General features: G+C 39.4%; 1 protein-coding gene across 6 annotated transcripts; it reads left to right on the plus strand.

Moving 5' to 3' along the window:
• The first annotated feature begins 26918 nt into the window (after nucleotides 1-26918).
• Nucleotides 26919-113483, plus strand: nfasca (neurofascin homolog (chicken) a). Of its 6 annotated transcripts, XM_084726291.1 has the most exons (31): nucleotides 26919-27087; nucleotides 34929-34946; nucleotides 37188-37293; nucleotides 44911-45107; nucleotides 45703-45825; nucleotides 48952-49122; nucleotides 49475-49522; nucleotides 55456-55567; nucleotides 56119-56303; nucleotides 56386-56517; nucleotides 57027-57170; nucleotides 58468-58579; nucleotides 58737-58903; nucleotides 61027-61174; nucleotides 62538-62662; nucleotides 64943-64987; nucleotides 66413-66514; nucleotides 68168-68365; nucleotides 68694-68764; nucleotides 70117-70339; nucleotides 71575-71690; nucleotides 71839-72049; nucleotides 73946-74068; nucleotides 74180-74353; nucleotides 77268-77294; nucleotides 82014-82271; nucleotides 83815-83937; nucleotides 89516-89665; nucleotides 92500-92628; nucleotides 96506-96575; nucleotides 111775-113483. In XM_084726291.1, the coding sequence occupies exons 1-31, from the start codon at nucleotides 26994-26996 to the stop codon at nucleotides 112001-112003; spliced, it is 4131 nt and encodes a 1376-aa protein (XP_084582417.1). In that variant the 5' UTR covers nucleotides 26919-26993; the 3' UTR covers nucleotides 112004-113483. The 6 variants fall into 6 exon arrangements, with proteins under 6 accessions (XP_084582417.1, XP_084582408.1, XP_084582380.1 ...); XM_084726282.1 differs by lacking the exon at nucleotides 49475-49522; XM_084726254.1 differs by lacking the exons at nucleotides 49475-49522; nucleotides 77268-77294; nucleotides 82014-82271; nucleotides 83815-83937; nucleotides 89516-89665.
• Nucleotides 113484-144179: the final 30696 nt, after the last annotated feature.

The raw sequence follows: 144179 nt of genomic DNA on the forward strand, positions 1-144179 counted from the left end.
GGCAGTAGCGTTTTATTGATAAGGATTTTGTTTCAAGTCAGGCAATGAAACATGACCGTGAGGTATTATTGCTGGGTGCGTCTCCTGTAGTTCCAGAGTCAGGTCGAGGACACACACAGGAGACAATTCAGCTGGTGGCCAGACTTTGAAATGATGCCTTCTGGATTGTATAGACAATAAGCCTGTTTTTGCTCTGCTTTTGTTGCATTAAAACACACACATACACACTCTGATAATACACAGTGATTGCACTTTTGCTCTATCCCTTTCAGGCCTATACAGTGTGTTCTTCCTCTCTCTTCCCTACATACACACACACACACACTTTTCTGATACAAAGCTTTGATAATGGCAAACACACCTCTAGCCTCACACTCCCACTGGGGTTGGTCTCCCCATTCACCTCCTCCTCCTCATCTTCATCCCTTCTTACCCCCCCCCCCCCTCCCCAATTCCATATCTCCCCTCCTCCTTCTGCCCCCTACCTCCATCCTTCCTTCCCCTTGTGGGGGCTGTTGCTAAGGAGCCCTGGTGACCAGGGAGTTTTCTCATTGGATGAGGAGGAACAGAGGAAGTTGAGAGAGGAGGAGGGATGGAGGAAAGGAGGAGTTGGAAGGGTGGGATGGGGGGGGTTGCTGGAGGGGCCAATGGATGGAGGAGGAGCACAGAGTGAGATCCAGATGTGCTAATGAGGTGGCGTGGTGAACCGACATCGCCTCAGCGGGTGATGGAGGCAAGGAGGAAAAGATAGGGTGGATAGATTGATGGATGGATGGATGGAAAAAGTGAGCAGAGATAAGAGCAGAGGAGAGGAGTGAGGGGAAGAGGGGAAGGAGTGATAGAAATGATGCTATACAGAGAACGGTGTGATGAAACGAGTTAAAAAGAGAGAGTGAAGGATGAGCAAGTTTTGCATTGGATGGAGACAAACAACAGTCAAATATGATGAGATCATGTCGGCAAAGAGAACAAAAGATTGACAGAGATGAGATAAAGGAGAGGAGAAGGAGGATAAAGGCAGAAAGAGGGAGTGGTAATTTAAAACAAGACGGGGAGTGTGGGTAGCGGGGGGGAGAAGAGAGAGATTGAGAGAAGGAGAGAAGGCCAGACTGTACCCTTTCATTTATTTTGGCTGGCACAAAGGAACATTACCTCTGCAGACAAACACACACACACATTCGTGTATTACTATACATGTGAGGGACTACCACTGACGGCTCCCTTCCTAACCTTAAACTAAGACTAATTCTGACCTTGGACCAAATCTTAATCAGAAAAGAACCATACAGCTGTTTCTGTGTGTTTATTGCCATTTCCATTTCACATGGCATAGCAGCCCATTCTCACTCCCAGCGCGTCTTATATGAAAGCTTGGGCACTTCCCCTTGTGCTTGAAACTATGACGATGTAGGTACCTCCTTTTGGTAACGTTTTAGATGTGTGAAGTCAGGAGGTGTCATATAAAGAGCGAGAAAATAGGCATCTAGTGGGAGTTGGGATGGTTGGATGAGTCAAACTAACAAAGACTTTCACTCTGAAGACAAATGTCAAAATAAAAGTCAACGCTGACTTCTTTTATGTTACATAAGTAATGTCTAAAATACGTACATTACATACATTATGTTACATTGCGTTCCGTCTTGTGTATTCCATCTCATTGCATTACGTCTTGTTGTGTTCAACTCGTGTCACGTCACGTCACGTCACGTCACGTCACGTCACGTCACGTCACGTCACGTCACGTCACGTCACGTCACGTCACGTCATTGCTAATGTGACCATGGAGCCCTGCATGTGTAAAACTGATGCTACAGGTGTACCCACAATGTTACAGTTGAAGTGTCGGTCCACTGATGTAGCTGCTGTATTTGATGAGTTGGTAGTGAGAACTTGTTGGTCACAGACACTGTAACATTTTTACTTTTTACATACCTACAACAGCACCCGAGCCTCAGATGGTAAAGGTCCTCTACCTTTTCAGACAGCAGTTTGTTTCCAGACTTTCAAGATGGCAGTTTTGGTTTAAAGTAGTGCTTAGACAGTTAGTTGATTAATCAATTAGTAACCTGAGAGAAGATGTGTCAGTTCAGATAATCAGTTTAATCATTTCAATAATTTGTCAAGCAAAAGCACCAATCATTTTCTGTTTCCCACTTCTCTAAGGTATGAATTTGCTGGTCTGTTTAAGCTTGCAGTCTTAAAGGTTCCTGTAAGATAATCAGTTTTATTAATGATCATTAGGGTCATCATTCATGACCCTGCAACAAAAACAACGAAAGGATAAATTTGTGCCAGTCTTGGCCTCTGTCAGCCAAGTATTAGAAATATTTTGTCCATGTGAAGGAAGTACCTACAATATTCAGCGAGGGAGAAAGTAAAGTTGGGGAGTTCCAGGATGTGGACAGATGTTGTGTGCATTTGACCTTAATGCCAAAGACAGGAGTAGGTTAGTGATGTTGGCTTTATTTTCTTGTTTTTGGAGTCCCCATACAGTTTGAAGTTGTAAACTGGCACAAAACGCAGGACCATATTAAGATGTGTCTGAATCTGTTGATTATTTTCTTGATTAATCTATTAGTTGTTTGGTCTATAAAATAGTGAAAAAAGTCAATCAGTGTTTCCCAAAGTCCAAGACGATGCCCTCAAATGTCTTGTTTTGATCACAACCAAAAGATCTTCAGTTTACTGTCACAGAGAAGTAAAGAAACTAGAAAATCTTCATGTTTAAGAAGCTGGATTCTGAGAACTTTGACTTTTTTCTCCTAAAAAAATTCCTCAAACCGGTTAACCAATTATCAAAATAGTTGTTGATTAATTTAATTATTGGTTAATCAATTAATCATTGTAGTTCTAGTCTGCAGAAATGTAGAAATATTTGAACCCTTGGCTCCTGTGTGCTAAGACATGATGTCATTCATGGTGACAATTTATTTATGCTGACCGGCTCGATTTAGCACAGACCAGTCTGGACTCACCATGATCCTAAAAATCATTTGTCAGCCTGTATCAGTGTCATAATCAGATTTAATACATGCAGTGGTTTTGTTGGACAAAATTTCATCCTTTGTGTCTTTGTAAAGACGTTCACTCCTTATCATGCACACACACACACACACACACACACACACACACACACACACACACACTCAGACGCACAGGTAGGCAGGCTGCAGTGAGGATTCAGCCTTAATAAGCCATTTCCAGTGGAGCAGAGCTGCAGCAGTCCTGTCATAAGCCTCTGGCTGAGCCCTCAGAGCCGACCTAACATTTATTTAACCTCCAGCTGGCTGCAGCCCTCTCATCTGCTACACTGCATGCTCTCTGAGTCACTGCTAGTGCTGCTGTCTGATGGGCTGGTGAAGTGGATTCAAAGCTAAATTCTTTATACTACAAAGAGCATTATTTCATATTGAAAATAATATGCTAATGGTCACATAAAAACAACAGAAATGTGACTTTGACTACAACATCTGAGGACCAGATGGTTAAATCATGCATAAATAAGGTTGCAGTGGTAAGCTTAACATTGTTCTATCGATCTTCAATTTTGGGAAGCCTTTTATTGTGCTGGATGTTCTCCAGCACTATATAAAGGACTTTTTAAAATGTATTTGGGAGGCTGCCAGCTCCCAGTGTGTGGGTGTGGTTTTTGACTGTGAACAGTGTGCCTGGAGGGATCACTAAATGGCCTCTTTGTATGTCATGAATACATGATGTCGTGACAAAGGTGAGAGGGGACGTCTTTAGTGTGATTTGAATGTCAGCAGGAGGTCTTCAATATTTCAGTGGAAGTATGAAGGAGGAGGGTTCTTTGTTTACTCATGGAGAAATACAGTAATCAAGAAAACTACCTGGAAGCCTCGCTGCAAACATGTCCTGGTGATTTTTGTTTTTTTTTATTGCTTTTCTGCTGCTAATAAACCGGATGTTTGACAGGAATATAAATTACTGTTAAATAGTGTTATTTCTATAACAAAAAATGTTCTATCAAAAAGCTCTCTAGTCATATTAGGAGTCCTCAGGCATAAAATCATAGGAAATTTTAGTCTATTTCATAAATAAATAAATGTGTATATTGTTTCACCTCTCATCAGTGAAACAATATACAGATTATTAATGCTTTATAAAAGGTGTAGTGCAGATATAAATCATAAACTTGCATTGTATTTATTTAGGGACCCAAATAAAATCTCCTGTGACCCACCTGTGGGTCCCAGCCCAGTCTTTGGGAATGACTGCTCCAGGTCATAGGGCGGTGTGTGTGTGTGTGTGGGGGGGGGGGGAGGAGGGTTACTGTTTAGTATGTTTTCAGGGAGCATTTTTGTAATTTATTTTGAAAAATATAAACATTAAACAATGACCATTGGCCATAATTTTTACTGTAAGGCACATAAATACTGTTGAAACATGTTACCTGTTTGAGTTGCTTCCAAAAGACAAACCCAGCACTGAACAACTTGACACTAATCTAAGAGGACATACATATCACGAGAACATCCTCCTGCCCTGGTCTCTCATTTGTATTTCAGATTAATTCAGAATGAAGCAACACTACATGAGCTTGACCAAGCTGATTGGCATCCTTCAGCTTATAGACAACAACTGGTGCACTGCCAAAAGTTTACAGGTAGAACTCAGACTCTAGATTTCTATCCTCCCCTGCGAGTAGAAGACATACATATATTATATTGAAAGTCATTGTTTTGGTCACAAAACAAAGGAAGTTGCATACTGAACATCCTCAAGCAGTTTGATAAGAACACTTCACACCTGGTGCCTATGCTTTTGTCTGATGATGGAGAAACCACAAGGTACAACACATTTGGTATAATTTCAGTTCCTTTTCAGTTAACTGCACATTAAGACAGGGTAGATAAACTGGCTTATTGAGAAATGTGTTGTGGTCTTCTTTCACATTTTTTCCCTCTACTCCTACTCCTTATTCTGTCTGACTCTGGTATTCATAAAAAATCACAAACCCAAATCCAATCACTTTTACATTTTATTAGCAACCCCTTCAAAGTACCATAAATGCACTTTATGTTATTTTAATGGCTAATTCAGTGGTGTTCAACTGGTGTATTAAATGATATCAGCAGTCAGCACTACATCTCTGTGTTTCCTGTTTCATCTCTCTAACACCACATCTTCTCTGTCTCTCTGTTGTTCTATCCTCCTCTCGTCTGCTGATCTCTTGCTGTCGACATCTTTAACCTCTTTCCCTCCTGTCTCTCCTCCCCCAGCCTCCCTCTCTGTCTGCCTGCCTCCATCCATCCTGTCTTTGTGGATGTGATGTGTTGAAACTGACAGGGGGTAACAAACTGATTGGGGTCCCCCCCGCCTCGCTTCTCGTTCAGACAGTACGAGCTGACTTTGGTTCACAGTTCTGGAAGAGCTGCAGAGGATTTGGATGACTTGGCATGGTCTGCTCTGCTTGTTTTTGTCTTGTGTGAGCTGGTTTTGTGTGTAGGCCTGTATACTCCTAAACATATAGTTCTACTGTGGATATGGTCACTAAAAACTGGCATATGATATGATGGATATTTATCATTCCAGTGATTATAGTGTTCAAACAGTCTTTTAATGCCTCACACCACTGTGTTGTGGTTTGTAATGTGTAATTATAAGATGTAGGAGACAAACAAATAATGTTCATGGTGGCCCTGTTCCATTTTGTTTGAGTCCCTGAAAGGAAACGCCTACATGGATGATGCTGTGATTAAAGTTAGTAATTACGAGGTGAAAATGTCTGCTGTGAGATAAGTGTTTCAGTTACAACAAGTCCCTCCTGATTGATTGTAAGCACACATGCTGGGTAAAGTAAACCTGTGTCCTGTTCAAACAAGCCACGAGAGGAGGCAAAATGTGCAGCTGTGTCAGGTACAATATTAGCTCTTCTCCACATGAGGAGCTTAATGGAACATAACGTGTAACCATTTTCACGGGTTCTGCCTCCATTTCCACTGTTCTCTGCCCAGTTTCCTGGAAATGAATTTAGGGGAACTGCTCAGGATTTTGACATCCTGGGTCCCGAGAGGATTTAGGTGTAACACAAGCAGTTTAGTTAAGTTAAAGAAAGATGTCTTTTTTTGTTGTTTTGTTTTAATGAATACAGTGTGAGGGTGTAGACATAACTGTATTTATTCTCTGCAAGGAGATACTGTATTGTAAGATCACATATATTGACAGAAACATTTAAAATATATGTTGTCTGTGGACATTTTATTGTTATGTTAAGTATCAACCTTTTTATGACTTTCCAGGTATATAACATTTATAAAATATGTTAATGCAAAGACATCCCACACAGTATTATGTTTCCTCTGTTAAGGTCATTTCTTTGAGACAGAGTTATCTTTTTACTATAACATAAAGTGGAAACACAAAGAATATCGTTGTAGCAAAGCCACTCAATCATCCTTAAAGTGCAGGTTAAGAGAAACTTGTTTGCTGGAAAGAAACTAAAGGTCTAGGTGGTCTAGTTAAGTTGCTGGATGAGAGCTTAGATTTCTACTGTCCATATCTCTTATGTCCATAAATGGTCTGTACTGAGCATGGACAGTATTTTTTTGACAGTATGTATGCAAATGATGTCCCCAGACCCTGCATAGTTTCAATATTGTTATTCAAGCGTGTTGCATGGTGAGGTGACTAAACAATTAAACATCACTGTACTCGCCAGTCGGCACCACAGATACTAGTTGGTTGAACTAATTATTTATATTTTATTCATGGACGATGCCAGTTAACTGTTGCCTCTGAGATGTTAGCTAGTTGCCACTAGCAGGGGGGCTGCAACCCTGACACACAGCATTTCCCTGCACTAATGCCTGGATTGCCCGGATGTTGTGGTAATCAGCAAAGTGGGACAGATGACATCCGGTGAAACCAGCATGGTTTTTAATGTAGAAAATAAAAATAAGGTTAAATATAGGCTGTGTCAGAATAAACATGAATGTAAGCACTCAACCAGAGCAATGCCTAACACATTCAGCACAGGCATGTGGATGTTAACCTGCAAGGACAGCAGGCTGCTGCTGCTAGCACTGCTAATGTTAGCCACACTGTGTGTCAGCTATGTCATGATCTCATGATATGGTTAAACTCTACGATGCTACGATCCTGTTCAGTCTGAAAAGATTTAGTGAGTAGTTATGTTTTTTAGGGTGATGAACAATGTTTATAGTGAATGGCACAAAGTGTCACACATTTCAGTGGCATTTTAGAATATGATTTGATTATTGATAACATTATTAACATCTTCAGATTATTCTTAATACACAGTATATTTTCTGACAATTTTTAAAAGTATTTGTTAATGCATTGTGCTCAATGTTAGTCTAGTCCACTAATCTACATTAAAGTTTCTGTTTAATCTACAGACAACTTAGTTGTCAGGAACATCCCTGTGTAGACGTGGTGCTACAGCAGATGCAGTAGTAACATCGTTTTGTCACATTACATAGTGCTTTTTCACTTTTTCTACCCCAACAGAAATATGATTCTGTGGAGAAAACTGAATATATGTAATCTTTTTTTAATGTAATCATCATTTTTTTTGTCATATTTTGATTAAAAGCACAAAATCTTCAAGCTTCGGTCCACATGTTTCTGCCTTGCATGGACAGGTCAGTCAAACCATGCTGATGATGAGTCTTTTGGGTATTCACATTGCTGCAGGTGGCAATCATCATTTATTAAGAAGCCTCATAAAAGAGATTGTATGGACACAGGAAGTGCTTCAGCTCACATCACACTGGGAATTCTGGGATTGACTTATCTGGGATCGAGCCGCAGGGTACCTCCCCTCAGGGCTGGAAAAACATACATACATACACACACACACACACACACACACACACACACACACACACACACACACACACACGTAAGCATACATATGAACAGACAGACACACACGTTTGACCAGTCAATCAACTTTGCATCATAACCTTTCTTCTCTTTACAGCCTCCCCTCTCTGCTTCTTTTCATCTCAGCCCTCTTGCTTGACCCTCTGGGACCTCTTTCTCATTCTGTATCACCTCTCTTTCTTTCTGTCCATCCCTGTCTTCCCCTCCTGCTCTCTTCTTTTCTGTCTTTCTATAAAATAAAACCAGTGAACCTGCTCGTCTTCGCACTGCATCCCCACTTTGTCTTCTCTCCTCTCCCACTCTTTCCATTCGCTTTCTTTCTTTCCCTTTCGATTAAAACTAGGTCATTCTGCAACATCGAGCTACAGCTCCTGCCAAGCATGACATCCACATATACACACGTTATCGCCTGGCAACCACGCGTTCACCCGCACCCCCTCCATCCTCCATCCTAGTTTCCTCCATCTTACCTTCCCTGGAGGAGGTGCTCAGTGCAGAGGGCTGGGTTTGCAATCTGACACTGCTTTGTTTTCTTCCTGCTCTGCTTCCATGGAGGGGCTCAGGGTTAATTGAGCAGAGCTTTGTGAGGAAAGGAGGGTTAATTTCACACATACATACATCATGTCTATAGATGTTCAGTTGAAGGGTTCAGTAATAGTCTACAACACTGCATCTAATCATTCTAAAGGAAACTAAACCATTTCTCACAGAGGTGAGATGTAGCAATTAAGGTTTGTTTAATGTAACTCAATGGCTATTTTGATGTTTTGTACCAAATTACAACACTGTTATCATGATCTTGGCAATAAATTCCAAAAAGTAAAGAATTTTTTGTAGCATATTAGGGAGTGTTAAGGCCAGGCATAAGAAAAAAACACAGGAGGAGGATTTATGAATTTTATGAAGGAAGTCAAAATGTTGAGAAAAAATTGTAAATAAATTTGAAATGTTGAGAATAAAATTTGAATGTTGAGAATGAAGTCAGTATGTTGAGAATTAAGTTGAAATTTCGACAATGAAGCTGAAATTTAGAGAAAAAAAGTCGAAATGTTGAGAGTAAAGTCAGAATGTCAGGATGAAGTTGAAATGTTGGGACCAAAGCTGAAATGTCAAAATGTCAAGAATGAAGCTGAAATGCCAAGAAAAAAAGTCAAAATGTTGAGAACAAAGTTGAAATGTCAAGAATGACATTGAAAATTATAGACATAAAACTGAAATGTTGACAGTATTTGTTGATTGTTGACATATTAAGGAAAAAGTCAAAATATTGAGAATAAAGTTGAAATGTTGAGAATTAAGTCAAAATGATAAGAATAAAGTTGAGCTTTTGAGAATGAAATCAAAATGTTGCAAATCAAGTTGAAATACCATTTTGAGAATTAATTTCAAATGGTATTTTAACATTTTTCTCCGTTACTCTTCTGTGTCAACAGCAGCATTCAGGCTACATAATAAAGTTCATCTTAGACCTTGAAAACAAACAAAGAAGCAGAAAATTCTTAACCCAAGGTCCAGGTAGAGGCTGTTTCCTGGGCTTTCAATTGCATTTCAAGGTCTTCCTTAATGGATGGAGTTGAAATGATGAGATGCAGTTGAGAGCTCCAGAAAAAGTGATATACTTATAGGACTGTAAAAACCTTACAGGAATTTTCTCAGTGATACTACTATAAAACTATTAATGCTTGTGTTTGTATTTGTTAAATCCAAATATTCTTGTATTTTATTTATATTCCTATAAAACCACATGAATGCTTGTTGGACAGTGAACAGCATCATTTTAATGCGAGTCCATGTTTGCTTACTGTGTGTTCTCTGGATTTGATTTGCCCTCATTAACACAGAACTGTTCAGCTGCCAACTCTCATATCTCAGATTTCAGAGGCCCTCACCAGCACATAAATGCATCACAAGTCAGGGTTCACACTTTTAACTACATCAGTACACAAGGATAATGTTGTCACAGATGTTATCACTGTATATTTCCATGATGGAGTGATGAGTTAGTCTGCACAGTTGATTCTCATAAATCAAATGAAAGGCTAAAGACTGTGTGAGAATCTGGATGAACAATTACTGCTATGACTATTATGTCATTACCCGCAAACACGAAGCCAACACCTTCAACACATTTCCCAATTATCCCATCGGCTCCTGAGAGCGGTTGTCATAGCAACCTCTTTTAAGATCATCTATACCAAGGAAATGATGTCATTGTCATAGACATTTCCCCCCCACAACCTCTTAAACATGTGACCCGTGACCTTCTTCTGTGTGTATGAGCCATTTATTACCATGACCTCTCAGTGTGTGTGTGTGTGTGTGTGTGTGTGTGTGTGTGTGTGTGTGTGTGGCACAGTAATGGACTGGGTTCAAAGGCCATAGCTGGCGGGTGAAAAGGAGGCTGCTGGTTGGGAGGTAATATGCATGTATGGATGTGAACATAACACACACACACACATGCACACACAAACACACGAACACACACCTCCGGGACAGTCATTAGCGAATTGGTGAGTAGTAGACCTGTTATAGATCAACAGGGAATAGCAGGTGATAGACTGGACATCAAAGTGCCCACATTGACAAACACTCTCTCTCTCTCTCTCTCTCTCTCTCACACACACACACACACACACACACACACACACACACACACACACACACACTCCTTATTGCCCCATGAGGCATTTGAAAGCAGGTCAGAGAGCTACACTGGGGTGTGTTTGATGGAAAGCATCAACAACATCAGTCGTTTCTTTATTCACTTCACACATTCTGTGTGGAAACACACCCTGTTTACTGATGGATGTTTTATTTAGACAGAGCTGCTACTCCGACTTCTTCTGCTCTTTAATTCTGAAGAAAGACTCCAACAATTGGGACATATTATTTGTTACACACATACGTAGGCAGAGCTGTGGGCAAGACAGCAAAATGTCAATTGTCCCCTGACACATGCTTTGACAAGTTCCCAGAGAAGCATAGTGTTAACTATGCAGAAAATGCCTGGAAATAAGAGATGAAGTAAAACAATAAAAATACTGTAAAGCTAAAAATATAGACAGTCATGGTTTCATAACAAAGCTCATGAGAATGCTATCATTTTCATCATCAATATTTTACTTGCCTATATACAGTAGTATTGGAGTAAGACAATCTGTACTTCTGCAGGATAATTTGACAGACATCCCATCTGTTGAGATCCGAAGATAAATTGCACAAATATAATGTATTATATTCATAAAGCCATCGCAAGGGAGGGTGTGGATGACTAGGGAAAAAATAGAGTGAAACAAAGGTAAACGAATATGATTTATGTAGGGAAATAAACAAGAGCTTGCTAAATGCTATCATGCTGACTGTTAAAATTCACCTTGAATCCCTTTTTATCAGTTGCATTCTGTTAATATTTTTTAATGTGTTATTTTATTCTGAAGGGTGGTGTACCAGAAAAAGTTTGGGAACCACTGGTCTAGGCTATTTCTCGCCTCAAATATTTTCAGAAACATATTTTGGTGTACTGTTTAGCTGTAATATGAGAACGACTGTGACCAGGGATCTTACACTTTATGCACCACTTGGAAATAGACCAAGCATTGTTATGTGGCATGTTTTGTTGCTGTGATTGGTTGCTGGTTGATCCAGCTGTGTCCAGAGGCATTTTGGTCTACACATGTCGATAATGCCTCTTGGAAATCCTTAATGAACTGAGAGGTTCCAGGCTAATTCACATTTGTGAACCGGCAATACCAGGCCATTCAGGCGTTGGTCCCTGAGGACGAGGCTACAAACCAGCCCTGTGGAAATATCAAGCTAAAGATGACCTCTACAGACCCGCTGGCTTCTGGTCTCTGATGGTCTTTCGAGCTGCTGGTGTCCTGCTGATAAGGCTGATTGGAGTGGTCACTAGAAATAGTTGGTCATCCAGCAAAAAGCCTCAAAACACATCACAGATAACATAATAGGCTGACCATGTGACCATCATCAACTGTGTTAGTTAGTATAAAATAGTACAAAATGGAAATACTCAACTAAAACCCAAGCAGAAGTAGGTAAAATAGGATCCAGATTCAGTACTGAGGTACTGTACTTACTTTACACTCCTGCTATCAGCATTTATTTAATGTGAGAAGTAATTTGGTGATCTCATTAGCGACCCTAGCATGTCTGAAAACCTGAAGAGGTTTCAAAATTCAGGAGAAACTTAAAGTTTGTGTGAAGGAAAAAGAGTTTTTCTTCTAAACACATTATATATGTTTGGAAATAGTTGCTCAACACTTGTGAAAAGACTGAGAACTATATAGTACTGAATTAAGGAGTTAGACCAGTAAACTGTTGTGCATGTTTTTTTTGGCAGACCTGAAATATGGCTCGGTGACAACAGAGCTATGGTCAGTTATACAAGCCCCACGAACCAACACATAAACAACACCAATGGTCAGCTACAAACGTACCTTCAGCAGTTCTCTCAGTCCACATCAGCGCAGCAGTTCACTTCAGCTCACTTCAGTTCCAACAAGCCGACACAGAAGGAAAAAAAACACCATCCTGCCACCATCCTCTGTCTCTGGTGGCTCAAACATGTCTGGACATGTCCAATAAATCTGCTGGACAGAGCGTCCACGTTTCAGCTTGTTTTCAGGTTGTAGTGATGTTTGACACTGAGACAGCAGGATGGACTGGATTTTTTTTTATTTTGAGACCTAATTTTAATAGTTAATAACATGTTTCTGTGATGTGATAAACTCAGAACACACATTTATTGTTGCTTTACATGGCCTTTAATAAACACTGAACAGACTCATTCACACACACAAACAAACAGTGGTTTTAGGACATTACACATTAAGGTAAGGCATACAGTAAATGGAGGATGTGGTTTTAACCCTAACCACTGCTGAACAAATTTTTCAGATATTTGTCATTGTTTCATACGTTGCTGCTGCGGCGTTCGGGTCAGTTTTGGCTCAAAGTGAACGCTGTTGGGGTGAAGTCAGGTTCAGGCGTGCTGCTGCTAAAAAAGACAGCGAGGAGAGTCTCTGCTATGTACGTCAGTAGTATTACACAGCACTGCAGCTTTATTCACATACAGTCTCCTCAAGTAGGCCATACTACTGCTGTGCCCTTTGGCAATGCACTTAACCCAGTTAAACATTTCTCCCCCAGATGTTCAATATGTGCCATACTGTGTTCAGAGGGCGTCTGCTGCTTAAACACATACTGGATGAACCCTTTAGTCATCAGATCCAGTTAAAGATGATGTAACAGCTTATTCTGTAGATAGTGATATATTTAAAGTTTAATCACTCTAATGATACATTTTAGAACACAGCTGAGTATGAATGCATTTACATTCATACAGTATAAAGAATTTAATCTCAGAATGAAGTAGTCTGAACAAAAGAAACTCTCACTCTGAATTATTGATGTGATGTCTGTGCAGCCACTAAAGCAACTTTTCTCTGATTTTCAACCACATCAGAGCAGTGGCATGTTAGTAAAGTTTTCATGAAGTTACTGAGAGACACTTAAAGTAGCCCCCAGCTGATACACGCACAGAACATTAAGGTTTTTTTTATGTTCAGTAAGATCTTATCAGAGTCAGCGTGTACTCGTGTTAGCCAGAGAAAATATGGCGACTGAGGAATGTAACCAAATGAGCTCAGCAGCCTGCGTGAGACCAGCTGAGGAGACTGTTGGAGCTTATGCCCCACCGAGAAGAAGAAACATACCCAAACACCAGGCTACAAAATAGTGTTTGTTAGGCAAGTTTCAAAAGTGTGTTTATAACATGAATGTCATTTTTACATCCAGTGAATGTGCAGTGTTAGGCAGTGATGTTGATGTTTTCACTGTAGTGAGTCTCTGGGACCCACAGGTGGTCATTTGAGTGAATTCCAGAAAACTGAGAACCACATCGCCTTTCTTTGACAAAGGAAAAATGTGTTAGAAAACAAAATTATAATGAAATAGTGGTTCTGCAGAGATGCCCTGACCTAAAAATGTGAAAGAAACGAAAGAAAGCATGTTTGTTTGGTACAGACCCCAACAAACATCACATCATTATCACTTTAATAGTTTCCTTTTTTAGTAAAAGAAAAAATGATCAGGGCTGCACGGTGGTGCAGTGGTCAGCACTGCTGCCTCACAGCAAGAAGGTCCCGAGTTTGATCCCCCAGCTCCCCGGCAGGCATGTTCTCCCTGTATCTGCGTGGGTTCTCTCCAGGTTCTCCAGCTTCCTCCCACAGTCCAAAGACATGCATGTTAGGTTAATTGGTGACTCTAAATTGCCCGTAGGTGTGAATGTGAGTGTGAGTGGTTGTCTGTCTATGTGTCAGCCCTGTGATGAACTGGCGACTTGTCCAGGGTGAACCCCGCCTCTCGCCCAATGTCAGCTGAGATAGACTCCAGCAGCCCGTGACCTTTACGGAATAAGCGGTTACAGAAAATGTATGAATGAATGAAAAAATGATCATGTAGAAATGATCATACGCACTCATCAGTGCAATTAAAATGTCAGTCAAAATAATCACAGTATGACTTTTATTTTACCATATCATGCAGCCCTAGTCCCTAATAAAATGTGTTTTTTTTGATAAATTGTGGTCTTAAACTTTTGATGCATCTGAAAATGCAATAAACTCTCAAATCTGAAAACTTTATTTATAAAATAATGTTATAGCATCTTGACATGCAGAATATAGCATCGGCCAGAGTTCATCATTCTTTACATCTCTTTTTGTTTACTCACAAACTACTTTAATCTGCTCACCTCAATGTTTTCTCCAGTCTCTGTAGGATGTGTACTTGTCTGTAAGATATCAACCGTTCAGAAAAACGTGTTAGTCACAGTGTCATGGAGAAATACTACACTACCCACAATCCTGAAGTTTAACTGCGAGGTCTGTGATTAGCAGAGCTCAATTACCATCAAATGAGAATAGCTGGTCCACCTTAAGTGAGCCTGAGCCAAAGTTGTGGCTAACTTTGTGGGTAATTGCTTTACTTGAATCAGCAGGTGGCAAGCAAAACATGGAGCTTGACTTGTGTTTTGAGAAAGTGTAGCATTTATTCACCGACTTGCCTAAACTGCACACGCTGCACTGCTTCGTTCATAGCTATTTGTGTTACGTCATACTCACCGCGACCCTCCGTGCACTCTCTCACACTCTCACAACCACACACTTGCAAATGTTACGCACCACACCTTTGCACCTACGAGCTGTTTCTTAGAGAGGTTGACTGAGGGTATAGCATGTTTTAGTTTAAAAAACATCTTAAAATACATTTTTTAAAAAGCCCTGATGCTCATTCCTGGTGGGCTGTAAGCTTTGCAATACTTTTGCAAAAACCTGATTCTGCCAGAAAGTCTTTTTAACACAAAGTTAATGTTGTGAAATGGTCACAGTTTGGTAGATATTTAGTTTTTGAACAAATCCTTTATAACAAGCCCAGAATAAATGCTGTGTGTGCTCGAAATGGTCTTATGTGACTCATTTTGTTGCAGCTGAGTGTGTGTGTGGGTAAAGGGAGAGTTATTGTGTAGTTTGCACAGTAACGAGTGGTTTTATTGTATTGACTGAAACATTTTTGTCGCTGTGGCAGAAATTGTATTGGAGATACAGCGAGTGTTTTGTATTTCCATAGAGGCTTTTCCACAGACCTGCAGGCAGACTGCATGTTAGTGTGTGTTTCTGTGTGTGTGTGTGTGTGTGTGCGCAGCAGCAGCAACACAGACAAGAAGGACAAAAAGAATGAGGGAAAGAGCATCCTGTGATCCTAAGGGCAGCGGCTGGCGTACAGACGAGCTCTTTGAAAGCACAAACACACAGTTGAAGACACAACGCTGCTGCAGACAGTCCTGAGGCGTGTGTGTGTGTGTGTGTGCTGCTGTCTGCTCTACTGTATCTTCCGCTTCTTCCTGCGCTCAGACTAACAAAGACTAATGAGCAGTCAGCACATCTGACTGCAGTCTTCTCTTCAGACTCATTTTAATGCAAAGTGTCTCTTCACACAACAAACTGTAGACATATTCAGACGACTTGATTCCACAACTGTTGAAGTTTGTGAAGCTTTCTTTTTAACCCGATTCACCAACTGTATTGTGATCACTTGTTTGCTCAACAGGATTCAAGAGGTTAATATGTTTATTTGTTCTCTTTGTGTCTCATCAGGTCTGCTAAACGGTCACGACAGAGTAGGTGGACAGACAGAAGAGAAGTGTCCACATCAGTGAACGTAAGTCAGTGTTGGTGTTAAATCAGAGCTGTATGGTAGACATGAGTATTTATTGAATACAACGTTTCGGTCCAAACGACCTTCATCAGGTATACTGGCAGCATACAAACATTTCTACATGCATTTCAAGACAGCGAATGCCTCCATTTACAAAAAACATCCAATCAGAGGACTGCTGAGATTGGTCAACACCTGAAACAAATTCAGGTGTCATCAGTGCAGCATTAGGGCCGGAAACTCATCAAATCTCAATAAACTCATCAAATCTCAATAAACTCATCAAATCTCAATAAACTCATCAAATCTCAGTAAACATTTTTTCTTTAGTAACACCCCACACATGAAAAATATCTACATATATATGCCCGCAGTATACCTGATGAAGGTCGTTTGGACCGAAACGTCGGATATTCAATAAATCACTAGAAAGCGAGACAGTGTGCGGGAGTCTGCTATCTTTTTTCAAATTGAATTTTTCCTCCGACGCACCTGTCAGACATTTCAGGTGTGCAGAGACCTTCTCAACATTGTTTAGACATGAGTATTTACAAGAACAGGGGGTGCAAACTACTACTAGTATACTGTATTACTGTACTGTATTAGTAATGTAGTAGTCCACCAGCCTTCAAGCACACAGATGAGGCAAAAGAAACTCATTTCATGACGTGTAAAAGTTGATTCATATCATCAGAGGCCCCATGATACAATATGATTACGATATGTATGTAGCAATGAGCTGAATATTGCAACAAAATAAATTGCAATATACATTGTGAATTATAACATTTTATCTATTAGGATAAAGTTTTCAGTCTGGTCATGTCACTTCAATCATTTTTATTGCAGCAAAATGGCATTGTCAAGCAGACAGATTGACCAACATTGTCATAAAAACATACCAACCCTGCTGACCGTTCCAGAAAATAAAAACTTTCCCCCACACCTAGAAACAGCAACAGAAACAGTAGCCCAATCAGAATGTGCATTCTGAAGTATCAGACTGGAAAATGTTGATGGAAACAAAAATTTGCAAAACTGTTTTTAAGCTCACTTGAGGTGTTTTTTTTCCTTTTTCTAAAAGAAGTTAATGCTCTTAATAACTTGATATATGTTCAGAAATTCACTATTCAGCTGTTCCCAGCCTGACAGTTTTGTCTTTGCTCTCAAGGCCTGAAAAGTTGAGCCCATCGAGGCCCGATGCCAGCAAAATTCTGTCCAAACCCAACCCAAATATCCTCATTAGCATATTTCAGCCCGAACTCGATTACAGCCTGACATTTTTCTTACAAGCTTCACTCTGTGCACCAAACAGCAGGAGTTTTCAGTTACAGGGACAATAGATGCGGGGAATTGGAATTGGCAATGACTAAACTGAGGAGAAAAATAAAAATAAATAAATAAATATAGTACAGCCTGAACCTGACATGAGCCCGTGAAATATATAAGAATTGAGGCCTGACCCTACCTGAACCTTCGAACACAGATCTCCAGCTCTAATCCATGATAATTTCACATAGATCTTTAATTATGTCATCTTGTTGTGCCCTCTTCCTCTGCAGTGGTATAGTAGTTTTTTGACTGGCGCCACCTACTGCTTATCTCAATGAAACAACTCTTAATAAACACACAGCGGTAGTGAATGGAAACAAGCATCAGTTTTCTTTATAAATGAATACAGTTTGAAAGCTTATATATAAATTGATCTTCATCAGTGTAGGCAGACTAATTATATTGCTAAATAATTGGAGTCATAACTTTAAACAAAAGTCTCTTAGATGATGTGACATTAAATCTTTTATATTCAATATTAACTCATATGAACAGATGTAGGTGTCAGTCTTGTATCACAGAACAATGACAAAATAATGTGCTGTCAATCTCCAGCATACTACTTAGATGAGAGACAGGATCAATTCATTGGAATAGATTCTAAATTTTGATTGGTGGAAACAGGTCAGGTGGAAAAGCACCCAGTCAATACTGTTTGTTCTCCTCCTTAGCTGTGACTTATCAGGAAAGAATCTGTGAATATTATGAATGTGAATAAGAATTTGTGAATATTAAATTTAAAATGTATGTCACTTCATGTTGTGAAGTGTCTGCCTGATTTTCTTAGTGAAGAGAAGTTTTCTGTTATTTTTCTGTAACTGTGCAACATGCTGCTTTGATTGATCACTCTACTGTGTGGGTGTCTGATCATCACAGATTTGTCTTTTCCCAGCACAAGTGTAGCTGATGAGCTAGTCAGCAGGCTCACACATCAAGCTTTCCTCTCTGTTTTTATTTCATAAACGTGCGTCCATGTTTCTAGTGTAAGTGGCTGTGATTTCCTGCAGTTGTCAGTGATTTACTGTGACTGCCGGCTTGCTTGTACCTGCAGTATTTATTTATGTGTGTGAGCAGTCCTCCCAGTAGCCATGTGAGCAGAGTACTGTGTTGCTGAGGGTAATTGTGTGTGATGGGTGGAGGGCTATTTTTGGGGTGTTTGTAGAATAGATTTGGCGATGCTGCGTTGGGGGTATGTATGGAGGTCAGAGCAATGGTTGAAGGGGCAGGAAACGTGTCAATGCCTCGGGCTTAGCTACTGTCTCAGAGAGATTAAAAAAAAAAAAAAGATTTGTCAGGAGAAATGTACAGGGTTTGTGTTCAGACCAAGCTTTTTTAACAAGAGGGGAAACATTTGATTCTTTACAGACTATGTTTGGCTTCTGGAAATATATATATATTTTCAAGTAACAGTTGTAAAAAAAAAAAAAAACGATAAGAGGGATTAAGTGTAGAAAAATTCAGCCTTACTTCTGCCAACTTTTCATCATGCTAACTTACAGTAGCATCAATCTGTATGACCTACATTCACTGCATATAATATATGCAGTAAGTTTATAATTTATAAGACATGTAATACAATAAATGTAAGGCATATTAAAGGGACAGTTCACCCCAAAAGTACACATTTTTCCTCTGGCCTGTAGTGCTGTTTATCCATTTAGATAGTTTTGGTGTGAGTTGTGTGAGTGGAGATATCAGCTATAGAGATGTCTGCCTTCTCTCCAATATACTGAGACTAAATGTCACTCGGCCTGTGGTGGTCAGAGCACCAAAAAAATACGTTGAAAAATCCAGAACCAGTGTCCTTTTCCAAAAATCATGAGCCTGTTACTCCAGATAATCCACAGACCTCGTTGTGAGCAATTTCATGTAGGAAAGAAAGTAGTTCTGGTAGATTCTACTGCAGAAGTAGTATTTTTAATCACCTTTTTGAAACCTGTGTAGTATCCTGAAGACAGTATTGTGTTTTCAGTGGTGCAGGTGGAGAAATTCATTTGCTCTTTCATATCTGGCTGTAATTCACAGGGTCAGTAACCCAGATGAATTTTGGAGATACTGACATGTAAACAACAGAATGAATTACACACAGAATATTCAATTCAAGCAGACAGCAACTTTCATGTCTGGCTATAGTCTACATGGCAATTCAAAAATTGAGGAAAAAAAGATACAAATTCGTTTGTGGATTGTTGTTGTGATGAAATAGATCAGATTGTCCTGCTTTGTTTGCAGGCATGGGCTTTAAAATTCATATGTACTCTAAACACATCATTAGACACAAAATCATTAATTGGGATGCAAGTGTGAAATGAGGGATTTCTAGGACATGTTTATGCACACACACTCCAAATCTACATGAAAAACAGTGTCATTTCACCTCCTGAGCCTTGAACTCACTGTGTTTGTCCCAGAAGAGCACCATTAACACTCAGCATCATCTAAAATGACTCTAATGGAATCTCCCAGTGCTGGGAACAATGGAGTAGTAGCGGTTGGTACAAAGACTGTGTGAGTGTTTGTGTGCACCGGGCTGGGGATGGGCATAACTGAATATGAATGCTCTCTCTCTGCATGGACAAAGAAGAAGCATAACAAAGAACTCAAGTCTAATTGCAGACAGTTAAAGGGACGGTTCTTCCCAAAATCAAAAATACATATTTATCCTTCTAGATAGTTTTGGTGTGAGTTGCACATGTTTTTGAGATAAAAATTCAGAAAAATTCAAAACCAGTGTCTCTTTCCAAAAATCATTACCTGGTTACACAAGATTATCCACACACCCCATTGTGAGCAGTTTCATGTAATTTTTCTAGTAGAAAAGAAAGTAGTTGCAGTAGATTCTAAGTAATTCTGGTGAGGATTGGGTCATGTCTGCCCAACTGGTAAGTGACAATATGTATAGTGAAACATAGCGATGGACAGTCATATTGTTGGTATTGTTTTTATATATTTTCTTTTATGTTTTTATATGCATTTATGTTGGGTGTTGATTACAAATTGGGTAGTAATTTATGCTGTTTTACCATTAATAAATCAGGAACAAGGTATAATAAACCTTAACAATAGGACTGAACAATTTCAAAAAATATTTCTAATTGAGATTATTTTGACTGATATTGCAAATACAATATGATTTGTGATATTAGAGGTAATGGTAATTTTTACATCATTATTCTTATTTTGATTGAAAAACATTAAAAATGACTATAATGTGATTTTTTGCAGTAATCTGAACCAAATGACCATATTTTTCTAAGTCTGTACAATCTGATGTGTAGGACAGGACATCTCTGCCTCACATCATTCATTACTTCAAAAGTTTTTTGACTCACATTTTGCCTTTGGCAAATATTGCATGTTGTGATTTTGATAAAATTTTGATGAAGTGTGCAGCATTAGTTCATTAGGCAGGTAAGACAGACAGTAGTCCTTACATTAAACGTCTCACAACAAGGGGCATGATTTTTGGAAAGAGACACTGGTTTTGAATTTTTCAAATGTATTTTCCTGGTGCTCTGAATGCCATTTAGTCCCATTATATTGGAGATAAGGCAGACATCTCTACAGCTGATATTTCCAAGACTCTGCAAGTCTAGATGGATAAACAGCACTACGGACCCGGGCGAAAATGTGTGTTTTTCATTTTGGGGTTATCAGTCCCTTTAAATGAAAAGATGAAAATCATACTCAAAAATATGATAATAACAGACCCATATGTACAACTGTACACATTTTCAGAATGTAGTATAGTGTCTGAAATTTGTGATCTACTAAAAGAGCTACCTCAAACAGCAGATCCATTTTTGTCCAAATCTAACTGTAAAGCCAGCAGTTACAAATGGTTAATCCCCTGCAAGTCTCTGAACCTAGAAAAAATAATCCCAAAATGAGCCCAAATGAAAACCTTCAACAGCTGATTAGGTCTTGTGTTCGCAGCTGTAATAATCAAACCTCAATCATGTAAATCATGCTCGCCTTCACAGTTCACTCAACAGAGAGGAAATTTCTACAGTAGCTCTTGCATTTTAAGTGGCCTCTCTTAAGAAATATAAAACCTGTGAGGGCTGTGATAAGGAGAAGAGTCTGCAGATTAATTGATTCAGTCTACATTTGGCCTGACAAGACTGGGAAATGTAATTTAGTCCAATAGATTCTACTGTACCAACTATACCAGTTATGATAAAAAATATGTGCAGTCTTCAGTGTGTATTAATGACAGAGGGCTTTTATCTTAAATAAAGGAAGAAGTCGTATAATATTCAAAGAACAGTTTTCTGAACAGTCTCATTTATGCTAATTCCCTGCAGTTTCTAGAAGTAGGTTATTTCCACTCTGAGCACGCTTCTGGCAACACTCATGGAAGGTCACTAAGCAGTGATACACAACACATACTGTATACACCGAATGCAAATGAACATGTTAATTTTAGAAATCGCCTGCAACAGGCCAGTCTGTCTCTGTTAGAGCCTCTGGGACGAGAGGCAGGACAAGGGAGAGGACAGCCTAAATTTCAGCCTTTTGTCTGATGATGCACCCAGTAGTGTTAAGGTTAGGAGAAGTACTCGATGTGTGATGATGATGTGTGCCTGAGGTGGTGGACCTGAGGCCAGACCAAGGTAACTCTGACCTGGTTGTATTTTGGTCACCTTGTGTGTGTGTGTGTGTGTGTGTGTGTGTGTGTGTGTGTGTGTGTGTGTGTGTGTGGTCCTGCATGTGTAAACCAAGCTATGTTAGCTAGGTCAGCTACGAATGTGAAAGAGCTTACAGTCGAGTACACGCTGTCAGAGTGGCCGGCCGAGCCACACCTGCCAGCACGGTGCAGGATTTGTGCGTGAATGTTTGTGTCCCCCAGACTGCCCTGTAAAAACCATTAACCTACACACTGACCCTTTGTGTCTCTGAGCCACTGCCAGAACCAGGGCCGCACCAGTTCACTGTGACTGACACCGTGCTGCTGCCCTGTGACTGGGTCCCTGAAACAATGTCACCTCATGCCACCCTACTATGGTGTATGGCTCTTAGCCTGAGGAAAGTGTAGACAACCTTGTGTCTCCTCCAGTGCGCTTTAAATTGTCAGCCTCTTTCACAGAGGTCTGACGCCTGGGCTAGAGCTGCAACGATTGATTGATTATTAAATTAACTGCCAGCTGTTTTGATAATGGATAAATTGGTTTAAAATAGGCATTGAGCACAATAAATGGTCATTTTATCGTGTGTAGTTTGTCATAGAAGAAGATTGTAGGATGCCTGTCAGCCTGTAACAACAGTTGGCCCCTTGGTTTTCTCAGCTTGCTGTGTAGCAGTTATTCACACCACTATATGAGTTAATGTGTGTAGTATGTGACGTTCACTGACCCTTTTTCTTGCCTTCATGTGCACTCAGCCTCAGTGTATCACTGTGTGCTATCATTTATAATGCACTGCAGTGTGTAGAGAGGGTTCCACACGTGGAGAGGAACACTGACCTATTTCAGTGCTTTCACTCTTTCTTCTCTGTCAGTGTCTCTCTCTCTCTGTCTTTCCTCTTTATCTCTATCTCTCTCTCTGTGACTTTTCTGCTGGGAATAAATCTGCAATTCAAAGCAGACTTCTGTCTTAAGGCTCATATTGGACTGTGTGGCATGCTCTTTTCCTAATCCCTTCCCTCTACTCCTCTCCCTCATGTGTGTGTGTGTGTGTGTGTGTGTGTGTGTGTGTGTGTGTGTGTGCGCTGGAAAGTGCTGTAGTAATTAACAGAGACGGGGTGATACTGGTCAGGTTTAACAACATCTGGGCTGCACAGATATGTGTGCTTACATGTATGTGTGTGCACGTTTGTCTAGTAGAATGAGGGTGTGTCGGGGTGTGTCTTCATCCGTGTGTGACCATGTGTACAGTACATGGTCCCTGTGCATCTGCATCCTTGCATGGTGTGTGTGTGATTGGCACCTCATGCCAGCCTATGTGGGGTATTAGCTCCCCAGGGGCAGATTAGCTCTTTAGTTGAATAGTGTTGAATTGACATACCACCAGATGGTTTATGCATAATATGTGTGTGTGTGTGTGTGTGTGTGTGGGTGTGGTAGGTGTTTGTTGGTAGGTTTTGGGTGAAATCTGAGTACTGCCCTCAGGCCAAAAAGCTGTTGTGTCCCCTCTGTTGTGAAATCAGGCTGTTACAACGCTGCTCGCAGTTTTAAGAGATAAAGACTCATACTAAATTCTTGTTGTTTTTTCTCTATTTGGATTATTTTTTTAAAGGGATGCACTATATTGTTGGCACATCATTGGTATTAGCTGATAAAGGATTTAAGGTTAAATATCATATCAGTCTGAAATGAACATTTCTGACAATATGACAGGTTCCATGTATGAAATATGATTCATTGTATAATAAAAAAAAAATGCCAGTCACCGTGTTTCAACTCTTGTGGCTACATTGCTTTTTTTTGTTTGTTTTTTTATTTTTATTTTAACAAATGGTCAAATGAACACTGTAGCTGTCATTTTTCTTTTTCAAACTGGTAAACAGAAAAGCGACCACAATCAGCTTGTTCCATTATCAGACTGGTACAATTAAAATTTAAAAAGTGAGTCAAGAACCAGAAACAGAGCCGACTGGCTTTCACAGTAAAAGTTGTACGTTTTGAAGTGTGTTCACTGCAGTGGCCAATTTAAGAAGAGCTAAACATAATTCATAACATACAGTCACATCTCTGCCACTTTACCACAACTGAATGTGAATAAAAACCAGTGGGACAAGCTGATTGTTGTCACTGTTCAGTTTACTGGTTCAAGAAAGAAAAAGGACAGACACTGTGTTCATTTGTATTTGCTAAGATAAAAACACACACACACACACACACACACACACAAAGAAGTATTGCAGTCTCTTTTCTGTTTACTGGTTTAAGAAAGGATGTATCATCTGCAGTTAAATGATTCTTCATACACAGATGATGACAGTCTGGTAAAGTGATTCTTTAATTATATGGACATGATGCAAGTGTTTGCAGTGTGAATGTGTTTTTTAAGTGTCTGACATGGACAGCACAGTCAGAGTAGAATAATATGTTTCCACTACAGGACTTGATGCAGTTAGGTGATATATTGGTGTCAGTATTGGCGATCGGCCAAAATGAGTTGGAAAATATCAACGCATTGAATATCTGCAAAATCCAATATCATGCATCCCTAAGATTTGAGTAAAACAGATTGTATGATCATAAGGGAGCAACATTGTAAAAATGATCCTGATGGGGATTCACAGTGCTCACATGCTTCATGCTGATCATTGTACAGTAGGATGATGGTAAATATGAATATTTCTTGTTTCTTTTTCTCTCTTTTTTGTTACTATATTTAACATTTTAAGTAGGGATGGGAATTACCAATGCCATTATTGATTCTGCTTATCAGTCAGATTCTGAAGCTATTTTCTTATTGATTCCTGATCAATTCTAGTGGAGTTGCCGTGAGATTTAGACATCATTTAAATGGATGAAATGAGAGAATATTTGTACAGTATTCATTTTCTTTTAGGTTTTTTTTTTTTAGATCTGAATTTCTGAATTTCTTTTGTTGTATTCATACAGTTGATTCAGTGAGCGTTGACTGTACACATCGAGTCCCAGACCTCCTCAGTCCTTTGTGTCATTATGTCACATTTTCCACCCTCAGGTTGTCATATTTTCCTGGAAGTCTGAAATGGCAACCTTATGGCAAACAGCCACCCCCACACCCCCACCTGATTATTTTTTAATTTATCCTGTTGTCATAGCTTTGAGCTCTGGTGTGATGTGAAGCAGAGTGAAGGATTGATCCTTGTGGGGGATGGCAGCATGGGGGACAGGGATTAACAGTGGGCAGGTGGTCCTGGTATGGTTGCCAGTACACAGACCTGGCTGTCATGTGGAGGTGGTGGGGAGCAAATTAGAAATCTCTGGCTTGTGGGCTGACGGCTGAATAATGTGGCAGGAAGAAGAGTGTAGACCACTGACTTTAGAGAAATATGGATGTGTTGTCCATGTTGTCACTGGCCCATAAGGTCCTGCACAGTGAATCAGCACTGAGTATCCTGCTTTTTCACTGGTATTATAACTTAATACTTCCAGAAATATTCAATCAAAGATCAGTTGAAGTTGAAATAAGTTGAAATATTCACTTTACTTGACATGAACGCTACAGCTGCAGTGTCCCCCTTGAAATTTCTGTTCAAGGCTAGAATAACACTTCAGTGATTGCATGTTGGAAGAGGTTCCCCCTGTTTAATGTTGTATAAACTCTTTCAAATGCTACCAAAGCATTTCTAACTAAAATACAGTTATTAAATGCAGTAAAATATCTGATTGATCTCCTTACAGCAGGTTAAATTATTTAATAAGTAATTTAATTTGAAAATAAAGAATTAAAAACAAAGATGAATTATAGGTCTGTTTTTTCATTTTATCTGATAATAACAGTATCATTAATGGTAGTTTATTAGCTGGCCCTTAGCCTCCTGTCATTTTGCAGAAGTGGCCCCTGAGCAAAACAAGTTGAGTTTCCTTGCTACATCTACAGTGGACAACATAACCAGAGAAGCAGGTGATCATAATAGACTACAAATGAAAACATGCAAGCTCAAGTTACGTCATTAACTTCACCAGAGATTGGGATGGAGATAAAAGGCTGATGGATTGGGCGGAAACGAAGAGAGGCATGTCTCCAAAGAAGCACCAGGACACAGCGGGTTCCCTGGCTGCTCAAACATAAATCTCCAAAGGCTCTCTTTATTTCTGGATGTAGCAGTTAAGCCCTCCACAGGCCAGCATAACTGCTGAAACCACAGGGTTCACCTCTCCTGTGTTTCACAGTGACATAAAACTGCCTAGTTCAGCTCCACTGTAGTGATTTTAAAATCAATAGCCAGACCTTCCTCAGCACACCAGATCTGAAAACAGTGAACATATAGTGTAGTCTGTTTGACGGCTCTGGCTTTCTTTCTCCTCTGTCCTGTCCATCTCTTCCAGCCTCTCATCCACTTTCAGCCCACCCAGTAAATCAAAATTCACAACACTGACTGACATTTTTAAACTATTTAAGTGATCAAATAAAATTTCCAAGCACTATAAAATCTTTAAACACCATTTTGTATCGTCAAATTAAGAAATTATGAAAATATAGATTGTAGCAAAGACATATGATGATCATCATTCTCCATCATCACAACGTTCTACATTTTGCTGCCTTGCAGCAGCTTGTGATGGAGTCTGATGCCACTTGAAGAATCTGAGCCACAGAGCTTCTCCTTGGCTTTGTTTCTAGGCTGCTCTCTCTGGGGAGCCACACAGGGACTCAGCTGTGAATGTAGGCCAGAGTCGACACACACTCTCGTGCCAGAATGTACATACACAGCCGCACGCTCATCCACCTACAGTTTATACTGTAGATATACTGTACTTTATGGTCTGCTACGCTGTCCTCATGCTAACCATCTGTCTGCTCTGTACACACAGGTCCTCGGCGCGGAGGTCAGGAGAACCGTCTAGCTAATCAGGAGAGGCAAGGGGTGAGGCCGGCCAATCGGAGGGGGAGAGATGTTGGGGCAGGGCGGGCATGCGGCCCTGGCTCTCGTGTCATTACTGCTGCTACTGTGGCGTGAAGCAGCAGCCATCGAAGTCCCACAAGATCGTAAGTCACTGAACAATAATCAGATCTACTTAACACAATCTGTTAGTACAAACTATGATACAAATGACACACTAACAACTTCTCTTAGTTTGGTTAGAGGGAAGTTGGCTAAGTCAGATGGCTCAGATTGGTTTGTTACTGGGATTGCTCAGTGCTGCGGTCCCTTTGACTCGTTATAATATATATTTCATATTGTGCCAAATTCTGCTGAATATTTTAGCTCAAATTTTTACAAACCTTTTATAAACTGTGCACTGTAGAGTTGCAATCGATTAAATATAATTACAAAATGGTAAAGATTTTGCATGTTTTTTTGCCATCAATCAAAGCTTTATTTCTGCAGCAAAAACTGGATATTCTCTGACAGCTCAGTGGTTCCCCAAATTTTTTCTGGCACGCCCCACTTTAGAGGCCAAAAAAAGTTTGGGCACCTCCACTCAGTGATTATTATCAATCATTTACAATAATTTGAGAAGCAACTGACAAAAAAGGATTCAAAAGTTTAATTTTAATAAAACAAAGATGAGCTTGATAGCATCAGCAAACACTTGTTTGTTCATTTCTCTTTATTTCTCCCCTGTGCTCCCCCTGCAGTGGCTCTGCACCCCCCAGGGGGACACATCCCCCACTTTGGGAACCACTGATATAGCCTATGAAATATATAAAAACATTGAGGCCGACATATTAGAAATATATAATTGAATATTAGTTAACATGTGGACAAATTTCATGTGACTGATCAAATTCTCGACCATTCATCTATTAATCATTATCATCCCTGGTATACTGCTGACACAGAAGTAGGAAGTTGTGCTAGTTTGCCCTGTCAAATTAAAAATTGTTGCTTCTAGCCTTTTAATAAAGGACAAGTGCTTTTTTTGTTGGCATTGTGAGCTCACAGTGAAGATACAGACAGGAAACATTGTTCAGAGAAAGTTGCACGACATATAAAACAGGTCCCCAACTGTACCATGGTAATATTCAAACATTAAAGATGCTTTAAGCCTTTATAATGTAAGTTTAAATCCAGCATCATTTCAAAATCAATCAGAGAGTCAGTGGAGCTCTAGCAGATACTGCAGGAAACCCAAACCCAAACCCAAACCCAACACCAAACTGATCCCAATTTGTAACATATCCTTAAGACAGGAAGACACTGTAGCCCAGTTTTAGCTGTGAATTGGTCGCCCCTGAACAGTCAGTGGTCTGTCAGAAACTTTGGTCATCTGTTTGTAGTCAGCTGTCATTTCACGCTCTGATTTTCCACATGGCTGCTGTCAACAGATCTGTTATCAACTGTCGTGAGTGAATGAGCAGAAAAGTATTTTACATGTGGCTAAAACTGTAGGCCTAACAGAGACTGCTGTGATATAAAACTGAACTTCACTGCAGGACAGACACCATATTGTCTGCATCCTTCAGACATCTGCAGCTCCAGACAGTATTTTTCTTTTCATTCATATGAGAATTGCACAAAGCTTTTCTCTCTTTTGTTGAAGACACAGTCGCCTTGTTTTAAGAAACTTTATTGGGACTGTCAGCGGTTCCATGTTCACATTTAGCATGAGCTCCACATCAGGGTCACTCAGTTCATCTGTACAATGTGTTGCAGATTTTGGTTGTTCATAAAGGCCAACTAAAATATGTAGTGCAAGACAACACAAAGTACATGATCAATAAAAAGGTGTAATGCCTGCCCAACTTTAACAACATTAACAAGAACAGAGGTGCACTATAATATTCTGGAAACTCACTTTCTTCTTTTTAGTCTGAAGCATCTAAATTAACAACACTTTTCTGTTGGTGTGTTTAATCTTTAAAGATCTGAAAACGTTACTTTTATGACAGAAAACCTGCATTACAACTGAGGGTGTGGTGCTTCAAAAACATGACCCATACTAGGGACTAAAAGTTAACATATCTGGATCCCTGCTGTATTGCATTTCATTCATTCTTTTTTCATGCAGCTTTTACAGGGACAGAACAAAAATACATATTTTCCCCTGGCCTCTATAGCTGTTTATCCATTTATTTATTTTTTGTGTGAGTTGCAGAGTTTTGGAGATATCAGTTCTAGAGATGTCTGCCTTCTCTCTAATATAATGGGATTAAATGACACTTGGTTTGAGGTACTCAAAGCACCAAAATATAGTTCTATTAAATTCTACTGCAGAAAGAAAGTAGTTCCTACATGAAACTGTTCACAACAAAATCTGTGGATTATCTTGAGTAACCAGGTCATTATTTCTGGAAAAAGACACTGATGTTTTTTGGCATTTTAAGCACCATAAACCAGTGCCATCTACTCCCATTATATTGGAGAGAAGCAGACATCTCTACGGTCGCTATCTCTAAAACTCTGCAACTCACATCAAAACAGTATAGATGGATAAATGGATAAATAGTACTACAGACCAGAGGAAAAATATATATTTTTGATTTGGGGGTGAACTGTCCCTTACATGGGCCCAATCAAAATGAAACTATGGGTATTATCTTAATAAAGCTTCATTCAAAGAGTAAACATCCTCTCACTTTAAAGTATATCCATTTCAGATTTCTTAAAAAGTGTTTTATTTAGTTAAAAAAAAGAATGAATTTTACTGCCATTTCAGCAGTGAAATTAATACACAGGTTTCAAAGCATTTTACCATCCTGTTTTTAAAATATGAATCCAAAACCATAAGTGTGTTTCTGGAGGTGTAGCAGGGATCGCATTAACATTTGATTATCATGAGAATAGACTGCTTCATATCCCTGGATAATAATGTGTCACTATGGGTGGCTCCCTCCCTGCAAATTCAAAGGTGAGAGGTCTTTATTGATTCCAGCATGCACACATTAATATATTACAGAGATATACTCCCAACACACACACACACACACACACACAGTGACACACATTCTCATACCTGTCCATTATGACGAGTATCACAGTGTGACTGGATTCTGCTGTTAAATGGATTCCTGGGGGAATAAGGAACAAAAGCACAGAGGAGGAGAAAGAGAAAGGAGAAAGTCGCGCCTTTTCTTTCTTTTTTCTTACCCTCACTACACACACACACACACACACACACACACACACACACACACACACACACACACACACACACACACACACTCCTTTTTCACAGCTAAGATGAATGTTTCACAATTATACAATGAAAAATGGTTTGATACTGACAGAGCCCCAAGGACACCTGGCTTATATGTTCCATACACAACTGCACACTCACACGCACACACTCACACACACGCAGCAGTCAGCTGTCAGCTGCTCTGTCTACAATGTCTCTGCCCCCCTATGGCGCCGTCTCTCTCTCTGTTTTTTTTTATAAGCCTGACCTTTCAACTCTGGACTTACGATGCTCTATTGATCTGATACACACACACATGCACACACACACACACACACACACACACACACACACACACACACACACACACACACACACACACACACACACACACAGCCTGCCTAACAGAAACCATTTGGGTAACACTCTTATAACCCACTGACCTCATTTTAATGTATTTAGCACACTGTGATAAAGTGACAGGCAGGATTTTATGTATTTCTGATAAAAATATAATCAGTTGGTCACAGTTAGATTAAACTCATGGTTCAGTATGATACACAGTATAATGTCCATGTTTGCTGTATGATTTGTGATATTTTGGGATGCAGTGATACCAAATCTTGAAGTATGATAATACTATGGTAAAAAGTCCATGATACAATATTTATTGCAATATTCAAAAAAACAAGAAAAATGACAACTTGAAAAAATGTTCTTTATTAAATAATAAATCTGATATGAACAATAACTTTACAAAACACAAAGAGAAACCATTTATATAGTTAGCATGATAGTAACCCACATGGACCAGTCAGATCACACTACAAGCTGACATCATTGACAGAAAAATCTAGAAACTATCAGGACCCATCAGATCATACTACATGATTATATCATTAAGTTATGGTTTATTGATTTTTCTCTGAATGATGTCAGCTTGAAGTGAGACCTCATTATTACTCTTACTACTCTGTTCTGTTTCAATGGTCTCTCCTTGTGTTTTGTAAAATTAACCTGCTGAAGGTCATTGCACTGAAACATTTTTAATAGTCTTAAATTTGTAAGTGCAGAAGACAGTGTGCAGGACTCTTTTTGCTTTTTATTGTTGACTCTTCTCCTCTGCACCTGTCCTACTTACATGCACAACTTACTATAAATAAAAAAAAGAATTAAATAAATGTGGACAACCATGACCAAAGCATGGGCAAAGAATTGACTTGAATTGTCTTTGGCGATGAATGCTTGAATTATGTATATACATAACACACTCATCCACACACACAAACAGTTCTGCAAAACAAAAACAATGCATCAGTCAGTAGCAGTCCTTTTATAAAATAAAATGTAAAAAAAATAAATAAATAGAGTAACTGACCATGTCACATACCATATCACAGTAGATACTGTTATTTTATCGCAGTATTGGAATATTTAATATATTGTTGCATCTCTAGTGCCAATAAATTACATGTAAGGGAGCCACAGAGTGCAGACCTCCTTTCATGTTTTCCTTTGTTATGAGGCATTACATGTATATCAAAAAAGCCAGCATTGTCCTTTTTGTTACTGATCAGTTGTAGTTGATAATGATTCATTTTTCAGTTTTGAATCCCAAACTGATGCAGTAAGACATGGAAACCCCCTGGTTGTCAGAGCTAACTGATGGTTTAATTCAGCAGACAGGATGAGAAGCCCCATCCCCCTCCTCTACTCATGTCTCCTTATCTGCTTCACAGCAAACTGCACTCTTGACCTTTATTGATGAGAGCTTTCCTCAAATCTCTACAGGACACACACACACGTTCACACACTCACACACGCTCTATCTCTGCATAATGATATCTAAAGGACATAAGATGAAAAAGGTTTCATTTCAGTCAGCAGATCTGTGGGGTCGTAGCTGACAAAACACTGTCATCATTATGAACTGGATCAAATATATAACACACACAGGCCAAACACACATAATGGTGCAGAGCAGCATGTATATATGTGCACACCTTCTATCAAGGCTCATCTGTAACTGTCAGACAAACACAAGGTCAAGCTCCTGATACATGGTCTCTTCGACATTGTGTGTGCATGTGTGTGTTCCTGTGTGTCAGTGGGGTGATGGACTTAAATCACAAACATTTTGGCAAGTCCATGTATACTGCTAACTATATACATTTAAAGGTATTTAGTACATGTATAGGACAGCATTTGGAATGTAGGACAAGAATTAATGAGAAATGCCCTCTGCTTTATGAAGAGTTATTTGCTTTTTGTGAATGAAACACAGCACCAACAGAAGTAGAGGATCAATCACGCTGTGCTTTGCTTTGGTCAAATGTTCCTTTAAAATCTCATTAACTTGTGCTCCAGTTAAATACTTTCTTTTTCATGTAGCATTACATTTATAGTCAGTTACCTACAAATTAAGAGCTGTGTCACTTCATTTTCAGACCCTTGTGTTCGTAAAAGGCTGTTGTTGTCATCCAGCACCAACACTTCATTCCAGATCGCAATTTAAAACAATACAAGCCAGTGTGATCACACCCAGTCTGACATTACAAAATGACTGGATTAATATGAGACAGATTTATACTGAACACACATCCTTAACACAGCCTCATCAACGAGACAATAAGTCAATTGCCAGTGATTCCCCAAATGATGTATATGACCATCAGAGAGCACCGGCGACAGGCAGCACCGGACCTTCAGTACATTACATAAAGTCATGTGATGTAAGGCATCAAAACGACTTGGTTTTGTTTAGGAAAAGATGATGGATTGGGTTAAGATAAGGATGTGACATAACGTTACTTTTGGATTCACACGATCGATCAACACAAACCCCAACGCAAGTCCTGTGTTTTGTGTGAACCATCCAGAAAGAGATCAGAATCATTATCACTTTATTTGCCAAAAAATGTAGAAAGTACACAGGAATTTGACTTGGTGATGCAGCACAGTGGGACAAGAAAGATGAAAAAGTTAAATCCAAGAAGTATAATAGTAAGAATAAGAAAACTATACAAATTGAAAATAAAAGGTACAAATAAGATACGAATAGTAAAATATGAGTCCATCCACCAAACCTTCTATATATTTTCCTGGTCTTTATTCTGCTCCCCCCTACTTACTGTGACCAGTAGAGCAGAGCAGTAAATATTTTCATCTCAAAATGAATGTAAACAAGGTTTGTAATAGTTAACTGCAGCACTTTTCTGGTGAAGACAGGCTTTTTAACTTTCCTTTGGGGTTGTAGAAAGAAAGATTATTTGACTTGAAATGAAATCCAGGTGAATCTGAAAAGTGATTTGAAATGCTCAGTACACCGGAGTAAACTGCTTCCTCACTAGCTGCAGACAAAAATCCATCCAGAGGAAGATCAAGTCATCAACACTAAATCTTTAGTCTTGCATCTTTTTTGTGCTGCCCTCAAGGTACACCTCCCTGGTTTTATCATGTGCACAATAGTGGCTGCAATGTCTGTCACAACTATTAAAAACATTAGTTGGAAGGAAAAAAAAGCATCTGAAGTTTTTTGTGCTCCTATCTGTTTTTAATCTGTTATCACAATTGAAATCCACAGTATGTTGCTGTGTTACAGTCTTTGGTATGCTCTCTAAAGCATTACTTGTGTGTTGTCTTTCTCCTCCTTACTGCTTATCCTGTGCCGATACGGGAACTCCTTACAGGTGAGTCTCTGTTTCACTCTATAGATCACAGTTCACTCTCACACTTTTAATATGACTAATTCAGATATTGTATCACATAAATTCTGTACGGTGTAACTGTAAGCTGTATCAGTGGCTCTAAACTGGTTCACTCTCTGGGCTGAAATTGTTCCTTAGACTTCAGGTGACACTCAGTGTACTGTAGACCAGCTTAGTAGGGCTGCCCACGATTTTCCAAGTCGATTAGTAGTTATTAGTTAATTATTAGTTAACTACTGTTATTAGTTAGCCACCTGTCAAATGCTAATGCAGTTAACAACAATGTTAAATGCAAGTCTCATTGTTCAAAACACTGGAATAAATAACATTAAACTTATATGTAATATCTAGATATCTAAAATCTGCTGTCATTAAGGGGCGTGCACATACAGGGGATTGGTGATCTGTATCTCTGTATCTGGGATGGTCAGTTTGTCTGAGTTTCCTGTTTGATGACCTGTGAGCTCCATCCTCAGGGGGCCAGTCACTGAGGTTAGACTTGAGCAGCTCTCTGGCCAAGTCAAGACACAGTCGAGTGTGTCTCTCAGCTAGAGTACACAATCCAAGCACACAGAGAGGCTCTGAGTACCTCCGGCCAAGTATGATTTTACAAGCCCTTTTCTGCATGTTTCCAGCCTTTTAGCCTGGTCCAGATAGGGACAGTGTACTCCAGCGCTGGATGCAGGAAAGAAACATTTAGAGGAAACATTTCAAGAGCAGTTACAACTAATTCAGGCTTGTTCAGACTAAAAACTAGCTGTGGCTGTCTAGGAAGACAGAAATGGTACACCAAAATAAAAGCACAGCTCTGAAAATGCACTACATTTCAGAATAACTGTTTTTTTTTTCACAACACTGAACCACCTGCTCACAACCCACTCAAACTGTACCTGACCAGTTTGGAACCACTGAGCTTTTACATAACATAACATGATGAATATAAAGTTGTAACATAGTGCTATAGATATTGATTTGTCTCTAATATGATTAACAATCACCCCACAATTTGTCCATCCTCTTGTTCTTGTCTTTCTTTGGCTTTACCTTGGACAAACAGCAAAGATCCTGCAAGACCGTAAGTGTTTCTTTTTAACATCATGTCACTGCTAATGTTTCTGTCCCACATGCTCATGTGATAGCTTATAGCTTATAGCTTGTAATGCTGCAGTAGCATTTGCTAATTTGGCAGGTGAAAACACTGAAATTACAGACTGAACAGCTGGTATTTACATGTTGTCTCTCCTTTTGCTCCATCCAAGTAAAACACACTCACACAACAGATTTAGGAAACGTTCTTTAGATGACCAGATGACGCTGTGGGACACACATTTGATTAAAGGAACATACTGTACACTGACCATCGTTTTTTTTGAAACATGCACATTTGTTCATGAATGACAGTGTGTATTCCAATAGAAACAGTAATTCACATGCATGTGAAATACAGTTATATGTCAACACTATAACACTACAGCATTATACAGTGTATTTCATTCAAACTCAAAGGTAGTTAAAGTGACATTTCACCCAAAACTCAAACCTGCATATTTTTCTTCTTACCTGTAGTGTTGTTCACCCATCCAGATAGTTTTGGTGTGAGTTGCAGAGTTCTGGAGATATCAGCTGTAGAGATGTCTGCCTTCTCTCTAATATAATGGAACCAAATGGATCCTGGCTTGTGAAGCTCAAAGCACCAAAAAAAACCCACAAACATTTGCTGCAGAGGGAAGCGTGCAAAGGTGCTATACAAACAAATTTCTGACAAGAGGCTTGTGCTCGTGACAGTGTGGGGTGTCAAAAGCACATTAATGTCATTCTGCTTGTCTGAGCTATAACATTAGCACCACTGAGCTAGCTAACGCTGTGATAGAGTTTGTGGGTGTGGTTTGGTACGCAGAAAGCAGTCCCTATATGAAACTGCTCACTACAAGTGTGTGGATTATCTTAAGTAACTGGGTCTGGATTACTGGAAAGAGACACTGCTGTTGAGTTTTCGCTTTGAGCACCACAAGTTATTTATTTCTATTATATTGGAGAGTAGACAGACATCTCTACAGCCAACAGGACGGGGTATTGTTTAAAACATTACGATACCAGTACCAATACCAGTACCCTTGAAGTGATACTGATACAAATAGGGTACTTCACTCGATACTCAAACATTTTGGTGGCATCTGCCAACTCCGTGATATACATTAAATTTCACTTCACCACCACAGACTGTATGTAGCTGCAGTAGTAGGCCAGTCACACATTGCATTAAACTGAATCCTTGCTGTAATGGGCTGCAAACAAACCCAATAGTAATTTTTGTAGATCTGGGCACAAAAAGAATGGAATTCAGGTGTCACTGGACTGGAGAGGTTTCGATACCCTGAAGTTACTGAGTATCAATACCCAGCCCTAATGGCCAGTATCTCCAAAACTCAAAAAACTATCTTTAGATGGATAAATAGCACTACAGGTCAGAGTATTATATAAAATATGTGTTTTGATTGTGGGGTGAACTGTCCCTTTAAAGAATATGAGTCTTGGAGGACATGGTATAAGCTGATATGTTGAGGAGTAATTTCCATACTAATTATATCCCTCATAGCCTGGCTTTTATCACAACCAAGCATACTATAAAAATACTCTTATGGTTGCCATGGCAACATGAAGGATGCGTATAATACGCTCCTTTTTCGGTTGTGGATGAGATTAACTGGAGTGGCTTCAGTTACAGAGGGACTGTTCTCTCGTGTCTGTCCTCTCAGTCAGACATGAATTCAGTCTCACAGTCCAGCTTTCTCTTAGAGCAGCGAGCTGCTCCTTTAATCTAGCAGCCGGCTGGCCCTCTGAAGCGCTTGTTATCTCGTGTTATGTGTACAGTGTGTGTGCGTGTGTACTTGTGTACAGTGTTAGATTCAAAGCCCTGCAGGGCTCAGTGAGCTAGAAATGCAAAGGGCAGAGACATGTTGGCTGCGTGGTGCGTCTGTGCTGCTGAGGGGTTCAGCTGAAGTGAGCCATTAAATATGTATAGTAGAGTGAACACAGCTGGGAGGTGGGAACTCTGATCTATTGATTTCTTTTATGAGAATGTAAAGCAGCTGTAGACTGATCAGGCTGATAATGACCTGATGGTAAAAAGGACGAATCAATGGAAACGCTTTAAAGTTGAAGCAGTATTTAACTTTCCTTCTGTGTATCTTCAGTCTGATATATCTTCTGCCTCTGTCTGAGCTCCATTGTTGTCCGAAACTATTAAAATCTTAATTATCTGCACATAACCTTATGCCTGTAACCTTCTCTTTGTCTCCTCCTCCTCCTCCCACAGTGAAGCAGCCCCCCACTATAGTCAGACAGTCAGTGAAGGACTACATTGTCGACCCCAGAGATAATATCATCATCGAGTGTGAGGCCAAGGGCAACCCAGTGCCAGTGTAAGCAGGACACACACCCACACACACTGCACTCACACAACACTCATTTGTCCTCTTCTCCTTACTTTCAGTTCTAAGCAATAGATCAAAATGTTTAAGGAGACTATTAAGTCTGAATTCTAGTCATTTAGAACTCATTGTTGTATCAAGTTTTTCTTCCCCATTTTTAATTTTTTATTTGCAATAATCATTTTTTCTACCAAGGCTGCAAAATCTATTCTAATCTAATTTGTTTTTTCTTCGACGTGTTCTGTTTTTGTAATATTTCACTGTGCATCCGTCTCCCTTTACCAATACAAGCCTGCTCATATACTCACAGTTAGCTAAACATTGGACTTAACAGTAAAAACCTACAATTAGTGAACAGTTAACATAATTTAACAATAGTAAAGAGGAGACTTTGGTTCTTACATTCATATTTATTGAACATCATTGACATTGTGCAGGTACAACCAAAGTTGTGTCATCCTCAAATTATGCTTGTATTCATACATATTTATGTATTTAAGATTTACACATATTTACAAGAAATTAATAGACAGGAATGAAAGATCTCAGAGACAGAAGTTGCAGGAAGTACAAAAATAAGCAATAGAGAATAAAGATTCACTAATCAAAAATGTAATAAGAGAACATAGCAATTAAAGTCACAGTACAAAAAAAAAAAATCCTCTATTTACAATTTAATTTTCAGATTTTCAGTGTGTTTGTCATCTGATTAGACAAACAAGAAATCATGGATTACAGGTTTGTTAATTTACTATATAATCATAAGCTAGTGCATTCTGAAGCACTGCAAGACAATACTGTCCTGTAGCGGTCGGCAGCGTCTTTACAGTTATCTAAAACTAAACTAGCTAAATGAAATAAAAATAAAAACTAGACAGTGGAAAAAAAACAAACTGTTCTGTACTTACAAAACTAACAAAAATAAACTAAAAATATACAGAAAATGTCTTCAGTTATAGGCACTTTTTTTTTATTCATGATAATAATTTTGCTTTCTTCCAGGGCTGTAAAATCCTTTCATTTCATATTTAACATGGAGGGTTTTTTCCCTGTTGAGTGTTTAAGTGGCTCCAGTCCAGTACAATGGAGGTGAATGCAATTTAATTTGTGGTACTCACAAAAATTAAAACTAATATTTGATGAAGGAGGAGATTAAAAGCACTTCAACCCACTCACAAAGCCCTGCACGCCTGTCCAGTGCTCTGAAGGGCTGCTTAATCTTGTAACAGAAGAGGCTTGTAGTACAAAGTGTACTGGAGCACACAGATGGAAGACATTAAACTTTATTCAATCATTGAATAAAGTTGCCTTCAGTCCATGTACTGCAGTATACTTTGGACCAGTTTCCCAAGCCTTTACTGTTATAATCTGATATTTCAAAAATTCAACAGGGGCATCTCTGTGCCAAAACCATTTCCACATAAATCTGGATAGTATACAGACCTCAGTGTGGACAGGGTTCATCAGAACCGCTTTATAAAAAAGAACATTCTGACAAAAACTGTTGAAAGTTTGTCTGCTCTGTGGATTATTCAGAGTAAACAAGGCCTGAGTAAGGCCTGAATAATGGGCCTGATGCAAGAAACATTCGTACTTCTTGTATTTTGAATTTTCTTTCAGACATGAACACAATTTATGAGGTCCAGACCTGTGGTAGAGTCATGTGCAGTCTGTCTGCTGGTATCCAAACCAAAGTTTTTCACTAATGACTGTATGTTTCATTAGTTTGAAGACATTCTGAGTTTGAAAAATACATGACACTTAAAAATTATGTCATCATTATTCTGTGTGACTACATTTCAAATTATGATAGAACTGTAAATTTACACACAAAGCCTCTCATCATTAATTTAATGATCAGTTTTTACCTGCTGTCAGGTGTTTTGATCGTATATGTTCACATGCAGGTTTATGAAGTCTCTGTCCAGGTGAACATCGTCACCTCTGTCCTCTGTCTCTGTGATGAAAACTTCCTCTTGACCCCCTCCTCCTGCTGCAGTCATAGATCGCCCTGCTGTGGCGAGTTGTATTTTTTCTTTGAAGCCATTTCCATATCGAGACATTTCTTCTTTATTTCAGTGACAGTATGAGCCTCAGGTAACAAGACATTAACAGCACTCAGTCTTCCTGTTTCTTTGCTTCAGCAGGTCTTTTAATTCTACTGCTGATGCTTTAAAAACGACAGATTTTCCTTCATGGATCTCTGGAAGCAGAGCTCCGAACTCTTTAAGTTCTTCTTTTTATTGTTTGACACTTCCTGATAGATGGGCAGGAAGCACAGCCATATATGGTATAATTGGGGCACTAGCTATGCTAATTTATGAGGCTCATGCACATACACTCAGATACACACAGGTGGATTATTTACACAGTTATATGAAATTATGAGGCCCAGTGTGTTTAGTTTTAAGTTTGTCTTCAGTCACGAGACACAGCTTCGAGCAAGTAATGGAAAAGCAAATCCCTGCCATGCTGGGCTGACGTGTTGAATCAAACCGAGTCAAGCCAAGCCAGGACATGTGGATGGAAAAGGGGTAATAGTGAAAAGAGCCTGACCCAGGCTGGCTTTGCTCCTCATTATAGGTCAACTGTCCTCTGTGGGTAAAATTGTGGTGACACACCTTTAATGAAATAAAATTGAATGGTTCAAGTAGAATAGCGTGCCATGTAATAAGAACGTTTGAAAGGTTTCTCAGGTAACTCAGAAAACAGGCTGGAACACTCTGAGTCAGATTGATATGTCAACCTGACAGACTGACGGGCTGTAGACCGAGTGCACCAATCAGACGCAGCTGGAGAGTAATCAGGAAAATACAGCACAGCTGAGGACAGAACAGTCCAGGACAGATCCATGTGATGCTGATCAGAGGGGCACTCATGACACATTTTTCCACCCTCCTCTTCTTCTCCTTCCCACTGTCTATCATTCACTCAGGCTCATTGTCTTTGTCCTTCTGTTTTCTCTGTTTTCTCTTCTCTGTCTGTGTTTTGTCACCCTGCTCTGTCTGTCTTTGGTGTGTCCTTGCCCTCTTGTCTCTCTCTCCATCCATCCACCACTGTCTCTCTCTGTGGCAGTGAGACTTATGAGCAGTGACAGTGCCGTCCAGATGTGCTCTCCTGCCACTCTCCCCCCCTCTGTCTCGCTGTCTGTCCCTCACACGCACATTTTCACTGTACCACCGTTTGTTTTTCAGTGACCCTCTTTCCCTTCAGTTGAAGGGTGTTTCACCCTAAGGCTCCTGTCCTGCCCTCTAACAGCCCCATAAACTCAGCGTGACACCTGTCTGCCTGCTCTTTACTGCCTCAACCTGACAACCGCTCTGCTGTGCTTTTTGCTGCCCCCTCTTTCTCTCTGTTACCCCCCACATCGTCCTCTCATTACCTCCATCACTCTGTGTGATGTCAGCTCCAGCTGCTGTGAACCCAATCAACTCCCCCTGTCTTCACAGCATTTCTTTGAACTCTATTTGTGCTTGTTTTCTGGAAAACGATGTGCCTAGAAACCTGTACATCCTGTGCTTTGTTTTGGACTAATCAGCGATGTAGGCAATAGTAAACAAGTCACAGTTACTGCTGTAAACCAGCACAATAAAGCTGGAGTTTAGGATGTCCAAATGATTCTACATTTAACTGCTTTTGTACAGCTTTTGCAAAGAAATATGTCCACAAGAGATTCTGTAAATGTTAAAATCTAGTTATCTGACTGCAGTTGAAAGCCAGTCATCTTTTTTTTTTTTTTTTTTTTTTTTTGTTACTGCATTTCCACTTGGCATCTATGTGATCTATAGCTGAATATCCTCTCAGGGTTTGAAGAACAGATCAAATTCTGATAATAAAGTGTCACCTCTGGTCTATGGTGCTTCCATTTTACAGCTACTTTGTTTCCAGTGATTGTCTAAAGGAAAAATTCTTTATGACCCGTGTGAGTCACATAAAGATGCTTATAGTTTTAAGCACTGGCCTCACAGCCCTTAACTTCGGTGGTCAAAGTACATTTTTGGTGCCCCAAATGTAGACGTGTAGAAAACAATGCAACTTAACACAGCCTTAACACTGTGACATTGTGTTGTCCACTTTTCACATAAATTGTGATGTTTCTGATTAAAAACTCGACTAGCTGAGGAAACTACAGGCACACACTGCAGTACATTACATCCTTACATGTGTCATATTCTCACCACTTTAACTCTTGCTACCATACACTGCTAGAAAGTCATAGCCATTTCATTTTTTCATAGTCCTCTATTTGTGTTTGTGGTCCTTCTGTAAGGACTGTGTTAACAGTTTGACTCAGCTTAGTAAACCCAGACTTCAGTAGCCCCAGTATATTGGCCAGTGATGAGTACTGTTTACTGTTTTCATAGAATCTTAAAGTTAAACGCACCAAGGAATTGGAATGTTTGTGGAACTGTAACATTATGTTGTCAAAGGAATGGGAATAACATCTGGAATATTTGGTGCCCAGAGAGTAGCTTTTTGGTTAATGTTGAATGCTGCTCTGTGTGGTCACTACACCAAAATCATCCTCACAGTTTCATTCCTGGAAGACACCAAAACTGAGTGAGCTGAGCTGAGTGAACTGTGCTGTTATCAGCTGCTCTGACAAGAAACCTATGGGGAAAAAAGTAAAAAACAAAACAACAACAAAAGACCACTGAAGAACTTTATTGTCATTGTGTAGTTGTTATCCTCACCAATGGTGCTTGTGTTCACACATTATTTCAAGGAATAAATATGTAGAAACGAAAGATCTTAATGATTAAAGTCGCAAAACGTACAAAAATAAGCACTAGAGAATAAAGATACACTAATCAATAATGTAATAAAAGAACATAACAATTTAAGTGACCCTACAAAAATAAGCAAATTAAAGTGTGAAGGTACAAAAATAAGCAATCTAACGAGCAAAAAATACAAAGAAAAGAATTCCAATTTACAGTTTAATTTTCAGATTTAGATAAGAGTGAAAAACATTTTAGCTAACTGAAATAAAAATAAAAACCAGACTTTAGAAAAAAAAAAACCAAACTGTTCTGTACTTACAAAACCAACTAATGTAACATAAAAATATGCAGGAAATGTCTTTAGTTTTATGCTTTGTCAAATTTGACACAACCAGCATGAGGAGGTACTAGTGCAGATAATTATCAAGACTGGGATGTCTACATGTTGTGTTTGTCTTGTCCTGATCTTCTTAAATCTTGCCCCTGACAAATACCCCCATATTATCATAAAAAATACTGAGAACTAATAAAAACAAAAGTAAAATAAAAGTGAAGGAAGTAAATCCGCTCTGGAAACTAAGTGAAAAAATACGAGAAAGTAAAAATGAAAAACTAATGAAAATACAACTAAAAAATGAAACTATAATGCTGTTTGGGGGGGCTCAGATACACACACATGCGTACACACACACACACACACACACACACACACACACACACACACACACACACACACACACACACACACACACTGGGTTTCCAGTGGTTACATCACTGGGGGTATGACCAGCTCAGGACAGTGGTACATTGTTTGTTTGGAGACAGATTGGCTTTACGTAAGACGCACAGCCACACACACACACACACACTCATGCACACGCTCACCCAGATTCTTGTGTACACACACACACTTACACAACCTGACAATAAGGCACTCACAGCCACTCTCCCATGCACACATACTGGCTCTCCCCTTCCCAGGACAGGCATTGTGCTCCAATAATGCACTCAGTTGACTATTCATGCTCATGAAACATTCAGCGAAAGGGATCGTTCACTTATTCACTCGCAATCAGTCTCTCACTACGCAACACACGCCACAACACACACACACACACACACGTAGCTGTGGGCTCCACAGCTTCAATAGTGAGCTCATTGTTCAGGCCCTGCGCTGCGCTGCACCTCAAACAGGCCCAACTCAACCTAAAAATGACAGGAAGTGTCTTTTTAAATCCCCGCTCATCACTAAAAATAGAGGCGGGTTATGTAAGCATATTCTGTGTTCCTCACTAATCAGGGAGCCCTTTGGAAACGCCACATGGAGCAGGATTAAGCTACAGCACTGTTACATGCACATGGAGAGCATGTGCTGGGCTGGATTTTTGTGCTGCTGTCATGTGTCACTGGAGTAATGCAAGATGGCAACCACACGACAAGCTAAAGACTTTCACATTTTCCGCATGTTGAAACAATTAAAGAGTGCATGTTAACATGGTGATGGTCCGGTAGGCAAAAGCTCGTGCCAAGATAACTTTCACCAGACGTCCCCCTGCATTGTCTCCTCTTAAACAGGAGGGGTGGGACCTCATTTCTAAAATGGACTTACAATCAATTTTGATCCTATGTATAAGTAGATATTTATAAAACCTTACTTTGATGTGGAATGATCTCCAAGTAAAGTCTAGACTTGACTTAAGTGATTTTGCTGCTGGTTATGTCGGGGTACTGCAGTTTAGGAAGAAATGCGCCCAAGCCTGTGCTGACGTCTGCATCAACTTTATGAACCATGTGACTGGAGGTCAATCAATTAAAGGTGTGACAAATTGATAGTGACACACTCCCAAGCTTTGTGTTCGGTTTTGTTTGTCACCCCACTATTTTGTCTGCTATTTTGTCACTGTTTCACCCGGTTTTGTTGCCTTTACTATAATCACACGCTATAAAGAGCGAGAAAGTCCACACAGGGAAGAAGCCTGGGTGAATGGGTGGGTCAAACACAGGACTTTTCATACAGGAGACCAAGCCTTGGTTCCTGTGTCTTTTTTAACATGGGAGTTGACAAAATGTATTTTTTTTTCATTTCGTTGAAGTGAGTTAAACCATAATTCTTATTTAGCTTTGCTACAGAGTTGATGTTATATTTGAGACACATCTGATGGCAATATTATTTAAGGAATTTGTTGAAAACTAGAAAGTTTACCAGTGTTTGAGTAGTATCCCTGCCTTTTTTAAACCAGGAAATGAGACAGGGGTCCTTCGGGTATAGCTAACCCTTTTTATGCCTGATTAAATCATGTTTTTGTAAAAAATCTGACAGGATAATGGGAATCTGTGACACAACTTTAAAGGGCCAACATTTTCATGAAAAAACAAAGATGATTATAAAAGCACATTTTTATACCTATGTACCTACCTATACCTACCTTGTCTGGAACAGTGTTTTCTGACACACATCTCATAAATTACATATATTTCATGTCAATAAATCTTTAAAGAATACATTTTCCCCCCAGAATTGGAGAGTTGAGAGTGTTGGTTATTTCTAACTTTTTAAGTTTTTTTTTCTTTTTCTTTGGCAGGACATGATTTGTCCCAGTTCTCAAGACAGGGTGATTTATTATTGCTAACTTGACCACAGAATGAGAACAACAAGGAATAAAACATTAGTTTGGAAGTCCTGCTGAGTGTCACAGAAAAAATGGACAATTCATGTCTATGTGTGTGAATCTAATAGATAAAATGACTTTTTCATGAACTGCTGTGAGACTGTGATACAAAATGAGCCTCACATGAGAAGGACAGCAGGAGAATGAACATAAATTCCAGGGATCATCAACAGTATTATAATGCTAACTCTTGGACTGGTTGTCTCCTGGCTCAGGTTCTCATGGCGAAGGAACGGGAAGTTTTTCAACATCGGGAAGGATCCCAGGGTGACGATGCGAAAACGCTCGGGAACTCTGGAGATTGGCTTCCGTAGCGGAGGACGACCGGAGGACTACGAAGGAGAATACCAGTGTTTCGCCACCAATGAATTTGGAGTGGCTCTGTCCAACAAAATCCTACTGCGGGTCTCTAGTAAGAACACACAAGAACAAAGACATTATAAAACAATATTTGGACATAATGCACACACTGAAACATCATCATAGGCTACAAAGACATTTGTTTCATAGCATTATTTTATATTAGAAAAGATGAACAGAAATTTAAGCATAATTTCTTTACTTCTTTTTGCAGTGTGACTGTGCTTGCTTTATGTAGTGCTATTTATATATCTAGACTTTTTTGGTGTGAGTTGCAGAGTTTAGGAGACATCAGTCCCATTATATTGGAGAGAAGACAGGCTGATATGTCCAAAATTCTGGAAGTTATACCGCACCTATCTAGATTAATAAGATGCACTACAGGCCACGGTGAAAATACGTATAAAAATCAAAATCAAAGAAATTTGGGGGTGAATTGTCCCTTTAAAATATGTAGCCCACTATTGCAACAACCAGAATTGTCCCACATTTTGTCACATGTTGGTGATATAATCAATCATCTGTAATAATACATTTATTTCAACCTCATCTGACTGAAACTCCTGCCATCATTTTTCTCATCTCTATCTCTCTCCTCCTCGTCCCCCATCACTGTCTCCGTCCCCGTCCCCATCCCCGTCCTCCAGAGGCTCCTCTGTGGCCTAAAGAGGTGCTGGAACCAGTGGAGGTGACTGAAGGCTCCCCGCTGGTTCTACAGTGCAACCCCCCACCAGGCCTGCCTCCTCCGTTCACCTTCTGGATGAACAGCGGTGAGCTCCAATTATTACACACAAATAATCACACAAGTGCACCAAGTGTATTTCTCTTTCTCTATAAGTCACTAAAAGTGACACAGTCCCTCATTATCTGGTGCAGTTTTATCATCTTCAGGTGGACTGAGACATGTGAGCAATGTTTTTATGTCTGAGACAGCTGTATGTTTACTGGCTTTACACCAAATGGTGGAAAGGTGAATTATGAGCCTCTTGGCATTCCATATTTCTCTAATACAACTTTATTGCCTGTTGACTGAGCACATAATTATCATGAAAACTAACTGCATCATTCTTGGTGATGATGTTTACTATTCTCTTGTTTGTTTAGAGTTGATTAGATGAATTAAACCCTTTATAACCCTTTTGCATCACTTCCCCAGTCATATTAGTCACCAATATAATATAATATAATATAATATAATATAATATAATATAATATAATATAATATAATATAATATAATACATGACAAAAACAACATTTCCATAAAAAATAAATATATGTATGATGTTTATATGATGATATCATGTTTACTTATGTAGGCTTGAACCAAACAATTTCAACCAATAATATCATGGCATCCACCCATCAGTTTTCAGCTTCAACACACAGATATTAGCTGAGATATCTCAATATTTAGTCCCTAGTGTGGATACATTGCCACAAAAAAAAGCTGAATACTGCCACACTGCCCATAATACATCTTATATTTTTGTTAGAACATGTCTGTCTGGTGAACCTACACTCTCTTTCAAACTCTTTGGACCCAGTTTGAAATTTGTATTACAACTGCGTAAAATCCCAAAATAAAAGTTAAATATGAAGTAGTAAAATAAATAACACAACTAGTGTTGGGAAAACTACTTTAAAACAGTAGATTACCAAATTATTAGCTATTTCACAATGAAAAACTACACTACACCAAACGACTGCAAATTGAAGTTAAACTAGTAACTATACCACAGCATGCAAAATATAAATAGTATTATTACACACTTGAAAATTATTAAATAAAACATGTAGCTTAAAGAAAGAAACAAAAATCAAAAGTGCAAAAAGTAGCCAGTCAGTTATGACCTTTTAGCAGCACACAGCTAAGATTCATCAATTGGCTAGCTAACAACTTCTGATTATGACACGCCCACTTTTCAACGTTCAGATGCCGTTTCATGTGAATTTTAACACAACCACCTCAAGTCAAGTAAATCAACGTCCCCTTATCAAAACAATCCAGCTGCTGAGAGGTGCAATTTATCTGTTTTTACTCCTTTTACATTGTGATAAGCTAGAGGTGTTTCAGGTCGTCTAGAGACAGGTTTTTTGCCCCTCTTCTCAGAGCAGCTTGTGTCCTCTTTGTGTTTATGACCTCTAAGCATAATGTTCTAATGGAGTCTTTTGTCCCTCTTGCTCCTGTCCCTCTCAGTTTCTCTGTCTCAGCAGCTTTCAGGAGACTTTTCAGTCTCAAAACGTTCCTTTTGCTCCCCTCTCACCTTTACAATCTGTTGTTAGGTTACAGTACTGTGTGTGTGTGTGTGTGTGTGTGTGTGTGTGTGTGTGTGTGTGTGTGTAGAACTCATGTCCAGATATTTTACAGCCATATGACACTGTAGAATCACCTTAGTGAAACCACCATGACACTAAGCTGGGTGCCTCTTAGTCTCATTATATTGGAGAGAAGGCAGACATCTCTGATCTAATCTCTCCAACTCACACCAAAACTATCTAGTATTTTGATTTTGGAGTGAATTGTTCCTTTAAAACAAGTAATTTATGTGAAGACTGTGTATTAAAGAGTACCTAATACCTGAAAATGGCCTGTTTGAGAAAAACATTTTAACTAGTTCCACTTCAACAAAGATGTCCTTCCCAGTTAAAAACATAGATGGTGCAGTTCTATGTCCTTTGACCTTCTGTGAACTCAGTGAGGCGCCTGTATGACACACACACTAACATATACACCAAGATCAGCCACAGTAAATCATGTCAACATGCCATGTAGCCCAGACGCTGAAACACGCCAAAGCGTGATGAGCACCGCTGGCTGCTGATTGGTCCTGGGGCACTGTCTTGTCGACCATACGGCTCACGTCAGTTGGTGCAGTTAGAGTGTGGATGATGGTCTGTCTGGACGTCTCTTTGGGTTTGCTGTAAGTTAATGCTCGCCTGCAGCGACTGTAGGATGACACATCAGCCAGTTCACCAGAGCTAACTTAAACAGACGTCCAACTGTATGTGAAAATATACATGAAACATTCTACAAACTAGAGGCTGGCCCTTATGATATCTTTGTTTCTGCATTAAATATGATACTTTTAGCCTTTGATACAGATACACAATAGCATTTTTTTTACAGGCATTTAACTAAAATCAAGTTACAATATCACTGCAGAGAGTGTGTATGGTTTGAATCATAAATGTATCAGATGAGATATCCCGACTTTTAATCCCTATTTGAGATAAATCTGCAAAAAAGCTGGATTCCCATTATGCAACTAATATTTTTTTTACATACTGCCTGTCTGATAAACATACACCTCTTTGCAACTCCATGTACCCAGTTTAAAAATTAGTATTACAACTTGCTTGAATTGAGCTTGAATTCCTAAAATAAATGTTAAATATAAGGTAGTAAAATAAATATCCAATGTTGGGGAGACTAGCACTTTAAACATGCCATCAAAATGCTGTCCGAGACCGACCCAAACCCGACCCTCATTAGCATAGCCTGATGCTACAATTCCCATAATACAATAGTTTATTTATTTATTTATTTTTTTGGGTTAGACCCTGCCCGTCTGGTAAACATGCACCTCTTTCAGACTCCATATATCTGTCCTCCATGTCTTTGACTCAGTTCCAGTGAGCTAACATGCATAACAGCAGCACCATGACTGTGTTTGAACTGCATGGAACTGAACCTTAAGTCTTATCATTGATAACAGCTGTGTTCATGATACTATTTCATGTGAAAATTGGCTGCTATGAAAAAGGTCTGTTGTTATTGGTAACATGCAGCTACCAGCCTGAAGTTTCTATTAGCTACAGTACAAATGTGTCAAATGTACAAATGTGTCTTTTCTTTTTTCCCCACTCTCCTCTGTCCTCCTCCTGTGTCCTCCAGCTATGATCCCGATCCAACAGGACGCCAGAGTGTCCATGGGTCTGAATGGAGACCTGTACTTCTCCAATGTTTTGGCCAAAGATGCTCACACTGACTACAGCTGCAATGCTCGCTTCCTCTTCACACACACCATCCAGCAGAAGAACCCCTTCACACTCAAAGTCAAGACTAGTGAGTAAACAACACACACTTACTAGTCGTTTCTTCAACAGGAGTCACTGTGGTCCCAATGTGTCCACTCTGAGCTCCTGTCTGCTCTGCATGTTCTGATCATACACCAATCCTGTCCAGATGGAATATGACATATCTCCATCTAGAGGTGATGTCATGACATGACATCAAATCAAAATGCATCAAGTCATGTTTTATGACGTCTCAGGTTGTTGCAGAATAAAGAAGATGATCTTAAAATAATGTGAAATCTTTTCTTTCAGCTTTGCAACTGTGTGTCATCAGGTTCACTGAGTGTGTTTGTGTGTGTAGACTGATGAGCTGCTGTGTGTGTGTGCCTGTGTTTTTTCAGATGAGCTGTATAATGAAACATCTTACAATGCCTCTGATCCCTACGGTGGTGAGTCACTTCCTGTCAGGACAGCTCTACTTCCTGTCCTGCAGTAACATGGCGAGCACACTAACCTGCTAGCTTGGTGACATTCAAGTCGTCCACTGACCTCAGACTGACCTCATGCACAAATGTAATCTGCTAACTGCTCTCTGCAGGTGTACAACTCACTGTGGGGGGAAAAGTTAGTTTGGGTTGTGTTTCTTTGAAAGCATCACTGATTTTTTAAAACTTTTTCAGTCCTTTGTCAGATCTGATAAAGATCATGTCATCTAGATAAGACAAGATACTGCACATGAGAATTTTTTGGAAAGCTTGACTACCTATATTCTTAGATATGGGGTTCTTTTTATTACGATAACTTATGCTTGTACATGTCCAATCTCCTCTAGTGACCCAGTAATCGTTCCACCTCCACCGTCATGAAGGATCTTCCAATTCTTTAAATGCAGCTCAGGGAGATGAGGAGCAAGAAGAGGAGGCTTCTGTCAGAGCTTAGCATGATAAAACACCTTGTGCATAAGTTTGTTGAACACTTTGTCCACGGGTCCATGATTAGACAGTTTGTACTGTTATAATGTGTCAAACTAAACAAGATGATGGACCCAAAAGTGCAGACGGGAAAGAGCTGCAGTTAAAAGAAATGTAATAACAAAAGAATGTTCAACAAACTTGCTCACAAGTCCAAATTTGAAACAGAAATCTGAAATACAGGCGATGGAGCAAAAGGGCAACAACAAGCTGACACAGAACCAGAGACACGAGGGCTAAAAAAGGACAAGGAACTAATCAGGCACAGGCAAAACAAATTTTAAAAGGGGCGGGAAGAGAACAAAGACAGGAAGTAAAGACAAGACACATGGGACCCTCAGATTATGTACCTGGGACTGATACCAGGCAATACAATTCTAAAGAAGCATATCTATCTCAACAAAACCTTGATACTCGTGTGTAAAAAGACCCTCACAAGGAGCTGGTCCAAATGTGACCCTCTGTCTTCCGATCAGTGGCTGGACATTGTCGAAGAAATATACTTCACGGAAAGACTGACTTACTGTTTCAGGACTAAAGCAGGCACCCATGAAAAACACTGAGCTAAATGGATCGCATACAAGATCAAAGATGGGTCATGTTCTGAGATGCTATAGAAATGGATAACACTGATAAGAACTTGAATCAGGTCTGAAAAGTTTGCCCTGAAAAGGCCAAGTCCGACAAAATTCTGTCTGAACCCAACCTGAACCCATCCATCATTAGCATTTCAGCCTGAACCTGATTACAGACCAACATTTTTTTAACAAGCTTTATTAACAAGCTTCCTTCTGTGTACCAAACAGTAAGAGTTGGCAGAGACAGGGACGATACATGGGGGGAGTTTTAATTGGCAGCGACAAAACTGGTGAGAAAAATTTAAAAGATAAATATTACTGCTACTACTGATAATAATAATAATAGTAATAATAATAATACTACAGCCAAAACCTGATGTAAACCCATGAAATCTATGAGAAATATAGCCTAAATCGACCCAAATCATCTAGTCCCTTCTGGTCCCGTCTGGTCCCGTCTGGTCCCGTCTGGTCCCCCCTCTAAGACTGCTAAGATTGTGAAGTGAGAGTAGTGTCCCTGCCTTTATTTATGTTTTGTTGTGTATTCTGTTCAGAAAAAAAAAAACCCTGAAAAATTAACAAATAAAAAGTAAAAAAAAAAACAAAGACAAGACGAGGACTACAAAATAAAAAAAAGAAACTAACAAAACAAATCATGGCACATGACAACTCTCCGCTGAAACTAATATAACTGAGTGTACACATCTGTATCTACATCAGTGTTGTGGCATTCAGCTATCCATTAAATATAGAATCAAATCAAATGACATCCAATCCAATATAATAGAGGAGAATGACAGACTGGACCAGATGTGACGTCCAATAAAAGACAAATCTCTCTGACCCTGATATACACTCACACTGTAGCAATAATTATTCACCTCATTTAGTCCATAATCTGTTTATTCCACCTTTCAATCAGAGTTACATGATCAAACGTAATGAATAAACATCCAGTAATTAACACAGAAATTACCCCTAATTCTAGTATATTGCACAAAAAGAATTAAATCTGTATACACCTCTTGAATGAGCCCATAGCTGGAGGGAACAGATCAGGCAAAGTGGCAGCATATGTGCCATTTTCAGGGAAGACGGCGAAGCCCAGGGGTAGTTGGGTAATGTCCCTGAGGGAGAAGATGCTCCTTGTGACAGACCAGACTGGCGGCTGTGAGGCCCAGTGGGACTGAAGACAGTGCAGAGGCTCCAGCACGGAGGAGGATTAGGTCACATGATGAATATTCAGTGTGGATTCATGCTGCTGTCATTAATAGTCATATATGTATGGAAATAAGGTTAGCTGTCTCCTACTTCTGCTCTGAAACACACTTCAGTGTGGGAGTGATGGGGGCGTCGAAATGCTCACACGCCACCACTCAAACACACACGCTAGCTACTTTATCACTAATCTCCTCTGAACGCACTGAGAAGCAAAAACAAGTCTTTTTTTGTGGGTGGGAGGGGTCTTACAGCTGCAGTGCATCCTGGGAACCCCTGCCTCATCCGAAGGGTCTTCGCCCTGTTTCCAGGGTGCTTACTGCATCACCATGGCTCCCACTATAGCGATTTTGTACACAAACACTGTGGACTTTATTACCATTAACCTGCAGTGCTGTCTTTTTCTGTATATTTCCTCCTCTTGTTGTTCTTCTTCTCCTCCCAGTGTCACTAACAATAACAGATCCTTCTCACCCACTCCTGTCTGCTTCACGCCCACTGGAGAAGATAACCGCTAACAGATGCTTTAATCCCATACAGATCTGCATCACAAAGGAGGCTAATGCTAATTTAATCCCACACACTTCTTCACAGGCTGCAGCTCTCTGCTGACTGGATTCAATGTGCACTGTGTTAACAGCATTTGTTCTGGGATTGGATCAAACTGGAAATGTGCCGTCTGGAAGTCTAAGTAATGGTCAAAGAGTCAGTCATTTACAAAGCACCATTTTTTGAATTGGTTAAGTCAGTGGTGTACTTGAACAATTATCAGTCAGTTATCATTAAAGACTGGATGTAGCACAAAGTCTTCAACCTACATTCCTCACAAATGTCTTTAAATTAAAGCATAACTCAAGTCTGAGACTCTCTGAAGACATTTTAAGTGTACTTGTTCTCAGCTTTAACAGTTCAAATGTTGGTTTTCAAGCGAGATGGTTAATGGGAGTTGTAGCTTTAAGTTGAAGCACCTAAATCAGTTTATTTGAAACACTGAGAGTGTCTGTTAAAGTGCAAATGAAGTTTTTGTTTCAAGTTTAAGCATTGTAGGCAACTGAATTGTTAGTTTGTATGTTAACACTGAAAATAGAACTAACAGGTGAAGAGTGAGTGCTGAAACTAGGACGAGTAAGAGATGAAAGTAGCAGAAATGTCAGTTGTGTTTAAGTCATGAAGACAGTTAAAATTACAGTTGATGAGTAAAAACTGAAAGTAGTTGAATTGTTATTTAGATTAGATTAAAGCAGTTAAAAAACCTGACTAGTAGTAAATGTCTTTAAAAAAGTTTCTCTTTATGGCAAACCCAAATGCAGAGTATCATAAACATAAACAAAAATCAGATAACATGACAACACATAACAGAATATTTGCACTAATTAAAAATACTCAAATTACTGTAATAAAGTAGTTTTTTTTTTTTTTTGGGGGGGGTACTTTTTTTATGAGTAGATTTTCAAGTCTGTACTTTTACTTGTACTTAAGTATGCATTATACTATGTAATCTACTTAGTTACTTTTAATTATTGTTATTGAGTTATTGTGCACTGAGTAAAATTTGAATTAAACTTCCAATAAAAACCAGGACATGTGGATAACACGCCCCCAAAACGCTGCAGCGGGCAAAGGTTTGGAATAGGGATGCTAACGATTATTAATTAATTAATTAATTAATTAATTGCCATGAGGAATTTGACCACTTAAAAGTGTATTAATTGATATTTAAACAATAGTCTTAAAATTGCACCTCATTTGTTGAATAAGGAAACTTAAAAATTAACACTCTCAGTAGTTTTGGATAAGAATACTTTGTACTTTTACTTAAGTAGTTTTCTATCATCATTACTTTTACTTGTAAGTGACTAATATTTAAGTAATGTGAGTTATGTTTAAGTACATGTACTTGAGGACAGATATTCAGTTTTCCTCCCACCACTGAGTATTTGACAGTCTTAGTTTTGTGGTTTAGTGAGTAAGAGGAGGTGTTTGTCTCTTTACTGTACACAGATGAGAGCGGGTGACTTCATGCTCAGCTGCACGTCTGATTAACATGCCACATACGTTTGAGTGTTGAAGAATACAAACAAAGACGGCACTCGGCAGTTTGCTCACATCCCACACTGTTCAGCTGACCTGCCTGACTGATTCATTTACACTTTCCATTGTTGTCCACTCTTAGAAGGAAAGGTGCTAAATAGAACCATAAAAGGTTCTTCAACTTGTCCCCATAAGAGAAACATTTTTGGTTCTTAAAAGAACCAAGAAAGAACCCTCTCTGGAGCTTCTATCCAGAAATGTCGCGCCTTCTGAGGGGGCTAACAAGAACACACCCAGAGGGTTCTATTGAGAACCTTTTAATATTCCAAGGGTTTATTTAGAACACGCTTAGGAGGTTCTACTGGGATTTTTTTGTATTCCAAGGGTTTTGTCTAGAACCCACCTAGGGAGTTCTACTGAGAACCCTTTTATATTCCAGTGGCTGTATCTAGGACACCCTCATGGGGTTCTACCGGGAACTTTTTTTTATATTCCAGGGGTTTTATCTAAAACACACTCAGGGATTCTCCAGTGAACCTTTTTATATTCCAAAGGTTTTCTCTAAGACACACCCAGGGGCTTCTACCAAGAACCTTTTTTATATTCTTGGGGGTTTAATCTAGAACACACCCATTTGGTTCTACTGGGAACCTTTGTATATTCCAAGGGTTTTATATAGAACACACTTTCAGTGGGTTCTACAGATAACCTTACCTAGAGCCCACCCAGGGAGAACCGTTTCATACTATGTGACAAAGAACTCTTAACAAAAGAGTTCCTCAAGGATTACAACAATCCTTGATTGACTTCCTCTTCGAAAAAGGGTTCTTTAGATGACCATGGAACACTTAACCCTTAATGGAACCCTGTAATCCTACAAAAAGCCCTTGACAAACCCTCAAAAATGGTTTTGGGTAGAACTTCAGCCCTTCAGGAAATCCCCCTTATTTCTAAGAGTGTATGCGAGCACCTGCATGTGGATTGTAAAAGGCCTTGGAACCCAAAAGCCACCTCCAAAGGTTTTGCTCTAAAGCCTTTAGTTCTGGCAGACCAGCCAGTTAGAATGCTGCTGAGGCTGTTAGCTGTAGCCAAGCCCTACAGGAAGCTTTAACATGGGGCTGAAGACTGATGCCATGAACTCCATGACCTTAAAAATACTTGAGTTTGATATTTAACTAATCTCATTACAGCAGAAACACTGGCCAGGATTTATCAGCTGCTCGATTCAAGCTTTAATTCCATCTTTGGTCCGTTGGCAAACATAAAGTAAGAGCAGGGACCTTGTTGTTGTTTCTGCATCTCTTAATGTCTTCCTGTGAGAGAAGCCAGAGGGTGTTAAACCCGTTTACAGGCTGGTTGGCCCCACAACAGACCGCTGAGCGAGCCAAAGCCTGGCGGAGGTGGAACACAGCCACATGGAAATGATCAGACTTATAGTGTTAGATTTTCCAACAGGACGTGTAGCTCCTTGTAGGAAGCGAGTCATGATACAAAGATAAAATGTAGTGCTCCTGGATTAGATTCTGAATGTGTATGTGTGTTTGTGTGTGCACGTATTAACCCCTCCTTGTTCCCTGTCCGCAGGCCGTAAAGTAGCAGAGTCCTTCCCGACCTTCCTTTCACCTACAGGGACCGAGAGCTCCAAAATGGTGCTACGAGACGAGCAACTGCTGCTGGAGTGTATTGCTGCTGGCCTGTGCGTACACACACACACACACACACACACACACACACACACACACACACACACACACACACACACATACACGCAAAGTGGTGGAAGAGGACTAAGATCTTTTATTCAAGTAAAAGCAGCAATACAACGGTGTAGAAAAACTTCCTGCATCCAGGATGGCTGTGTACGTCCTCGGAAAGTAACACTACACATATGCAAACTCACTCTCTGTGTAGTTAAACAGCGAGTGAAAAGTGACCTGCACTCGACTAAAAGTACAAAAGTATTAGCACTAAAAGTCAAACTACTCACTCTGCAAAATGAACATTTTCAGAATAATGTATGTTGCATTATTGGATTATAATCCATGATTTGATAGATTAATGCATTAATGTATAACTCAGTGCTGGAGTTAGTAAAGATGGGGCTAATTTTAATTGCTTTATATGCTGCTCTGTAGCGTAAAGGGACAGTTCACCCCCATGAACTTGAAGCTGCAGTTTTTCTGAGTCTGTCATTTACACCAAACCCCTGATCTCTTATTTCTCTCCCCTCTCTGTCCTCGTCTACAGCCCCACACCCACCATCAAGTGGTTCAAGAAGGGTGGGGACCTGCCGGCACGGAAGGTGAAGTTTGAAAACCACAACAAGACCCTGAGGATTATCAGTGTGTCAGAGGAGGATGCTGGGGGATACGTCTGCATGGCCAACAACCGCCTGGGCAGCATACGCCACACCATCTTTGTTGAGGTCAAAGGTGAGGAGCTCACAGTGTGTTTCTATAAACAAATGTTAGTGTGTGAGTCCATCCTGCTAACTGACTCCCTGTTGTCCCACAGCGGCTCCTTATTGGCTGGACAAACCTACAAACCTGGTTCTGGCCCCTGATGAGAACGGGCGTCTGGTGTGTCGAGCCAACGGCAACCCGAAACCGAACATCCAGTGGCTGATCAACGGACAGCCTGTAGACAGTATGTAGAGAGAATATTTTCAAACCTTTCTTCTTTTGTCTTGCTTTCTTTCTGTCATTCTTTCTTCCTTCCTATTCCACTTTACTGAGGATTTTTTTTGCTGATTTCATCACCAAACTCTTGTAACTGCACATACCAACAGGACAAAAATTTAGATTATTATGCACTGACCATCTCTCTTTCTGTGTGACTTGTGATACAGTGTAGTATTTGAAGGGATCTCTACAAAACGTTTGATGGGAGTGCAAATTGTTCTTGAAATTATTTAAATTCTTTTCCATTAAATAATTAACCTTTTTCAGTCAGTCTTCTAAACCCACTGTCCCGTGAGGAGCGGCAGAAATTCTATGTTGTCTACCACCAGCATAGCCCTTGAAATTGACTGTATTTAGGGCCTTAACTATTAATGTACCAGCTGAGACTTACCAAATCAAAAGCTCCAATACTGAAAAATTAATCACAGTCTTTCTAAATATTACTTTTGTCCTTGTGTCTCCCCTTGACCCCAGGCTCTCCTCCCAACCTGAGCAGACAGGTGCTGGGTGACACCATCATGTTTCGCTCAGTGCAGATGGGAAGCAGCGCTGTCTACCAGTGCAACGCCTCCAACCAGCACGGCTACCTGCTGGCCAACGCCTTCGTCAGCGTCCTCGGTGAGACACAGGAGGGGCTGGGAGCATTCTGCCTCTTTCTGTGTGCCTTAGTTCACTTTTAACCTGTTTGTGTAACTCTAAGATCTCTGTTAAAGAATAATGTGAGGGATGTGTTACATGAACGCCCACTGTGTGTTTTAGGTAAAGTACATCTACAAGCAGCATCATCATTGTGACCTCTGAGGTTTTTCCACAAATGATTATCATCAGATAAAGCTGACACTGCTTGCTTTACCTCTCAAGAATCTATTCTCTGGACACTTTATATGTTTTATATGATCAGCTTATGATTGCGCAGTGTGTAATACTTGTACTTACAAATGACCTTTCATCCGTATATACAATTTGTGAACTTACTGTGTACTGTGTACTGTGTGTAATTTTAAACTGAAAAACTTTTAAACAACTTTTAAACTGTAAACTAGCAGTGGATCCCAGACTTTTTCTGGTATGCCTCCTTTCGGAAGCCGACAAAAGTTCAAGCCCCTCCCGTCCCCAAAATTTTTGACCAGTCATTCACAATACTTAGGGATGGAACTGATTTAAAAAAGGGAAAGAATTCAAATGTTGAAACAGCAAAGTCATGTCACATTGATATTTTTTTGATTCACAGCAGACAATTTGATGTGTCGCAGTCAGAAAAGCACTGGTGTAAATAAAATATGGCTGCACTTAAAGATTATTTTCATTGTTGATTAATGTGTCAATTATTATCCCAATTAATCCGTTTATCGTCCCATCTATAAAATTGTGAAAAATGCTCATCGCCATTTCCCAGAGCCCAAAGTGACATCTTCAAATGGCTTCTTTTGTTTAACCAGCAGTCAAAAAATCCAAAGACTCTTCATTTACTGTCATAAAAGACAAAGAAAAGCAGCAAATCCTTACATTTAAGAAGCTGGAACCAGTGAATGTTTGACATTTTTGCTTGAAAAATGACTAAAGGTCAGTTGAATCAATGAAATGACTAATAGAAGAAGCAAGCAAGAATAGCAAGAATAACATTTTTAAACTGAATAATGGCCATTGAGTTGCTTTGGTGTCAGGTTCCTGGTGTTGTTTCTGCCATTACCATTACCATTACACCTTATTGTAATTAATAACACCTGGGTTTTTATTACCATCACAATTCAGGCCATTCAGGTTTTTTGAACAAACTGCAAGCAGCCCACTGTTTGGTAACACTGTTAACACCTTTAAATTTCACGTCACTTTACAGTCAAATCCTCTGTGACACGCAGAGTATTTGTAAGTGATGAAGTGGTAGAGGTGTGATCTGATCTTTGTCTCTTTGCAGACATGCCTCCAAGGATGCTGGGTCCCAGAAACCAGTTGATTAAAGTAATCGAGGGCAACCGCACCTTCCTGGACTGTCCCTTCTTTGGTTCCCCTCTGCCCGAGATCCGCTGGTGAGCTTCTTGTGTCTTTTTGTTTGCTTCATCCTCTGAAAACTCTCATCCATGTGTGCTTGAGGAACACATGGACTTTATGAACCTACAGTGTACTTTAGTGTTGGATTCACCAGTTCATGTGTTGAGTTTTTCAGCCTTGTCTGTGTGTGTGCAGGTTTAAGAACGGACAGGGCAGTGGGCTGGATGGCGGTCAGTACCGCGTTTACATCAATGGGACCCTGGAGATCAAACGGGCCCGAGTAGAGGACGAGGGCACCTACACCTGTGTGGCCAACAGCATCCTGGGAGCAGCAGACAACCAGGTCCGCCTGGAGGTCAAAGGTCAGACATTACATCACTGCACTCAGAGCCACATGACTCAGCATCCTGTTGTGACTCAGCATCTCAATTCACAATGAACCTGAAAATTAAAGCAGCCATTTTACATCAACATGTGAGATAGTAACACTTTACAATAATTAACATTAGCTAATGCTTAATGAGCACTGACTAATGTTAATTAAGAGTTAACTAATATACTTGGTACTTTAATAACAGTGTTCATGTCAACTATGTAACTAATTCATACATTATTTAATGCTTAATAAACATTAACTCACAGTTAATTAAGAGTTAACTAATGTGAGTTGATTTACTAATGGTGCTCATGTTAACTATGGTATTAATTCAGACATTATTTATAGTTTATAAAGATGCCATTAATATTAGTTAATACTGAAAAAAGTATTAACTAACAGTTAATTAATGCTATAATAAGCATTATTTAACTGTTAACAAATTATCTTAACATTTATTAAAGGATTGCAAGCTAGCTAGTAGGGCACTGACTAATATTAGTATATGGTTGATAAAAATGAATTTCATAGCGAAGACTCATGATATATATGTTAACTAACATTTTTTAGTTAGTGCCCTACTAGCTAGCTTGTAAACCTTTAATAAATGTTAAGAGACCTTTGTTAACAGTTAGATAATGCTTATTATAATAGCATCTTTATAAAGTATTAACTGATGTATGAATTAATGCCATACTTAACATAAACACCATTAGTAAATGTTTCTGGACACAGTAGTTAACTATTAATTAACTGTGAGTAAGTGCCTATTAGGCATTAACTAATGTGAATTACTGGACCCTTATTGTAAATTGTTAACCCTGAGATGTTGATATGACATCATTCTGTAACCATGTGACATCATGATTTAGCTCCAACAGGATTTTTGACTTCTTACATGGATCCACACTGCATGTCAGAATAATGTGTGAAAGATGAAATGATTTCCTTTTCTTGTGCCAAACAGCCTTCACTGCTGGATCATATTGGATTATATGCTGGACTATGTGCCTTTAATTCACTGCCTCATCTTCTGTTTACTAAGAGTTACATTTGTATTCAGACTGCAGGGACTGAGGAAATATCCATCCTGCACTTAATCAGCTGAAAAATAATGTAAAACAGGTGAACTAATCTGCCAAGGTGGTGAGATAACTTTTAATTTTTTCTCTTAATTTTTTAATTCAAACCATTTTGGAAGCTTACAGTGATAGTGACATTTTTTTTAAGCATGGTTGTGTGAGGTACTTCTCCACAGTCAGTGTGTTACCTGCAGTAGATGGAGGTTGACAGACCCCTAGTTTGGAGAAGCAGCAGGAGCACTGGTGTAGGAAGCTGATCAAAGTACTGTTGTGGACAGGGTCAGCAACAAGACATATTTTAGACAGAAAAAAAATCAGTATCAGTTTAAGTGTGCCTCGATTTGTTAGTTTGTTTGTGGTGTTTGGTGAATCTGAACCAACCTTTTAAACCATCAAAGTCACACAATAACACAAACAGATTAACAGATAGAGGCAGCAGTAGACCAGCAACTCCCATGTTCTGTGAGGTAAAATTACTGGTTTTGCCAGTGGAGTCTGGCTGCTTTGGAGAAAGTGATATTTAGCTTATATAACGGCAGTTTCCCATCAAAAAAAGCTATCTGACAGCAAGTTAAAGCTGTGAAAATATCCTTAATATACCATAGGCTTTAACTGATTATGAGTCTGTGTTTTACTTCTGACCCTGTTCTCAGCAGTACATTGCTTAGCTTTCCAAACTGGGGGCATGTTGACCACCACCTGCTGTAAATGACTGTGGATAAGAACTTCATACGACCACACTTCAAATAATCCAGACTACCTCTTTAAGTCATCTCAGCTTTGGGGCAGTTTTTGTTCACTTGTTTAAACTGAAGAAAACAGATTTTGGAACTGTGGTGGTAAATGTGATAAGAGATTTAAGTGGCCTTACAGTCATGTTAAAGTGAATTGGTGTGAGTGTTTTACATCCAGCTCTCCAGTGTCAGCCAACAGAAACTGTTTCACCTTTCATCGATTCTCCTGGATGCATCTGAATGTAGTATGTGCATGTGTGTGTGTGTTCCTCTTCAACCTTGCTCCGACTCAGATCGGACTCGTATAGTTCAAGTCCCGCAGCACCAGTCAGTCATCAGGGGCTCCACGGCTCGCTTTGACTGCAAGGTGAATTCTGATCCCACCCTGCCCATCACTGTGGTCTGGACTAAGGACGACAAGCCTCTCCACCTGGGATGGAGGTAACAGCACCTGTCTGTCAAAGCATCAAAACCATGTCACAGTTTTCCAAAGAAATACCTAACCAACTATGAATTTGACTCTCTTTTATTCTCTTTCATTTTCTTATTAAACCCTCTAGACCTCAGAGCACCTGTTCCATATTTCACTATAGCACCAATTTAAATAGCACCCATTTTAAAATCATCCCCAGTCTATTAAGATATGGGGAAAAGTCCTGAGGTTTGTGTTGTAGATATATTAGGTTGTCATCAATAACCAGTACCAGATACATTCATCATAAGCGATTAGCAATTTTTATAAACAGCAGAGCCTCAGCTCTCACTGCCAGAGACACACGCTGTTGTCTGGAGGAAAGCAACGCAGAGTCAGCAGGGACAAATGACTGGGTTGTGACTTTTTCGCATATAAATTCAGTGATTTTGCCGATATAAGTTGCCAAAAAACAAAAATGACAAACATGAGCTTTTTGCTTTTTGTGTGTCTTATTTGTTCAGAGTGGGCCTAATAATGTGTGGTACTGATTTGGAGTCACTGGGTCACAAGCTATCTTATTATTTTCTGTTTTCTGTATTGATGTAAAATAAATGAATTTAGCAATAAAGATAAGTGTGCTACATGAGGCCAATTTAGTATCATTTTTTCATAATAACTTTCACTAATGTGGGAAAGTCAGCACAAAGGTATTGGCCTAAAAAAATAAAAGCCTTTGCATTTTTGTTGCAATTTTCAACAACTGTGGCAGCCAATAAAGCACCAGTCTACTGTTTGCAACTGCTAAGCTAACAACAAGCCTTACCCAGTCTGTTGTAGGCCACATTTTGACTTTTGTGGCTCAAAAACTGACATCCATAGAAAAGTTTATTTCATCTTAAGCCAGATCTGAAGATCAATTCCATATCTGATGTTATGATCCATTAAAGTTCAGCAGCATATAAGATGAATAAATACTTGTATTTGTTGGCTTTGTTAGCTTCACCGTACCTTACTGGCTGCTACTGTATGTGTCTGTGCAGTCACCATATTGGAGAGGACAAGATCTGCTAGTAAACAAAAACAAAGTGTATTGACAGACTTGGGCTTTTTTCAATTATGAATGAATTAATGAAAATAAAAGTAAAAAAATAAATAAAAATAAATATAGTAAGAAATACTTTAATATTGTAATTCTTGCATCATGTTACTGACGACATTCTGTAACAGGTAATACACAGTAACTGAATCAGAATACATTTTAACATGGTAGAGAGTAACCCTCCCTACCATGTTGATTTTAGAGTTGAATGAACAACTCTAAAATAGTCAAAAGCAGCCTGAAGTATTGATGTATAACAACCAGGTCCTCTCTCTCTGATTGTCTCCCAGGCTGAGGAAGGACGAGGAGTCGCTGACAATCCCCAACGTGAATGAAGGCGACGAGGGAACGTACACCTGCACCGCTAAATCTGAGATAGACCAGGACTCAGTCTCAGCCCGCCTCACTGTGTTAGGTACACTCACATACAGAACAGTGTGGGAACAAGGATTACTCCCCACCATGCAGTAGCACCTTATGTATTTTTGCATGGACACATTTTCCTATAAAGACAGTTTGAACTTCAGCTGGCTGCAGTGAAGCAAAGCTTATCGTATTCCACTGCTTCCCCTATATGACAGCCGCTGCTGCATGTCTTTTTTAACGACATTATAGGGGACAGGAGTTTTAACTCTTTTTAACAATATTATTTTGCACTACAGACACTTCATGTCCAAGTCACACTACTCACATACTTGTGAGTAGGCTAAAGCATATAAATGAGAAACAGTGATCAGCAGGTAGAGGTCAACAATGAAGCAAGAAATGCTGATCACAGATTCAGGATTGTCATTTTCTGAGGGGAAACCAGCTCTGCAACTTCACATGAGGAGTGCGCAGTAACTCATTTGATTTGATTTGACACACAAGGAAACACATACCTGTGAAATAAACAACAATCGGAAGATCCAGGTATTCCACATGCATCATTTGTTTTCTTCTTCCTGGAGGCAGCCATACTGTGCACCAGCATGGTGACACTCAACAGCTGTCAATCAGAGACAACACACAGATTTCCTCATATTAGAGATATTAGCATTTGATATCATTTGGACAGGATCCCCTTAAAACATGTCATAAAGTAAGTTATATTAAAGTAGATTAACACAGTTTGATAAAACAACACTGTGGAGATGGAAGTTAATAACTTAAGTTGAGTTAATGTATTATATTTAATAAAAAGTAAACTAAACAGACATTTCCCCTGATCATTTCTATGCACAAATCTAGACCTACAGTATGACCCTTTTTGAGTGCTCAAAAAATCAAAAAAATTCCCACATGCACACTTTCGACACATGCTTCACCTTCACTGCTATAACTCCATCCCACGGGAAACACTGTGCTATGCCAGCACTTCCAAATTACATTTTCCTTTTTGACACACACACACACACACACACACACACACACACACACACACACACACACACACACACACACACACACACACACACACACACACACACACACACCTTAATGCTTTTATTTTTATTGTTGGTACTTTCTATTTTCTCCTTTCGGTCATCTTTAGAATTTGACTGTAAATGTCTGCAGTTTTCTGTACTATTTTTCAGCTCTATGCCTTCCAGTGGAAATCATGCATGTTTTATCGTTGCTGCAGTTTTACTAAAATACTGACCTAGCTTAGCTTTAGCTCTACTTATTCCCACTGGTTCAACAGTGTGCATGCAGTGTATGGAGATACTGTAGTGCTGTGTAGAAGGTGCTGTACTGTAGACTCAGTTTGAGCTTCCTGTGTGAGCATCGCTTTGACATTGAGACTTTTGCATTAATGACAGTGAGTCACAGGAATAAGCTACTGTTCTTTGTTAAGAATATAAAATGTGGCCATCATTTAAAGGGAGAGTTCACCCCAAAAATCAAGAATATAAATTTTCCTCTGGCCTGTAGTGCTTTTTATCCATCTGTACTGTTTTGGTGTGAGTTGCAGAGTTTTGTGTAGATATCAGCTGCAAAGATGTCTGTCTTCTCTCCAATACAATATGACTACATGTCACTAGTCCAGTGGTGCTCAAAGTGCAAGTGCAAGTTTCACACAGGAACTACTTTCTTTCTGCAGTAGAAATGGAACTACTTTAGAATCTACCATACCTTCTTGCTTTCTAATAGAAAGAAAGAAGTTCCCAAGTGCACAGAGGAGCGCAGAATTTTTTACAGGATCTGGTTCATGCAAACAGTTTATTTTTGGTGAAAATTTTAAACAAAACATATAGAATAAAGTGATTTTAATTGTGTATTATTATTTTATGCTTAGATTGGGTTCTTTCACCTGATGGAATTTTTATTGCATATGATTCATTCAAGGGCTGTCGGAAATTTGAAAATCCAGCACTAATTTTTATTTTTACAGTTTGTGGTTAAGACAAATTTGGCAATTAAAAAAACAAACAAACAAAAAAACAAACTTAACACTTGCCAGTGTGTTGTGTGGTTCATTCATCTTCTTATATATCATCATCTTATATATAATTGTCTGTGCAAAAGTCTCAAATGTAACATGATGATTACACGATTGTCTCAAACTGTAGTTAGTGAAGCTGACTTACATTAATACAATGTGTACTAAATGACACGTTAACCATTGTGCTCCCTTGCTGTTGATTGGCTGGTAGACTAACCTGCAAACTCTAACCTTTATACCCACTTCCTGGTCCCTGACCCCGCCCCACAGAGGAAGCCTCCCTCAACCCCTCAGTCTCTAGTGCCTTGCCTCCAGGTAACACACGGCTCGGGTGGAAATCTGTCTGTAATCTTTCTGTTTCTTTTCTTTCCTGATGATTTTGTCTTCTTATTGTTTGAGTTTTTTGTTCTCTGCTTTGTGTTCTCTCTTATTCTCTCCTATAATATTTACATTAAGACATTGCTTTGGATATTGTTTTATTATGTACCAAAGATTTTTTTTTCTTCATGTGTGATTTTAATACAGAATGGATTTTTATATGCATGTACCAAAATCCATCCTGTCAGGTCCTTTAATCTCATATTAAGTCTGAAGATGCTGATAGTTAATTGTTCATAATGTTCAGTTTGGTACAAAAATCACATTCTCACCAGTCTGTGTGCTGATGTTAGTAGTAGACTTGTTGTTTTCTCATTTCTCCTCTTCTTTGATATATTTGCAATTTCCAAGTGAAATTTGATTTTGAAACTCAACTGTGTTTCATGTCGATGGAGGACTAAAACTGCCAATATCATTCAATAAAAAAATAAATAAATATATAAAAGAATCAATAATTAAATTTTTATGTCACTAAATTTAATATGTCATTAAATTTAAATATACCAGTGGGTGGAAAGTTTACCAGGACACACTTAGAAAGACAGCCCCCTCATTTACATAATGAAACAGAAATGTGAAGAGAAAATGAAACAGAAATAAATACAAAAATAAATACATAATTTAAATGGAAAATTAAATGTGAAAGTGTATAAATAGGAAAATTAATTACAGCAAAACAGACTTATTAGTCTGACAGTATTGGCATATCACAGCTATATCAGTCTCTATCAGTATTGATGTATATATTGTTTGATATGTGTTGATCAATGATCTGAATTTTTAAAAATCATTAATATTAGAATTGGCCCCAAGTTTCAGTATCGGTCAAGCTCTAGAATTATAATATGATTATAATTAATAAAATGGTAAATAAATGCAGAAGTTTTAAGTATTTTATAAATTCATTAATGCCTACATTTAATTGTAATATTTTGGGTGCATCTAATGGTAAATTCATTTATGTATTGATTCATGCATGTTATTGTTATTGGTTTTGTTTATTGAACAAGAACCATGCATAAAACCATTAATCTCAAATGAGAAAAGATAGTGTATGTCAATTTTTTCTATCCATAAATTTATGAAGTTACACATGTATTTATTTATTTTTAATTTTGGCAGTTTCAGTCATCTGTACAAACATGATCAGTGAAGTGGGAGGAGATTTGGATGTGCTATTCAGTGTAAGATCAATATCTAGTGCATCTGAACATAAGATTTAAGGACTGATGATGAGAATAAATGGCAGTGTACAGTATTAAGTGACATGTTTTGCAGCATGCCTGTTATTGTATGTGTCTGCGTGTAGAGTACAGTCTGTGTTTTCCATGTCTGATGAGAATATTTCCTGTTTCTCTGCAGACCGTCCAGACCCTCCCATGGATCTGGACCTGTCCGACCCAGCCGCTCGAAGCGTTCGCCTCACCTGGATCCCCGGCAACGACCACAGGAGCCCAGTCACAGGTCAGTATACACACACTCCTCATTTACCTGTATTCTTTCGCCTGCTCTAGACTTCTCGGTAGGATTAAATTGCCCTTTATTGTTGCATTTGTCAAAAACGTGTCTTGTGTTACAGGCAGATATATTTGTGTGGGACAGGTTCAGCTTTCACTGGTCTCCTAACACAGCAGTAAGTGCATCCTGTAGGGAGATCGTGTGAGTAAAGGAGAGCTGGAGAGGTGAAGTGGTGGAGTTTGTTTCAGGTCACCAGGCTCAGGAAAGTAATGATGAGGCAGGGATGCTGAAATAGAAATACTCATCTCTTCAGTGAGGCCACAGTTATAATCCATCAGAGGAAAATGATTTGGGGCCTGTTACTCATGAAATGATAATTATAATCTGTATTTAGAGGAAGGTTTGTAAAATTAATGCGTTAGGGTCATTAAACAGAGTAAAGAGGAGACGAGGGGAGGAAATGACATTAGACCTGAATACATGAAGCCACACAGAACACACAATTTCAGAGACAGAGTGCAAATTTCAGTTTTCAGTTGGATGCTAGAGCAAGACGTATATTAAAATGATTGCAATGTACAAAATATTACTTCAAACTTGTTGCTACACGCTTGCACTCACATTAAAGGAGAATGGCCACAAAACAGAATACACAAAGGGGTATTTGACTTGGTCTCTAGGGCAGGAGTGTTAGACTCAAATTCATCTGGAGCCACTTGATGGTTGCACTCAAAGTGCTGGTTGTAAATGTAAGACCATATAAATGTATTTACTTGTTATCATATTACATTACTGGTTTCAATTATAAATTAATAATTAATAACTAGCTCTGAAAGCAGAAGCCTAGGATAAATAATGGCAAGCAGACATTCAAAAATACAGCTATTATTATTTTACTGAGATAAGATAAACTTTTTTACATTCACATGTTACAGCGGCTCAAAATATACAGGTAGAAAATGGAGTGACTGACAATAGAATTCTATATAAGATAAAATAGAAAAAAAATAAATCATTCAAAAATATAAAGTACTAAATGTGACAAAACTGTACACTCCAGACTATATAGAGTACACCTTATACTGATATATGGAAATGTTTAGATATACTGTATGGACAAATAAATGGATAACTATAAGATAATTGTCTACAAGTTGTAGTAAGCACATGGTGTGTAGCATTGTAATTAAAAAACACAATGTAAACACAATGTTGCCTTGTAAGCTAGATGCTTTCAGTGTGCACATAATAAGAACAGGATGCATTCTGGGACACCATACTTCTGTAATGCAGCATTGAATTGTATTACAGAAATTCTGTTCTGTGCCAGCTCTCTCGGGCCTCATAAAATGAGGTGCTTGCCTGGATTCAGCCTGCAGGGTTTGAGTCTGACACGTGTGATCTATGGTGTCAACCCACAGCATTAACTTGTAAGAATACAATGTCAAAATCACCTGTTCTCCTTGTGGGATATGCAGAGGAGGAATGAAGTGGGAGTTTGTCCATAAAGAAATTTCAAATTCACCTGACATCAGTGGATCCTGGTACGTTGGCTCACCATCCTTGGATTGGACTGTTGAAACATACAGACAGACTGACACTCAAAAATCTACATCCACCTTCCTTATCTTTTCTCAAGCCGGCTGTGTGTCTCTGCAGACTTCCTGGTCCAGTTCGAGGAGGACCGCTGGGAGCCGGGCAGGTGGCAGAACCTGTCCACTTACAGCGGGGACCTCAACTCAGTCATCCTGCAGCTCGCCCCCTTCGTCAACTACCAGTTCAGAGTCATCGCCATCAACACAGTGGGCCAGAGCGAGCCCAGCCGGCCCTCGCCACGATACAAGACGAGCGGAGCTGGTGAGAAGCAGCAGCAGCACATATTCATCTGAAATCATCTGTGTTTTTAATGATTGATAATGATGTATTTAGATTGAAGTTTTTACACTTTTTGTATTGTTTTGTCAGCCTACTGATTTTGTCAGTCTTTCAGAATAAGCAGGAGAACATATTCTAGAAGCTACAAGCCAGAGAGCTTCAAGCATAAATCTGTACCTCTGTACCTCTGTATCTGTGGACCTGTGAACCTGTGGACCTGTGGACCTGTGGACCTGTGGACCTGTGGACCTGTGGCTGTGTTGGAGCTGATGCTGTTTGATCTAAGTGCATTTCTTTATGTTAAATCCAGCTCCTGATGCCATTCCCAGAGGTCTGCGAGGATGGGGCTCCAAAAAGGACAACATGGAGATCACTTGGGAGGTAAGACTTGTACAAGGCAAAATATTACACCCACCCTGCAAGTAAAGTTCAGTGTCTATTACACATGATACATTAATAGTAATACTGTACACATTTTTTCACACTTTTCTATAAAACATTCTGAAATTACATTGATTGAGTATAAAGTCTGTTATCTGAAGAGAGTGACTGTGGCCATACTGAAACATGGAAATTATTTTTCAGTCTCTTAGAAAGATTGGAAAATTTTAAAGCTTTATGATTTAAGAAACTGATTTGGGGCCTAATAGTTTTACAAATATGGCTTTCATAAAAGTGTCCCTTTGGCTCTGTCAGTCAGGCTGAGACTGCTGTAGCACTGGGCACTCTGAACAGAATCAAACATGACAATATTTTTGACACAATATCTCCACTGATATTTATCAGTGTTGCAACAATATTATAGGGATGACTACTGGTGCCTTCACAAAATATTATACAATGGGATTTTTGATAGAATGATTAAGTGTTTAAAGACAAATAATAGAACAGCAGCACAGTCTGGAAAATTCAGAAAACTCCATCACTTTACTGAAATGCAGCCCTATAACAACTTTTATGGCAACTTAGAACAAAGTTTATAGAGTATTATATGTGATGGACCTAATATATTTTAATTTCAGCATTCATAATGTTTTATAGCTCCATGCTGAAAGTGTTTGAAAGAGGAATCCTGAGTTACACACTCCATTATAACTACCATAATTTAGCCAGTTAAAAAGACACATAGAGAATTGCTGCAACGTGTCATGACATAAATTCTAAGTTTCTGATCATATAAACATCAGTGATATGCTATAGCATGACTTCATGAGCTTTAAGTAAATAAAACTTCATATGGTTATGAGGAATCATATGTTTATGAGGCATTATTTCATTCCAAAAACTTAGAAGTTATAATCTGTTATGATGCATTAGAGCAGGTCTCTTAATGTGTCTTATAACTGGCTTAAGTTGTAGTTATAATGTGCTGTATAACTCAGGACTCAGATTCTTCAAACACTATTGTCACTTCAGCATGAAGCTATAAGGCATTATGAATTATGCTAACTAACTTATAATACTTTATAAACATTATTCTAACTTGTCCTACATGATTATAAATCTATATGAAGAGTTTTATAAAGCTGTATAAATACATTCTTAAGAATGTGCTTTTAATGCATTATAGACATGACCTTCATAGACAGTGTTAACAAAACTAGACTACTGTTTGAGAAAAGTTAAAACTTTTAAGAAGATTTCAAGATGGAGACATTCCTCCTAAACAAAGTGAGTGTGTCTCTTTTCAGTGAGCGTGTGTTCACTTTTTGTTTTTTGTTTTCTCTTCCCAGCCCCTGCTGGACCTGGAGAGACACGGCCCAAACCTGCACTACAGCGTGTGGTGGAGACGGAAGGACGCGGGGGAGGAGTGGAGTAACGTGACCACAGTGGGATCCAAACATGTCGTCCACAACACAGAAACCTATGTGCCTTACGAGATCAAAATCCAGGCCAGGAATGACTTTGGAACAGGACCTGAGTCCAATGTGATCATTGGATACTCTGGAGAGGACAGTGAGTGGATACACTGTAGATATCAGGATGTGGAAATCAATACCGACATTGATTTTATGACATAAGCTGAGAGATCTTTTGTGTTGATGAAAACTCAGATCCTCACAGTGTCATCAGTGGATCATTTCTCTCTTTAAGCCATTAGTGTGATCAGAGTTGGGAGAGTTACTTTAAAATGTATTCTGATACAGTTACTAATTACCTGCTAAACATGTAGTCAGTAACATAATCCGTGATAAGTATTAAAGTAATGTAACTTGATTATTTCCTGTTACTTTTGGATCATCTCAGTACTAAACATTGTGAAATTATTTAGCCTAATATAATGTTTTGTGTGGTTATGTTTATTAATTGCTTGTCCAGCTATTCCTTCCTTTCTTATGTGTGAAAGCACATTTAGTTTAAAAGCAGTATTTATGCACATTTAAATAGATTTTTTAAAGGGACAGTACAAAAACACATATTTTTTTCTGGCCTGTAGCACTGTTTATCCATCTGTACTGTTTTGGTGTGAGTTGCCAAGTCATGGAAGTCTTGGCCATAAAGATTTCTGCTTTCTCTCCACAATATTAGATCTAGATGACACTAGTCCTGTGGCAATCAAAGAGCCAAAATACTACATTTGTAAAAGTCAACAGTAATATCTCTTTACAGAAATCATGATCCAGTTTCTCAAAATAATCCACAGACCTTGTTGTGAGTAGTTTCATGTAGGAACTACTTTCTTTTTGCAGTAGAATCTGCCGGAACTACTGTTTTTCTACTGGGAATGATGTAGTTCCTACATGAAACTGCTCACAACAAGACCTGTGGATTATCTTGAGTAATCAGGTCATGATTTTTGTAAAGAGACACTGGTTTCAAATTTTTTAAATGTATTTTTTGGTGCTTTGGTCACCACAAGCTGAGTGACATTTAGTCCCATTATACTGGAGAGAAGGTAGACATCTCTATAGCTGATATCTCCAAAACTCTGCAACTCACACCAAAACTATCCAGATGGATAAACAACACTACAGACCAGAGAAAAAGTGTGTATTTTTGATTTTAGGGTAGACTGTCGCTTTTTGTCTTTTTTCTGTAACTGCATGGAATACAGTATCCTAACAAGCCATTAGTCCCTTCGCCTGACTGCGATGCATTGAGAACACCTCAGAGGGAATTTGTTGTTATTCCTGTAGAAACAGAGCTGAACCTTCCCTGTTCACACATACTGTGTCCCTTCATGTGTTCAGAGCCCACAGACGCTCCCACTGACCTGCGAGTGTCAAAGATCAACAGCAGCAAGGCCACCATCCACTGGAAACCTGTTGACCTGAACTCTGTGCAGGGAGAGTTCAAGGAGTACAGAGTGAGTCTGTCTCTATTTTTGTCATGAGAACCAACTGCAGAGTTGTTCTTAAAATAGACTCCCATTCTCTAATTTCTTTTGTTTAATCTCCTCTCCCTCCTCTGCACATCTTACCCGTTAACCCTCTCCTTCCCCGTCTACCTCCCAGCTGTACTACTGGCGAGAGTCCAGTCGGGTTCCGGGTCTGGTGGTCAATAAGGAGAAGAAGACCACAGGTTTCTACACCACCGTGGCCGAGCCGTCAGGCCTCGTCACCGACCTGGTGCCCTACTCTGTGTACAAGATGTTCATGGTTGTGGCCAACAGCCGCTTTGAGAGTCCGCCCAGCAACACGGTGGAGTTCACCACCAAGGAGGGAGGTGAGGACACAAACATCCTGACATCTTCTGTAGTTTCACAGAAGTGTTTGGACCTAAAGGTAGAACAGACATCCATGAGATTCTCACAAGCACACTTTTTATTCTGTAGAGCCAAAGACTGTATCAAAAAATTATCCATGACAGCACTTAAGTTTTAAATGAGACATTTTGAATCCAGTATTGGGGTTTACATACAGCAGGTTGTTACAGGTTGTGGAAATCTTTGAAAATTTTACTGTAGTGTTTTCAAGGTTTGAAAAGTGCTTGGATTTTGGATAAAGTGCTTTAAACTGCTTGAAATTGTAATTGCATTGCTTTCGCAATATGTGAAATCTGAGCATTTGGTTATTAATCCAAACAGAATTAAACTTGTCACAATGTCAAATCTTTCCTGTAACAATTACTTTCATTGTCCATTAATCTGTATATCATTCTCTAAATTAAGCAATGAGTTGTTTGTTCCATAGTGTCAGAAAATATTGAAAAATGTTGAGTAGTGTTTCCCAAAGTCATTCAAAGCCATATCTCAATTTGTCCACAACTCAAAGCTATTCAGTTTACTGTCAGAGAGGAGTAAAGAAACCAGAAAATATTCATATTTAAAAAGCTGAAACTAGAGAACTTTGACTTTCTTTTCTAAAAAAAATTACTCACACAATTATTGAAATAGTTGTCAATTAATTCAATAATCAATTAATAACCAATTAAAGGATTAATTGTTGCAGCTCTAGCAGGATGCTAAGTGTACTTACAGACTCCCTTGTAGAATTCTGTCATGAAATGCCTGAAAATTGCTTGAATTTGACTTCAGAAAAGGTGTAGAAACCCTGAGCATATTGTTGTGTCAACACTCATTTTTATTCATATGAAAGAATCATAAAATTATATTAATGTACATTCACAGGTGTAAAACAGATGATGAGTAAGGGATAATATACAGAGAGAGGGTTGTTATCTGGAAGGGTGGTGCAGGAGGCCGATTCAAAGCAGAGGGGTCTTAAATCACCCTGAAGGGGTTTACTAACAATAATGACCTGCTTATTGTACCTTATACCACTTATTACACAGCTACACGACACAAAGTATTGATGTATATGTTATTTTATTGATCCTCCAGAGTCTAAAATCAGAACTGCATACACAGTGACACTGCTGTTCAGAAATAAGACTTAGGAATGCCATAACTGACCAATCAAAATCAAGCATTTAACAAATCTGTGTAATAAAAGGTGTAAGTATTGTATTTTGAGATTGGAACAGTATCTAAAATAACCAACTTAAAAGTTAGAAAAATATTGTTGTTATTTTGTGAGGAGAAAACGTGTATATACTAAATAAAAAAAACAAAATAATGGGAACATAACTCAGAAAAGGCTTTCTATTTTTGTCATCCTCGTCTTCCTAAACCTCTCCTGTTTCTCTGCTCATTAAATGAACAGTGTGTAAGTAGAGGTCAGGAACTTCTTTGTGCAAAATGTGAGATATGAGGGTTGCCAGATTGTCTTACATTGTGGGTATCTACCCTTTAAGACATATTTTATCCTTTCCAAATGAAATGTACTGGTTCGATCATGGAGCCATGTAATGAAAGAGGGACATTCCATGACATAAGTGGCTTTGTTTTTTTCTTGAGGCATTACAGTGAAACAGGAAATGAAGCAAACAGCAACACTCAGAATAATTTAAATGGAGCTATTTTAATAATCCTCACTTTAGAGTCAAAATTAACTTTTGAGACCATAATGTCTTGTAAGGAGAAAGATGATCTATTGGAGAGTTTTTGGAGCCGACATCTCGTGGCCATCAGTGCTACTGCATTATAATAATTAGAAATAATTTTCTATCTACTCATCTGTCTGTGTGATTATGTGTGTGTATCTGTGTGTGTGATTGTAGTGCCAGATGCTCCGAGGTTCTTTAGGATAAACCGTAGAGGTTTTGACACCCTGTACCTTGAATGGGACAAACCTCTGGAGCCCAATGGCATTCTGATTGGATACCAGTTAAAGTACCAAACAGGTGAGCTGCTCTGATTTGTCAAACACAAAGTATTCACACATGGATACAAACTTTCAAACCGTTAGACATTCTGTGATGTGTGTGTTTGTGTTTGTTTGTGTGTGTGTGTAGTGAATGGCTCTAAGGCAGGCCGTGTCCAGTTGGAGACTTTCCTTCCCAATGTGACAGACTTCACCCTCCGCCTGCCGGACCGATCGACCCGCTACAGGTTCCACCTGTCAGCGCTCTCGCAGGTGGGAGCAGGGGAGGTGTTTCTCGAGGAGTCGCCACACTTCACCAATGAAGGTGAGCGTTTCTACATGTGATCATTTGTTTGCTTCTAAAAATATGTTATTCTCTTTGAGGACGAAGGTGCATCTGAAACACTAAAAACCCAAGATTTACAATGTAGACAGTTCACTAGAGGTGAGCTGTGAATTGAGACAAAAGAAGTCACCTTGACTGAATGAAACTAGAAATGTTTGCAACCATTTTTCTTATATATTTTCTTAGCCTGATGTACTGTCATATATAAAGTCTTTGTCATAGAGCTGCATTGTTGTCTAAAAATGATTAAAACATCAATATGTCTTCCCATTTAAAGGTCCAGTGTGTCAGATTTAGAGGGATTTATTGGCAGATATTGAATATAATATTCATAAGTAGGTTTTTATTAGTGTATGATCAGCTGAAATTGTCTTTGTTACCTTAAAGTGAGCCCTTTATATTTACAGAGGGTCCTCTTCCACAGAGGTCGCCATTTTGCACAGCTGACAGTGGCCAACAATGGACAAACCAAACACTGGCTCTAGATACCATGTTTTGTGGTTTGTTTTGAGTGTCATGGCCACTGTAGTCACTCCTACATGCTTGACAAGGAGATGAGATATTTGCAGTCTAGCTCACAGCTAGATGCCACTAAATCCTACACACTGGTCCTTTAACCTGAACCCACTGTTGTTTCTTACACTTTGTTACCTTGTTAAACAGGTGGCAAGCTAACTCACAGATGTTAACAGGCAAACACTAGCTGCTGTTGCCCACCACCTAATGTTAGATTTGATTCGTTAACAACAACAAACGCAGCATTATTGATACTTGAAGCTTGTAAAATAGATCATCAAGTTAATATCTGAGCTAGTTTATCACGTGATTGACCCCTTGTCTAGACCACAAACATCATGTCAGCATCAAGCTCGAAGGAAGACCTCATTTATGCTACACTGAAATGTCTGTCTGTGTAGGCTCCGTATTTTCTGTGCATTTCAAAGCATCCAGCAGCCAATGAGCAGCCAAACCTTCTGTGTAATATGCAGTTTTGCTTTGATATGTGTTAATATTTCTGATCTATTTTCCATCAGCCAGGGCCAGTGGCTGCAGACAGAGCAGACAGGTGTTGGCAATCAGAGTGGAGGGATTAAAGTTCAGCAGTAAGGTGGCTAGTGGCAGTAAATGTACAGTTTGCCCACAAAAATACTGCAGAAAAGGTCCAAGAAGTCCCCGTGTCTTGCAGAGGAGAGTGAGCTGATCTATGGCTGTGGAGCACACTCTGCTTTGCCTGGTTTTCAAATTGTGAATAAAATTTGTTTCAAAAGCCTTTTTACTGAGCACCAATCTATGGTTTATACATGCATTATTAAAAAAAAAAACGCTTCAGGTCGCGTGAACGCCCATCTGATGCAGCTGAGATGCATGGAGCTGGTGCAGACAGCTGCACTGATAATAATGAAAGCGTCTCTGTTGCATGAGACATGCGAGTGAAAAACACGTCAGACTTGTTTGCGGTCGAGACAGGGGGTCAGACAGTGTGTCTAGCATTCTGAATCCCAATTGGGCAAAGGACAGTGAACCTTCACTCTGCTGCTTTTTGTCGTTTACTGCATAATTACACCACTTCCAGCCCTTTTCGCTGCATGGGAACTAGGTTGGTTCGCTAGTGTGACTACATTGTGAGAGTCTGGTTTTGTGAGTCACAGGAACCTGTGTGTGTGTGAGACAGTACGGAGACATACAGACCCAGACACAGGGCTCTTTGTGAGGATATCAGATGGAGAAAGAACTGTCTTTCTCTGATGGACAACATTATCGCCACCACACACACACACACACACACACACACACACACACACACATACACACACATGGACCCACAGCAGATGAAGATCACTGACTCTCTTGGTGCTCATGTTAACAACTTTCACATACATTTGAGGTACAGCAATGTGTTGATATTCGACTTTCACCTAACAGGTTGTTTTAGCACGACAAGTGTCAGAATTCCAGAACTACTAGAACGGCCATAAGTGGTCATTTTGACCTTTGACTTCCAAACTTTATTATCTCTCATGATAAATACCAGACATTTATTCTGTTAGTTTATCTTTTAAAAAATGAATTACCACCAAAATGTGAATTTGTTAAAATGTATTTCTATATTTATCAATATGCTGCCATTACATTTAGTAAACTGTAATGATTGCATATATTCACAGCTGTATTTTTCTACTGATAATAATAATCATCAGTGATCACAAATTTTAGATCAGTCTAGAATTACTCAGGGTGAGAAACAGTTGAATGTATTTTATACGATTGTAATAAGTACTTTGTTTCAAAATTTGAAAACTTCAACACAGAAGTTCAGTAAGTTATAGGTGCTGAGACAAAAAGTGTAACCAATGTCCCTGGTCTCCCCTACTTTATTTTCAATTGAGTCTAATTAGTTAATTATTTGTATTTTAATGTCGGGAAATTAGAACCCAAGGCCGCTTGTGAAGTTTTATTGTCAAAAACAATTATAGCAACCAAGATGCATCTCCAGCTTTTAAAAAGTAACAACATAATAGTGGCAATTTCCATGTGGTCAGTATGACCACCTGTGGCTGAATTAGATAAAAGTGATCATATTGTTATTTTATTTATTCATCTATTTATTTATTTATTGGCTTTTTTTTTGTAATTTATATAAAAAACATGTTAAAGTTATTGCGCATATAAATTTGAAAACGGCCAAAATGTCTGCCTTCTAGTGTTAAAGGGTTGTTTCAGTTACATTCAGAACCCTTGTAGTGGTTTGTAGCCATGCTGGACAGACTGCATGGTCAGAACCATTAGTGCTGAGTGAATATCTGTTGAACTGACCTTCCAGCCGCTGTCGTTGTTGTTGTCCCTCTTATACCTCTCCTCTCTCTCCTGTCTCCCCTTCTCTTTTTGTTGGCAGAGAACTTTACTGACGCTACAGGTCTAGGTAATGGGGAATGAGAAGCACAGCGTGTCTGCCTGTCGCCTTGTCCCAACCCCATCCTCCATGTCTGTCTCTATATCTGTTCATTTTAACATAAAGCAGCAGTGCAGTCCACCGTCATTACATTGTCCACTAAAGTGCAGTTCTTCCACCCTCTGTCTGAACAAGTTTTAACCCCACTGGGTTCAGATATCACACCCTTGTGGAGTGAACAGAGGTCTTCCAGCTCTCACATTAAAAAATGCAGTTATATTTTACATAATCAGTAAATTATCTGTATATATACCTAAAGACTTACAGTATGTTTACATGTACAAGACTTGCATGTGGTAGACTGCAGGAAGCTGTTCCACGACCTGATATTCAATATGCACAAGCAGGTTAACAAAACCAAGGCACTGAAATTGGTTTTGTCAGTGGCCAGTTTCTTTCTATCATGGAACAATCCGTGATCCATGGTCCTGCAAACACAATAGTGAGTGGCAGATCCTCTAAAACAAGAGTTAACACCACAGTGACCATGATGAAGAAACTAGTAATGATTTCTAAAAGTGCAAAAGATTTGACAGAACAGTCCTAACGTTTTGATTCCACCGTGCATGGCCACCAGAGATGATCACAGCCATTCCACATGATGCCTGTGATTCCACCAGAGGTGCAGCAGTGCATTTCAGAGGCGCTCTCCAGTCTGCTCCACTTCAAATGTGTGGCGACTCTCGTGCTGCACAGATCAGATCATATTGAGCAGGAAGTCAGACACAGGGACAGCATAGAGCAGCCATTCAATTTTCAAAATAAAACAACTTGTGTAGATTCAGACTGCACATCTCTGTAAAAAAAACACCAAAAAAGAGAAACAAATTAACTGTGTAGCCTATTTATCCATGGCAGAAGCACAGAACCAAGGAAGAGTGATTTTCAAAATGAAACAACCTGTGCAGAGTCAAACTGCTGAATGTAAGAAGACACCCCCCACCAGAAAGAAATAATTTACAGCTGAAGGTTTTGAAAAAGATTTGTTTATGTCAGCAATTTACAATCATTCATGTATTGTTTTCAGTTTAGATCAGTTTAAACTCATCTAAAAATGTCATAATGACATTTATCATAAATATCTGTTACAAGGTAATTAGCCCTTAAGGAAGAGTTTTCTTATTGTTCAAGCAACTGTCCCAACCCCCAAATCATTACATTTCTAATGATATGAAATAGATAAATGGTCTAAAGCTTTAAGTGAAAACAGACCAGTCTGTGTTTTTGCTATTGGACTGAACTGCTGTCTATGCTGTTTTTCTTTCTCTTGTCATCTGTCCATCTGCCCGTCTGCCTCCACTCATCTCTCCCTTTGTATGTAAAGCTGCTGTTTGGCTGCTGCTGTGTGCTGTCAGGGATTGAACAAGACCTTTAACCTCTGATGTCTGAGCCAATCCCTGATGGCGCACCTTTACAATCTCACAGCATCACTGCTTCTTCCTGTCTGCCACAAGGGACAAGTTAGCCCCATGTAGCAACTTGTGCTTCTAAAGTTTTTCACTCATTGTCACTGGACACAATGTCATGATGACGCTGCTGTTCTGACTGGGAGTGTGTGTGTGTGATGGGAGGAGACGCACGTCCTTGCATCAGAATGTCAGAACGGGGGAAACATTATGATGAGTGATGCAACTTGATGAGTGTGCTGGGGATGACATCAGCAGTTGGCTTATGCACTCACTCACTGGCCTGATCGTCTTTGCTTCTGAGCTTTTTTCAAAAGTCATGTCACTCTGCCATCTTTATCTATCGCATCTGTTCACCTGCTCAGTTGTACACACAGTACTGGGGATGACAGGTAAGGTGGCTTGTAGCTTTGGTCTGAACAGGACTACCTAACTGGGCTGAACTGACTCCTGAACATACTGACGTTTCCATCATCCTGTCCTACTTTCTTTCTCCCTTGCACGGTTGTTTCAGGGCATGTTTGGCATCCGGCCCGGTGATAACAAGCATGCTGACTGGGGTTTGGGGTTGTTGAATTGAGGGGAATGTTTGGGGCGGGTGCACCAGTAGTGGGACCGTTCACTGGAGATGACCTCAAGTTCCAGGTACAGTAAGACTGAACAACATTTCAAGTGGAAATCAGTGGAAAAGGATGTGCTGGTTCCCAACCTGAGGAGGACCTGACCCCCACCAGGTGGCAGCATAGTGTCACGAAAGTCACAAAAGATTAGGACTGGGTGTCTGCAGCTTTTCAACACCAGTGCCACTGTGATAGCAGACTTTTGCTACAAATACCAAAAAAAAAAAACAAAAACAAAAAAAAACAATGTTGATACCTGCCTTGAGGGATTTGAACATCTTTGTCTCTCAAAACCAGTTCAATTAAAAAATAAAGCTTATCTTCTTAAATCCATTATTTTGATATTTTAGAATTATTTGAGACTAAATTTCCTTTTGTCTAAAACAGTATAACAGTTCAATTGATCAGGCTGCTGTGGGCCAGACACAAATGATATAAGGTCCTAATAATGGACAAATCTCTAATAATGGAATGGACAGAAGGGTTGTATATAGGGCATTTCTACTGTTTATTACCCTTCTGATTTACCATGTGATGAATATTTTGTTGGCAATGTCCAAAACCGGATGTTTTACAGTGTACCATGCATACAGGTTACAACAATAGTAGCAGCAAAAGTAGAACAACATAAACAACATGGATGTACAGAAATGAGTGAATAAAGTTACAGCTGAATGTAAAAGATACAGTTCATTATCATTACCAATGAACACAGCACTGACCCCTTTCAAAATAAAGGCCTGATAATGGGTTAATGTTAAGCAACATGCTATTAACTGTCTTTGTGAGTTTTTTAATTTTTGGTATTTCCATGATGGCCTTGCCGGCCACATGAAACCTTTCAGTGACCCACATCTGGCCACATTTTGCCCAGGTATGATCTAATCAAACAATAAGTAAAAAAACACCTGAAAAGAATTGATACCAGCTATCAGTATGTCATTTTCTGATTCTCTGACACATCACTGACATGTTTTGGTCAGTGCTGAAAAAGAATCTGTGTCTGAGCACACAACTGCTGCCACAACTGCTCCAACATTTTCAAGCAAACCAAAAATACTTTTAAAAAAGATAAAAAGCTTACCCTACAAGTGATGGCTGAGTATCGAAAAAAGGAAAACGAAAACGAGTAACAGAGCAGTGAACGATGGAAAAAAAGGAAGGTTAACACTACCCCTGAGGTATCTGTGAAGGGGGTCTGTATTACATGAGATCTTTTAGAAAAATGGTCAAGTAACTTTATCTCACACCAGAAATTTAGGACTACATTTCCCTAAGGTCTGGATACTTTTGACACCTGATTAAAGTAAAAGAATGATCAGAGAGATCTTGGCTTTTAGTTCCTACTATGGGAAAAATGCTGGATCCTACATTTACCATAATGTAAGTATGCAACTGTTAGTGTCTTTGGCCCACACAGATTTATAATTAAAGATTTGTAGTCTTCAAGGGTGCTTTCACATCTGATCTCTTTGGGTCAGTTATAAAAAAAACCCTGGTGCGTTTGCCAGGTTTGTACAGTTCATTTGGGCTGGTGTGAAAGCTGTCAATAGAACCCTGGTGCGGACCAAACAGTCGGGCCAAGACTGCTTGAAAAAGGTGGTCTTGGTCCGCTTTTAAACAAACTCTGGTGCAGTTCTTTTGTGAGGTGAAAGCAAAGGAACCAACCACAGGATTTTATGATAGCAGATATGTGATTTTGGCTTGATAACTACTATTAAAACAATCTGGTAGTGAAATCTGTTCAGGGAGTGATCTTATGATTGATCTGATCCCACAGTATTAAGCCCCGAATCATTACTGAACATGATGCCTCGTTTTTGTCTTGCCTCAGCCTGTTAGTCTATATTTATAACATTTGCATGCTAAAAAATAGAAAGGATGCTTATAATCAGTTATTGCACATAAAGAACATAAATATGCATATCAGAAGCAAGAAAGTGCTGCATAAACTTCTGCACCACGCTGATGATGCAGGATGACAGTCACCGAAACTGTCCAATCAGAGTCTGACCTGTCAGTCTGTATAACGTTTAACTGAACAGGAACTGTACCACAACTAAATTCCCCCTCATCAGGATCAAATGAACCCAACTACAGGTGTGAAAGCACCCTAAATCCAAGTTAACCCCAGATTTACATCATCATCAGCATCATCAGTCAAATTTTTGTGGCTCTGTCCTGCCAGAGAAGGCATGATCTAATTATTTTCACAGGTTGAGCAGCACTTTTCACAATGAGTTAACTGATTTTTATTTGTAAAACCAGTTGAGACCCTTGATGAAATAAAAATAAGGTCACTAGTTTGGCGTTTTCCAACCCTGGCTCTTAAGAAGTACGGTATGTTCTCAAATAAACCCAGTGACAGTAATGTTGTAATGTCAGCATTTGTCCTCTTGGTGGCAGTGACATCTAAATCTCTGCAGGACAGTGATGAAGTGTGCGTGGATCCCAACAGAGATGAAGTGGGAAACACTCAAATGAACAGTGTGATGGTGTATTGACTCATGGTGATTTGGTCAGGTGTTTGATGTGCTGCTTGTGTGTTTCAGCTCATGGCTTCATTGAATTTTCTCCTGTGTGTGTCAGTGTGTGTCTAGCTGTGAGATGTTCCTGCTGCCACATCTTTAACCCTTTGCTCTCTCCCACCTCCTCCCCTGTAGTCGAGCTTACCGATGCCTCCCTGGCTTCAGCCTTCTCTCCTACTCCTCCTCCTCTTGCTCCTCTTCCTCCTACCACCATCGCTCCTACAACCATTAGTACCTCAGCTGCTACCACCACTCCAACCACCACCACCACTCCAACTACGCCTCCTACTACAACTACTACTACTACTCCTTCTACAACCACTACAACTGAGGCGACTACTACCACCACACGTCCTGTGCTGGTCACCGTCAAGCGTACTGATCAAGTGTTGGGTACACACTGCTGTCCCACTGTGGTGTTTTACTGTCTTTCTAGTGTTTTAGTTGACCATGAAAGGCACTTCATGGATATCAAAAATTGCTTTCTCCCACCTGACGAAACAGGAAACTATATCAGGGCTGCATTCCGATAAGCTGTGCTGTACCCACTGTACAAAAAGTGGGGAATTACTTCAGAATATTGGGATGCAGCCAAGCAATTATCCTACTGGTCAGGAAGTGAGAATCCAAACTTTTTAATAAATGAATTTTGATAACTGTAAAGTTCTGAGTACCCTTCAACACTTTAGAGTGATGAGGGTTTCCTTTTTAAAAAGATGAGGATTGTAATATTGGCAGAGTTCACTATTTTCTTTGCTCTTTAGCTTCAATTAGCATTGGAGTCCACTCTAAACCAGAAGTGAACATTAGGACTGTCGTGGTGATGGAATTTCCTGTGTGGTAATTTAGGTTGGCTCATAAGGATAGTATACCACATCAGTACCATTCTTTTCTTTGTTCCAGTAACACTAACGTAACGTTATTTGCAGATCCCACCTCACTGCCCAGCCAGCAACTTTTTGGTCTAATCAAGCAAGCTACTGAGTGCAAAAAGAGCCAAACATAGGCAACTACACTGCCCCCAAGTGCTAAGAAAAGTGGAGGCCAGCCCAACTTTGATTTGTAGTGTTAAATGTCAGTTTCTGGCTTTGTCTCCCATTGAAATAATTTGTAGCCCTATGCTTTGTCACAGGCAGGCTGAACATGCCATAATGCAGCTCGTGTTACACTGTAAACTTTCACAAAAAGCAACATGAAAAATCAGTTCCAGCATCCAACCTGCTCTCATTTTAAGTTGGCTTCAAATGAGACTCAGGGTTGACTGTGCCACAATATTACAACATTAGTCAAACATTAGCTTAGCCTGTGGTTGTAGCTACAATATGCTACAGCATGTTAATGCTGAGTTCACCAGGATAATGTATGAAATACACACTACAACAACACAAAGCATGGCAAAACATGTAGTTTCTAGTTTGAAAACAGGTCACGGACAGCCAGTATCAATCTGTCATTGAATTTTAACTGTTACTGGCCCTCATAGTACATGTTCAGTATTTTGAAGCATTGATCCGTCATTTAACACACATACAAGTGGAAAACAAGAAGAGCCCAGCCTCTTGGAAGAAGAAGAAATATGAACACAGTGGTTCTTGTGGTTGTGGTTGTCAGTAGTGTAGTATTTGGTAATTGCGGTCATTGCGACAGCCCTAATAAACATTGCAGCTAAGTGTTTCATGAATTGAAAATTCCTCTGGATTTTTCTCATGAGTGAATTTTCTGTCCATGAACATATTAAATTTCCTTCTGATTCTGAGTGGACCCCATCAAAACACTCATTCTTATAGGATGACTCCCTTTATGCTAGCACCATGCATAGGTCTAAATGAAGCCCTGTGTGTGGTTGTTATAACTGTGCCCTCTCTGCCCCTTGCCCCTGACCTTTAACCCTTTACCCCTGACCCCAACCCCACCCCCTCCCCCACTCCTTGTGTAGTGGCCTCTGGGTTGGATATCTGGAATCTGACGGTGGAGCCTAACAGTAACTACGCTAACGTCAGCTGGACACACAACTTCCCGCCTGGCAGCAGCGAGTTTGTGCTAGAGTTCACACTGGACAGTAAGAAACCTGACCAAGCCCAGCTTGAGCTATCCAAACCTAAAACTTGATGTGATCATAAGAGAGTAAAACAACCACAGTGGTGATATATTAATGGTTTTACAATGATGGTCATGTTAATGGAGAGCAGCCGTTTACTGATGAGATGAGCAAGTAAGAACAAAATAATCATGTTTGAACAAAGTGAGTCTAGAACAGAGAAGGAAATGGGATGAAAGAAGAGAAAGGAAACATGAGGACAAGAATAAAAGACAAAAGTATTTTTTAAAGTAAGTTTTTAAATAAAGCAGAACATATATCTATGTATCTCACCAGAGATGACTTTCACTTCAGTAGCAGCTGCTGCTTTGTTGGCCTACTGTTTCTTTTCTTTTTTTTTTATAGCCCTTTTTTGGTAAGAATGTGATATTTGGATCTAACGGCTGACATCTCAATCTGAACTTTGTTAAAATAGCAGAAGGTACAACATACCACAGTCTGTGTCTGTCTGTCTGTCTGTCTGTCTGTCTGTCTGTCTAGCGCTCTTTCTATCTCTCTCTGGTCTTTACATGTTGGAAAATGTTGATCATGATCATGTCACTCCTAACTCTCTGTGCACCATCACGAACATGCTGCCTGGCTTTGAATGGCTCTTGTTGGACCGGCGCTGTGAATGGGCTGTTTGGCTTGCTGTCGCTGAACTGCTGTTTGAATGTGTCACTTTTTCGGGCATCCACGCTTCCATAATCACTTGCTTTTGCTCTGAAATGGGTGTTAAGCTCTCTTGAAGCCTGCTTTTATAAAACGCATCATCCCTCCTTTTCTGGAACCCTAGAGCTGTTTGACATTGGCTGGTCTGGCGCTTGCAGGCTCTTTCTTATTGCTTTCTACCAATTCAACAGTCTGTGATCTTTGATCAAGGACGGAAAGAGGGGAGGATGTATTTTTCATGTACTTGGGCAGTGGCTTTAATTCTTAATGATGTCTGAATGTGAATAGAAAGAGAAATGGAGAGAGGGAGGGAGGACAGGGGGGATGATGAGACTGATCTAATGGTCTCCACCCCTCCCACCACATCCCCTCTTCTCCAAGGTCAAATCTGAAAGCTTTGACTCTAAGGAAGAGTGGCAGGAAGCACCTGACACTCCTCCACCACCCATAATCATCCCTTCATCCTCCCCCTGTCTCCCTGACTGTGACTCAGGAGTCTGTGCATGTCTCTCAGAGGAGGGTTTAGGTGAAGGATGATACTTTGGTGGCATCAGAGAGGAAAAGTGGGGATACTTGTCAAGAAAAAGGAAACAAGAAACTTTGCAACTTTACATATATATTCTATATTACAACTTTTTCTTACTAAGTTCATTTGCAATGACTTGACGTCTTTAAATAACCTGCTTTATGCAGTAAAAGTGAGAGGATGAGCTGCTTAAATTTAATCCCAAGTGTAACCAAAGTTGTTTAAACTTTACTACATAGCCAGTCTTTCAGCCCGCGCTCACTCCAAAATCATTTAATACAGCAGCTCGGTCAGTGCCCCAGTGCTTCAAACTATGATGCCATGCTGTCATCATTTCTATTTGTTTTATGTTATGTTCTGATGTGCTGTCAATGTCAGGTGATGCAGAATAAAGAGCAAAAAATCTGTATATGGAGAAGAGAGTACTTATATAGCCCAATATGACCAATCAGAATTTGCCTCAGGCAGCTTTACAATTCATACAGTGTGCAACACCCTCTGTCCTTTATACCAGTGTTTACCAAACCTTTTTTTTTTCTGGGTACCCACTTTTTAAAACAAGCCAAGACATTGTGACCCAATTCACAATAAACCTTATCAATGTTCTGAGTTAATTAGTGCATAAATGAACATTTCTAACAATTTTAACTGCCATTTCCATATCACCTTACATTATTTTGACACATTATTGAAAACATATGTGCACTGTAGCACTGTAGAAATGAGAAATACATGTATTTAGGCTGAGTTAATGCTGTATATGCTTTATAAAACTGTACTGCAGATATAAATCTTAAATTTGTAGAATTTCTTCCATAATCTTTTATTTATGTGGGGACCCAAATGAAATCTCCTGTGTCCCACCTGTGGGTGCCGACCCTGTCTCTGGGAATGACTGCTTTAGACCGTCGACTGTGTTAAAAAAAACAAAAAACTCCTTTTAAATGGGAAATTAAAGAAACCTCAGGGAAAGCCATGGAGGAGCAATAGATGTTGCATTACCAAGCACAGGACTTTCACTCAGGAGACTGAGGTTTGTGTTTGTGTTAAAACGAGTCAGTGACTTCTTTTTAAGACATCAGGCAAGTACGTCTTAACGTTAATTTCATCAGTTATGTACGGAACTTATGTATGTAACATGATCTTTTCCTAAACCTAACCACATAGTTATTGTTGCCTTACTTTGAAAGTCTACCCAGATGTTGCGTATTTATTATTGCTGTGGGCAGTTTAAAACATAGGGACACTGACCAAACTGCAGTATTGTTGGGAGTGACACCTTGTTGGTATTTTCACACACATTAAATGATATGAACACTTTTCATTTTGGTGTGAGTTGCAGAGTTTTGGAGATATCGGCCATGGAGATGTCAGCTTTCTCTCCAATATAATGGCATGAAATGGCATTCGGCTTGTGGTGCTCAAAAAATACATTTGAACTCAACAGCAATGTCTCTTTTCAGAAATCATGACCCAGTTACTCAAGATAATCCACAGACCTTGTGAGCAATTTTATGTAGGAACTATTTTCTTTCTACCGAAGTACACCCGCCAATGTTATCACTATGTAGAAGGAAGTGTGCATCTACTTATGGACAAGAGACTCTTGTCATGACATTAATGACATTCTCCTCATTAGTTCTACTGAACTAGCTAGTGCAATGATACAGTTGGTGGGTGTAATTCTGTATCTTTGAAATCTCCAATACTCACACCAAAACAATCTAGATGGTCACTACAGATAAGAGAAGAAATATGTATTTTTGTTTTGCGGCTGAACTGTCCTTTTAACACAAAGTGAACACTTGCTCCACATTTATCTGCTGTCTTGATGAATCCAGGACAAAGTACATTTCCACAACCCTAATTCTTTGCTATGACAACAGTCATGTCATACTTGACAATGTTTTTTTTTTTTGTTAAGCTGCCATAAATTGAAGTAAACATTTGCTGTACATACTGTATATCTCACATTCAATCCATCCAGCAGCTCAAAGGTCATAATCCTTCATGTTCCAGGTGTGCTTTCCATGTTAAACATCTATATTCAATGTTCAGTGAGTTTTGATGACATGATTCTGAACGTGTACTGATGGAATTAATGCTGTGGAAATGTATATTAGGTCACACTTAACACGTCACGATTAGAATACAGGTAACTACACCCCTACTCAATGTTTTTACCCGACCATTAATTGATCGCCAGCTTTTATTTCAAGAACTTAATTTGCTTACCAGGAAATGATGAGGCAGCATATTCTATGAAACATGAAACAGCTGAGTGGAAAAGAAGTTAACTGTTACATTAGTTATCACCCAGCTTCTGTCAAGATTTGCTGAATAATTGTAACCAGGTTACTTTACAAATTATGGAGATTGGGCTTTAAAATTCACAGTCACAGTCGGATCCAAACACAGAGGAATGAGGCCACATTAATCATTTCCATCCACTGCAATTCTTCACTTTCCACAAAATGTTTTAGAAGGATTAGGTAGGCAAAAAAAGCAACATTCAGGATTGATCAGGTAACGTTTTTGGTCTGAAAAAATCTATAATCTCAGTGAGGAATTTAGAAGATGTGAATCTTTTTGCATTAACCTGAAAACAAAGATCACTGTGTTGTACTAATACTAATCAGCAGCCTTGGCCTCTATCAAAGAATTAACAGGACTGGCATGTCTTCTCTTGTGTCTGCATTAGATGTTTCGTTTGGCTGGTTTAAGGACTGGTATTAATAGCATGGCTTTGGAATGTCTGTTGGATGGCATCAACCTTGTGAACCGGTTGATAGCATGGTGCATGATGTCACCACCTCGTGCTGCCCTTTCCTCTCACTGCAACCTCTCAGAGTCATGCTCATAGCTCGGCCATGTCATGACCGACACGTCTTTCCACCAGAAAGATGCAGGTTGTTTTTCGCTGTGTTTTGACCTCATGGAGATAAGTGTGGGCCTGTGAATAATTGAGACAAACAATGCTTTGCCACCTTAGACCCTGGTGTTACCTAAGAACAAAGAAAGTATGTAATGGTCCATTTCAGTTCTTGAAATGAACAGTTCACGGAGCAGTTCAGTTGTGTCAAACCATACACAGTAGAATAATTAGTGGACAGAACCACTGTGATGTCACCAATCGGTTTGTGGACTACTGTTTTGAAGCCTTGAGTTTGCAGGTCTTGGTTTTTTGTAACTAGAGCAAGTGCAGTACCATTGAAAACATGCATCTGGTTTTGGCTTATCCATTCAGCAGGAAATAATGACAGCCTGCCTGGTCACAATTTTCCTCTTATTACAGCTTAACAGTTACTAAATTATGTTTCTGAAAACTTTTTTAAAACAAGAAATAGACCATGTAGTCTTGTTCCATGTTTAATCGGCACTGCTTCGTTTTGCAGTTTGATCTGATTTTCAAGAGTCTCTGTTGGAAACTGGAAACACAATGGCAGCCAGCTAATCTCAATCTTTCTCATATTACAACTAAACAGTACACTAAATTATGTTTCTGAAAACATTTGAGGTGAGAGATAGGCAATTAATTAACAGAATTTTGATCCATTATTGGACCAGAACTGCCTAGTTTGATCTGAGTTAGGGGAGTGCTGTGTGCTGCACTGGATAGACTTATCAATTCTGCAGCCCCACCCTAAAGCATACCCGGCTTAAGCGTCTGTTTTACTCTAAATGGGACTGTAATTAAAAAAAAAGAGAACATTATTCTGTACAGAAGAAGACTTAAAACTAGTGATTGAGAGCACAGACTCCTTAGGAAACTGTTTACTGAGATCATAAATCAAGTGCGAAGTAGGGTAGTTTTCTCATAAGACTCCATACAATCTGACTTTTTTTGCAACCAGCAACCAACCCCTGCTGGCCATTAAAAAAAGTGCAGGTTTGGGGCATTTGCTTCACTTTTCAGACCTGGAAGCTCCGTCCACTTATTGTACTGTCTATGTGTGAGACTTTGATGTAATTTCCCTGAAGGAACACCTGCTCTTTGTGCCTCTTTACTCATTTATAGATGAGTTTTCTCTGGACAATTACACCCTGGAGAAAAAAATGTAGCCATAAAATAACCCAGAATGTGTCAGCTGAACTTAACTTCAAAGGGCTGCAGCTCATACATTAACTATACTGGCAAAGTATTACATCATGTGTATGTTTCTGTACTGTAAAGAGGCTTGGACAGGGTGGGCACTGCATTGTTATCAGTCTCAATTCACTTCAGTGACCCTGCTATCACTTAGAGGAAACTCCCTTCAAAGCATCGTGATGCTGTGACTTTTGCTAGTGAGCACAGCCGTTTCTGTGGAACCAAGGCCACACCCTCTGGAGTGTGATTGGCCCCTTTCTTGTGTCTCCAAGGCGACAAGACGGTGAAAGTTATACCGGTGAGACAGCAGCCCCCCATTACAGTGGCGGATCTGATCGCAGGTGCCAAGTACCATCTGAGGGTTTACTCCCATGAACTCAACAGCATCAGCAGCAAATCTGTCACCTTTAAGACCAAAGCAGGTGAGACCCCACCTGGCCAGGTGGAACTGGGGTTCCAGCCAGGTGGGCTACTCTGGGTGCAAGTCTGTCAGTAGTTGTATCTCCGGTAACTCAGTCAAAGCTGGGTGAGTTTGTTCTTTAATACTATGCATGTTCTTCCAAAGTTAAACTCAAGTCAGTTGCTACTCTATATCTTGGATGACTTCAACTTGGGTGTCTTTATGAGCAGGATCTAATTTATGAATGGAAGTAAAAGTGGCATTTTTGTGAGATGGAACTTCTACATTCAGACTTCCTGTGACAGCTGACATGTCCCACTTGTCAAGGGTAGAACATACAAAATGCTATAAGTATAATAAACTGTTGAACTATTTTTACAGAAGCTGTAAGACTAGACCAAAGCAAACTGTACTCACTAAAGCTGTGTTTCCATCGCAGGAACTTATGAGATCCAGCAGGAATTGGAAACATGTCATCATTGTTGTATAGTCACATGCAAAAATGACATGTAAAAACACCCTTTGATATATCACAAGTCAGTGGACTAATTTTCCTTAGCAGGTTTTTAGACCGTGGTGGAAACACAACCCACAATGGCCTGAAGAAACCTTTTAGTTCTTAAAAAGTAGTTCCTGGGCTAAAGGTACTGGGTACTTTTGGTGGAAACACAGCTTAATGTTTTACATAATGATAAATATTTTGATTAAAGTTAAATTGATTTAGTTACAGTTGTTTAAAAGCTTTGTGAATATATTAGGTCACATTTGTGGTCCTATCTCAATTAACCTGAACAACCTGGGTTTTTGGGTTTGTTTGTTTTTTCACTTTTTCACCTTGTTAAAGGTCCAGTGTGTAAGATTTATGGAGCTCTATTGGCAGAATAGTGCAAAAATGGAAAATAATATTCCAAACCAAAACAAACACTGGCTTGATCCCTTTTGCATTTTCCATGAGTTTTGTGGCCACTCTAGGCTGGAAGCAGAGGGGGAGGCAAGTGGTATTTAGTTGTTTGTAAACCTCGCTGCTAGATTCCACTAAATCCTAAACACTAGTCCTTTAAATATGTAGCAAGCCAAAGATGTTAACAAGCAAACACTAGCTGTTACTCCCCACTACCTAACGGTATATAAAGTAGGATGCATTATCAACGACAACAAAGGCTGCTAATGATCTCACCAGGCTAGTTTGCTAATTAGCTGTGGGAGTTCAACAATAGCAAACCTATTAAGTTAGCACAATAGAAATTATGGCATCTGTCAGTCTGTAAGTTAATATTTATGTACATACATTTGTAAATCACTCATTCTTGAAAATTAAGACAAAACTGTACTTGAGGGGGTTTTGGTTTTTGCTCTTCACTTATGTTGTAAAATATATTTTAAAAGCTCAAACTTTTGGCTATTAAACCTCCTATTGATTAAATTCTTAATTGAATATATACATCAATACCATCAGATGGAAAAATCTGACAGTCTTACAAAGTTGACAAAAAGTTCCATTTTTTCATTTGACAGCATAGTCATTTTTTAAAGAGTTTTTTAAGAGTTCTCATAATGTTAATCAAAATAGACATTTTTAAATCATAATTCTTATTTAAGTTGACATGTTATGGTTGAGACACATCTGATAGAAATATAATTTCATGAAGTTGGAAGTGAGACAGGTGTCCTCAGGGTATAGCTAAGTCTTTTTATACCTGATTGAATTATGTTTTGTAGAAATCTGAGAGAGTTGATGGAAATCTGGGACACAACTTTAAAGGGCCAACATTTTAATTTAATAACTCTATTTTAAAACACAGATGATTATAACAGCACATTTTTAGACCCACGTTATCAGTAGGTATTGCTCTCACCCAAAAAATCAACTCATTAGGTTGTTTTTATGATTATCCCAATATTCAAGAATGTGTGAAATACAGAACAGCAACAGCGAGTGAGGACAGAATGGTGAGTTTAATGTATGTTGTTGAGATTCTGGAGGATTATATTGGAGCGAGCAGTAACAATCCTGAACCTGACCTGAAACTGAAGGCTCAGACTTAACTGAGTGAGCTCCATTACTCCATTAGCTTACTGGTTTAAGAGACAGTTCCTGTGAAAGTGATGCTGTAATTGATTTAGCCATGGTTATGTATATTTGAAATCTTGCACTCTGAATGCTAAAATGTTGTAGATGTATCAGTTACTGCACACATCATAAATTTAACAATGCTAATTCCATACAGGCAGGTTGGTGATTGTTACACTGCAGGTTCAGAAAATACATGTTGGTATTAAAAGATATTATTGTGTAATCACTGTTGGCCTCTAAACTAGCCACTGCTACATGAGCTAAAGACTGTTTCAGCTAGCTCGCTATTAGGACAATGGAAGTTTCCTGTGTGGCTCTGATGACACAGTAACAACACTGTTCTGCATAGAAAGAATTTAATTAAATACTAGAAATGTTACTGTCATTATTTAATATAAAAACAAATGCAGAGGTAGAATTTGTGGCAGACTTTGTGTTCTTTCAGGTTGTATTGAAATCGGTATAGGTGTATTGGCATTAGCAATTATTTTCACACCACAAACCTCCGTTTCCCACACGACTCTGATTAAAATTCACACAGTGTGTAATGGAAAAGAAGTCAAACACCTTATTGTTATGAATGGGATCCCCTGTACAACATCATCCTGGATATGTGCTCGAGGGCAAATAATGAGATGTCGGTTCTGGGTTGTTGACTTGGGCTGAACGCTGGGATGAGAACAGATTGTCTGATGTGTTGATAGTTGTGACTCACTGTGTTTCCACTCTTCTCTCTCCTCTTCTGTCCCGCCCTCTATGTGTGTGTGTGTGTGTGTCTCCAGCCTACATGGACCAGGTAGACATTGCCACTCAAGGCTGGTTCATTGGCCTGATGTGTGCCATCGCCCTCATCATACTCATCCTCCTCATCGTCTGCTTCATCAAGAGGAGTCGTGGGGGCAAATACCCAGGTAAGGCCTGACACTGCTGGCTTCATAGCCATCAGAGGATCGATGTTAGCCCCACAGAGCCGTCTGTCAAAGGTTGACAGCCATCTGCTTGGTTTGGAACCTCAACAGAGTAGCAGAGTGGATGGAGCCACTGAAATATTTTTTCCCACCATAAACTTACAGTTCATAGTTTGGTAACACATCTGCTTATAGCACTGTATAATTTTAAAAAACACTTTATTAAGCATTTTATAATGACTTAGAATCAGAATCAGAAATACTTGTTTACATTTCAGATGCTCCCATTCAAGAACAGAAAAATATATTGCATAGTGCAATTAGAAAAAAATATTAAAGAATAAAGAATAAAAATATTAAAAGGTGTGTAAAAACATGTACAATCTACTACCAAATATACAGAGACAAGATTGCAATAATAGATAATAAAAAAAATATATACAATAAGACTATGTTTAGGTATGTACCGTATTTCCAAAACAGTTATATACAGTTATAGAGCAGCAAAATATGTATATGTATATGTATGTATAAGGTCAAATGTTGTCTTGAATCATCCTGAAGGGGTTTATTTTACAATAATGACCTGCTCGCTGTACATTATCCCACTTATTACACAGTTACTTACACAAAAAAATCAATCATTTGACACAAAATATTAATTTCAAAATAATTTTATGGATTTAAAAATGATTTTATTGTTCCTCCAGAGTCTGTAATTAGGGCTGTGTCCATAGCAACAGTCTGTTCTTCATAGCAACGGTCTGTTATACAGAAAAAACAGACCTTAGAATGCTGTAATTGACCATTTAATTTTAATTGCTGGTCAGTCACGTCATTATTATTTATTTATATGCATTATAATCACTGTTACAATGCACTGTTGCAGTGGTTAGGATTAGTGCATAATAATACACTATAAACGTTGCAAAAAAAGTCAATGAGTGATATTTGACCTTATAAGTCATTATAAAATGCTCTACGGTTTGTTACAATTATTATTATAAGGCATTATTAATATTTATAAGTGCTTATAACTCCAATGTACAATGCTATAAGCAAATTATAATGCATTATAAGTATGTTTATAATTTTGAATGTTTATATGTGAATGGCATGTTGGTGCTAATTGTATGTTAGATTTGATGTGATATCTCGGTTTGAGCAACCAAGGAAAAGCTGGAGCAGAACACAAAGCAGTAGGACACACAACCAAGCTAAAATGTCATTTTGCTGTGTTGTTGGTGCCAGAATTAGTATTGGCTCATAATTGAAATGTGATCACATACCAGCTGCCGCTGGCAGTCAGAAACAAACAAAAACAAATATAGTTAAACATAGACAGACAAAAGCTGGGGGATGTGAATCAGCTGCAATAAAATAAACAAATTAAACTCACAAAATGTCAATAAAGGAAATATTCTCACACCTATTCTCCTTATTAAACAGAAAAATAGCCAATCACTTTCTGACTTCAAGTTTCTCTCTTTTACCAAACTAAGACAAGCTTTAATTGCCTTGTTAACTTTGTAAAACACACTTCATTAAAACAGGACAGACAGAAACAAAATAAAACTCGACAAAACTGTCTTGTCCTGTCTGTAAGAACAACTCTGGGTTGTTCAAATACATTCTTAATTAACTATGTCAGATGGGAAAACAGTCTGGTCCTACAGGCTGTTTTAGTCTCACTCGTCCTCCTGAGCGGGAACAGCACCCGTCACTCAGCAAACCATTAAACTGACAAAATAAAATGACAACAATCACCTTAAGAAAACTACTGACAATCGAATATATCATCGATATATTCGTCCAATGGCCCAGTCGTATTGCAGTTGGAGAAATCTGGTCCATCCAGTGACTGGGCATGTATGGGTCGACCGGTTTGCTCCCATTGGTTAATGCAAACTATTTAAAGTGACCGCATATATATGCAGAAAAACTCAGATTGTCTTCAGCCATTGTTAAAAAAAACAAGCTGACAAAACTAGCTAGTGTAATGTTTAATGTAATGTAGTATATTATTTTTAGGGATTTTTTTCTGCCTAAACTCCACAAAAAAACACCTCATAATTAAAAATTGGTCTCTCTGTTTCATTGGTCCATTACAAGCCACTGTAAGATCTGCTAAAAAGCCATTACTGCACTTTTTCAGTTACTGATGGCAGTTGTAATGTTCATGAACTGTTTTGAAATGTTAATGTGCGAGGTACACGAGTTAGGACTATTTTAATGTCAGGACATGTTCTTTCAACTGTGGAGGTGCAGAAACCTGCGTGGCTGCTCAGAAGGAAAAAGACAGACCAACACTCAAAATGTCAGAGTCTGTTTTTAATCAGGTGGCACAGAAAAATAAAAACTACAGGCCATCTAAAGAGCAACTGGCTGCTGTTTACCAGCTCAGGACAGGACACACTGCAGTCCAGCGTAGAATATAACAGTGAGCAATTGTGGATTTTGTTCAGTGTTTGATCTAATAGCACAGTCAGTCTATTTATTACCACAAACAATTATATTCACATAAAAAACATTTCACATCTTAGAAAATACAAGTGTATTTTCCTTGTTAATGTTTTGCAGTTTCTATAATGTCTAGGTGGTGGTTGCGTGACTGGTTGCGCAAAATATCTAGGTGGGTGTCTATGGTAACTGTGATGGTGTGAAAGTTAACAACTAACAGTCTGATGAACTAAGTCAGAGTGCACACACACGCACACACTGGGAGTGTTTCCAGTACTGACCAAAGCACTGACACACTTTATAAAACCCAACCTAATGTTATACATCTGCTACAAAAACAGAAATGTGTTCCAAATTCATACAATACAGCACTGCAGCATACATGGATTACTGAAGCTGCAGCTCAGAAAACATTAGGCTGAATGGTGCTAAATGGTAGAGTGCATTCACTTATTGTACACATACTGCACAGTAACACACTGTCCACATTTGTTTTCTTTATCAATATCAGTTTATGTGATATATACAGTGCATATAGCATTGGGATATAAGTATGGAGTTGGGACACAGGGTTAGCTAAAAGTTTTAATAAGTGCAAACTGAAGACAAATAAGGGATAATTCATCCAAAGTGAATGGTGACCAGTTTTTAAATGGGAAAAAAAAAACAGAATTAAAACATAAAATGCCTCCATACTGCTCGGCTGGTGTAATTCAAGTCTCCTAAAGCCCCAACATGCCAAGCTGACTTGAAAGACATCATTTACTCCATGTTTTTAGTCTAAATCTTCATCTTGTAGATCCTTAGCTTGGAGTCATGTTCACACGTCTGAACTGGGTGTGTGTGGGCTTAGGAGACTTAGGGGCCTGAGCTTGAGGCTTAGGCTTTTTCCATTTGAAAATTGGTCACCGTTCACTTCCATTGTGATATTCTGCAACACTGTTTTCCAGTGAAACTCCAGCAGTGTTTTGTGAACTACAGCAGTGTTTCCCAACCCTGGTCCTCCAGGCTCACTGTCCTGCATGTTTTAGATGTTTCCCTGCTCCAACACACCTGATTCAAATGATCAGCTCATCATCAAGCCTCTGCAGAAGCCTGATAACAACCTGATCATTTGAATCAGGTGTGTTGGAGCAGGGAAACGTCTAAAACATGCAGGACAGTGAGCCCTGAGGACCAGGATTGGGAAACACTGAACTACAGAACTAAATGTGACCTTCAATCGACATGAGGATGAGTAGACAATGACTGAATTTTCATTTCTGGGTGAACTATCCCTTTAATAACCAGATGAGGCCTAACAGAAGGGTTTTGTTTTCAAACTAACTCCAGGAACCCCTCAACAATCAAATCTAACCATAACATGTGGGGATCTCTTGACAAAATGCTGAAAATGTTGCTTTTGTTCTTCTCTCCTCAGTGCGTGATAAAAAAGATCTCCCCTTGGACCCAGTAGATCAGAAAGACCAGGATGGATCCTTTGATTACCAGTAAGTATAATCAATCAGACTGCTCTCCACCCACATTACAGCGTCTCTACCACCTCACCCTGTGGCTAGCTTTGTGTGAATGCTGGCCTTTGAAATAAATCATTTCAAGTTAATTTGAAAGTTTTTAGTCACCAAGGAAATTTGTGGAAAATGGGTTTGTAGTGTTGTAATATTGCAGTGTCTCATCTTGTATATTTTATGACAAGTATGGTGTACTGTAATACAGGACATACTGAAATGATGAACGTTTTTGCCCGACTGCGAGAATAAAAACACAAGTATAGTATCAGTTCTCATGATAGTAATGTATTGGGTTTAAAGGAAATCATAGTGATATTTACTAGGGCTGAACAATGAATTTAAATTTTCTTTAAATTGCAGGTTGGTCTGCTGCAATTTTCAGATATTTTAGGAAAAAAAATGATTTTTGATCTGTTATTCTACATACTTAAGAAAATATCTTTGTAGGGCTGCAACTGATGACTATTTTCATTATCAGTTAATCTGTCATTTATTTTTTATGAATAACTGATTAGTTGTTTGGTCCATAAAATGTTGATCAGTGTTTCCCAAAGCCCAAGATGATGTCCTCAAATATCTTGTTTTGTCCACAGCGCAAAGATATTCAGTTTACTGTCAGAGAGGAGCAAAGAAAACAGAAAATAGTCACATTTCAGATCAGAGAATTTGAGCAATTTTCCAAACTGATCGATTATTAAGATAGTTGCCAAGTAATTTAAAAGTTGATAAATAATTGGTTAGTCAACAAATCATTGCAGTTCTACATCATTTGGCACAGATCACCACAGAAATCAGACCTTTAATATGTTTTTCAATGAAAATGAGAATTATGATGTAAAAATGATCATTCCCTCTGCAAATCAATTTGCAATTGCAATATCACAAAAATTCAGCACACTTCAGCCCTAATGTTTACTACTATTACTCACTATTTTTTGACAGGTCAGGACAGATAAAAGCTCATTTTGAATATTCAGACTGGGATGGTATTCACTTCCAGCTCCCTCTAGTTGTTGCAGCAGATATGAGATCTTTTGACTCGTGGCAGGGTGACTTTGCTCGAAGACTTTGTGTTTAGAAAGCCCTTTATTATTGGTGACAGGTGCAGCTTTGTTACCAGCAAGTCATGCAAGCACACAGGGGAGGGTTTTCATCTAGAAAATCAGAGAAGATGAGACAATGCTTCAATTATGAAGGAGTTTTTGGGCACAGAGCCTTGATCGATTAGTCCTGCAGGTGTGTAATAAATCAGGGCTCCTTCCAACGCGAGTATGGACACTTTTGAAAACGTATCCTTTTCTCTCCAAGTTTCCATTTTCTACCCGACAAGGAAGCTTTCAAAAAGGCTCTCTAGATACATTACAAAATGTTGTGTGTCATCACTGACAAATCTGTCAGTCAATGCTGTATGATGACTGAACATAAAGCTTTTAATGCTGCTGCCAGGAATTTCTGTTAGTCTTAATTAGCAGGTAGCATTAACTCTTTTCCCAGGTTTTTGTGCCTAAGTGACTAACTGGAACAAAAATTGTTTGTGCACCATCAACATACATCCACTTCAAGTGCTTGCTTTGCCACTAACAGGCTCAGATTGTTATTAGTGTCTGTCAGCATTTTGGAAAGGATCCCTGCAGAGACAGAGCTTTTTGTTACAGTAAAATCCTTTTGTTTTAACCAGAAACAGCTGTTTTATTGCTCTAATTGAAGCCATCAGACTCCATTTACAGAAACAGTCATTTTATCATCACTTCATTCAAACTCGACAGAAACAAAATAACTTGTTTCGGTTTGGCTTTACACTGTTCAAGCTCAGCTGTGGTTTGGCTGAAATAAACCCTTAATTCACAGAGGTAGATGTGAAAATATTCAGAGAGGAGTGAGAGGGAGGTCGGACATCAGAGAGGCAGCATGTACAGCCTGAATATTTACTCAGAGTAACAATCAGAGCCTGTCGGTGACAAAAACGAGCACTTTTGGTGTGCGCACTTTGATGGTTCACATTTTCCAATAGGACTACATTGCAGTCCATTTCACAGCTGCTGGCTGCAGCGTTCTTCTTCAACACTGGACCAATTTCAAAAATTGTCGTCCTCATTAGTAACTTAGACACAAAAACATGAGAAAATTGGCTCCAGGTTGAAAAATGCCAAAGCTACCTTTCAATGACCTGCAGTCTGCATAGCGTTTTATACCAGTGAAGTGTTCCTAACAAAAAACAGAAAGATATATCAGCGATAACTCGTGTATTGTATGATTGGCTGAAAGAAACTGAAATAATAAAAAATGGATCACAAAGAAAGTAGAGGGCAACAGAAGAGAGATATAACCTGTTAAAGAGAGATATAACCTGTTAAAGAGAGATATAACCTGTTAAGGCCCGTTGTATCTGCCAAATACATTATGCAAAACCTTAATTACCATTTAAAAGGGACAGTTCACCACCAAATCAAAAACACATAGTTTTGCCCCAATAATGAGACTAAATGGTGCTCGGCTTGTGGTGCTCAAAACACCAAAAAAAATTGTTGTGGGCAGTTTGAAGTAGAAAGGACTTTCTTTCTAGGAGAGAGTAGTTCTGGTAGATTCTACTACAGAAAGAAAATAGTTCCTTAATGAAACTGCTCACAGTCAGGTGTGAGGATTATCTTGAGTAACTGGGTCATGATTTTTGGAAGAGAGACTGGTTTTGAATCTTTCAAATGTATTTTTTTGATGCTTTGAGCACCACAGGCTGAGTACCATTTAGGGTGTTTTCACATGTACTTCATTTGGTCTGGACTTTCAGACTTTTCAGTTTGATCTGGATCATAATTACAGGTGTGAAACCTCCCCTGATTTCCGTGCCTCTTTTCACTGGACGAAAAAGGCAGACTTTGGTCCAGTGAAAAGAGGTGCTGTCAGTCCAGAATTGAACCATGACATTTGGTGGTTTGATGGTTTGGCCTTTTGGACCAATTACAGGAAATTATGACAGGATATTATCAGACCTGGAAGAATGAAAAACGACGCACCAGAGCAAAATGAGCAGATGGTTCATTCATTCATTCTGTTCTCCATAAACAGCCGCTGCAGTCAGGCTGCCTGATGAACTGTAAACACACCGATGTCAGACACATGCCCATCTACAAACCAATCAAGGTCAAATATAGGGACAAGCAGTCCACATAGGTGATAATGACGAAGTAGATATGATGTGCAAAGTTCTTAAGTCCGTTAGGATAATTACAATGTGAAACCAAAATTAACTGGACCAAATATGAATTGTGAAAAAATAAAAAATAAAGAAATAAAAAAATAGACCGGCTGATATCTCCAAAACTCTAGATCTATAAACAGCACTACAGGCAGGCCAGGGGAAAATATGTCTCTTTGATTCCGGGGTGAACTGGCCCTTTAATGCAGTTTTGTTGTTTGATGGCAAGCTTTTTAAAAACTATGTAAAATATGAGCGTAGACAGCACTGTGTTTGACACTTGAATAGAGTTTTCACGTCTGTCCATGTTAGCGTGGACATAGATGAAGCAACTGTGGCACAATACCATCCTACTATCCACTGTGGACAGTGGACTTCATAACATATACAGCAGGCCATATTTGTGCCATGTGAGGATGAACTGTATGTAGTATGTGTCTGTACACTATATGTTGGTAAGTGACATGTCCTTTGCTCCTTCCAGGTCCCACTGATCTCTGTGGCTTCATTCTTCTTTATGAAGAATATGTCTGTCGTTTTCTGTCCACCATGACTAAAAACTATTTAATCTGCTTTTAATTATTTAAGTCTATGTTCTAACTCAGTTGTGTGAGAGTGACACTAAAACACTAAAACAGCTTAGAATGATATATAGTCTGGTATAGATCCTGTTCAGTTTAATTTTATTTGTATCGTGCCATATCCTAACAAAGTTATCTCAGGGCACTTTGCAGATAGAGCAGGTCTAGACTGTACTCTTTATATACTCAGTTGTTCCTCGTTGTTGATGAAAAGACATCAGTTTAAGTACCTACATATCAATACACATAACAGCAAGGATCCTGTCTTTTATAGTATTCAGGATTCATTATGTTATAAAGATCCAAAGCACGAGGCAAAGTACATACACACTTTATCTTATCATGATGTAGCTCTGCTTTTGTTTAAAATGCCTCCAGTAACAGTGTGAAATGACTGTTTGATTGACACAGCAGTGCCTCTGATGGAAAAAAGATGGCTCTATATGAGTGTGCAGTGCCATTTCAAAACAGAATTTGTTCCCACCTGAGTGGTGCTGTGCTCTTGATTAATACCACTGAATAATCCATATCCAGTGTGTGAGATGCTGTTTTGTTTTTTAATCAATAACGAGTCTAATATTAATACACAACCCCTCTCTCACAGTCAAGGTCACTGCTTTACTCTGATTCTGACCCACACTCCATCCCCGGTGCCAATCCCTCAAGTCCACTCAGCTGTGTGTGTGTGTGTGTGTGTGTGTGTGTGTGTTTGTGTGCATGAAATGATTTACATGCATGTATCATGTGGAGCTTGTCCTCCTTCCCTCCCTCTTCCTCTCTCCTGCTGTCTCCCCTGTTTCCTCACGTCTGGTCCCTCTCTTTCCCCCATGCTGAAATGGGTCATCTGTCCCCGACAGGAACGAAAACGAGAACAGGTACTTTGGATTCGGCACGGCATCTCTCTTGGCCTGTGCATGTCGGGGGGAGCAGATGTTTCCCCTGAGCTGGGGGAGAACGGGGGGGGGGGGTAAGGTGTAGCTTATTTGGGGAGATGCATTGCTGGCTCTTTGGTCAGTCTGCAAAGAGTGCACAGTTTTCATTCATAATGTCAGCTATATCCATCCAACTGTCCTGAACTAGTTTTTAAAGTTTTAATGTGAACAATGTGACAGACAGAGGAGACATCACAGACACTGTAGTGATAAAATATGATCAGCAGTTAGATGGACAGGATGGTTCCTTTATGGGTGTCAAATTGTCAGTCCAATAATCAACTAAACTATCTCCATGTCAACAACCTAAACTTCAGACCCGTTCATTTGAAAACAAGGTCAGGGCTCCCTGCTGGCTGCAGAGTCATGCATAAGTCAGTATGTTTACTGAAAAAGGACCCTAAAAAGACTTTTTTTTTAATTCACAGAAATCTGTGGCTTCAGTAGACGAATGTTTGCCACATTTTAGAATTGATTTCAAATAAGAAAGCAAACACCTAACTCTGTAAATAAGACACTGTCTTCAAAGTGAATAAATACAATAAATAGACGAGAAGTATTAACAACTCAAGACACGCAACAATTGCAGCTCTCAGTCAATTTTCCACATGAAAATAATTTTAAAGAAGGTTAAAGGAAGAGAGACGAGAGGACTAATATCAATCTCTATGCAAAGTCTGTGCTGTTCAGAGCTGCAGTCAGGAGGTATTTAGCCTAGCTTAGCATAAAGACTGGAGGCAGAGATAAACAGCTAGCAAGGCTCTGTCCAAAGAAATAAAAAACATGGTAAACATATATGCTGTTTGCTACACCCACCCAGACAGAAATGTAAAAACTACAATTTGTGATTTACTATTTGTTGCCGTTGTGTGAAATTAAATTAACCAAACTCAACAAAGTATTTTTTTGTGCTCTACATTATGGATCATTGCTACAGTTTCCTTTTCAGTTTTGGAGTAGAGTACTTCTTTCTCTTTTTTTTTATTTAGCATGAGGGTAAAATTTTCAAGCCTGTGCAAACCTTCAAACAAGCTTTGAACTTTTTAGACTCAAAACTGAGGCACACTCTGCAAAAAACACATTAAGACCAAAATATCCTCCATCACACTGGTGATTAATGTCCTGTTTTTAAATTGCATATTTGCTACATAGAAAATAACATAATTGCACAGTAATTTAAAAGAAACCAGGGTGAAGGGAAATTCAGGTAACAACGGAGCAGAGCAGCTGCTGAGACTGTGTTAAGGTTCAGAACTAAATATGAAATGGCTGTGGTTAATCACGGCCTTGGTTCAGCCTGAAGCTCTTATGCAGGCGCAGAGAAGGAGAACATTAGCAGTCAAACCTGAGTTAAAACACACAGACCATGGCCTCTGCCACACAGTAAAAAGTTTCATTTATTCTTTTTTGTGGCTCCAAGCTGCTTTTTATCGAGCTCAACATTAACATAACATCAACTCCATTGATCTTAATGTAATATAGCGCAGTGTTGCCTGCGCCTTGGTATTGACTGATATGGAACAGTGCATACCCAGAGACCTTGTCTCCAACTTCATCCTTTAAATAAAAGAGCAAAGAAGCATCTGTCCCCATAACCACATCAGGCTGTTCACGGATCAGCTGTTCCAGCAGTACAAGCAGACGTAGTGATCCCAGAAAGCAGCCCGAGTGAACAGCATCGGAGGTCTTGCACCTTTTTTGTTCCTGCCGAGGCACTAACATATTTTTCGCCCTTCTAGAGGTTAATTGCATTGTTTTTCCTCTGCCGGCTGACATTTAAAAAGCATCCGCCATCAGGTGCATGGGGCGAGAGATGGCGAGGGAAATCAATTTAGGTTGTACTGGGGGACAAGGGGGGGCAGGACGATCTATGTTTGGCACAATTTGACACCCTTAAGGAACTGATTTAGGCAACAAACAACTGGAGAAGACTTGGAAGACAAATGACCGAACAAACACTTCAAAGATCCAAACAAAAAAGTTATAACCTTGGATTCATGAATCTTTAAAGTAGGAACTACTTCAAAGTAAACTTTTATATTTCTTCCTTACCCTCTCCTGTTTTCTCTAACTTGTTTGGCAATCTGTCTTCTTTTCAGTAGTTTCAGTGTGCAGGACAATAATTATTATCATTAAAAACAGTTTTACTTGCCATCCCGCATGAAAAGTACATTGTAGTTGATAAGGGATAAATCCAATTTTTTACAAGCTGGATCTTTATTTTTGTAGTTGTCCATCAGCATTATAAAACACAAGTGAACTGATGAGATCTGGGAATGCGGCAACATTGCTTAAAATTTGTTGGAGGGGACAAGAAACACAAGCAACAAAGATGAACAGTAAAATAATTTCCTAGATGATCTATTGTTAACATCCATTAGTTTACAGACCCAGTTTCTGCAGCAACTTTGACCCACTGTACTCACCGTAGTTTTGCATACCATTCTCCTGTGTGATGATGGATTAGGTGGCACTTCAGATGAGCTCATTTTCAGTTTGACCTCTACATTAAGTGGTTTAGGAAATCTGGATACACCGCTGGCTTGTTCACGACCAAATCCTGTTGCCAGACCAGAACGTTACTATTGGACGACTGGATGACATAAATCATGAGTTGTGGAATCATCCAGTGTGTAGTAATTAGGACGCTAGGTTGCTACAATATGTCCAATTGTCTGACTGCTCCTGTTTTTTGCTTGTGGTTTTTGCCCCATTTTCCAAAGTAGCAGCAATCAGTGACTTCAGTGTAATTATTGCTAAAAGAAATGATGGCCAAACTACTAAAACAAGACCCAAGTTGTAACAAGCTGGAAATAGATGGCCCCGACATGTGCTATGCTGCCTTTTACTCATATGGACAATAACAAAAAAGAGCAGTTAGTTAATATCACTTATTTAATTAAAGGCTAAGTTATTTGTTTGATATCATAAGGATTATGATGATTTAAATGTATTTATCTCCACTCTTAGCAAAGCTGTATAAGTGTTCAGCCTGTTCTCATTCTCAGGTCATCAAATGCAGACTCTTTGTTACATCGCTCAGCATCTCATACAGATGCACAAGGTACCCTTTAGCATCTGCATGAGACTCACAAGGCTTTTTAGTAACTTCAGTGTACCAAGTAGGTTAAAGCTGCGTTTCCCAGTCATGGTCCTCAGATGATCAGCTGGGCATCAAGTCTCTGCAGAAGCCTGATGACAACCTGTTCATTTGAATCAGGTGTGTTGGAGCAGGGAAACACTTAAAACATGCAGGACAGTGAGCTCTGAGGACAAGGATTGGGAAACGCTGGGTTGAAGGAACCTACTCAACCAGGTGCTTTTGGTGCCTAAACTTTACTGAGCAGATTTGGTTCCTAAATCTAATCAAGCACTTTTGATGCCTAAACATAACCAAGTACTTTTAGTGCCTAAATACTAACCAAAATGTTTGAAAATGTTCCATTTCCAAACCTAACCAAATAGTTTTGGTGCCTAAAACTAATCAAGTACTTTTGGTGGCTAAACCTGACCAAGATGTTTTCTGGCCTAAATCTAATCAAGTAAATTTGGTAATTAAACAAAACAAGTATTTTTGGTGCCTAAATCTTACCTAGAAACTGTGCTGCCTAAATATAACCAATAAGGTTTGGTGCTTAAACCTGATCAAATACTTTTGGTGCCTGAAATTTAACCACTTACTTTTGGTGCCTAAACGTATCCAAGAACCTTATCTGCTGAATAACCAAGAAGTTTTGGTGCCTAAAACTAACTTAGTAATTTTGGTGCCAAATTTTAATCAAATTGGGACCATTTCACAATTGTTAAAAAGGCTTTCTGGCAGCATGACATGCAGATGCTAAAGGGTACTGTATGCATCAGTATGAAACACTGAGGTATGTGACAAAGCAGCATCGGTATTTGATAATCTGGGATGACAATGGATTAAAATGTTGTTTTTCATCCCCCTGCACCGATTATGTTAGAACTCTTTTTTTAAGTGTCTGTTTATGTAGCATGTCTGGTTATCCATCTGTCTCATAACTGTCTTTCTGTTCTACCCACCCCACTTTATGTCTGTGTCCTTTCGTGTCTCTTTTGGGATTTATTTTCCTCATTGGTCCAAAGGTCTCTTCAAAGGTATGAAAGGAGAAGAGTCTCCTGTATCGCCACCTGAGTCCTCTTAACCCTGCTCTAAGAATATCTCATCTGCTATTGCTCATTTGCAGTGCATTTGGATTTAAAAATGTCTGTTAGAGCCATTCCTGTGTGTCTGCATCCTAATACATTTAATCCATCAAATTAAAGCATTTCAAAGCATGGTTAATCCGATGTCGGATAATAACAAACTCATACAAAGTTCCCGATACAAGTCTTTCAAGTTAAGCTGAAGAAGAGATATAGTTGACCTCCTGACTCTGTGGTCACATTAATCTGTGTCATTTTCAGGAGATTTCGTGACCGCTGCAGATGGGCGAGTTTACGTTTTGTTATGCAAGGAAGGTTATCTGACACTCACTCCCATTTTCTAAGTTTCTTCCCCCACCTTTGCTCTTCTACTCAAAAAAAATCACCTAATCAGATAATTGAATCATTCCTGTCTCAGCCCTCTTTCATTCTCAAGACATTTTGAAGTCACTGAAATAAAAGGCTCTCTCTTAAAGCCCCCCGGCTCACTGAAGTTGCTGGTGCAGTACGGTCAACAAATGAAAGAAAGCTTGGCGAATGCGAGCGGGGCAGGCGGTTTGAAAAAGGCTCTGCCTCTTGGCCAGATTTATTTAATTAGCTGTTAGAGATGTAATCTTGAAATGTTTCAGTGGCGCTGGTGCATGGAGAGATGTCCTTCTGATTTACTCCTGGCACACTGAAAGGACATCGAACCATAGAGCTACTTTGTATCTGCCAGCTGCTCTACTGCTCACCTTACTGCACACTGCATCTGATGTATTGACGAGTTATGAGGACATCTTACAGTCTTACTTACAGTCCTTCTGGGCACTTTTTAGAATACTTTTATTTCTTTACAACTACATATATGCTGCAGGCCAAAAGTAGTTGGACAGGGCACATCCCTGCTGTATTGGCTCCATACACCAGTACATTGGATTTGAAATGAAACAATAACTGTGAGGTGAGGGTATTTTAACAAGTATCCAAATGATCCGCATAAACATTTTATGATCTTTTTACTATCGCAAATCAGTTCTATTTGTCAAGGCTACAAAAAAACATAATATGAAGAGTTTGGGCCTGGCCACCTCAGTTGTTACGATTTGTTTAGGTTTCCACAAAACCCTTACTTGGAAAAGATTGTAGCCAGATTAAAACTGCCCATCCTTACCAGAAAGTCGGGCATGCAGGCCATCTGTTCACAAGAAGTGTATAGTTTCCCTGAACAACCTGTTGATTTGAATAAGGTGTGTTGGAGCACCAAACACCTAAAATACGCAGGGCAATGGGCTCCAAGGATCAGGATCGGGAAACACTGACTGATATGTATAGTTATTGTTAGGTGGTGACCTCCAGTGGCCGTAGTAGTTATGACAGGAGCAAAGGAGAAATTCAGGTGTAAGAAATTCCACATGGATAGATGAATTGGTCAAACTAACATAGAACTTTATCCAAGGAGACTAGGGATTTAGTTCCATGTCAACCAAAAGTCAAAGTTTTAAAGGAATAGTTCATGCAAAAATGAAAATTGTCTACTCACCCTCATGCCAATTAAGGGTTGGGTTTATTTTGTTACTGCTGTAGTTTCACAGGAAAACAGTGTTGCAAAATCTCCCAGAATGCCTAAATACTTGTCTGCTTGTCTGGCATCGTCCAAGTATCCTGAAGTCCCAACATGCTGTTTCTACACTGTCACACCACACACACCCAGTTCAGATAGTCGGCTTGTGAACATGGCTCCAAGATAAGGATCTACAGTGAAGATTCAGTTTAAAAACATGGTGGAAATAGTCAACTTGGCATGTTGGGGCTTTAGGAGACTTGGATTACATCAGACGAGCAGTATGGAGGCATTTTATGGTTTTATTCTGCTGTTTTTTTACATTTGAAAACTGGTCACCATTCACTTCTGTTGTTCAGGAGATTCTGTGACACTGTTTTCCTGTGAAACTCCAGCAGTGTTTTGTGGACAAAAAAAACTAAAACTGACATTTGTCTGCATGAGGGTGAGTAGATGACTGAATGACAGAATTTTCAATTTTGGGTGAACTATCCCTCTCAGTTACGCTACATTATGCTATGTTACGTTATGTTACGTTACGTCACGTCACTGCCGTCACAGTCTGTTCCTAAACCTAACCCAGTAATTTTGGTGTGTAAACTCAACCAAACTACTAACATATCATGAACCACATGTTGAACATTACATGCATTATGTTACATGACTATGCCATGCACTAAAGGTCCAGTAGACCTGTTGCTGGTACTCTCCACTGGTCATAGTATATGAGTATCCCCATTTGGGAGTCACTGGCAGTCAATCTCATCTTTCATTTAGATCAGAGGACGTGTAGGGTTAAAAGACACACACACACACACACACACACACACACACACACACACACACACACACACACACACACACACACACACACACACATTTTCACACCATGAAAATCCCACAAGTAAGTCATAAGGTTGAACTGACGCAGCAGTTAAGAAGTTTTTAAGTCCAAGCAAGCCAAGTGAGTCATATGCCCTCACTTCAGCTGTGTCTGTGCTGAAGACCTACCAGAACATGAAAGGCTTGTACTAACAGCAGATATCAGGTGTCTGTTAGTCAGACCTGAAACTGTCATTGACAAAGAACAGGACTGCAAATATTAAATATGATGACTTGACCAATTAGCTTCTGTCCCCTTAAACTGGGGAATTGTATATTTGTGATAGCTGAGTCAGTTCATAAACCTCATTGTCATGGTTTAATTTCAAATCCAGTGTGCTGAAGCTGAGACATCAGACACTGTCCTCACACTTATAGACTGTACTGTGTGCTCTGAGACGTCTTTCTCTGATGGTTGTCTCTCTCAGGTGGCATCCAAATCAATTAGAAGATTAGTCACATTTATCCACCACTCCCCTCATGTATGCTGAACTCTCTTCATCTTTCGTGTAGCATCTTTTCACCTTGTCACATGTCAGCCTGTCCTCTGAAAGCGTCCATTGTTTCACTGTCTCTGCCTCTCTCACTGTCTCTTGCTCTACTCTGAAAGATTCTTTTGTGGACTGATAAAACAAATACTGGACTTTGGTTTCAATCAGAGTCGAATTTGCTGGATCTGAATTGTGTCAGACTGTGATCGTGCTGCGTCCGCTCTGGTCCATTTCTATTCTTGACCATACGGTTTCTAAAATGTACCAAGTGATTTGTGTGGTTCCCAAAGTGTTTCAGCATGGAGCATGATGATTCTGAGAAGTCACAGTGTAGATTCTGTCCTCTCCTAGGGAATCTCAACACACCATGTTTGACAACTTTGAAATGCAATGCACAGACCTGCGCAGAGAAGAGAAATCCCACAGAAAAAAGATCTCACTTTTGCATCCTTCAAATGCATTTCTTGCTGTTATGCTACTGGCTTGATCTGAGACAAGACAGCTAATGCTAGCCTATAGCTCTTTGTCCCCGTGCATGAAGTTCTCTTCCCTCTAAAGACAGAGTTAGGAGACATGCAGCCATGCTCTGCACTGAGATCAAGCAAAGCTCCACGAATGAAGTGCAATGGAGTTTCCATGCTTTGATCTCAGGTCAGAATATGGCCACCATTGAGCATGTGTATGCAAATGTCTTATATGGAATTTTTGAGGACAGTATTTATCTTTTTTAATCGCCCCAGTCTCCTACAATATACTATATATGTACTTATTTGCTTTGCCAAATATGTTTTGGAGGAAATGTAATTGCTGCCTTGAATATTTTCACTGGCAGTCCAGGAAGTATCAACTTCTTCTTCTGGGAAGAAGTCATTCAAGTGTAGGACTTCAGTATGCTGTGTCCTACCTGTTGTTAAGCTGAAGGTTTTGGAAAGACTAAAACAAATGAGCTGACAGTGATCGTTTTGCAGATTCCTGTAGAATAAACATTTTGTTTTGGTAATTAACAGTTTATGAACTTAGTCCTGGCAGAATTACATTTCCTATAAAACATATCAGTGCAAATTAGTTTGATATGACCATAGTATTCAGGAGACAAGGTTGTTTTTTAAAACATAGAGGTGAATACTCTGTAGTATTCTGCACAATCCACTTTTGACTGTAGATGAGTAAGTATTTTGGATATAAAATACGAATGCAGCTGTTTTTAAAGGATAGAATTGGATTTTCTTCACTCTGTTTTGGTACAATACTCACATGCCATAATTCCTTCTGTTCATACTGGTCATGATGCAATTCCACTGAAGCTTGATGTGGGAAGTAGTCTCTACTTGATCCTTGCATCAAGGAGATCTTCAGATCAAATGAAATATGAACATTTTTTGATGGTTCCCAGGCTATAGAAGCTGCCTAATCTTCTCTGTGAAGGCCCTCAGTCATTCAGGTCATGTTGTTGTAGGCAGCTGGACTTCTTGAAGATGTTTTTCCTTACATCATAGAGGCTTCTTCAGTTCTAACTGACTAATGGGGAGTTCTCTCTCCTTCAAACTCCCCATTAGTCAGTCTGAACTCTCTGATGAGAGGTGAAATGTCTTCAACTGCAAGCGAGTCCAGCTGTCCATGACAACTCCTAGCAAGCCAGCCTAAGCATCAGAAAAGTATTTTATATAATGTAAAAACTTCAAAATGTTAAACAGACTACAAGTCTTTTATAACAGAGAATAATTGTTGGAAAGGAAAAAAGTTTCAGCATAATTGTAATTAACTGATTGACTGGAATATTTCTTATCTTTTCATCGGTGGAAATTGGCCAAGTGGTACAAAAAGTAACCCAAATGATCACAACCCACCCCAACTAACCTTGACCTGCCTAATCACATAAAAAGTAGCCCAGCTGGGGGGAAAACCAACCAAACTGCATCTCTGTGGACATCTGTGATATGGGCAGATGACACACACACAGACCCTTCCAACTATGTGGAAACAGAATTTTAATATACTCCATTCTTTTTTGGGATCTCTGTCCTTTCTAAGGACAGTGTTTCCTTGCTTGGAAGGGCCACATCCTCTTCACAGAAATAAACCTGCACACTACAAACTACCAGAAATAATACATCCACCTGATTTGGCTAACCCAGATTGCTGAGGCCTCATATTAGCTAATTAATAATAGTAGTAATTAAACTGAACTGAACTATTAATTTAAATTTAATCAAATTCACAACATTGCCTACTGCAATTTTCATATCATAGGAGGCCCAATATTTGTTAAAGGCAACATATATTTCAAAACACCATTTCATATTAAATTATTGTCCTGCTGCAGAGATGTGCTGGCCTAAACATCAGAAACCTCAGACTCAGAAAACAACATCTTTGTACAGCTAGTTTCATTCTATTTATTCTATTTATTATCAGTTAATCTCTCAATCATTTTCTCAATTCACTTTGGTCCATAAAATGTCTTAAAATGCTGAAAATTGTTGATCAGTGTTTCCCTAAACCGAAGAATACATCCTCAAATGTTTAGTTTTGTCCACAACTCAAATATATTCAGTTTACTGTCAGAGAGGAGTAAAGAAACCAGAAAAGAAAAAAAAAATAATAATAATAATATTTTAGAAACTGAAATCTGAGATTTTGGACAAATTTATTTAAAAAAATTCAAATACTTATCAAATAATTTAATAGTTGACAACTATATCAATTACTAAACTAATTATTGCAACTCCACATAATTTGGTAGAGATCACTGCAAAAATCAGAGCTCTAATATATTTTTTAATGAACATGATAATAATGGTATAACAATTCATTCCCTCTAATAACACAAATCATATCACAATTGCAAGATCAGTAAAAATAATCGCAATTAGATATTTTTTCATATAAGCTCACCCCTACTAACGGACCAACTAAGTAAAAATATCTGAGGAATGTTTCTTTTCATGGAACACCTGTGGATTTTCTCCCCATCACTCACAGTGTAGTTGCTCTGTGGCCTGTATGAGCAGGAACAATGAAGACAGAGATCTAAAAGTTTTCCAAAAGTCATAAAGCATGTCAGTACTGTAGTATACTGTATAGAACTGAAAATATTCAAACCTATCCTTTAAGGAAAATATGGAAAAGAAATGAATCATGAAAGTAAAAATTCTAGTCTGACGAGGCCTGAGTGACCAGAACATTCAGTCACTTCATCAACAGTTGTCAATATTGTCAATAGAAAAGTTGAAAAGATGAATTAACATCATTTCTTTACCTGCAATTCCCATAACCTTTCACTTCCCCCTTTTAATCTGAGCCAACAGGGTCCTGAACTCCCACCGACACTCCATAAATGACACCCTGCTCCTGTGTTAACCGTTAACTCTCCTCATTCACCTCTGCAGCAGTGATGAGGACAACAAGCCTCTGCAGGGCAGCCAGACGTCGCTGGACGGCAATGTGAAGGAGAGCGACGACAGCCTGGTGGACTACGGCGAAGGCGGCGATGGCCAGTTCAACGAGGATGGCTCTTTCATCGGCCAGTACACGGTGAAGAAGGACAAGGACGAGACAGAGGGCAACGAGAGCTCCGAGGCCACCTCGCCCGTCAACGCCATCTACTCGCTGGCGTAGCGCTGCGGCAGCGCATGGAGGACTCAGTGGCACCCTCTGATCAGAGGGCGTTACAAGAAACCACGACACCACACACCAGACACAAACACACACACATGATTATATGAATATATGAAGACACACGAAACACGGAACAATCGCAGCAGGGCCTGTCTGGAGACTGTGTTGGCGTTCCTCTACAGATCAAAGGGGAAGGCGGGAGTGGAATCAGACCACGAGCCTTTATTTTCTGTTTCCAGCTCGGAGAAATCGGTCCCTGGGAGGTGACGTTTGGACAAAGTGGACAGTGCTGGTTCTCCTCTGCGCTCTGCCTGCCCTTTACCCACACAGACTTGAAGTGTGCCTTCGGGGCAGCTTTCAGCACTTGGAGGCATCAACAAGCGTTCTTTAGAGATTTTTTTCTTTGGTTCGTTTCTGCTCCGAACATTCTCTGTGTCTGCGTTCTCCTTCCTGATACGCCTTCCCATCATACCTCTGTGTAGCATCCCAGTAACGTCCACACAAGAGGTCCCTCACACACACACTGGCCCCGTCCTGCAACATATCAGCTTCTAACCATCAAACTCCACAGGATGCCGGCAGATATGTTTATCATATTGATATTTACGCAATGAAAGATTTTAGTTTTTCCACAGCTGGTAGATGAGTCATTGAATCTTAATGAGTGCTGTATACAGTCATGGCACACATTTTAGTGCCCTGCAAAACTATGCACTATCACCTCCTCCATAACATTTTGGGTTGAATCTGGTTAGTAAAAGTACACATTTTTGGTTTGTTTTTTACCACTCACAGGCTAAATCACGTGCTTTTATTCACCTTGCCTTGTACGACGTGGTAGACATGTTTTTCTTACCTCTAATCCAATGTTGTAGTGCACATGTTCAAAATGGCCGCCACAAGAGAAGCTCTCTCTGCCATGAGCAGTAAGCTCTGCTGCAGTATGTCGTTAATGAATCCCATTTTTAAAACTATAAATATCATTTACCATAGCATGGTAGAAACTTAGTGCAAGAGAAATGGGAAGGCAACAGAGAGGAAAGTTAGTTTTGCTTGAGAAACACGAGTAGTTCACAGCCCAGTGAATTCCCTAGTTAGCATGCAGGCTAATGCTGCATTCATGTCAAGTGGGAGCAACTGTCAGCTGACAGTTAAAATGTTGACAGTTGTGTTTCTTTGGAGCTGCAAAGCCTCCATCATTCTGTTTTTCTTTTGGCTTTGCTTTATTTGTTGCACACATGAAGAAGTGAGGAGGACGAGAGCATAAGGGAAAAAAGTATATGGGAAAAAAATTGAGAGGAAGATTTTTTTTACATTTTATTTTGCATTTCGAGAATAAAGTTGAAATGTTTGACCTTATTCTCAATATTTCAGCTTTATTCTCAATATTTCGACTTTAGTCTCGACATGGCAGTTTTATTTTTATAATTTAGACTTCAGCCTCAGTTTTTCAAAAATTTTCTCAACAGTTCAACTTTATTCTCAATATTTCAATTTTATTCTCAAGATTTTCAACTTAACTTGATATTTTGACTTTATTCTCAAAATGCAAAATAACAAGAAAATCTTCTCATTTTTTCCCCGTATGCCTGGCCCTAATAATCCAACATGTTAATCACATAATGACTTACATTTTTTCACTTGTGACAACAGACTTCTGGAAGTTTGGGGTCCCGACCTCCCTAACCTCCTGTGAGCTGAAATTTATAATGTCTTCAAGCTGGAAGCTAACGTCCGCGTTCTCTCCCGCGGGACATGAATGCAGCATGAGAGGCTGGGATTCTTGCCGGTGTGTTCAGACTAAATGTTTGCCTGGCGTTTTTCGCGCTGGTTTGTTTTTGCAGTCTGTGTTTATCCGCCTTAAGCAGCCAGTGTACAGACATCAGCTGTCAGCTAGCTACAAACAAAACCTCAATTTCTCTCCACCAGACCTCTTCTCTGTTTCTTGTATCCATATGTTCATGAATTAGAGTCATAAATCCTCAGAATAGGCACAGATTTCTTTTTTTGCTTTCTAATGACTTTGCATTGACTTTATATGCAGTCACACCACCTCATGTTTAGTCTGAACCCACCCTGAGCGAGGATCTGCACCTCTCTCCTTCCTTCCCTAGTTTTTATAAACTCAATCAATTTGTGAATCATTACTGATGAAAAAAAGACTGTGTTAGGGCCGCGTAGAATACTTGAATTAAATGACAAGATTTACAGCATGAAAATATATACATTGAATCACACAGCCACCTTTTAAATGAAACGCATCGGCTTACTTTTTAGTTTTTGCAGAGGACGAAAGAAAAAAAGAAAACTGAGTATCAGAACAACTGTTTCGACACACGTACGCTCAGTATTTCACTTGTCCTACAGCCAGATTTCTCCTTCTGTTAGCAGACGGATGGACTGACTAAATGATAAATGACTTTTTTATTTTATTCTTAATGGTCACTGAGTGCTCATTTGTTCACCACATTATTTTAGCACTCGTATTACTCAACAGCACTATTAAACCCTAAATCAGATAGAACTTCACTGCAGTTAGCAACTGGAGTTAACATTGTATTTCAAATATTTATTTTATATTTCTATTTATTACATTATGTGGATGGTATTAATATATTAGTCCTTATTTTAATAATTGTTATATTCACATTTTTGACCAACTTATTTTGTCTCACACCAGAAATAGCCAAAATAAAGATGTCTCCAGATTCTGTTCATGTTCGTCCTGAGAGACATTAAACACAACAGTATGTTCAAGATATTTTTGTAGCAGCTGGCTTCTCTGCTGTCAACAAAATCACACAAAAAAAAAGACCATAAAAGCTCATGTTTATCTGTCCGTTGTGCTGCTCTTCTCGTACTCATGTTGTATTACTGTAACTCTGTGTTGTTCTTCAGATTTATGTAACATAACTTTTCCACCACACAGAAAATTAATATTGTTGCTCATTATTTATTTGACATATATTCTGTACATGTAGGTCCTGAAAAAAAATCTCTTATCTTTGTAAATATTTAAAAGTCGATTTCCCCAGAAAAAAAAAAATGCTTTATCCGAGAAGGAAACTAAAAGTCACAAATCTGTATCCACCGAGCAAATGCGACAGGTGCATCTTTAGTCTGTCATGCACCTTTGTAATGTAGCTTTGACTAACATTTGCACTCTGAAAAAGTAACGAGAATCATCCTTCACTCTATGTTGCCCTTTGCTTTGACATTGTGAACTATGGTACTGACTGTCCCTCAGTCACTTGTTTGATGATGGTTTGGATTCTATATTGTGAAAAGGAATACGTTAGATTCTTTATGATGTAAATAAGATGTAAGTGCTCCTGCAATATACTGTCTGTAGCATTGTCGCACACAAGCTGCTAGTTGGCTGAAAAAAACAAAAAAAACATGCATTTGCTGAGATATTGGAACAAACGCCCCTCCTTTAAACTGTTTGTCATCTCTCTGAGACTGTAGAGACTCGTTTTTCCCATAATGCCTTTCACCTAACATGCCTATCGTTGTATATCTGGTCCCATTTCAGGGGTCATCTTACAGGACTGAAGGTTGAGTCTGCTCCTCCTGTCAAACCTCACACATGTGTGATAACGTCCCTCTGTGCAGACGCCTAATGTCTTGTCATCACAAGTGCGTCCATATCCGTGTCCATTTTGGGCCATTATGACCCTTAATGGTGCATTCAGGCCCTCTTTGTCAACTTGAAAAATCCAAATTTCCATGATTATCACCAGGAAGTTACCCTCAAATTAAATACTATAGCTCTTTTTCACTGCAGGACCTTAACTGGTCATGGATGCTGATTGGCATTTACAGTAGCCGATAGATAGCTAATAATGAATGCCATGCAGCTGTAATGTTAATGGTCCATGGATGTATCAAGGAGAGCGTTCCTATTGGCTGACTCTTCCTGGACTGAGAGCGCCCAGTGACCATGTCGAGACTGGAACCAACGGCAGTGATCAGGTTACAGTACTTAGGTGGTTTTCTTGCCAGGCTTAGCTCCTGGCACCCCGGGGCTGAGCAGCTAACTGAGCTAATAACAGTTAATAGTTAGCTAACCTACTTAAGCAACAAGTAAAGAAAGCTATCTGTCCATCAGGAAACTCCCTAAACAACCTTGGTGCTGTATTTCCTGTCTGTCTCTAAGCCTGTGTTCATTCAGGTAACTGGCTTTGTTAACTGGGAGGCTGCTGAGCCCAGTTCCATCACCTGCTACTAGCAGCTAACTGTCACACTTGGCTACTTTAGCAGCAAGTAAGCTGCTAAAGCTATCTGTCCATCAGGAAACTCTGTAATTAAATAACTGAGAATTGAAGCAGAGCAGCCGGCGGGGAAATCAGAAAGCATTTTCTCCATAAAATATGACCCACTTTCACCCATATCAGCGAATAAAGTTAGAAAGAAACACTCTGCTCTGGCACCACTAAAAGAGAGAAAGCAAGACAGCATTTCATAGGAAGCAAATTTAAGTGTTCACCCACAACTACTGGATGAGTCATCAACATTTTTAAATCATATTTCAGGAAATGATGAACTCTAAAATACCAATTAGAATATATGAGAATACTTAGAAAGTAAGATGTTTTTGTCATTTGTTGAACAGATACTGGCATAGAGGTGAGGTTTATAACAGTACATATGTGATAAAAACACCTCAACATTGATTTTGACCTCACAGGAAATTTAATCTCTTGGTAGGTGAGTGAGGTAAATTGTTGTGGGACAATCAACAATGTTAGAAGTTTTCATGAGCCCTGATTGGTGCTCATTACATTATGTGATGTCAGTGAAAAAGATTAAGATAAACTCTGGTGTGATCACTTTAATAGACTGACAGTCACTGGTCCATCATTTCTCTATAATGTCCTGTATTTAATGAAATATTCAGAGTTTCCTCCCAGCAGTCATTATTCACATCCTACATTGGCTATGAGTCAGCTTTATGTTATATAATTCCATGTTGACAAAGAGCACCTAAATGCACCATTAAACATGTGACTGACCTCCCATCCATCGACCACATCTGAGAGGAGCTGTTGAATTAGAACTGACCTTGCAGATCCATTCTGACATTTTCAGTCTGCAGACTTTGAAGGAGGAAGCCCCTGAAATGGAACACAGCGTATGTCCTGGTGACAGGCGGCCATTTTGAAAACACTTCTGGCCTGATATTTGTCAGCCCTTTTCAAACAAAGAGTGTCTGATTCTCCTAAAACAACCTCTCTGCCACTAATCCCCTCCTCCAAAAACTCATTTTTCCCCTCCTGTCTTTCTGCAGAAACTCAAAGCAATATCCTCTGAGTTTTAATCAGTTGGGTGTTTTTTTCTGATGCCATTGTTTTACAGTATTGTTCACTCTTACTTCGGTGTGACCACAGGGGGCTGTTAGTCTGAGCGCCGAGCACAGACGTCTCGATAAAAACAGGAGCCAGGTGCTGAAGTAGAAGAAAAAAATGGAAGAAAAAGCAAGGAAATTGGTTTGAAACGCAGGTCTGAACTTTCTGACTGGACTCATTGGAAGTGTTTTCTTCAAGATCTGGCCTGGAAACCTGCACCCCTCTTCCCACAAGGCCTTTCTCTTCTCCCCTCGAGTGGATCACAGTGGGGAAATGTTGCAGACTGGCTATATAACAAAGAAAAGAGAATTATGCATATTTGCTGATACACAGTGCTTTTTTTCTTGTCCTTTTCTTTGTGCACGTTGATTCGAGGTGCGCACCGAGCCGAGCGTCTCTTTTTACTGTCCGCATCGCCTCAGCTCACCTTTCATGGGGAAAAAGAAAATGTCAATGTGCAGTTTGACAGCTTTGTGTTCTTCATTTCAAAATGCTGCAGCGTCTAGAATTTTACCGGTGCACATATACAAGATTTGGATTTTTTTTTAAAAATGATTGATCACATGCTGTTTGGCTTTTTTATGAATTCTCATATTAGCATCTTCTTGTTTTTACCATGTGTAACAGAGCAGCTCGTCAAAGTCTTGCTTCGACACGCAAAATAACAGCTTTTGTAAGGTACATACTCAACAGAAAATGGCATAAATATATTCACCATGTATGCGTGTATGATGAGATGTTGCAACTTCTGCTAGCGACGCCTTCTTTATAGTAAAGCTATCTCCTTTTCTCTACCTCCTGATGCCTGGTCTCTGTTCATCTCTCAGCTTTCTTCACATACAACAGTTCACTGTTCTTTCAAGGCTAACCCAGAAAAGTGTTGTGTCCTTGTGTTTAGTTCCACAGGTGCAGACGTAGTAGAGGTCTCTTGGTAATGTAATGCGTCGTTCCGTAGTCACTGTGGAGCAGAAATGACAAAAGTCCACACATAATTTACTCAAGTAGAAGCACAGATACTTATTTAAAGACAAGACTCAAAGTACAAGTACTGATTCAACCATTTTAGAGCAGTAAAAGTGAAAAAGTAAAGGCTCTGAAATGTACTCAAGGTGTAAAAGTAAGAAGGACTCTCTGAAGGACATTTCTACTGACTGTTTCTGAGCAAAGCTAACTGAAGCTCACATTTTCTCTGTGGTTGAGTCTCCCTCTGTTTGTTACGTCTTTTTTGTCTTTTACATTCTTTCTATCTTGTTACATCTTTTACATCGTGACGTTTGTCCTCTTGTGTATTGTTATGTTGTTTTCGTCTTGTTGCATCTTTTTTGTTTTTTCATCTTGTTACATATTGTTTCATCATTTTCATCTTGGTACATATTGTTATGTTGTGTTTGTCTTGTTACATTATTTAAAATTTTTTTTCGTCTTGTTCTGTCTTTTATGTCTTTTTCACCTTTTTTGTTTGGTTACGTATTTTTATGTTGTTTTCGTCTTGTTATGTCCTGTACATCATTTTTTGTCTTGGTACGGTCGTTTTCATCTTGTTACATATGTTGTTTTTATCTTGTTATATCTTTTGAAAAACTTTTCATTTTGTTACCTCTTTTTTGGCTTGTTTGTCTTTTATGTCATTTCCACGTTTTTTTGTTGGTTATGTATTATTATGTCATTTTCATCTTGTGCGTCTTTTACATTGCTTCTTTCTTGTTACATATTCTTACTTGTTTTTATCTTGCTACATCTTATACATAATTTTTGTCTTGTGCATCTTTCCATTGTTTTTGTCTTGTTACGTCTTTTATGTAATTTTTGTCTTGTGTGTCTGAAATCAGTGGAGGTGGTTGTGGTTAGCAGTCACCTGCAGGACAGAGAGGTGTGAAGTGATGGATCATGACAGTAATGTCAGGTGAGTTCATTGGCACAGCTGCTGCTGGTTTCCTGGTCACACTCTCCCCTCTTTAAGCAGTAGTGTGCTGTCCCTCAGATAACTTCTGCTCCCACAACAGACAGGAGTTCTGCCTGGGATTTTCGTCAATCTGAGCTGACCAGCAGACGTGCAGCAGCAGCTGGGCAGCCACAGACATGTCATATGTTGTTGAGTGACGTTGTAGTCTTTAAAGGAGGAGTCATAAAATTAAAGTAGATTTTCTGAGAGGGAGGGAACTCAACATCATTTTCATCTTGTTGCATCTTTTATGTTGTTTTTGTCTTGTGGCCTCTTTTACGTTCTTTTCATCTTGTTACATCTTTCAAATTGTTTTCTTGCCTTGTTACGTCTGTTGTGCATGATATGCACTGATGGAGACAACAAGGAATCGTTTTGTCTGTGTGCTGTTGTTCCATCCATTTAGGTTGAACTCAGTCTTGATATTGAAGAGGTAGCACTCAATACCAAATACAAATGATCAATAATTCCCCTCAAATGCATTAAAACTAAAGTAACAAGTCTGTAAGGAGTAGAAAGTACTGATATTTGTGTTCAAATGTAGGGAGTAACAGTAAAAAGTACTCCAAGTACAGATAGTTGAAAAATCTACTTAAGTACAGTAATAACGCATTTGTACTTAGTTACTTTCCACCTGTGTTGTAGGGGTCATCAGCTGTTGGTTAACATCTGTAAACCGTTGCTTATGATTCTACATGTACAGCCTCCATCTCAGAATTCAGACGTGTGTAATTTCTGCTGTTTCTGGCTGAGAACTGATCATCTGTCTGTGCTGAATTATTCTTCAGACTTCAACTAATTACAAAACTAGCCAACCATCACTGTGTGGATATTAACATCTGATTTGCATCAAGTGAGCACTGTCATTTCCAAATGCTGAAGCCAGGATGATCCATCCACTATCTGTAGTTTCTTATCCTGCGCAGGGTGCCCAGGGTCTGGATCCCAACAGACCGGGTACACATCACCGCTGATGGTCAGTTACAAACCTCCCTTCGGCGACTCCTTCAGCCCAAATCAGTCCAGCAGTTCACTTCAGCTCACTTCAGTTCCAACAACCTGACACAGAAGAAACAAAAAACATCCTGTCACCGTCCTCTGGCTCTGGTGGCTCAAACATGTCTGGACTTGTCCAGTAAAACTGCTGCATATTTCAGGTTGGTTTCAGGTCATAGTGGTGTTTAACACTGACACAGCAGAGAGGACACGCCCCCAGTATTTCAGAGCAGAGAAAACTGATCATTTTCCATGGTTTTTAGCCCTAATTTTATATACTTGACGATTTCCACAATCCTTCAAATTTGTCTGGGTGGTTAATACCACACTTCTGTGGTGTGACAAACAGTGAACACACATTTATTGTTGCTTTACATGATACTTTAATTAACTGGTGTCTGGGACCCATTAGGATTAATGACCATCAGTGACTGAGGAAGATGATCCAAACCTACAGATGACATCACAGATACCACATCATGTTGGCTGCTGCTGAGGGTCACCCTCTCTCTATCCTGGATACTGTTACATTATACATGATGTGCTCACATCGTCTCTAGTATATAGAAATCAATGATAATACCGTTGTGACCAGAAGTCCCTGTGCATCATGTTTGTATAATGGTGAGCACTTTTATCTGTCTGGTGCCAAGAACATCCACTAATCTCACTGCTTGTTAACCCTTCTAAGTCTGAAAGCCTGCGTTATAAAACTTTGATATCTTGCACAGGTATTCTGACTAAAAGCTTTTACACCCCCAGACACCACACTGATCATTTTTACAGTCATGTTTCAGCCCGCAAAGTAACCAAACCAGAACTTTATAGTGTATTGATTTATCCGCTGTACCCTGGGATAAAGTGGATTACACCATCCCCATTAAACTGCTATGATCCCTGAGCTCGTTTTACACCGACGACACGCACAAAAGCAACTCAAACATTAATAAAACGTTCTCCGGCAGTAAATCTAGTTGTGGCTATGACGGAGCTGGAGAGGGAGCACGAGGGAGCGGCGTCTTTGGTGGTGACATGTTTTATTTAAGATGACCCAATCCATTCTGCTTTGACCCCCTCCAGGCTGGTAAATATTAATGTCTCAACCATTCCCACCATCTCCTACATCAGCGGGTAAAAGCCATTAGCAACCCAATCGGAGAATTGGCAGAGAGGAGAGGACTAGGAGCAGCCTCAGCTCCGGCATCTCAGAGGAAGTGTTGGGTAATTATTACATCTTCCCCCGCATAAAAGACTCAGGTTTCTCTGGCAACCGAGCCAAAGGTGGAGCAAATAAATTAAGATTTCCCTGAGATCTGAGTTGACGATGGGGGTCTGTGTTGCTTTGTAGTAATAAGTCAGCATATATTCATTCCATTAATGAAATTCAGAGTAAATGTTAAAGTTAAATATGAATTTTGGCATCATCTCAATGGCCTGGGGCCAGTATTTCAAAACTTTGAATTATCTAGACAGAATTAAATCTCAAAGTTGGGTATTTTAAAACCAGGATATGTGGTCCAGATCCTACAAAAACAGGATACGGATTCAGTAATCAAATCCTACCCAGAATCCAGATCAAATGCTTTTTTGGGTATTTCAAACTAAAGGGCAGATTAAAATAATTTTGATGCTAAAAATCATGATTATCTGGAATCTTATTACTTGGAAAGGTGGATTCAAGGTGAATTTTTTAAGACAGATTACACATATTTAATCATTCCTTCATTCATTTCTTGCATGTTAAAGTAACACAGATCATGCAAAACAATGCCCAATCTAAATGCAGCCATTAATCAAAAAATAACATTTTCTGTTAGAACAACAAAAAAGTCCAAGCTGTTAGAAAAATGAAAAACTTAAAGAAAATAAAAAGTTTTGTGATAATAACCTGAAAATTTCTGAAACACCAGAACAAAACCCGCAAGATCAGTTGGATCTGGGATAGAAAAAGAACAAAACAAAACAAAAAAAAGGATTACAAAATCTGGATAATTCTGATCCAGAATGAAAGTTTTGAAACACTGGCCCCTGAACATTATTCAGCTGTGGCTCAGACTCTGGCAGCATCTTGTATTTCCAGCCTCAGCATCTGCTGCTGGGTGAAGATTTGATAAAGATTTGATACAGACTCAGAGCTGGTATCATCATAAGAGGCTCAGCTATGACTGTAAAGAGAAACATAACTTCACCAGTTTGTTTTATTACAATGGAACAATGGAACAAAAATCAAGTTAGGAGAGCTTTAGCTTTCTAGCATCTTTCAAACACAGAGGCATTTACATGAGGTGAAGAAAAGCATGAAAACAACCTTCACACACACTTTACCCAGCCTGTTCTCATTCATCAATTTTGGTTTATGTACCGTGTGAAACCAAAAGTCAGTATTATCTAAAGTTTTAGTTATATATTGTTGCATGCATCACGTGACCTACATAATGCGCATACTTATTTCCACCTAAACCAGTGTTTCCTAATCCTGGTCCTCAGGTTGTGCTGCCCTGCATGTTTTAGGTGTTTCCCTGCTCCTGATTCAGATGATCAGCTCGTCATCAAGCCTCTGCAGGAGCCTGATAACAAGCAGGGAAACATCTAAAACATGCAGGGTGGGGGTGCCTGAGGACCAGGATTGGGAAATGCTGACCTAAACCATGATTCTTTCCTAAACCTAATCAAACTTTTAACCAGATAAGCATGTTAAAAAGGCCTTCAGCAACCTTGTGCATCAGTATGAGCAGCTGAGGGGTTTTGACAAAGCAACATTGATATTTGACGGCTTGGGAGGAGAACATGTTGCTTCACACTGTACCTGGCCAGCTGTGTCTGTGGAGGTGAAAGAGAAGCCACGATTTGCTTTGCTTTAATTTACTACTACTGTCACTTTTTATCTGAACAACCCAGTTCAACACGGTGAATGTCCATCAGGAGAGACTGTGTGAATATATGTGCTATTATCCACATATTCAAATGATATCCACCAGCTTTTCACCCTGTCTTCCAGTGTGGCCATCTAGAATAACTGCAAACTAAGATTCCACAGCCATGGCCCTTTGAGGGCCAGTTTACCCCAAAATACTAAATACTTATATATACTTTTCCTCTTCCCTGTAGTGTTATTTACCCTTCTAGACTGTTTGTGATATAATGGGACTGGAAATGACACTCAGCTTATGATGCTTGCAGCACCAAAAGAGAAAAACAAACAACAAAATCCACTGAAAAATGTGAAACTGTTAGCCACCACTTTCTACTAGAGAGACAGTAGTTCTTTCATGAAACTGCTCTCAACAAGTGGATTATTTTGAGTAACTGGGTCATGATTTCTGGAAAGAGACATCGCTGTTGAATTTATTTTATGGTGCTTTGAACACCATAAGTTGAGTGTCATTTTGTCTCCTTATGTTAGAGAGAAGGCAGACATCTCTATGGCAGATATCTCCAAAACTCTGCAACAAATAACAAAAAAATCAAAATGGATAACAGCACTAAATGTTGGCATGCTAACATTAAAATAATTGGAATTATTGGAATAGAATAAAATAAGTTTGACTCTGTGGTGGCACTGGAAGAAAAGTCAGGGGACTCAAGTTAAGATACAATATCTGTGTTGTGTTGTAGAGGCCTGGATGTGCAAAACTATAAAGTATTTCACAAGAAACAAAAGCAAAGACTGAGAGAAGTCGGAAAAATGAACAAAATTGTGTGTGGTGGGAGGACATTTTTAGATACCTGCTGTGCAGCCTGTGACCAGGTTGGGAGCAGCTGCATAAACACACAGTATGTCATTTCTGCTGCAAATGATCTATGACATCAAAACAGTAACAAAAGACATCCTTTGATGATGTCATGAAGTAGCATGGGATCATGGGAGTCATTGTCTTTATTGTTAAACAACCATCATTGCAGATGAAAATCTATCTCTGACATGACTGAGAAGTCATGTTCATGGATGAGGTCATGTTTTTAAGTTTTATTCGCATAACATTTAGTAATGTTCATCAACCATGTTCCTCACTTTCTGACGTGTTCTGTTTCCCTCAAAGTTTTCAAAAGAGGTGACCAAAAGAAACATTTCTTTGAATAAAATGACAGACTTCTTTGGGTTGAACATTGCTGGAAATATTTGGGGTAATCTAAGTCCACAACTCAACAAATTAATTAACATTATGCCTAATGTTTTAGGTATTTGCATGTAGAAATATTACATATTATATTTTTAACATCTCCTTCCAGAAATAACACTTTTCATAGAGACAGTTAATAGTTACAGTGAAATCTGTATAACGGCATGGAGTAGAGACAAATATTTCATAGCCTGGTCAATTAATACCAAAATTTTCTGCACAGAGAGACACCACCCAGGATTAAATGATTTGTCAGTCAATGACTTATTAGTCGATTAAGACTTTTTGCAATCGATCATTGACCTAGTTTGAGCCTCTCAAGTGCAAATAGAAGATGTTGTAATCTGATTGACTCTGTGTGTTCTTGCTTTGTATTCAGTCTGAAGAAACAATTACAGCTCAGACTGTACAGTCTATACTCCTGTGCTCACTACCTCAGTAACCTGATCAATGGCTGAAATCCAATATAGTGTTGTATAGTGAGTCAGTGCTGACAGATCTACAGGGAGTGATTTGAAACCTACAGTAAAAGTCTGGAATCACCTAATTAATAATCTCTCTGTCATCAGGTTATCACAGTCTTTTCAGGATTACAACAATCTAATCTGCTGCTGTGTTACAGATGCTAGGCATGTTTTATTGTAAGAAGAAGAAAAGCAAAGTAACTGGTAGACCCAGGTGATATAGCTGAAAAATGTATTACGATACTGTGGTTTCATATTTATATATAGTATATCTACACATCAAGTTGTCAGTTGTGACTGACAACTTGATGTGTAGATATACTATATACTATACACTCCAAAGAGTGGATGCGGCAAAGGTGATAAAATAAGTTTGTTCTATTATTAATGGATGATATGGACAAACCTAGAAAATTTCAAACAAAATTTTGAGTGTGCCTGATGCTCACTGCTGACTAGTATCCCCACCATATTACCAGAAGTATTAATAGCAGTAGATGTATCATTGAGGTTGCGTGTGTCTGTGTGTGTGCACATGCACGCGCTGTCACACGCATGTGTGTATGCATGTGAGTGTCTGTGTCTCTGTGTATGTGCATGCATTATCATGCGCATTTGTATGTATATGGGTGAGTGTGAGTGTCAATAAAAGTCCCCTGACAGAAACAAGGAACTGTTTGAAAGAACTGTGTGTATGTGTATATATATGAGAAGTTGTGTGAGTAAGCAGGACAGAAGAACAATATTGCTGACATTAAAAATGTCAGTAGGCAGCCATGGATATTAGACTAAGAGCTAGACATTCAATTAAGCCAATCACAATCAGCCTTGTCAATTTCAGCCCAGCAGACAGACACACAGACAGACAGTGTTTTTAAACTATTAATAATTTCAAACCTTGAGCTGCTTCAGGTGTCTCTGTATGACGTTTTAACTGCTAAGAACTCAGGCTGGTGAAAGTGGCCAATCACCTGTGTGCAACAGCACAGCAAAATTTGAATACCAGAAAGCCCTAACCCCTACTGGTTTATTCAGCCAATCGCCTGTGTGCAATGGCACAGTCAATTTTAAATCCTCAGCTGTTTAATGAAACACTGTAAATGCTACAACTAAAAAACAGATACAGTGAGTGAGAGGACAGGCTGCTGCGATGGTGCAAATTTTATTTCTGTGGTGTGAAAAATGAGGCCACCACCTCGATGGAAAAAACTGGGATCATCTGCTTTTTTCCAGAAATTTTGGCTTTCATTTAACATGGGGGGGGGTCGGGGTTGGTTAATGGGGCTTATATAGTGCTGGGGGACCATGGCTCCAGACAAACATGTCTAATGTGTTTAGAAGAAAAAAACTGACTTCCCTTTACACAGACTTTAACATTTGACCATGTAACAAAAAAAAGAAAATTATTGTTATTCTCTATACGTTTGTCATTGGCAACAAAGAGGAGACGAAAGCCAAAAATGTGTTAGTCCTTCCCTTACTACTGTCTGACTTCCACCCTGTCTGTGGCTCTGAACTTCACGCTCATTTGAAGACATAAATCTTTGAAAAGCTCATAAATAAATACTTTTATTTAAAAAAAAAACAGTTCATAAATAAATACTTTTCTTTATTTTAAAAATAGCTTATAAATAAATTATTTACTTAAAAAATCACACATGGTCACACATGAATGTTATTTTTCTAAAACATCTGGTCATTGTAGTTTTTTGCAAATGCTAGTCAAAGACGAGAAAATAGTGCACTTGTAATGGACTATTTTCAGCTGTGGATTAGTGTGTCTCATTGATGTTTTTTATAGTTTTTGGACAACAAGATCTTCATGACACAGAGGAGGAGGATATCACACTGAGGATACACAGTACTTGTTAGTAGGATTTATAGTTTGGTCTTTTCATGGGATGTGTTCATCTGTCTTATAGCTGAATGTGATTTCACAGTTATGAAAGAGTGCCATAACCTTTGTCTCTCCTGCGTCCTTCCTGTCTCTTCTCTTTACTTTACAGTAATCCAATAAAGACAAATCTCAGAAAGAATGTCCCTCACAGGAGTGAGTGGTCCTCTGCTGTTCTGTAATGTAACAGAGTCTGATGTGAAACAAGTTGTTGGACAAACAGTTTGTCTTCTCTCGTGGTCACAGATGCTGAGGCGTCTCCACCGGGAGACGTTAACATAAACACTGACAGATGCTCTGCAGCCAGCACAGGCCTCACGCCAGTTACCCAATCAAATCAGCTACCTGTCCTGGGACACACACACACACATACTCACACACTCACAGGCAGCCGGTGGGAGCTCTGATTTAATCTGGTGAAGTGCTAAGGTCGACTCCCCAGTTTCCCTCCAGATATGAATCTCTTTAAGACAGAATCTCATTTGAGTCACCGCGTCAGGAGGTGAGGTCACTGCCAAAAATCCTCATCTGCCTGTCCTGGAAGTATTATTTATGGCCTGACCTGCTAATTTTGTAAATGCATCCTCCTGCAAACATTTACATCCCACACTGAGGAGCATATTGAGAATGAATGGGCTCACACCGTCCATTGTCACTGGATTGAATGGACTTTCCGGGGGGAGATGGAATCACATTTAGGCTTTTTCTCCACAGGCCATTGTCTGGAAGCCAAACAACTTACCTCAGCCAGACAGTCTCTATAAAGACAAATGACTGAGACACTTGAGTTATTACGAGGGAAAGGTTATCCTCGATGCATAGAATATATAATGTAGATCACTGATTCCCTAAGTGTAGGTGTGATGGTGCTGTAGGTGGGCCATAGTGAGGTTGTGAAAAATAAATAGTAAAAACATTTCTAAGTTGCACTTAAGTTTTAAATGAATTAATATTTCTGATTAATAAAAAATAATCAGAACTAATAAAGCAAAGCCATTGGGCTTAAATGATATTCTTCATTTATCTGACCTAGTGTAAGAATTCTGCAGCCCAGTTCAAAATCTGAAAATCTTCTTTGGCCCACCCAAACCTTTAATCACAACTCAACAACACACACTAAGACTAAATGTACTAATGATGAGGTATAAGATATGTTCTGGTGTTAATTTCAAAAGTCACCAAATATGGTGTAACATCTGTTAAGTTTGGGAAAGGCGGGTATAGATATATTGCTATGGCAACAGCTGCTCATGTCGATGCTGCAGCCGGTAGCTCCTTCATATTTCGCCACTTTTCTCTTTTAATTCATCATCATCCTTTTTTTCAGATTTGTTGCTGAACAGTGTGTCACTGATGACAGAAATACACTCAAAGACACTGGGAAAGGAAAATGGAGTTTGGATTAAAGACCAGCAGACCCTGAGACGATCAACTATGCAGTCAATATCTTTCAACAACCAGTCAGATCAGCTGGATGCACTGATGCAGACTACCCCGGGATGAGTGGAGGTAAGTGGGGACAAGAGCTATCCTAACCCAGCTTAGACTTAAGGCAGCCAATCCTAACATTTAAGAAGCTGCATCCAGCAAATGTTTGACACTGAAAGAATTGATTATCAAAACTGCTGGCAACTCATTATCTTTTGAGCGACTGATCTATTAATTGACTAATTGTTGCAGCTCTAATGTTAGGAAAATTAATTCACTTATGCATTGTTATGCACTACCCTGTCATTTAGTGACTCACTCTGACTGACACCATCACCTGTATCTTTGTGAAATAAATGGTTAAATAGGTGAAAAGACCCCTCACCCCAGAATCAAAAATAGATGTTTTTCCTCTGGCCTGTAGTGCTGTTTATCCATCTGGATACTTTTGGTATGAGCTGCAGACTTTTGGAGATATCAGCTGTAGAGATGTCTGCCTTCTCTCCAGTATAATGGGACTAAATGTCACTCAGCTTGTGGTGCTCAAAGCATCAAAAAATACATTTGAAAAATTCAAAACCAGTGTCTCTTTTTCAGAAATCATGACCCAGTTTCTCAAGATAATCCACAGACCTTGTTATGAGCATTTTAATGTAAGAACTACTTTGTTTCTGGTATAAAGTAAGCCGGGAAGTAGTTATTAAACTACTTAAAACAAGGTCTGTGGATTATTTTGAAGAACTGAGTGCCATTTAGTTCCATTATATTGGAGAGAAGGCAGACATCTCTTCAGCTGATATCTCCAAAACTCTGTAACTCACACCGAAAAAAAATCTAGATGGATAGATGGATTATTACAGTGGTGCAGTAGTTATACTCACACAATAAAACTATTTTATTTGGGACTGTGCCCCAGAGTGACCTGTTGTCTGATGGTAACTTTATCTTAACAAGCAGAAAAAACACAGACTGAGTAAACCTGACACATTCAGAGTCCTTGCACTTGGAAGACCTGCTCAGAGCTAATGAACCTGTCAGCAGGCAGGCTGACATTTCAATATTATCCTCCTCATGACAGCATCATACAGTAGATGTTACTCAGGCCATGTCGTCACTTTACTGGGGACATTTTAACACATTTTTCCTGCTGTCCAGTCCAAAAACAATGAGTTTTCAGCAAATTTATCAATCTGAAACTCTGGATTTTAATGTGGACAGAAAAAATGAGGCTTGGACACAGTCAGATCCTGAGTGTCAGTAATGTTAAAGACCCCCTCCAGTGAAAATCTTTAACTTGGTGAACAAGTCCATGTGGTGTTTTTCATTTGTCAGGAGACATCAGGAGCTAAATAAGTAAACTCCATGTTTGGGCATTTCTTGCTTTGAAACTGCAGAGAGCAAGGGCAGTCTCAAAAAAACAGATTCAGTCAGGCTGGGTATATGATGTCATAAACCTAAGGTACCGAATTCATTAATTGAGGGGGAGGTGCTATAGACGAATCCGGTGAAGTACCAGAGGTTAACAAGCCAGCAATGCTGTGGTGGCCTTTAGTCCGAGAGCGAATGAATGTGAGCTTTTTTGAGAAGTGTTCAATTTTCTACTTTGTACACTTACTTTTTATGTAATGCTACTTTTGACAACAATGTCTAGGAAGTCTGGAAGAACCTGTGCAGTTCAGCTGCTCCAACAGTCGAGTCAAACCTCACCTTTGGAAAAACAACAGAATGCAAAATACACAGACCTTTACTTGATGAAGAGAGCTGCAGAGACTCTACAGAGATTCACTGAGTGTACAGAGTGGATCAAAAATATTAACAGAACGGAACCTGATGAAAAATGTGAATTCATATAAATATGTAATATATATATTACACAGTATTTCATCAAATAAATGTGGCAGAGGAGGTCAGTTTTTCTTTTCTCCATTATACATCTCTGGTTGTTGTCACAACCAACATCTACTAAACTAAAATTTGAAGAACATTAATGTCACCATCCTAAAAGAAACATTCATCAGTTACTGTTACTGTCGTCAATCCAAGTATCAAGTCTGTCAGTGACAGCAGGAGACAGCAGACAGTGTCTGGAGGGGAAACCCAAACCCACAAGATGTCGCAAGAGTGAACCTTTTGACCGAAACCATGAAAAGTCTTGTGAGAGTCTTGCAAATTTGGGGTTCCCTTCCCAACACAACCAGCAGACAGAGCGTGTTGGACACGATGTGCCACCACAGCAATGGCTGCGCCAAAAGATGGCGGATCACACAAAGCGGTCGCTGCGTTCATCTTTGCACATCATTAGCGGTGATGCTCAGCCCACAGGAGAAGCCAGATGTAACTATAGTAGTTACTGTGATTAGTTCACAAAATAGAGGAGAATCCAGGTGCAGCTGCTCAGTGTAGGGGTGGGGTGTGGGGGTGTGGAGAGGGTGGGAACTATTTGCATCTCATGAAACCTTGAATACTAAATGAAGGCAATCCGTACAGCTATATGTAAGCCATTTTAACAAGGTATTTGAAGTCACTGTGCAAAAGAATCAGACACATTTTATTACTTTTTGCAGAGCATTTGATATTGTTTAAAACATGACTGGAGGTGGACGTTAAAGGTTCCCTGCAGAGTTTCTGACCTCCAGTGGTGTGACTGAGCGATGTTTTGAAAAGAAGATCCCTGTTTTGTTTCTGGTTCATGCTTCACTTGCATGCACATGAGAACGCACATGTCTGTCTCATGCTAAAGCAATGATGACATAAGACACGCAGCAGCTGGAGCTGCTCATGATGTTGGACGCAGAGTGAAGGGTTGAAGCAGAGAGAGCAGCCTTTGTCTCAGCCGGTTTTTAATGGGAACACAGTCTGCAGCAGACTGATGAAGGGACGACAGACCTGGAATGTGCTGAGCTGTAATGAGGTGCATCAGTATGTGTGTGTTCATTTGTGTGTCTCGCAGTAGGGTGTGTATGAGTCATTCACAGGCGGGCAGCACAGACTGAGAGCCTGAACTAATGTAGAGTCAGACAAAGAAGTGACATTCAACAGTTTGAATGGCAGTTAAAGTCCGGCATTTCAGCCAAAAGTGTGTGTCAGCTCCACACAAATTGCAACATAAACACACTCAAGATTTTGTGTCCTCAGTTTGTTCTAAATGACAGAAAACAGGCTTAAGCAAGGGAAAGTTTTAACAATCACCTAAATATGATAGTGTAGGTATATTGTAAGAAAAAGGGGTGAATCTCACACAGATCACAGCAAAACATCCGACTGATTTTTATTACTCATAAAAGTCTCCTTGATAACAAAAAATCTTAAGAGATTCAGGTGGCGGTTCAATGGCGTTTCTTAACCATAACCTGGTATCATTTTTTTGCTCCCAATAATTTCAGAATAATTTAAATCAACATCACTATATTAACAGGACGAGACGATTCAATCATGCATCCAATGCATCAGCCTTTAATGTGTAAGATACGAGTGCATCGGTTCAGACAACCTGTCGGTAAAACGCTGAGCGTGAATTGGAAGAAAAATTATGCAGCACTAGTGTTTTGATACATCTCATTAGGATGGGCATGTGTTTCATTTTTAGAATCAAGGAACTGTCACTCTAAATTTCCTCTATTTTCTCTCTCTTCCTGCCTCTGCCTGCACCGCTCTCACTGGACACCTGCTGCCGCAATCACCAAAAACAAGCGCTCCCTCCCCCCTCTCCTGTGTCTCAATCAAAACAGACAGTGAAAGAACTGTCGCACCACCAAAGTTTATAACGCTTAAAGGGGAACTATTTTGCTTTTCCTGTTTTCTGACCTATAAATGTTGTCACAATGTCGGACACTTGTGTTAAACGATTCCAAAGCGTGAAATATTGAGGTTCATGCATTTGGAAGTGAGCCCTGCAAGCTGTTTTGGAGGCTCTGCACGCTGTGTTTTACTGTCTTTTTTTTAACGGTGTAGTAACATTGACGTCAATGCGTGCCAGACTTACTTATGTGGTCATACCCCGGCATGTGCTCTAGGCCTGCCCGCTCCCCCGCTCTGCTTCGGAAGTTATATTGCTGCTCTGAGGGGTGAACTAGGAAGCGAGATTAATGTGTTAGCGAGCTATGTTGAGTCTAAAGCCAGGATTTTCAGTGTCACGAAGGTGGCTCTCTTTTAACCTGGTAACCATGGTAACTTTTACTAAATTCATGACCTGGACACAAGCAGGTTATGTTCAGAGTTTCAAATTAAATCGTCTGTAAAACGCGCTGTTCTTTAACTAATTATTGTCCTTAGCTTTTAAACTGAGGGAGGACGTTAACATTGAAAAATTACTGAGCTGTATGTTCGTAATATCACCGAACGAATCCATATAATGTAAAAATGAAACAGCGGTACAAACTGTCTGCATCGCGCTGTCATGTAACCTCCGTTTGGTGAAGCAGTCATTTTCCCGTTTGCTCCAGATCATATTAACACTTTAAATTTACATCGTATATAATCCACACACTAAAATAATGATGAAACAACTACAGACACTTTGAATACTTTTTATTGTTATCTGTTTTGTCTTGTTGATACTGCAGCTCAGATCACTGATTAGAAAATTCATCATCATTTATCACAGACAATCTTAAATCAGTTACACTCATTTTACGTTGGTTTGGTCAAAAACTTCAGTGATGTCCACGTCTCTGTCATCATAGGACAGTGTCAGACAGACTTCATCATGTTTAAATCTGCTGTATGGAGTTTTATTGTTTAATGTGCAGTTTTCATGTAGCTGCTGTAACTGCAGCATTAAGACCGCATTTAGTCGATCAGTAATTTTCTGACATCATTCTTCTTCTCCTGCTTTATTTGCAGCAACAATGTTGCTTTTTGCTGTAATGTATTTAGTATATTTTCCACAGCTCATAATTATAACAACTTGATCATTTTGACTTAAGTAAGTGGCTCGCGATCGCTTCATTTCATGTGGAAGAAGAGTCAAAAAAAAAAAAAATACCTCCATCACAGCAGAGTGGGCTTGGCAGGAGGCGTACATGGAGGAGGGTCGGGGGGTGGAGTAAATTACACAGACCGTTTTCACGGGATGCAGAAAATACAAGGAAGAGATTCAGTGAGAGGCACAGCGTCCTGAAGATCTACAAAGCTTTCTGTGCGGGCGATCGTGTGTAGCTGCTCTATAGGAGTCCAAAATCACATACAAAGTCCTGAAAATGAGTATAATAGGTCCCCTTTAAGTGTAGAGTAAGTTTGTTTTATAAGAAACATGAGAAACAAAACGTTTCTGACAGCAGAGTACAGAGCCACAGAGACGTTATGTCACTGTGAGAGCAGGTAACGTGGAGCATCACTGTTCCTCCAGCAGCAGATCATCTTACTACAAAAATGCATTTTTTACAGATTTAAAGTTTGTTTACAGATTCTCATTTAGGCTACAGTATCTAATTTACACATTAGGTAAGATGTTAACACACCTGTAATGATTCTGTCATGGTTGTAGGATTTTTTGGTTTGTTTGGGCACTACTCATTCACCTGCAATATAAGCCTGGACAAGACGCCACTCCTGCACCGGATTATACCGTTCCAGTTGGTAAAGCAGCATAGCTCTTCTCTTGCGTTCCCGTGGATTACTAGTGTTTTTGAGACCCTAACTCTTCTGTGTTTTTGTGCAGTACCAGCGTGCCGTCCAGCCGTTCATGCAGCCCTCGTGCTCCAGGGCTGTTGCCTGCTCAGCCTTTTTCCTGCCTCGCCAGCCAGCCGACCACTGCCTGCACCTGCCCTCGCCTTTTGTTGTCTTTTTGTCCCGTGTGGGAAAAATAAACCTTTTGAACACTTTCTCCGTCTCAGTCTCTGCATCCGGGGTCCAGGCCTTAGTTCAGAACGTAACAGATTCCTTCTCTCTGTCTCTACTGTTACTAGATTTAGTAAAACTTTCAGGATTTCTTCTTGCAACTAATAATACCCTACAAATATAGCAATAATAGAATCACAATGTAAAGATTCACACGTTGCATCGCATCATGACAGGGCTGAATCATATTGTAATGATTTCTTAGCTATTTAAAAATTTAGTTGAACATGTATCGAATTGTCTTAGTCAGTGAGATGTACACGCCTACTACATTAGTGTAGGCTAATTGTATACAAGGCAACATAAACTGACACTAATCCATATGAATGATGGGTTTGGTTACCATAAATTTCAAACAAAGTCAGTTAAAAATCTCTTAAAGTAGAATTTTGATATTACAAAATATAATAAAAATAATCTTTAAAAAAATCCATCACAATGAATTACAATACACACAATAATAACACAACATGCACAGTGCATGGCATGAAAGATTTTTTATGAATATTCTTGGTTGCTGCTGCAGCTCTGTAACGTCTACCTGAGGGCAGTTTTATGAATTCTTTGAAAAGGATCACAGGATCAGACATAATTTGTTGGGCTTTTTGTGACCTGTGATTTATATATATTTTCCAGTTGTTTCAAATTGATCCAGATGTTTCCTGCAGGGCCTTTGAATGTTGATAATTCAGCTGACAGTGATATGAATCAGTGCAGGTATTCAGCCTGGTCTCAACAAATGGAACATGAATAACAGGCCAGTGTTCTGAGTCACTTCATGTTATCATAATAAATGGATGGACTGGTCTAAAAATGGATGACATGACAGCTTCCTGAAAGTGATACCAAAACCGAAAAAATCATGTCATATGTGAATATGTGTGTGTGTGTGCACATGGATGTGAATGTGGCTCCAAACTAAAGATCTACAGTGAAGATTCAGGTTAAAAACATGGTGGAAATGACGTCTTTCAAGTCAACTTGGCATGTTGGGGCTTTAGGAGACTTGGATTACAACAAACAAGCAGTATGGAGACTTTTTTTTGTTGTTATTTTTTTACATTTGAAATCTGGTCACTATTCACTTCCATTGTTTGGGAGATTCTGCAGCACTGTTTTCCTGTGAAACTCAAAACAGCAGTGTTTTGTGGACAAAAAAACTAAACCTGACCTCCAGTCTGCATGATGATGGTAGATAATGACTGAATTTTCATTTTTGGGTGAACTATCCCTTCAGCCAAGTAGTTCTGGTAACTAAACCTAACCAATCTGGGACCTCTCACAATGTTAACCATGACTAAATGAGGAAACAGTAAATGTTTATAATGCATAGACATGACAGGCAATGTCCTCAAGCGTAGTGTGCTAGTTTTCTCACCAGTGGCTCTCAAACTGTGGAGCTGGTCCACCAGGTGGGGTGTGGATGACCAGGGGGAAAATATGGAGTCAACACTATGTTGACTGAGTGTGATTTACTGCATGAAGGGAAAACAATAGGCTTTCTGATTGTATCATGCTGAAGGGGGGTGTAAACATTTTTTTTGGAAGAAAAGGTGAGGATGCCATGTAACAGTGATAAGATGATATTTATTTATTATTTAAAGCTATTGCATGTTTTGTTAATTTTGGAGGCCCCTGTAGACAAAATGTTTCCACTGTAATAATCACAAAATCTAACATTAAAAATATTATCATCTGAATAAATTCTCCTCCTGCTTCTTTTTAACTGGCTAACATACCACTCTGCCAAGAAAAATGTAACAACAGACTTGTTTCATAGGATTTCACAGAGAATCTGACCCTTTGGCAGCCATTAAGAATAACTACATAGAAATAGCCGGTCATTTGTGTATGGTCTTGTTTGCTTAGAGCAGTGGTTCCCAAACTGGGGGGTAACCCCCCCCCGAAAGACCAGGGGAGAAAAAAAGAGTGAAACAAAGCTGAATGAATGTGATGTTTGTAGGGGAAATAAACAAATTTACTGATCCTACTAACCTTTATTTCACTAAAATTCAACATAAGAATCCATTTTTATCAGTTGCATCCGCAATTATTGCTAATGATTGTAAAAATTGTGGGTTGTGGGGAGCATAAACTTTTCTCAGCTTTTGAAAGGGGGGCTTGCCAGAAAAAGTTTGGGACTAGAGTCCTTGTAGTGAGTCAAACAGTAAGCTGTGGCCCACATGTTCATCTCTGATCAACTAACCTGTTGACCAACATTGCTGCTTTTAGGAGAAGAAAATCATTTTAAACTGACAAAGATTTTCAGGGACACAGACATCAGTAAGTTGTGTCGGATAGTAAAGTTGGCGAACAGAGTGGACCTGCTCTCTGATGTCTACATCAGTCTTGTCTTGCTGTCCTGGGAGCTGCTCCGTGACAGCACACAATGTTGATGGATGAAAGTCAGTAAAAATGGTTGCTGTGGTTCTGCAGCAAAACCCGTCGCGTGATGACAACATAAAACATGTTTACTTCTCCAGTCCAGATTTATTTAGCTTCCTGTACAAGCCTGCACTGTCTGTGTGTCTCTGAGGTTTGTAAAGACAGTAACTGGGTTTTGAAAAAGAGGCGTCTTCCTCCTCCTCCTCCTCCTCGTCCTCCTCCTCCTCCTCAGAGAGCCCCACTGTCTGCCCCCCATGATCGCTTGTCATTTTTTAATCTGTGAAATGTTCCTATTAATCTCAGTCCACACAGCACATCATCTATCTGTGTTTCATTTCCATCAGTCAATTAGCTGGCTTATGTCATGCTTTTGTTTTGGGTCCGCTACATCTCTGTCTGTCCTGGTCCAATGAGACACTTCATTATGTGTTGGGAAACTTGATTAGCGGGACTCAAGCTCTGTCCTGGTTCTGAATGCATCTGCCCACCTTTTAGCCATCAATCTGTGTTATTTGTTGTGCTTTGTTCATTAGTCACAGGCAGAATAATAAAACGCCTTGCAGCACAGCATGTAATGCCATTAATGGTTATTTGTCATTCGGGGGGAGCTATTTAAAGGTGGTGCTCTGGCAGCCCTAGCAGGGTTTAAGAGGCACTAAGCCACCACAGGCTCAATCTGTCAGGACTAAATTATTCATGTTGCTTAAGACGTCTGGTCACAGACGGGGGGGCGGGGGGGGGTGAGACGGGCCAGGCGGGAAAAAGTACTGTACGTCTGCTGATTTACATTTAGAGACGTGTGGTTTGAGAGTTCAGGCTTCTAAGAAACCAAAGAACAACTTTCTGTCAGATCCAAAGTAACTTCTGCCTTTAAACTCTTCACCCATAAAACTTTATTTGAATTTGTAGTGGATATCCAAGAATGTGTCAGACTGAATTCTGGAAAAAATGTGTATAAACTGATACATAATTAATTTGAGATTTAGTATTCTATGGCATTTGGCATTTCAGGTATGCCCGTACAGAATGGGCTGACTGCTTGGCTCCTGGAAGTGCTGCTTGCAGCATTGTCAAGAACTGTGGTACGGCTGTCCACAGCATCCTTGTGAACTGCTTATCACACTGGACAATGTACCCCCTTGGGTCCACAGCAAGACACCCACCAAGTGTGAAGTCAATCAGATGAGCAGTTCTGGAGATATGTGAAGGACAGTCACACACACACAGACAGACAGAGATTCTTTATTTTATAGTTAAATGCTGCTGCTACAAGGCCGCTTATTAGTCAAATTTATCATGGTCACTCAGACATCCACCAGATGTGATTCAATAGCACAAAGCATTGAGGAGATATGACATATTTTTGTAATATAAGCCGTACAAACAGCTGGCCTTCAAAGCAAACTTTGAAGGCCAGCTGTAGCAAAACTGTAAAGAATAGCAAAAATCTAAAAAGTTGCCTCTTCCAACTTGGTACAGAGATTGTCTGTTCCAAACTTGGCGATAATTGCTCAAACTTTGTTGGAGAAGTAGTGGAAAAAAAATACAGATATGGATGAAATTCAAAATGGTTGAAAATTGATCTAGATGCAAAGGGGTGTGGCTTATACAGAGACATTCATCTGGACCCACTGGACTGAAGGTTCAAAAGCTGAAGACTATCTGGTAAAATTGCACCAAATTCAACACTGCACTCCCTTGGGTCCTCAGCAATCAGCTGCCAAGTATGTGGTCAATCAGATGAACTGTTGTCAAGAAAATCAAAGAAAAACATACATACATACATGCAGGTAGAGATTCAGTCCTTTGTTGTAAGATTTTCAGTGGATGGAGTGGTGCAGTCATAACAAAAGTATCTGGGTTATCTCTAATGAATTATGCCTGGAACTATTTTCCATCCATCCATTATCTGACCTGCTTAAAAGAAAACTCCATCAGTTTAGCATTTCACTCAGACGTGTAACCTTGTCAGACTGATGATGGGCAGTTAATATCAGTATGAAAACAGAGGCAGCAGAACCAGAGATATTGTTTTTCACAATGCAACTTGTCGTTGTTGTTTCAGTTATGTGATGTTACAGTGCATTTATGTGGTATTAATAATCAGAACAATGATTTTTCAACTGGGAAAATTCACATAAACTCCCTGTCATGTTGGAACAACAACTCAGAAAGAGAAAATGTTGTTACACTATTCACCGAGTTATTGACTGTTAATACACAGAATTATGTTGGACTAGATTAACTGTTTGTGTCATGGCTATACCTCCAGGGGCCTGCACTATGAAGCAGGTTCAACACACCCAGGGTATCTCTAAGTGATCTGACATGACTAAACCCAACAGAGGCAGTCCCAGGGCTTCCTAATCTAGTCAAGAGCACGTTCACATAAACAAGGCAGCATCTGACCAATCACATCATGGACAAGACCACTGATAGCAGAGCAAATGACAAGCAAAGTATAATATTAGACAAATAATAAAGAAGAAGGCGATCATAACTATCATAATCTAGACTGAAAGAAACACTCCTGCAGCTGCAACATGCAGGAAGGACAGACAGCAATCAGACTGTGTGAATAATAATAATGATAATATATTTATTCTATTATATATTTCAGGATACTCAAAGATATTTTACATGATTTAAAATGATCATAGATGACAACAAACTAAATATATACATATAATGCACAACATTAATCACACATTAAAAACAGAGCCTTAAAGTATCACCGCTCCATCATTAGAGCACGAGAAGATCTGACTATAATTACATTTGTGTAGTCCATTAAATTAATGTGCTGTTTATGTGCATTGTTGAGACAGTTTTAGTCTTATTCTTTCCGCAGCACTCAGTGATGTCAAGCTGACTCAGGAGAGAAACAAACCATTTAATACCTTTGATGATCGTCTGTCTGTCCTCTGATCTGCAGACTGATCATCAAACGTACTAAAAGGTGTAATTGAGAGTGTGATCCAATATTTTTTAACGCAGCAGTGGGTCAGAGTGCAGTGTAAAACAGACTGTGCAATTAAAAAGTAAATATAAAAACAGTTCAAAGCGGTCAGCAGGCTTTTCAGACTTTCATGTTTTTAAGTACTAGAAGTACAAGGCTTTAGTACTTCAGTCAGTCATTGTTGTAGGATGCAATCAGTTTATAAAAGCACAATCAAATAACCATCTCTGTGCACTGAGGATGGTGATGCCCAGTGCCATTTAATAAAGTGATTTGATTGGTCAGCAGGCAGTGCTTCCATACTAATTTCTTATCTTGAACATAACCTGTTCCGGAGCACATTAGGCATTCAGTGTAAGTTACCATGGCGATCTACCTCGGTAAGAGAGAAGTAAACCACCGTCATAGTACGGAAAACCAAGGGTTAGCCCTGAAATAATTTCACCAACCACAAATCCTGCTTCATACAGTACAGTCCTCTGTTTCTCCTGTCTGTCTTTGTGTGTGTGGTCTGCATGTGCTCCCACATGTGCTCCCACCACCCCTGAGAGAGCAGTGTCACCCACAATTGCGGCAACTCTCTGTTCAAACGGGGAGGGCCCCTCTTCTCCTGTCCCCCCACCTGTTTTGGCCACACTTTGGCAGTGGGCAGCCATCTTCCGCTTCACATCCACCTTGATGTCGGACCACTTCTTCCTTACTTCTGCTTGTGTGCACTTCTCTGACCCCACAGCATTGACAGCCTCACACACACTCTCCCACTCACTCTTCTTGCGTTTGTTGCTTATGCCAGAGGACAGCGTGCCAAAGAGCACATTTTTGCCATTTGTGCCTCGACTTCAGCGAGTAGCGCCTCCAATTTGCTTTCTGTAAAATTCCTTTTTTTTTTCCCGTCTTACTTCTTTTATTATTTTCTGACCATGCAGAGAGGGGAATCTCAGGTGCAGGGCTCATTTAAACATGATTTGTGTATTTAAATGGGGGCGTGGACAGGGAGGGGTCGGGTACTCCAACATGTGTGCTGAATTCCACATTGATTCGGATGTACAAAGGAAATGTGCTTGCATTCATGCTTGCACACAGATTCATACATCTGGATATTTTTGTGCATACAATGTTTACTGGATTTGAGCGTACGCCATGTTTCAGTAGGAAATCCACACAAGTCTTTGTACATGAGGCCCCAGGTCTGCACATTTCCCTTCCATTTTAACTATCTGAAGTGGTCCTAGCACGTCAGCCTCCAGTTTGCCCCCTTTCCTCTGCTCCTGTCGTCTGTTCTTCTGGAGAACAGAATCCCCCACCTGGAACTGGTCATTTTGGCCCCTTTGCTGCTTCCTCTTTTTGACCTTCTCTTGGCTTTTCCTCATGTTGAGTGTCACGTCCTTAAACACAACCTCCTGCCTTTTCAGGCCTTCACCAATCTCTTCTGTAAGCAGCAGGCTGCTGACCTTGTCCTCAGTGACCTGCAATAAATTGTTTATGAATTAGAGAACATGGATGGAAAAGTTCATTTTATTTATAATATAATAACACATATGTATTGGTGGCCACCATCTGTCACTGTGAGTTTACCCACCAGATCCATCCCAACAAGCGCAAGAGGCTCCGATATCTGAGAGAAAAACAAAGGAAAAATTTGGACGTGAGATTGATAGCACTGATGTGTTTAAAACCTGACGGTATCTTGTTTCCTTTACCTCAACTGGGCTGTACTGTTTTTTTTCCTTCAAATTTGCCCTCTTGTTCTGACATTGTGGGCACTGAGCAACCTAAAACAGACAAGTACAAACAAAGAATTATAACCATAACTGGATATTAGTTCAGTATTACATCCACATAAAGGCTCTCAATATATGCAAAAACAAACATTACTCTGCTATTTAACCTGAATGTGTATTCCTCATCATTTTGAGGATACCAACTCACCCATTTGCGAATGTCACCCTCCATGCCTGGCCAAAAATATCTTGTAATGATGGCACTGTGAGTTTTTTCAACACCACAGTGTCCACCAAGAGGGCTGGCAATGAACTCAATGAAGAGTTTGTTTGCCTCTTCTGCAGATGCCACAACTTCAGCCAGGTGTTCTGCTCGGTGCTGCTTTCGCCTGCAGATATAGTACAGCTCTCCATCTGGGTTTAGAAGTCAAGAGATTAGACTAACTGGAAGTCTTACAAGGTATGTGGATAATTGTTTGAAGTCCATGTGGCATCAGTCCTTACCCTGTACCCTGAAGGTGTCAGCACGTCTCTTCATAACATAACGTTGTTTGCTCGTTGTTCCCTCAGGATAACGGTTATGGAGCTTGATGTCCAGAACCTCTCGCAGTGTTGGAATCCATCCCTACCTTTCCCTGTCTCAGCCTGTCTAACCTGGACTCACCTCCCACTACTTACACCTGTCTCACCTACTACTACCAACAACTGTTTCACGTCTCACCACCTACACCTGCCTCACACCTACGCCACGCCACGCCACGCCACACTGCTCCACACACAAACACAAAACTACTCAACCAGCAAACAAGCACACCACACTTACCCACTATTCACTCAAAAGGTCCACAAAAGCAGAAATCAATCAACAATACAACTGTCACTCACCAATCACTCACTAATCACTGTCTCTGTCTCTTCGCTATTGCTCACCAACTTACTCAAAAACCCAAAAAACTAGTGATGTTCGATACCATCGATTTCCTTTCCAATCCGATACAGAGTAAAATTCAGCCTGGTATCGGCGATACGATCCGATATCAATACTTTGTGCAAATATCTAATCATAGCTTCATAAAGAATAGTAGTAAGAAAGAATATTTATTTATTTATTTATTTATTCCAAAGTATATTGAGGTAGCGGCCTCATTTACAATATAGCCAAGCTAATACAACAACAGAAAAACCAAACAGAGAACACAATCATATAAAATATGTGAAAATGGTGTTTCAAACCCTAAATAAAAATGAAATGAGTAAAATAATAAAACCATTAAAATAAATTATTGTTTAATTATTAAGAACTACTATAAAAATGAAAACTTGCATCTTAATTCACGTTACATGAACATGTTAATGTGAAAATACTGAACATGTAAATAACACTTCAACAAAAGCATCCCTCGTTGACACTTTCCCTCATTCACAAGTAACAATAGCATATTTACTGTCTTCCCCTTTAGTCCGTTCCGTTTTTCGCTCAGAACCTCTCCTGCCTTTGAAAAGACTCTCTCTGCTGGTACAGAAGTGGCAGTAATTCCCAGGTATCTCACTGCTAGTTTGCTCAGGACTGGGAAAGTTGGTTTGTGTTCTTGCCACCAAACCAGTGCATCCCTATCTTGGGGAATCACTTTTTCTTCTGAATACCGACGTACCTCAATGAGCACATCACTGGCAGCTGACCGGTGATGTTGTCCTGACAAAACCTGCATGTCAAAATCAGTCCATATCTCTCCTTTTGATACAGCTGAACCTGAGGGGGCAGAACTCTGGTTTGGCCCTGAGGCAGAAGACCCTGAAGTAGAAAGCCATGAGGTAGAGCTAACAGTAGCTGTTGAGCTTGGGGCTAGAGTGGGAGCTGCCTGTCCTGTCTGATAGACTTCCTGCATTTCAGAGAGGAGACATTTTTTCATTACTTCCACATTGTCTTTGTCTCAAAAACTAAGATGTTTAAACCTAACATCCAGAAATGTACTAGCAGCTAGACAGTGAATGCTCTCAATACCCCTGAATCTGCGCTGACATTGCTTTGCCAGTTGTGTGGCAAGGGAGCTGCCTTGACGTTCACAGGCTACTACAGCCCTGTGAATGAGTGACACGAGCGGAATCACTTTGAAGGAGTGACACGGGAAGTTTCAGCTGAAAAGTGTGTTTCAGTCTCCAAATGGCCATAGTGCATCAACTGATTGCTTGATAAGGGATATTTCTCCCTCATTTAAGCACAATGCATTCCTCCCTAAAAGCCAGAGGGCTGTGGTCACAGCTTCATTTTGCTCACAGAGCCTCTCCAGCATGTAAAAAACTGAATTCCAGTGAGTATCTACTGACTGAATTAGCTTGTGCTCTGCCACTTTCAACTGTCGTTGAATACCACTGAGCTTCTGTGTGGCCTGTGCGTGGTGAAAAAAAGACACAATTGCACTGCATTTCTCCAGCACTTTCACCACTTCCGGGACAGTTTTTAAACTGTCCTTTACAATTAAATTCAGTGTATGTGCAAAACATGGATGATGCCTCCATCCAGCCTTGTGCACTGCAGCAACCATATTTGCACCATTGTCTGTCACAACTGCAACAACCTTGTCAGTTATGCCCCATTCTTCTGTGATGTGTTTAAGTGCTAAACTGACATTACCTGCTGTATGCTGCCCGTGGAAAGTGTGGGTTTCCAAAACAAATTCCCTCATTTGCCAGTTTTCAATGAGATGACATGTTACAGTCAAATACGCCTCTGCGGACACCGAAGTCCACATATCAGTGTTAAGTACAACACTAGAAGCATTTTGCAAAGATGCCCTTACTTTGCCTTTGCATTCATCAAACATCTTCACAAGATGAGTCTCTGTCAGTTTTTTTCTTCCTGGGAGTTTATATTTTGGGTCAAGAGCTCTCACAAATCCTTAGCAACCTTGGTCTTCCACTATGGACAGAGGCTGGAGGTCCTTCGCAATCATCTCTCCCAGGCATCTTGTGAGTGTTGCTGCTCTTGGGGAATCATCTTCAAACGATATAAAATCACAGGGCAAAACAAATGATATTCTGCATTGAATTCTTAATCTTATTTAGATTCAACTATGTACGTA

The sequence above is a fragment of the Lutjanus erythropterus genome, chromosome 2 (genome assembly GCF_056507025.1).
Source record: "Lutjanus erythropterus isolate fLutEry1 chromosome 2, fLutEry1.hap2, whole genome shotgun sequence".
Taxonomy (NCBI): Eukaryota; Metazoa; Chordata; class Actinopteri; order Lutjaniformes; family Lutjanidae; genus Lutjanus; species Lutjanus erythropterus.

Excerpts from the sequence above, each read along its gene's own strand:
- nfasca (XM_084726291.1), top strand. The coding sequence starts at position 26,994 with ATGTTGGGGCAGGGCGGGCATGCGGCCCTGGCTCTCGTGTCATTACTG. Across the intron at positions 58,580-58,736 it reads CCTCTGCCCGAGATCCGCTG|GTTTAAGAACGGACAGGGCA; the intron begins GTGAGCTTCTTG and ends GTGTGTGTGCAG. Across the intron at positions 68,765-70,116 it reads ACATGGAGATCACTTGGGAG|CCCCTGCTGGACCTGGAGAG; the intron begins GTAAGACTTGTA and ends TTCTCTTCCCAG.